This window comes from Oncorhynchus nerka, linkage group LG6 (genome assembly GCF_034236695.1).
Source record: "Oncorhynchus nerka isolate Pitt River linkage group LG6, Oner_Uvic_2.0, whole genome shotgun sequence".
Lineage (NCBI taxonomy): Eukaryota > Metazoa > Chordata > Actinopteri > Salmoniformes > Salmonidae > Oncorhynchus > Oncorhynchus nerka.
The window spans coordinates 61564581-61680239 of NC_088401.1; the positions used below are offsets into that span (position 1 = coordinate 61564581).

Here is a 115659-nt window from a genome sequence, read left to right on the forward strand (position 1 = left end):
TTCAACTGTGAGAGACTAAATCTAAAACAAAAATCCAGAAAATCTCATTGTCTGATTTTTAAGTAATTAATTTGCATTTTATTGCATGACATAAGTATTTTATCACCTACCAACCAGTAAGAATTCCGGCTCTCACAGACCTGTTAGTTTTTCTTTAAGAAGCCCTCCTGTTCTCCACTCATTACCTGTATCAACTGCACCTGTTTGAACTCGTTACCTGTACAAAAGACACCTGTCCACACACTCAATTAAACAGACTCCAACCTCTCCACAATGGCCCAGACCAGAGAGCTGTGTTAGGACATCAGGGATAAAAGTGTAGACTTGGTGAGAAGGCAACAACTGTTGCCGCAATTATTAGAAAATTGAAGAAGTTCAAGATGATGGTCAATCACCCTCGGTCTGGGGCTCCAGGCAAGATCTCACCTCGTGAGGCATCAATGATCATGAGGAAGGTGAGGGATCAGCCCATAACTACATGGCAGGTCCTGGTCAATGACCTGAAGAGAGCTGGGACCACAGTCTCAAAGAAAACCATTAGTAACACACTACACCGTCATGGATTAAAATCCTGCAGCCCCCCTGCTCAAGCCAGCGCATGTCCAGGCCCGTCTGAAGTTTGCCAATGACCATCTGGATGATCCAGAGGAGGAATGGGAGGAGGTCATGTGGTCTGATGAGACAAAAATAGAGCTTTTTGGTCTCCACTCGCCGTGTATGGAGGAAGAAGAAGCATGAGTACAACCCCAAGAACACCATCCCAACCGTGAAGCATGGAGGTGGAAACATCATTCTTTGGGGATGCTTTTCTGAAAAGAGGACAGGATGACTGCACCGTATTGAGGGGAGGATGGATGGGGCCATGTATCGTGAGATCTTGGCCAACAACCTCCTTCCCTCAGTAAGAGCATTGAAGATGGGTCGTGGCTGGGTCTTCCAGCATGACAATGACCCGAAACACACAGCCAGGGCAACTAAGGAGTGGCTCCGTAAGAAGCATGTTCCTTCCGAAACCTGAAGGATCTGGAGAAGGTCTGTATGGAGGAGTGGGCCAAAATTCCTGCTGCAGTGTGTGCAAACCTAGTCAAGAACTACAGGAAACGTATGATCTCTGTAATTGCAAACAAAGGTTTCTGTACCAAATATTAAGTTCTGCTTTTTTATGTATCAAATACTTATGTCATGCAATAAAATGCAAATACATTTTCTTACAAATCATACCATCCATGATTTCTGGATTTTTGTTTTAGATTCCGTCTCTCACAGTTGAAGTGTACCTATGATAAAAAATTACAGACTTCTACATGCTTTGTAAGTAGGAAAACCTGCAAAATCGGCAGTGTATCAAATACTTGTTCTTCCCACTGTATCCTGTTACTATGAAATATAAAAATTATTATTGTTGTATAAAATAGCTGAAAGTGCTCCATTGGGCCCTTAAAGGGAAAGGCTGAGGGGATAGTCATGATTTACACACGCACACACACACACACACACACACACACACACACACAGCCAGGGGCCCAGTGTGAACTCCACTAATATACCTGCACAAACATCTACCCAGGGACATTTACCTTTCGCCCTGGTAGTCTCCATCTCATTGACATGTGGCCATCAATTTGCGCTGTATTTTAGCTCCTACTCTGTCCCCCTCCTCTCTTCTCTTTGAATTGCCTCCCCCTTGGGAGCACCGGTGTTTGCTCCTGATGGAAGTCCATGACCAGGATATTAATTTATAAGGGAGATAAAATAATTTGTTGAGTCCTATGGTAGCATACAGTTATGTTGTTCACACGCAGTGCAGTGTGTCCTTGTTGCCACACAGACACTCATTAGATCAAATAAAACATTCCAGAATGGAAGGCAACAACCTAACATCTCATGACAAAAATAAAATGTTGATATTTCTTTGGTAGATTTTTGGGGGGGATATTTCTTCGGTAAAATCTTTTGTTACAAATATTTTTCTAAACAATGATTTACTTTCAATTGTTTTGAATTAAATTGTGTGCAAACCTGCCATCAAGTCAAAACGTGGCTACTTCTCAAATATAAAATATATCTTTATTTGTTTTATTATTTTTTGGTTACTACATGATTCAATATGTGTTGTTTCATAGTTTTGATGTCTTCACTATTATTCTACAATGTAGAAAATAGTAGAAATAAAGGAAACCCCTGGAATGAGTAGGTGTCCAAACTTTTGACTGGTACTTTATGTGTAAGTATTCTTAGCATTCTTGTCTGTACCCAGGCAATTCTAGTGTACAGTATGTGTGTTGTTGTGATCTACAACATAGAGTTGTTCTTGACATAAAATGAAGTCTACAGGAGGAAATCACTCCACATTAGCACGTCAGTGACTACAGGGCCAGGTAGAAATACATCTACGATTCTCACTAGTGTCATCGTCTGTTCTCTTCCCACCCATTCTTCCTGTAACCTCAATGTCAGAAAGAAAATTAAGGATTAGTGGTGCTCTGAATCAACTAAATTACTTTAAATTAGTTCCTTGGCTACCCACTAGCCCAATGCGTGGCATGTTTAAGTTGACATTTCAAATGTAGAAGTAATTTGCATTCTATTTGACTCCGGATGATATTGCCGATATTAAGCATTCTGCCGGCATAGTTTTGAATCCCTCAGTTCAAAGATATGAAGCTAAGCATCCCAGATTAATCTGGCTAAGTAAGACTCCTGTCAATCTAGGACAAAAGACAAGGTGGGGTTTTAGTTCCAATCACATTCTTAGGTGTCCACTTGTGACACTGAGCAAATCTTCAACTGGTGCTGCATTTCTCTTATTAAATAAAGATCTCTCACCGAACACATGTACCTATAATATCTCTTCAATCTGGTGAAATTCTGAAACAAAAAAAAAGAACAAATATTATGTTGAGGTTAATACATGGAGCCGCACACGGTGAGGTAAGAATCTGGCGTGGTCCTGTTGCTAAGATACTCGGGTAATGCCAGGGAAACAAGCCCATGTTGCTAATCTGGTGGGAGCCATGCATGTCTCCACATATTTTGGCACAGGGACGACTGACTCTACTCGCTGCATCGTCGCTCCTCTCCTTGAGTATACAGTATTACCACTTTATCTCCCAAAGCCACAATAATCTGAAGAAATAAGAAATGTATCACACTGTAATGGTAGTTGGCTGCCTTGTGCAATTTCAGAGAGGATTAGGTTTCATGGGGTGGATTTAGTCTAGTCCTAGTGATTTTGACTAAAAACATAATTGTCAATTTTTTTCATTTGAATAATGATTTATTTTTGTTATTGTCAAAATGACAACAACTCTGGGCCATTTTAGTCAACTAAATGTCCTTTCACTTTAGTTACATCACATTTGTATTGCCTCATTAACCTATAGTAAACATATATCACTGACTTCCATGTGCACAAACATACATAGCCTTGTCCTACCAACATATTTTTCTGCATAACATTCTATTCTATTCCCAAGAGCAGAAAAATGCCAAATATATATAAGAATATATAAGAATTATCTGGCCATGCAAATTCCTAATTTATTCTACATACAGTACCAGTCAGAAGTTTGGACACACCTACTCATTCATTTGACTATTTTCTACATCGTAAAATAATAGCGAAGACATCAAAACAATGAAATTAAACATATGTAATCATGTAGTAACCAAAAAAGTGTTAAACAAATCAAAATATTTTTTATATTTGAGATTCTTCAAAGTAACCACCCTTTGCATTGATGACAGCTTTGCACAATCTTAGCATTCTCTTAACCAGCTTCATGAGGTAGTAACCTGGAATGCATTTCAATTAACACATGTGCCTTGTTAAATGTTCATTTGTGGAACATCTTTCCTTCTTAATATGTTTGAGCCAATCATCTGTGATGTGACAAGGTAAGGGTGGTATACTGAATACTATTTGGTAAAAGACCAAGTCCATATTGTGGCAATAACAGCTCAAATAAGCATCAAGAAATGACAGTCCATCATTACTTTAAGACATGTAGGTCAGTCAATCTGGAAAATGTCAAGATCTTTGAATGTTTCATCAAGTGCAGTCGCAAAAACCATCAACTGCTATGATGAAACTGTCTCTCATGAGGACCGCCACAAGAAAGGAAGACCCAGAGTTACCTCAACTGCAGAGGATATGTTCATTAGAGTTACCAGCCTCAGAAATTTAAGCCCAAATAAATGCTTCACAGAGTTCAAATAACAGACACATCTCAACATCAACTGTTCAGAGGAGACTGCGTGAATCAGGCCTTCATGGTCAAATTGCTGCAAAGAAACCACTACTAAAGGACACCAATAATAAGAAGAGACTTGCTTGGGCCAAGAAACACGAGCAATGGACATTAGACCGGTGGAACTCTGTCCTTTGGTCTGATTAGTCCACATTTGAGATTTTTGGTTCCAACCGCCGTGTCCTTGTGAGATGCAGAGTTTGTGAACAGACTATCTCTGCATGTGTGGTTCCCACCGTGAAGCATGGAGGAAGAGGGATAATGGTGTGAGGGTGCGTCGCTGGCGACACTGTCTGTGATTTATTTAGAATTCAAGGGACACTTAACCAGCGTGGCTACCACAGCATTCTATAGCGATACGCCATCACATCTGGTTTGCGGTTAGTAAGACTATCATTTGTGTTTCAACAGGACAATGACCCAAAATACACCTCCAGGCTATGTAAGGACTATTTGACCAAGAAGGATAGTGATGTTGGCTGCATCAGATGACCTGGCCTGCACAATCACCCAACCTCAACCCAATTGAGATGGTTTGGGATGAGTTGGACCGCAGAGTGAAGGAAAAGCAACCAACAAGTGCTCAGCATATGTGGGAACTCCTTCAAGACTGTTGGAAAAGTATTCCAGGTGAAGGAGGTTGAGAGAATGCCAAGCATGTGCAAAGCTATCATCAAAGCAAAAGGTGGCTACTTTGAAGAATCTCAAATATAAAATACATTTTGATTTGTTAAACTAATTTTTGGTTACTACATGATTCAATCAATATGTGTTATTTCATAGTGTTGAGGTCTTCACTCTTATTCTACAATGTAGAAAATTGTAAAAAATAAAGAAAAATGCTTGAATGAGTAGGTGTCCAAACTTTTAACTGGTACTGTAGATATTGCACATTACATACAGAACAAACAGACATAGAAAGGCATCGAGAGAGAGAGAGAGAGAGAGAGAGAGAGAGAGAGAGAGAGAGAGAGAGAGAGAGAGAGAGAGAGAGAAGTAGCTCAATCACCAGATGGTGCCGGTAAGTATTGGCAAAGTAGTATGGATTGCGTCTCCGTCACTCGATCACGTCATTGCCATTGTTATCAACTTTCTACAGACGCTGCAGCAACATTGATGTCCAAAAGTAAAATGGGGGCTAATGACTTTGAACGGGACCTAATGGCGTTTCAACCATTTAGTCGAGTCACTAAACCTAGAGTCTGAATCGAGTCCCAAGTCCCCTGTGCTCGAGTCTGATTCCAAGTCTGAGTCACCAATGGTCGAGTCATGAGTCAAGTTACGAGTCCCGATGACATAGCATATTCCTATCTGAACGTTCCAAAATGTTGCGTCCTGCTGTGAACGTGCCACAGGTTGCTAGCTACAGCTAGCTAATGAGGTAACATGACTGAATAAGGTGATAACTTAAACAAATGGTTAACGTTCCTGTCCGCAAGTAGCATAGTTTTATAATGGCCCACTTTATGAATGTAAAATACGGCCCACCAATGCATGATAGAAAGTCAAAAACGTAGTGCCGGTATTGTGGATCATGTCTTACGAACAGTAAGGGCTAGAATCAAGTCGTTTTCTCTGAAGAAAAGAGGGAGACTTGGCTACATTGGCTACAGAACCTGGCTATGTAATGCAGTGGGGAAAATGCAAGGGTTGAGCGAGACTAGAAATTCAAGACAGCCTACTTTTCTAACCTCAAAGGAGAGAAAAACATAGCTAGATTATTATTGAATTATTGAATTCATTGCAGCTTGTGTTTCTTAATCGGGCAAAGGTTAGCTAACTAGAAGGTTAGTGGTGATTGGTTAGCTGACTAGAAGCCTAGTGGTGATTGGTTAGCTATGGGGAAGCAAGAGAGTCACCTGCACAATGTGTATAATCGGAGGCGGAGCCGGATTGGAGTCTGCCTGCCCACACTCATTGCTTGCTCCCCCACAGCTCACCAGCTGATGTAGGCTGTGTGTGCCGGGTGTGACGTGTCCTTCCCACTGCTGAACAGAACTGTGCTGTGCATCTGTACAGCCAATATTAATCACTGAAAATCTCTCAAAAAACTTTTTTCCATTCCACTTAGTAGTCCGATTTTAGTCACAGAGACAATTTCTTCACGTCTAGTTTTAGTCAACTGAAATGAAAAAAAATCATTTTCGCTTAGTAATAGTTTTGTCGGGGTGTACTTAGTCAATAATAGTCTCATAAGTTTTTACATAATATGTATTTAACTCGTATTTTTAGTCACTATTTTTGTTGACTAAATCAATACTGCAATGTGCTCCTAAATATAACTACATCTGAGTCATAAATTAGCATTTGAATGTAGTAATAACCTTACACTGACAGGCAGCAATATTGCCAAGTGCCGTTTGAACTTCTCACTCAGATGACACTTATTCAGTGAGGACTATCTTCCTCATTAAATTAGGTAATTTGAGGAAAGTACACGGGTTCAATCTTATTTCTCTTGACTAGTCTGAAAACTCAACAAGCTCATGGTTGAATTGAGGAAGCTACTGGAAGATGTTTGAATAAGGTCTTCCGAACGTATATTGTTGTGTGATTCCATCTCAGTCAAGAATAGATTTGGGATGAAGTTTGGAGTGAAGGACAGAGATAGATGGACTCGATGAAAAACAACAATAAACCTGCATGACTTTGGGAGAGAATGTCGCCAAAGACAAGGACGCCAAAGATGGCGTCATACACCACTCAAATCAAGAGGAGTCTGTTGAAGTGTTCAAAGTGGAATAGCTCAGTATTAACTGGATCCAGACCAATCTATGTCTGGTCTGTTGGTGAGAAGTCCAATTCTCACCTGTGGAAAGCTATCGTAGTGAGCCCCTGTCATCTTAAAATCATCTTAATGATGGCATAGGGATTGTAAGGTCAAGCTCTATTACTACACAAGGTGTTCGTATTCAGTCAACACCAGCGCTGCTATTCATTCACAGTTAGTCTCTCCATAACACATAATCAAAATGGACTGATTGATGTTAACCAATTCAATGTTTCTCATGATGCTGCACCACCTCTCCCGTCCCCAGACTCCCACCTCCACTGCAGGATTTTATGGTCGCTCTCTTCTTACCTTTCTCTTCATTTTCTCAAGGTCAGAAGCGCGATGGGTCGTTGGCCAGACATGAGAGTAACTTAATGATGTTGGAATGACATTTAGCCACGGAGAGGCTGTATTTAGCTGCATCTGATCTGACTTGGTCCAAAGAGAACCACCATAGTCACTCAGAATTGCTGCAGAATGAATTGCAGGGTACAACTGTTAATGAAAGAGAAAATACATGCACTTCCCACTTAAGAGTATCATGTAGTAGCCTTATTTCTATTACAGCATGTTGGATGACTGTCATTCATATTCCATTCACCCAGTTCAATGTAACATCGATAGGTTTAGGCTACCACATGATATTCAAATTTTCCCTATGCCCATCGTGAGTTTGCTCCAACTTGAAATGAAAGTTTACAACGTAGGAGCACACAGATTTCAGATGACTGACAGTGACATATGGACAGACAGCAACACATTCAATATCGCCTTGCACACTCTTGCCTGGATCTAGCTTATCTAGGGTGTAATCATTAGTCCAACAGTTGCAAATGAGAGTTTCTATTGGACAAAATCAGGTATTTATATCCCTGTTTCATTTGCTTCCGTTTGAGAAATGTTTTTCAACAGAATCGGCGGAATGAATACACCCTGATCACACAAACACAGTTTACTTTCATAGCAGCCATGTTGTATTCCTTCTCACCTCTATGTACTCTCCTCCTCTCACCTTTTCCCTTCGTTTGTGAACTTCAATGAACAACACATCAGCTGTATGTGACCAGGCGAGAAAAAAATCCAAGCCAAACCTTGTCATAACCGCTACACACAGCCTACATTGTTGTAGCCATATTAGCTAAAGTAATGTCCTAGTCAACATAGTGAATAGAACTAATGCGATAGTAAACCCGCTACAATCATGCAGTAATGTTACAGGGTATAGTCAGTAAGCAGTTACACCGACGGGCCACAGTGGCAATAAATTAATAAAACCAAAAGCTTACCTTCACATGGAAAAGAGTTCCAGTGCTGTGTTGGATAGTCATAGCCAGTTAGTTAACGTAGCAGCCCTCTGTTTGAGCCAGGTGTTTGAATAACTAAACTAACCAGCTGCATTTGCCTCCTAAGTAAGTGAAACTGAAAGTGAAAGAAAATGACAATCTCTCTCTCTCTCTCTCTCTCTCTCTCTCTCTTTCTGCAAGAGCTCTGATAGGTTGGAGGACGTCCTCCAGACGTTGTCATAATTACTGTGTAAGTCAATGGAAAGGGGTGAGAAACAAGAGCCTCCTAAGTTTTGTATTGAAGTCATTGTACCAAGAGGAGGACGGAAGCCAGCTGTCCTCCGGTTACACCATGGTGCTACCCTATAGAGTGCTGTTGAGGCTACTGTAGACCTTCATTTTAGTAAATTATTTGGTGATGTGAATCTATTTAGTATAGTTTCATCTAAAAATAATAATCTTTCAATGTTTTAATTTTTTTTTTTTTATGAAATTCACTGAGGAGAATGGTCCTCCCCTCCCTTCTCTGAGGAGCCTCCACTGCAGTATATGCCGTTAAAAAATGATATGTAATCATACGATATAGCACATTTCAAGCCTAGCCTTGTGTATCTGTAAACATTTTCTCCTTCCTGGGTGTGTGTTTGGGTTCTAACCAACACCTTCCATCCCAAGGCCGATACACATCACTATAAACGCTACACAACACAGTGGGAGAAGAATCAATAGTGTGTTTTGGGGCCACCCAGGAATGACAGACACATTTCAATCGTCCTAGCAGAATCGTTGGTAGAAGAAGAGGTCTGATAGAAATGTTTTCCAAAACCTCTTACTGCTCTCAATCTCCACGGAGGCTCCAGTGAGCAGGAGGAGAAAATGCTTGTTTACCCGGCGAACAGACTGAGGCCCTGATTGCCATCCCAACGGTAATGGACAAGGATGAGGCAGATCAATAGCCATCTGCACCAATTTCTCAAGTAATAACATTCAATAGGAAAATCCATTTACTTTTACTTATCGTGACTTTATTTCATTTGATCATATAGGCGGCCCATCCCAGCTAGTAGCGGTTAGACTATGTGGACAGTTATGGTTGAAGACCAATAGTTACTGTGTTACCATTGGCCTTAAGCCTGCTTGTTAATGCTGGGAAAATTGGAGGTGTTCGGAGCAAATAGGTGGAAGGGGTAAGAAATGGTGTTGGGGAGAGTGAGGTGTTTGTGTACAGTTGTATATTGGAATTGTTTGCAAGTTGCTGGGTCTATCCCTCTGCTGCCTAGTATTTCAACCTCACCGTTTCAAATTGACCTTGAAGGTTGGTCATTGATATCACCACAGCTCTTTTGGTTCTTGTTTTGTGTGTGTGTGTGTGTGTCTGTTCCCGGTGGCTCAAAACAGGAAGTTTAATAACAGTTTGTGTGTTTGGCTGAACTTGCCTTTGGACTCGGTTCAAAAATCCTCTTGCTCAGTATCCCAGGTGGACCACTCTGGTACCATGAAATGTCTTCATTTTCTCTCAGTACGGTTTATTTTGCAGTTGTGGACTGCACTTATGGAACATTTTCCTGTTTACTCACTTAAATTACGAATCTTGCTTCAATTCTTCCCATCTCCCTTTTATTGTATTCTGTCTCAGATTTGTCTTTCATCCCTGTCTCTCTTTAGCTCACCCTTTTCCCTGTTATTTCCTGATGTAAAGAAACAGTATATTGGCCTGTTGCTGTCCATGCTAGTGCCTGTTCCGTGTCTACCAAATTAAACACTGCTTCTGGCTGCCCTCTGGATAACCCTGCTACTAACTCCACTGAATCCGTGGCAAAGCTCCTGGGAATAATATCTCTATTTTGGCTCCTATATTGTTTTCCTTTTCGGATGATGTTATTACATACTGTAATATCCCTGACAAAGAGCATTCACTGTCAGAGAGATGCGTTGTATTATACATTTCAGACATTAAATTGTGTATTAGAGTCTCTTAACGTTTTCATTTCGTTTTTGAGATTTACCTCACTGTATCATTATCTGTGAACTGTATTTTTTTTTTTACCACGATTTTCTGTTTTGATGCCACTATCCCAAAAATCCCAGCAACTACTAAAAAGACATGTAAGCACGTATGCAAGCACAAACACACACGTACAGAAAAAAAAATTGTTACAAAATGTAGTGGACAGGTTGTAAAAGTAACATTCAAATTGACGCCCCAACTTATTATACTGTAAATCCTGCCTCAGCGCACCATTGACTTACCTTCTAAACCTTTCATTTAGAACAGTGGTCCTTTGCACTTCAGTGGAATTAGTTGACTTCTTCTCTGCATTTCGCTCTGCCTTGGTTGTCTCTTGGAGGTATGATATGCCACCAATATAGCAGCGTACCCTAAGCCTGCATTAGAACACAGTTTTCCTAAATATAAAATATGTATTACACATTAAGGTGTTATCAGATATAAAATAGACACACACCATGGTAGGCATAAAGTCATATGGATTTTAGGTGGACCTCAGTTTCAAGTTTCACAAACCAATCAAACATGTTCGGTGGTCAATCACTGTACCACGAAAGGTGACCATTTTGACAACGATGTGTCATATGGACATCAAATTAGCATTGTCAACATGTCTACTCAGTGAAATTACAGATCTTTAATGTAAACTAGCTTGCCATCTCAGGTCAACCATATGATAATACTATTGAATATATGATACTATGATATCATTCACCCAAGCCAGAATGACATCCACACCCTGTACATTGGCAGCACCTGCATGGAATGATGCCAATCACATTTCTAGCTCACCCAGGGCACAAGAGGAATCCCATCTGTAGTTTTAGGGGATGGAGGGGGCACACATTGCCCACAATATTAAATCCAAATTGGGTGGGCACCGAGCACTGCTGGACAACTGAATGAGTACGATGATACAATTGGATTAGATGGCCACACACCACATCTACAGTACACTGATATTGACCTTATGAAATGGCCCATATTAAAACTACTGGTCCATTCCTGTAACATTTCTCGATTTCCTTACATCCTTTCACTGAATGCGTGCCTGTGTGTGCATAAAGAAGTTGGCCGATTAATCGGAATGGCCGATTAATTGGGGCCAATTTCAAGTTTTCATAACAATCGGGTATTTTTGGACACCAATTATTTAATCGATGCGGTGCGTATCGTTGCTCCAATGTGTACCTAATCAATGCCTTTCTTAAAATCAATACACAGAAGTATATATTTTTAAACCTGCATATTTAGCTAAAAGAAATCCAGGTTAGCAGGCAATATTAACCAGGTGAAATTGTGTCACTTCTCTTGCGTTCATTGCACGCAGAGTCAATGTATATGCAACAGTTTGGGCTGCCTAATTTGCCAGAATTTTACATAATTATGACATAACATTGAAGGTTGTGCAATATAACAGGAATATTTAGACTTATGGATGCCACCCGTTAGATAAAACACGTAATGGTTACGTATTTCATTGAAAGAATAAACGTCTTGTTATCGAGATGATAGTTTCCGGATTCTACCATATTAATGACCTAAGGCTCATATTTCTGTGTGTTATCATGTTATAACCGTCTATGATTTGATAGAACAGTCTGACTGAGCGATGGTAGGCAGCAGCAGGCTCGTAAGCATTCATTCAAACAGCACTTTTGTGCGTTTGCCAGCAACTGTTTATGATTTCAAGCCTATCAACTCCCGAGATTAGGCTCGTGTAACCAATGCGAAATGGCTAGCTAGTTAGCGGGGTGCACGCTAATAGCATTTCAAACGTCACTCGCTCTGAGACTTGGAGTGGTTGTTCCCCTTGCCCTGCAAGGGCCGCGGCTTTTGTGGAGCGATGGGTAATGCTGCTTCGAGGGTGGCTGTTGTCGTTGTGTTCCTGTTTCGAGCCCAGGTAGGGGCGAGGAGAGGGACGGAAGCTATACTGTTACACTGGCAACACTAAAGTGCCTATAAGAACATCCAATAGTCAAAGGTTAATGAAATACAAATGGTATAGAGAGAAATAGTCCTATAATTCCTATAATAACTACAACCTAAAACTTATTACCTGGGAATATTGAAGACTCATGGTAAAAGGAACCACCAGCTTTCATATGTTCTCATGTTCTGAGCAAGGAACTGAAACGTTAGCTTTCTTACATGGCACATTTTGCACTTTTACTCTCTTCACCAACACTTTGTTTTTGCATTATTTAAACCAAATTGAACGTTTCATTATTTATTTGAGGCTAAATTGATTTTATTGATGTATTATATTAAGTTAAAATAAGTGTTCATTCAGTATTGTTGTAATTGTCATTATTACAAAAAAAAAAAAAAAAACGTCAGATTAATCGGCCTTTTTTGGTCCTCCAATAATCGGTATCGGTATCGGCAATCGGCATTGAAAAATCATAATCGGTCGACCTCTAGTGTGAGTACGTGCATTCATGTGTGTGTCTCTTCCTCATATAAAGCTGGCCCTACGATGCCTATGTGAGTTCACCCTTAACTCTCTCATAACTTCCCTCCAGTGCAGCCCCAGACAGCTGCAGCCCTGCAACCCTCCACCAGAACCCATGGGATAGAGCTCCTCCATAAATCCTCCATTGCATCAGTAAGATGTACGTTTTCTCTCCTCCCTCTCTCCATCTCTCTGATTCTCTCACACATCTTTTCAACCATCCTCTGTTTATCTCCTGGTGGCCCCTGGGGGGTTCCCTGTGCATCTGTATACTACAGTAAGTGGGTATAGATGGGGAAGGGTGGGCTGGGGTGGACCAGGGAGTGATGTAGACGCCAAGGTGACCTCTACAGGGAGGGGGGGGGGGGTCTTCTCCAGTGTAATGGACTTATGCCATTCTAAACTGTGTATTGCAGAGAAAATGTTTTCTCACATGCCATGGTTCAGAGAACAGGTTTACTAGTACTATAATGGTACTAGTAATGGGGAGATGCATGGCACCCAGTGCTACTTGAGACAACACATTTCAGGAGGAATTTCAATTCATGAAAATACAACATAGTGCATCCTAACTACATGAGATTGGGTGTAGGAAAATTGTGTTAGGGAGAAATGGAAAACACAATCATTTCCAATTATTTCTGGATACATTGCAATTTTTATATAAAAAACTATTGACTGAGTCTGAAAGAGAAGTAGCCATATATTTCATATTTCTTTACTATTGACCCCACAATCCTTTCCATATTTTTTTGTATCAGGGGAATTCACCACTTGTTTTGCTCCATACGTTGTGTGTCTCACAGAAAGTATTCATACCCCCTCACATTTAGTTGTTTTACAGCCTGAATGCCAAATTGATAAAACATAAAAAAACATTCACCCATCTGCACACAATACCCCATAACGACAAAGTGAAAACCTGTTTTTAGAAACGTTTGCACATTTTGGGGAAATTAAATACAGACATATCTCATTTACATGATCACACCCCTGAGTCATTACATGTTCGAATCACCTTTGGTGGCGATTACAGCTGTGATTCTTTCTGGGTAAAGTCTCTAAGCACTTTACACATCTGTATTATACAATATTTGACAATTATTCTTTAAGAAATTCTTCTAGCTCTGTCAAGTTGATTGTTGATCGTTGCTAGTCAGTCATTTTCAAGTCTTGCCATAGTGTTGCATGCCAATTTAAGTCAAAATTGTAACTAGATCACTCAGGAACATTTCACTGTCATCTTGGTAAGCAACTCCAGTGTAGATTTGGCCTTGTGTTTTAAGTTATGATCCTGCTGAAAGGTGAATTAATTTCCCAATCTTCTATTGGTAAGCAGACTGAACCAGGTTTTCCTCTAGGATTTTGCCTGTGCTCATACTGTAGCTAGCTGTATTTAATTTATTTTTATCCTAAAAAACTCCATAGTGCTAGTCGATAACATGAATCAGCTACCACCATGCTTGAAAATAGGTATTCAGTAATGTGATGCATTGGATTTGCCCCAAACATAACACTTTGTATTGAGGTCAAAAAGCTCCTTTCTTTGCCACACAAGATGCATGCTTTGGAATATTTTTATTCTGTACAGGCTTCCTTCTTTTCACGCTATCATTTAGGTTAGTATTGTGGAGTAACTACAATGTTGTTGATCCATTCTCAGTTTTCTCTTATCACAACCATTACACTCTGTAACTGTTTTAAAATCACCATTGGCCTCACAGTGAAATCCCTGAGCAGTTTCCTTCCTATCTGGCAACTGAGTTAGGAAGGAGTTGGCCATTTGTATCTTTGTAGTGACTGGGTGTATTGATACACCATCCAAAGCCTAATTCATAACTTTATGATGCTCAAAGGGATATGCTTTGAGCATAGGGACTATACAGATAATTGTAGGTGTGGGACACAGAGGTATGGTAGTCATTCAAAAATCATGTTAACCACGATTACTGCACACAGAGCCACTTATAATATGACTTGTTAAGCACATTTTTACTCCTGAACTTATTTAGGCTTGCCATAATAAAGGGTTTGAATACTTATTGACTCAAGACATTTCAGCTTAATTTTATTGATTCATTTCTAAAATGTTCTACAAACAAAATTCCACTTTGAAATTATGGGGTATTTTGTGTAGATCATTTTAATCTATCTGTAAGACAACAAAATGTGGAAAAAGTAAAGGGGTGTGAATACTTTCTGAAAGCACGGTATATCTAAGTATGGGATCAGAGTCAGAAAACGTAGATATTTACTGGAAGAATTTAGTGTGTTCTGTAACCTCATGTCAAACTTTTATTTGTAAAAATGGAAAGGAAATTATTGTTTTAATCCTTATTAATAAATGCTGTGATGCAAAAAATAATATTGAGGAAAGAAAAGTGCGGGGAAATGAAATAGTTTTTTTAATATACTTTTAATGTCTGTGTTGAAAATATTGTTAAATAATTTTCAATATAAAAGCTAAAATAATTGAAAGATGCAAACTAAATATATTTTAGAAATAAAATGTGTCTTAACGTGTGTGTGTGTGTGTGTGTGTGTGTGTGTGTGTGTGTGTGTGTGTGTGTGTGTGTGTGTGTGTGTGTGTCTAATTTTCCAATAATTGGCGCACAAACATCAAACCTTCGTGTCAGGCTCTGAATGTCTCTCATTACAGTGTAGGGGGGGGGCAGATAAAAAATGGAGGGAGGAACAATTAGCATGTCTGAAATGTGGGGCTAGTGAGCTGGCCATTGCAGAGCGAATGCTATGTCAACGCAGAGAGCCCAATCTGAAGAGGCTCACACAATCTGCTTCACACTTTAATTACCTCGCAATGAACCAACTTCAAAAAAAACATCTTGAACTTTCATATATATTGATCTTAATTATTTCAGCCCTGGAGAACAAACTCTGAAGTGGAAACAGAAGAGTAGTTCTATTTTTTTTCTACTGACTGGGATTTTGCTCAATTGGTAGGAAGGTGTTCTGAAAAAGAGGAGTGGAAAAATAGCCTGAGGCGCCTAGCAGAGGATTTGACCTGTTCCGGAGAGAAAGGAAAGAAAGTGTTTTTTTCCCACACTAGCCTGGCCCTGGTTTAAGGTCAGGAAATATATCGGTACCCCTGTATGTGTGTGTGTGTTTGCCCTCCCCTGGATGGTATATAGGTGCCTGAGGTGCCAAACTATTTGTAGATTGTGCTGACCTGCCTCAGCCGCTCTCAGCTTATCCAAAATAAAATAAATAATAATACAAGTTTCATCTTTTATAGACTTTCTCGGGTTCCTCCGCGTCATCTTCATCTACTTTCAGCATTATGGCATCACAGCCAGTTACACGATGGTATGTAGACTCCTTGATGATGTATTAAGTTAGGTAAATAATGCTTAGGTCATAGGTGAAAGTTCACCAGTATGAAAAATTCAATGGCCCCTCAAGTTTTGCATGGAAGCCTCCATATAGGCCTTACATCTGCTAGTGTAGATTATATTTTACAATTGTTTTATTAAACAAAGTATTCTATATAAACTAAAATAAAAATGCAGCATAGCATGTTTCTGCTTTTATGTCTTAAACAATATGTTCTGTTTACATTTGCAGTGTAGTGTCAACATGAACACCAGTCATTTTCAACACAGCACCATCTGAAACCCTTACCATTTTTCTACCTCTTGTGAAATGTCATACGTCAGGCGTCACTTCAATTAAATACACTGAGTTGTCTAGCAACCTTGTCCACAATAAATGTGTCTTGCTAGGACACAGCCATACACAGGCGTGAGAACCAGAACAACATCCCAGGCTTTACCACCGAGTAAAACGACCATATTTCCACACGATGGGAATCGCTGACAGCCTTTTCATTTCTCTGTGCCGTATTTTCATAGTGCAGTTCTGCCCGATGGTGGTTATGATAATTTGATCTGTGAAGACAGAGATTTGAACTGCTGACAGGAAGATGCAAATCCCTCAGTAAGTCCTATGCTATATAGCCCCCAGCTGCATGTGCAGTTTAATATCTACGGGAATGATTCAAATGAAAAGGTGAAACCACCATTGTAGTAATAATAAGGAGGAACGTGCAATAGGGGTTGGTGAGAGAGGGTAATATTTAGTCATGTTAGCCTGACATTTAATGTAAACAGATGTTCCTGAATGCTAACTTGAAGAAAATGGCTAAATTCATTTACATCTTCTTTTTTTTCCACCTCAGAGTGTCCTGCAGAACATGGAAATAAGTGAGCCGGGGATGATATTCTCGCAGATTGGTAATTCAGTATCAGTTTGCTGGCCTGGGTTTGAATTTATAAGGTCAGTCAGTCAAGATACAATATCCATAACATACAGCACATGTCTCTTAATAATGCATTATAAAGAAGCTGAAAATGATTTTGAGTTGACATTACAAAACGTTCAGATTCAGAGTATTATTCTGCCACTATTCATTATATTTAAACAATTTTCCATATGATACATTCATGCCTGCTTTTGGATTATCTTCTTAAATTAAATGGCTCTAAAATCTGAGCTCCATTTGCCAAACCTTAGCTGGTACTAGGTACTGGCCCAAAACATAGGTCTACCACAGTGGCCAGGACATTCCATGAGTTCCTGTGGAAACTTTGCTGACCAATCAAATCCAAAGGGAATGACATCACAAGGGACAAAGCATCCAAAAATGGCTGTCATTGGCCCACATAGACACCATCTAACTTGACCACTGTGTTGATGTTTTTAAGAAATGTGCTGTATTTTTTCGCATCCTTTCTAAATGTATTTAGCTGCCATTGGTATTTAGGCCTACAGGTGTAACTGTCTCTCTGTGACCACCTATGCATGACAGTGGGAAGAAGAATAACCAATCAGCTCATTCTGAATTAAGAGTACATGTAAGTATCCCTGAATTACACTTGATTCAATTGTGGTGTGTTGTAATGTGAGTTTTACAGGTTTTTCTGGCTGTAAAAAAATGTCACTGAATGTTCTGGTTCTGGTGTATTAATACACTTTTATAAGAGGGCATGGCCTTATAAATGCTAACAGTGATCTGGATAGTGATCTGGGAAGTGCCAGGGAGGTGGCTGCCATCTAGTCATTACTGGTCATATGAGAAAGGTCAGGACTCAGGATGCCGCCATCTCTAGCAGAGAAATTAACTTTTACCATGAAATGAACCCTCCTTGGGAATATCTGGCATGAGCTTTGACAGTAAAAATGACTGAAGCAGTACTAGGGTAAAGGCACTACTAGATCAAGTGTTTATTTAGTTCTAACTTGTGGTCAAGAGATATCCATTTAAATTCCATGGAAGTCCATACTCATTGCTTGTAATGTCATCAACCATATAACCAACCATGACGGATTGAGGTTTATTTTTTGAGGGTCTGTAAGCTAATCATGTAACCTACTCAAAGGTGATCTAACATTGCAAAATTCATACCACTGATCATTTCTTTGTTCAACATCCAACACTGTACATGTTGAAAGTCTACCAAAACTCTAATTCTTTGAAGGCCTCTGTTTTTGAAAGACACCTCTGCTGAGTCAATAACACTGGTTGGTTAACAGAGCTCAAAGAAACAAAATAGATCAATAGTGTCTGAAGAACTCAGGTAAACTATCTAATGGAAACCAAATTGGTTGTCTAGTTTATTGTACAGAACGGGGAGAGGAGGCATAGAGAATGAAGGGCATTGGCCAAGGGCAGGGGTCAGAGTATTTTCAATCATAGGGAATGGTGTCTGATTTAAAATTAGAGTCTATCAGCCATGAACTAGAGACAGACAGACAGACAGGCCAATACTGGCCAGCTAGGGAAATACTCAGGTATGGCTTTCATTCTAAAAAGCTCACAAGTTACCTAGTTGTTATCAGTTAAGGTGAACTAAAATATCCATATTGTGCTGCCTCTCCATTGAAGCTGTGAAAGAGACAGGGGTGTACAGTCCTACATTTGTCATGATCGCTGTCGTCATGGAAATGACCGGACCAAGGTGCAGCATGGTGAGCGTACATTTATTTTATTTGATAAATGTCACCAACAAAACACAGACGGTGATGCTTACTTAGGCTATACTGCCACTAACAAAGACAACTACCCACAAATACAAAAGGACAAAAGGCTGCCTAAGTATGATTCCCAATCAGAGACAACGATAGACAGCTGTCCCTGATTGAGAACCATACCGGCCAAAACATAGAAACAAAGAACATAGAGTTTCCCACCCGAGTCACACCCTGACCAACCAAACATAGTGAATAAAAAGATCTCTACGGTCAGGGCATGACAACATTAACATACCTGGACACTCTTGGAGACAAAATCGTTCAACTTACTGGCTTAATGCTACAGTTCACTCGCACCATATACATTAGAATCATGCCGAAATATCCTGCAGTCTCTGCTAGCTAAATCCTTTAATAGAAAGGGAGGTTGGCTGAGATCCATTGAATGATCTCATTTCAACTGGCTTGCAATTCTGCTGTCGAGCGACAGAGACACTAATTTGTGGACTGTACTATCCACGTTATCTGAAAGATCGGAGATATGGAAAGTATTATGTTGGCTTCACTGTGGACCAAGTACCATCACAGGTACGAAAAATGTAATGAGGCAAGTATGTCCCTCTGTAACCCAAAGAAATGACCGTGTGGAAAGGTAGAGCTAAAATAAGCCCGTAGTGGAGTAGGGCAACTCTTGCATGGAGTGATTAAAACGGTTCTGTCACGTTCTGACCTTTATTCCTTTGTTTTGTCTTTATTTAGTATGGTCAGGGCGTGAGTTGGGGTGGGCAGTCTGTTAGTATTTCTATATTTTCTATTTCTGTGTTTGGCCTGATATGGTTCTCAATCAGAGGCAGCTGTCTATCGTTGTCCCTGATTGAGAACCATATTTAGGTAGCCTGTTTTCCTTTGTGTTTTGTGGGTGTTTATTTTCAGTCTTTGTGTGTCTGCACCAGATAGAACTGTTTCGGTTGTTGTTTTGTATTTTTGAAGTGTTCAGTTGTTTATTAAAAAGATGAACACTAACCACGCTGCGCTTTGGTCCTCTCCTTCTTCCACCCAAGACAACCGTTACAGGTTATTTATTCAATGAACACAAAACATGTACTTGCAGGCCTCATTTTTATATTTTATTTTATCTTTATTTAACTAGGCAAGTCAGTTAAGAACAAATTCTTATTTTCAATGACGGCCTAGGAACAGTGGGTTAACTGCCAGTGGGTTAACATTTAAATGTCCAATTATTTCTGAAACCCCCCAAAAGAGTATTGAAAGCATAGTGCCATGGATAGGGGAGCATCAATGGGTCTTGTGGGTATGGCAACCCAGGCACATGCACAGACAGGAGTCAACCTCTGCCCAGCACCTGCCCCTTTGCCCTCTCACCTGCCCCGTTGCCATCCTTCTTGCGCCATTGTCATCCCAACTGCCCCGTTGCCCTCCCAACTTCCCTGTTGTCATCCTTCCTCCCCCATTGCCATCCCAACTGCACTGTTGCTCGCCCACCTGCCCCGTTGCTCTCCTACCTGCCCCGTTGCCATCCCAGTCACCAAGTGGTGGGACCGGTCGAATGTGTGTAGCTAGCTACCTAGTTTAAATATGAACAGTACTGCCACAGCAGCACAACATTTGATTAACACTTGATAACACTTGATTTACATCATCATCAAAATTCGGTCTGGTTGGCTGATAAGAGCAGCAGAGAGAGGCAGAAAGACAGAGGAGCGGCTGCATCAACGACCCTCACTCCGACCAAACTCCATCCCTTCTTCAGTCAGTAGTAGCGACACAGGTAGTCTAGACTCTATCTAACGACCATATACTAAAATATCTACACAAGCCACTAGCCAGCCAGCCAGCCAGTCATTTACCTTTAGTTTGAAGATTATATTATGAAGATTATTTAAGAGCATTGAGGATGAATCCAAAATAAATCAAGCTAGCTAGCAGATTTTCAACAATCATCAACATGAATGATCAGCTGATAGCCCACCCTCTTTTCCAGATGTCAATCACGTCTTTAGGAGGCACTGTAACTCATTTGCTTACAATTTGTGATAATGAGTGTGTTGTTGCAGAAATAAATAGTCCACAAAATATATATTGTTTCGCTACAGAGGCAGTTGGCATGTTTTGAAGATTGAGATTGAATAATGAAAGTGGCAATTCTTTAGCTGGGGGTGGGGTTGCAGGGGGTTGGGTGAGGGGTCAGTTTGAGCACCTGCCGTCTGAAAGTTCTGTGCACGGCCCTGCAGTTGCAATACCCCAGCTCAACTCCAACAGTTTCAAATAGGCTACTAAAATCATTCCAATCCTGATTAAAAGGCAAATCAGGATTAACAAGCTGGCTTTTAGGAACATGCGTACGGCTCAGAGCCGACAGTCAGGCTATTTGCCCAGCTTTCTGAGAGCACTGACTGAGATATGGCTGAGAGTGTATCCATGCAACTGCAGAGAACAGCGCAACGTTTCTCTCAAAAAGTGCAGAGGCAAAGATGGCTGTAGTCGATGGCATGGCTAGGTACACTATATATACAAAAGTGTGTGGACACCACTTCAAATGAATGGATTTGGCTTTTTCAGCCACACCCGTTGCTGACAGCTGTATGAAATCAAGCACACAGCCATGCAATCTCCACAGACGAACATTGGCAGTAGAATGGCCTTACTGAAGAGCTCAGGGACTTTCAACGTGGCACCGTTATGGAATGCCACCTTTCCAACAAGTCAGTTCTTCACGTTTCTGCCCTGCTAGAGTTGCCCCAGTCAACTGTAAGTGGTGTTATTGTAAAGTGGAAACATCTAAGAGCAACAACGGCTCAGCCATGAAGTGGTAGGCCCCACAAGCTCACAGATTGGGACTGCCGAGTGCTGAAGTGCGTAGAGTGTAAAACTCTTCTGTTCTCGGTTTCAACACTCACTACCGAGTTCCAAACTGCTTCTGGAAGCAATGTCAGCACTGTTCGTCGGGAACTTCACAAAATGGGTTTCCATGGCCGAGCAGCCACACACAAGCCTAAGATCACCATGCGCAATGCCAAGCGTCGGCTGGAGTGGTGTAAGTGGAAACACATTCTGGAGTGATGAATTTCGGTTTGGCAGATGCCAGGAAAACGCTACCTGCCCCAAAGCATAGTGCCATATGTAAAGTTTGATGGTGGTGGAATAATGGTCTGGGGCTGTTTTTCATGGTTTAGGCTAGGCCACTTAGTTCCAGTGAAGGGAAATCTTAACGCTACAGCATACAATGACATTCTAGATAATTCTGTGATACCAACTTAGTGGCAACAGTTTGGGGAAGGCACTTTCCTGTTTCAGCATGACAATGACCCAATGCACAAAGCGAGGTCCATACAGAAATGGTTTGCCATATTAATGCCCATGATTTTGGAAAGAGATGTTCAACGAGCAGGTGTCCACATACTTTTGGTCATGTGGTTTAACTGCTGTTTGACTTGACATGAAACTAAACTAGAGTTTTAATCCCATTGCTGAGCTAGTGGGTAGCAGCTATTTGCTGTATGACGTGTTTGTAGACTGTTAAATCCCCTAACGACTGATGTGAATGAAGCTACAGCAGCCAATGTGATAATGGCTGGAGTCAATTTGGCTTGATTTGCTGTTCTCCAAATAGCATTTGAATGTTTTTTTAATTGTGTAGAAATGCGGTAAACCCCCCCACCCACCACTTTGCCATTCACAAAGTTTAGCTGAAATTACACCCTAGAGATGGTTTCAATAGCGAAATCTCTGCCTTTGCAGCATGCTGGGCGAGCTAAATCAAGTGCAACAAAAATAATCTCCGGACTATACTCTATTAGTCTAGTAGTCTTTTGTGAAGCATTATCCAACACAATAATGCTTGTGCAGCCGTCAATCATCCTTTCCTCCACCACTACATCAGTCAGTCATTGGCTGTTATTGTCTGTTGGCCACAGTCACACACGGGTGTACCCACAACTCTTTTGTCATCATTTCATCAGCAACCAGAGGCTGTGTTGCTGCTTACCCACTAAACATTAGCAGAGTCAATAAAAAAATTCCACCGTGGCCCCCTTCCACAGTGCAAACACGGAGAAATACAGTATGTAAACACTACCATGCTACACCGCTGTTGCCAGAACCCAGGAAGAAAAACTAGAGCTCTCTTCGACCGACCGTACAGTATCAATAACTGAGACATCCAATGGAGAACCCACACTGTTCATTAGGTGTGTAGCCTCTGGCAGATATGAAGGTCGGCTGTCCTTTTCCGCTCTCCTCTCTGCCGAGCGTCACCGGTAACTGCTAAATGTCAATGTGAAATATCAACTAATCTCAACTGAGTTCCCCGCGTACGGTTGGCCCGCTCATGGAGTCAGCGGTGCAGGAGTCTTATGATGACCACTACTGTCTTAACACGTGCCTATCTAGGAGGAGCGCGCATCAACCAAGTACACATCTGGAGGATGTCTTCAGGTGTCTACTGTTGTCTTCGAGTGCCTTCAGGTGTCTTCGGAAAAAATAAGTATTGAGAAATATAGTCAAAGCAAGCTATCTATGCTTTTGTGACGTCTGTTGAGGGTCTTTAATACCTAAATTGTGCCCAATGTGAAAATGCAATTACTCTTTTTTTTACATTTAGGCTACTCCCATATTACAGTTTACTTCTGGATTCACAATTTGGATATATTTACGTATATATGTCCAACCGTAAGGGTTACATATGATCGAGAATCTGCCCTAGTCGGACTTTAAGTTCATATAGGCTATATATGTTGAACATATATAGCCTATATGAACTTAAAGTCAGACTAGGGCAGATTCTCGATCATATGTAACCCTTACGGTCCCTCCCACCAGTCCTATTCACCCTGCTGGGTGTTAAAGAAATGTGACACAGGTTAATCAATGCAGCACCCACAGGTAATGGGTGTTGACTAACAACTCCCAGGCAGTTTTGAACTAGTGTTATGCTTGCAATTACAAGCTTCTGCAATTACATCCTTTGGGGAGCTATTGTATGTTTCAAAGTAAAGCTGCCTTGCAAAAGACCCCATGTGTTGCAAGGGGCAAGGAATTCACTTAGAAAAACAACAGCTTTTCCTGACATAATTCTTCTTTATTTGGGGCAATTCTCATACTCTGTGACCTGTTGTTTATGAAATGACTTTCTCCTGTCTGGCTAAGTTAAGATTTCCCTACAGCAAAATATGGCTTTTTATATGTATTTTTGTGTACAGTATGGGTGGCAGGTAGCCTTGCGGTTAAGAGTGATGGGACAAAATCTGAAAGGTCGCTGGTTCGAGTCCCCAAGCCTACTAGGTGAGAAGTCTTTCAATATTTCTTTGAGCAAGGCACTTAGCCCTAATTGATCCTGTACGTCACTCTGGATAAATTGACTAAAATGTAAAACTAGTGAATGTTCCCAACTGTTTCATGGGTTTATTGAAAGAGCAATACCAATAATTGATAGTTATAATATAACTTTAGTAACACAGCTGTATTAGTGAGTGATATTGCAGTGATATTCGATCCCCAGAGGAGGCAGTAAGAAACTCAGAAGTAAGGCTATAAAGAGCCTAATGACTGCTGAGGGGAGTTATCTGGTTACCGGTCTGCTGCCCCCACACTGTGACTGGGAGAATAATCTAGTGGGCGCACTGCACTCTGGGGCCTCCTTGACCGCAAAAATACCTTCTGCTTCACTAAAGACAAAACTCAGTGGACAATCCAGGATCGTTGCAGTTGGGAAATAGAAAAAGACTTAGATAGTAGATCAAGCTGTTAGTAGATGTTAGCGGAGAGATGAGTCTTGTTTCAACATTTCTACCAAACAGGTCACAATTTCTGTGTGAATTTTCCGTGATGATAGACGTCCTTTGTAAGACTGAACATTTCAGAGGTTGTGCAAACTGACAGATGAAACTATCCTCCGGTATTGCACTTGTATAAGTCAGTTGCTGTCATCATTCATGGAGAGCTGCTTTTCTTCGGTCAGCTGTATACTTGATAGTAGGGAGGCCCAGGGAGAGATATGAGACGCTTCTCAACTAGCTTCAGATGCAGGTCATGCAATGTTTTTCCAAATGATAAAAAAGTCACGGTGAAACTCCCAGTGACGCTGTAAGGTTTCAATATGCAATTTTAAAGAGGGATAGATGTACATGCTTTCGTGACTAACAAGGTCACAAATGGAAGCCAGAGAAAAATAAGTTGATTTAATTCTTACAGTACTTTGTCTCTGTAAGGTAATGGTTTTACAGTATCTAATCTATTTCATCGCAGTGAACAAATCCAGTTTATATATCTTAGATTGCTGTTAAGTTAAGAGGTACATTATGTGTGAAAAGTAAGTATTAAGAAAGCCGTAAATGCAAGCACATCAGACATTTTTAAATTGGAACTGCACCCTCTCACAAACAACTTATCCTCTTTGTGAATTTCTCAGGTGGCTGAATTATCACAGCAGTTGCAAATCCATTTTCTGGAAGGTGAGGCAAAATAGACAATATTTATTTCCTCCACCAAAACATAAATTAAAGTATTTCAGGGGCATATTCACCAAAGGAAAGCTTTGATTTGTCCTGGCCGTCACTTATACTGATCACTGCAGACAAGATCTAAGAAATAAGGCAAATATTTAACCTCGACTTGAACTTTCACTGAATATCCAACCCCGAATGGAATTATCTTCAAGAGGTCTAAAATTGAATGAAAAAAGTCCTGCGATGATACAGAAAAAGTAAACATTATTTCAGTTTATCAGTTCAGAATCTTGATTTGAATTTGATCTTATCCCAAATGTAATTTGGAGGCACTTAATCGAATTTGAAACACAGGAAACACCCTATATAGGCAATGATGATCAGTGAACCACAAGTATGATATTCTATGAAATTCAACAACACTATTGTGGAAATAACATTCCTCTTTCTTTAATCTTTTTCTGAGGACTGATGTTTGCGTTGACTTTGTTGCATAGGCTAGATCCAGACAGAACACTGTCTACTCTACTGCACAACACAAACACAAACCCAGACGTGACAGCTGTCAATCAAACGGTTCCCCCCAGCTGGCTCCTCCTGTCAGCCGTCACTCTCGCCACACTCTCCCAAGGTTCCGCTGGGCTCGGGCATCTCTCCCCTTGTTTTCGCACAAACAGATCCTATTCCTCCGCAAACAGGCCGATGCCGTCCCTTTTGATAACAATGTAATAATTCAAAACAATTGATTCAGCTCTTTGATGAGCACACTTTTATGGGTCATGAAGACTACCCTCCAACCGACATCTGTTTGATTTGAACTACTTGAACTTTATCCTCCGCTGGGTGATTTACCGAGCCAGATCGGTCCAGCCTGTTAAAGTCTTACTAAAATAAGGGTAACAGGGGCAGGATGACATGAATGCAGTGCCAAACCTTTCCAATTCAACATTTTACTAAAGCTATGGGAATAGTGTTCTGATATCTTAGGAAAGTAGGTTAGAGGTGTTGGCATCGTCATAAAAATGAATGATGTTACAATGTCTAGTCCTGATTTATTAGATGAGGACTAGATGTTTAGATGTTTGAATGTAACTTAAACATTTTACACACATGTCCTGTTGATATGCATGAGTTCTGCAAAAGTTTGAGTAAAGCAATTTTTCTCAATTTAGGATTTGACCCATTAATTAATGGAAACAGTGAAGTAATATATATAGTAATATGTGCATTATGTGCCTCATTATCCTTTGTTCAACTTAACATATCTTCAATCACAGAACATCGTAACAGTATGCTCTGTATATCTCCACCCTACTAGGGGAATGATTCAACCAGTGTCTAGTTTCCCTCACAGACAATTTGCTTGGACAGAGACATAAGGCGTTTTTACTTGGACAGAAATTAAAGTCTAATATTTCTTAGTTTCTCCCTTCCTTTTCCTTGGCTTGCTTTATTTCTCCAAATTATTAGGGCGCTGGGGACTGCGTCTGTTTCTGCTGCTGCCCTGCTCGTAGTTGGAGCTGTTTGCTAAAGCCATGGTAAGGCCCCTGAGATTCACCATCTCCTAGATGCCTATAACTCATCCCTAGCCCTGTCTCTGAAGGGAGCTTTTCCCTCAATCCCAGGCCTGAAATATCCTTTCAAAGGCCGCAGACTGGAGACAGTATGTAGGTGTTTTAGATAAGGTAGGAATTGCATTAAGGGATTTTCCGTTTGAAAGTTGGGTTTGGAGTTTTTTCCTTTCTTCCTCAGAGGCTTGAGAAGGACACTGGAAAAGGATGAGAAAAGAAGTGGAGGTACAACAACGTTAAGAACGGTGGCTTAGGTTTGTGGTCAGTTCACAGCTCATAAAGGAAAGAAAAGAGTATGTAGTGGATGTGAGTCATGCAGAAGGGCAATATGCAGTTGGAATAGAGCAGAGTTGTGTTCAGGAAGAATACTACTGAGTTATTGGACCACAGAGATATGAACAAAATATTCCAAGAACATTGATCTCTTCATATCCATAATTACAAGGAACTCGATTGAGACTGAATGTGGGAGAAAAAGTTGCCTAGAGAATTATGGATTTCAGAGCATGGAGTCCTTGATGCCAAATGTGAAAGCGTTCAATTAAAATCTCCAACCCTCAACCTCAGAACGAGCGATTTGTTTATTAGAGCTGAGAACTGGCCAACAGAGACTCTTTAAAAAAAAAGACAGTGGCGTGTGAAAGCGAAAGTCATTTTAAACAGTGAGCCTGTTAAGGCCTCAGTATGCCGGTATGGGCGTAGCATTTCCAGACCCTTTTCTACTCCATGCTCTCTGTTTTATAAGAGCTTACTGTCCGCCGTGGCGTTTACTTTAAAACGTTATAATTAAGCGGTCCCCGTTTTTTTTGCGAGGCTGATCGTGTTTACTTTTGCCAGCTTAACAAGCATAGGACCCGCTCGACACACAGTCACACTGACTCCCCGCTCCACATCGTATTAGCAGTTCAGTTTGTGGGCTCAGGTTACAGTGAGATTAGCCCTCTGGCATTCCCTTCGGTGCCGCACCGTAGCGCACTTTCACCCAAAGGGCTCGGCCACTCATTTTCCCTATGAAATCCCCCCTTTGAAATAACCCCTTATTTTCCTTAGTAACCCCTCCTGCTAGAAACAGGAGCAGTGAACTCATACATGACATAATATATAAGAACATTTGTATTTTATGTGAGTTAATGCTCAAATAAAACATACTTTTGGGTGATAAACGACATTTTTCTTCACAACACTGTACCGGCATTCACATTGGCTGACTTGCTATACTGTAAAAAACGTAGGCTAACCATGAAGTTTTATTTGACAAATTATGAGTGAAAGAATACTCATTTCTTATGGCATCCCCTCCAATGAATCTTTGAACATGTTTGTCTGGGGAATGTTTGGATGACTAACTTGAAAGATGAAGGATATTTCAAATGCAATAAGAACAATATTAGCATTTGCACCAACAAAACGCTGGAGAACACAGCACCACTTATAACCATTAGAATAGTTACATGCTGTCTAAATTGGAACAACATTTACATTTTAGTAGATGCTCTAATCCAGAGCGATTTAAGGTACTGATCCCCCATGGGAATCGAACCCACAACCCTGGCATTGCAAATGCCATGCTCTACCATCTGAACCACATGGGAACCTAAATCAAAATTATAATGAGTAATGAAAAAAAGTAATACAAGAGAAGGTAACAGTATTGCATAGTATTGCGAGCTAATACTCTTTTAAAATGTGAGATGAAAACAGTGTGTACCGAAGTGCTAACTGGTACCTGCCTATGATTTAAAGTCTCCTTAGTGGCGCAGCGGTCTAAGGCACTGCATCTCAGTGCTAGAGGCGTCACTACAGACCCTGGTTTGATCCTGGGCTATATCACAACCAGCCGGCATCATTGTAAATAAGAATGTGTTCTAAAACTAACTTGCCTAGTTAAATAAAGGTTAAATAAATAAAAATAAGCAAATGATAATTGAAAAAGCCTATTCTGGCCTATATGCAACATTGAGTCAGACCATACGTGGTTGTTGATAAAGCACCATGTCATTTATTTTAAACTTTTATTAAAGAGTATCAAGGAATGTTCTTTGTATGAGGTCAGCTTAGCAATTACAGAGTGAATCAATGACACACTAAAAACAAATGGTTCTATGTAGTGCCAAATAAGGGTTATTTGGCTTGTAACCATAGCAGATCACTTTTTGGTGCTATATAAAACTTTTTTGTGAAGGTTCTATAAAGAACCATTGAAAAATATGTTCTTTATAGCACCAAAACGGGTTTCTGCTATGGTTGTAACCCTTTGCAGATAATTTTGAAGAACCATACAGGTTTGTTTTATTCTGTTAAGCCATTTTATAGTGTAAACATTCCAATAGGTGTTATTGTTGTGTTAATTGACAAGTTGAATCAGGTGTGCTAGCTCTGGAACAGCTGGGGGTCCCTGAGGAGAGAGTTGACTTATTCAACCATTCTCAATTGACACAAGGCCATATGCTATGGTCACTGGCCCTAGACATATATAACATGTACAGTAATGTCAACAGATTAGATCAACTGGAATGATACTCTCACTCACAGTTGCACAAAAAAAGCAGTGAACAAACCACGCCCCAAAATATTGTAACAACCCAAATTCCTTATACCAGACGACACAATTTTTTTTTTATTGACGGATATCCAGGGGCACACTCCAGTACTCAGACATCATTTACAAACAAAGCATTTGTGTTTAGTGAGTCTGCCAGATCAGAGGCAATAGGGATGACCAGGGATGTTCTCTCGATGAGTGTGTGAATTGGACCATTTTCCTGTCAACATGTAATGAGTACTTTTGCGTGTTAGTTAAAATGTATGGAGTAAAAAGTACATTATTTTCTTTAGGAATGTAGTGGAAAAAAATTAAAAGTTGTCAAAAATATAAATAGTAAAGTACAGATACCCCAAAAATGACTTAAGTAGTACTTTAAAGTATTTTTACTTAAGTACTTTACACCACTGATTACAGGCAAGGCTGTCTTCAAGGGAGGGTTCCCTACCAGTCACTGACTAGCACCCACAGAAGAGCAGAACCCAGCATTCTGAAATGGAATACAGGAAAAAGGAGCAAGACAGGGGGAAAGTTGTTCTAAACAGTCTGGCAAGAAGTTAACTGGGAGGAAGGAGATTCTTCAAGTCAAATCAGATGACAATTGGATAGCTAACAGAAGCATAACTTGTGATTGGACAAGAGCCTTGTCAGATATTCTGTCATGTGAGTATCAGGACCGTTAGGATGAGTCGGAAGATATAGCCAGCAGCAGTAATAAAAATAAAGTTCAAGTCGACACCCCGTCTGTCTACAGAACATCTTCTCTCAACTCCAAGTTTGCTAACTAGAACAACTCATCCAACTTTTCCAAGGTAAAAGAGGATTTCCTATTTCTCTGCATGTACCTGGTGTATACATTTGTACTATAGAGCAGTAGGGAGTTTTGTACAGCCTAGGCAGAGATTAAGGCAAATTCTGATAAGGACTCAGAGTTGACTGCGCATTAAGGAGGATTAATGTTTAGCTGTGTGTGGCAGGGGCCTTCTCAGCATCGGTGTTGAGGCAGTGTTGCAGACCCCGCATTAATCCTAAATTAGTATAAAAGATCAGCTGTGGCAACCGAGGCAAGCCTTCTTAGGACTTAAGCTGGTAATCAAAACTCACTTTGGGACAATGAGGCACTGGGAAGGCCCTGATTTGAAGGAGGGAGAGGGGGAATTGAGGAGGAAGAATTGGGCTGGGGTGGTGGTGGTAGGGGATGGGGGTGTAACGAAGGCCTCTTGAAATAATGGAGGGGTAGGTGCCATCCACAGTGGTTTTGAACCCTCCTCTAGTGGTGTTGATGTTGGTTCGGGTTACCACAGTGCTGAACAGTGGTTGGAGTTGTCCATTAAACACTGTTGTTAGGTTAGAGCCTTGGTTCTCAGCATTTGCATCTAAGAGTGTAGTCTAACATCTGCTTTACTGCAATTATACTTTTTATGATTAACCCTTCACTGTGCATTTAATTGTTTTAAACTTGGATGATATAAAACAATAGGTGACAATATGACCTGCATGCACACAAGATGCACACAATATCCAGGATGTCTATTTAGATTTGATTTGGAATTGATTTGGATCTCTTTTAGTCCCCATTTGGACTAATCTTCCAATAGTCCAGGATAGAGGATAGTAGATATAGAGGATGTATATATTCAGGATGTCTATTTCCAGGATGTCTAAATACAGGATATATATATACAGTTGAAGTCGGAAGTTTACATACACTTAGGTTGGAGGCATTAAAACTAGTTTTTCAACAACTCCACAAATTTCTTGTTACCAAACTATAGTTTTGGCAAGTCGGTTAGGACATCTACTTTGTGCACGACACAAGTCATTTTTCCAAGAATTGTTTACAGACATATTATTTCACTTATAATTCACTGTACCACAATTCCAGTGAGTCAGAAGTTTACATACACTAGGTTGACTGTGCCTTAAACAGCTTGGAAAATTCCAGAAAATGATGTCATGGCTTTAGAAGCTTCTGATAGGCTAACTGACATCATTTGAGTCAATTGGAGGTGTACCCGTGGATGTATTTCAAGGCCTACTTTCAAACTCAGTGCCTCTTTGCTTGACATTATGGGAAAATCAAAATAAATTAACCAAGACCTCAGAAAAAAAGATTGTAGACCTCCACAAGTCTGGTTCTGTCTATATACAGGATGTCTATATACAGTACAGTAGAACTTTGTGCACCCATTAAAACTTAAAGGAGAGGCTTTTCCCAAATCACTCCCCGCATGGTGATTGGGATATTTACGGGAGATTGCTCTGCACTGCAGGACCATCTTTAAATGCTGGCTTTAACACCAACATACAACTGTGTCAAGTTGAAAAGAAGTTGTATAACATCAGCAGTAAACATCCGCTGTAAACATCAGCTGCATAACATCAGCAGTAAACATCAGCAGTAAACATCAGCTGTATAACATCAGCAGCAAACATCAGCAGTAAACATCAGCTGTATAACATCAGCAGCAAACATCAGCAGCAAACATCAGCTGTATAACATCAGCAGCAAACATCAGCAGTAAACATCAGCTGTATAACATCAGCAGCAAACATCAGCAGTAAACATCAGCTGTATAACATCAGCAGTAAACATCAGCTGTATAACATCAGCAGGAAACATCAGCAGTAAACATCAGCTGCATAACATCAGCAGTAAACATCAGCAGTAAACATCAGCTGTATAACATCAGCAGCAAACATCAGCAGTAAACATCAGCTGTATAACATCAGCAGCAAACATCAGTATAACATCAGCAAACATCAGCAGTATAACATCAGCAGCAAACATCAGCAGTAAACATCAGCTGTATAACATCAGCAGCAAACATCAGCAGTAAACATCAGCTGTATAACATCAGCAGTAAACATCAGCTGTATAACATCAGCAGGAAACATCAGCAGTAAACATCAGCTGTATAACATCAGCAGCAAACATCAGCAGTAAACATCAGCTGTATAACATCAGCTGTATAACATCAGCAGTAAACATCAGCAGTATAACATCAGCAGTATAACATCAGCAGTAAACATCAGCTGTTTAACATTAGCAGTATAACATCAGCTGTATAACATCAGCTGTATAACATCAGCAGTAAACATCATCAGTAAACATCCGCAGTAAACATCAGCTGTTTAACATTAGCAGTAAACATCAGCAGTAAACATCAGCTGTACAACATCAGCTGTATAACATCAGCAGTAAACATCAGCTGTATAACATCAGCAGCAAACATCAGCAGCAAACATCAGCTGTATAACATCAGCAGCAAACATCAGCAGTAAACATCAGCTGTATAACATCAGCAGCAAACATCAGCAGTAAACATCAGCTGTATAACATCAGCAGTAAACATCAGCTGTATAACATCAGCAGTAAACATCAGCTGTATAACATCAGCAGCAAACATCAGCAGTAAACATCCGCAGTAAACATCAGCTGTATAACATCCGCAGTAAACATCAGCTGTATAACATCAGCAGTATAACATCAGCCCTATAACATCAGCAGTAAACATCAGCTGTTTAACATTAGCAGTAAACATTTGCTGTATAACATCAGCTGTATAATATCAGCAGTATAACATCAGCTGTATAACATCAGCAGTATAACATCAGCTGTCTAACATCAGCTGTATAACATCAGCAGTATAACATCAGCAGTATAACATCAGCTGTATAACATCAACAGTATAACATCAGCTGTATAACATCAGCAATAAGCAGTGCCCTGCCAAACTGGTTCTGGACAGTGATACCAAAGTTCAGACACCACTCTATTCTTTTGGGACATAAAACTGAGGAAATGTATAACTTAAAACACAAGCTGTATATGATGAACACTTGCAAATTTCTCAATGTGTAAATTATTGTATATACTGCCCCCACATGCGATGTGATGTAAGAAATTAAAACTACTGTTAATAAATGGCTACATTTATTAACAACGTACAGTAGATATGTTACATCTTATAAGCTGTACACTAATAAGGAAAAATATTAAATCGAAGTCATTGAAGATTTATGCTGTGCGCAATACAAAAGTGGAGACATATACACGTGAAAATAGTTCCGAACTATATGAACAAGTTCTTCAATTATTTATTTCTAGAGATTTTTTAGTGCTGTAGAAAACTACAGTGGCCTTGAAAAAGAAATCATCTCCTCAATCAGCTCCTTTTGGCTTGAGCCAAGTGGCAGCAGCCTTTTAACTGAGCACTAACTTTCCAAAGAGCTTTTCCATGTCCACAGCATTCACAAAGTATGCGAACAACAGACCAAATACAAATGAAAGGGGACAACACGCAGAAAAAACAACAACACAGCCAGCCAACCATTTAGGGCATTTGTACCGCACTGTGGCAAAACCCAATCTCTTCAAGTGCCAGCAGGGTACCAGCCTAACCAAGCAGAGGCACCCCTCACCACTCCCCCCCCCCCCCCTGCTCAACCACCCACTGCTCCAGCTAAGATTAGACAAATTAAACATCATTATTCACGTCACTCCCACAGCTGGCCTTTTAAGTGGTTTTATGTTAACTATCATAATGGTTTGCTTTGAAAGCCCCAGTCTTCTCCCTAATTTATAATATGAAAAAGTACTTTTGGCCCAGTCTCGGTGGGATTTTTTCATCTCTGGCACTGCAGTGGAAAAATAGTGGGGTTTGGGGCCTGTTTGGTTAAAAGTCAGACAGACAGAACTGAAGCCAGCTCAATTGAAATTCTGCCAATCTACCATGTAGTATTTTATCAATTATGAAACATTGTTGAGTGTAGAGAGAAGTCTTTTGATGCTGTCTTATTTGGGCAGGATAGTACAGTATGTGTGGAAGGTCGTCTAACTCTCACATCTCTCCATACGTTTCTAATGTAGGCTCCTGTGGGGGGGAAAAAGCCTGGTCGTTTTATCCGTTTTTTTCCCAGCGACCTGAAAATGGATGTGGTATTGGCAGGAGGCCAGTGGACTTAGCAAGACCGGTGATGGATAACATAGTTTCAAACCCATCATCACCCAGAAACATGTGCAATGTGTCTGCAGTGTGATGACCCCCACCCAGGCTGAGTTTGGTCTAGACACGGACACAGGAAGTGACAGTTTGTCAACTTCCTGTTCTCTGCCCCATATCTGAAATACATAATGATATGACTGCTAACAGGCTCTGACGCATGCTCGGAGTGCTACTGTGGAATACTTAAAGCTAATTATCAAAATAGACATCCAAATATCTCCCAGGCTGCTTCACAGCTTTGGTGGTAACATTCTTATCCAGTTATATAAGAGTTAATAACCTTACCTGTCAGATCATTCAGTAGTGATTAAAACTAGAAATGTTTGTTTCTGAATCGTTTTACTATTTAAAACAATGAAACAATTTTCAATGTAGGATGGTGATAGTCCATGGCTAGAATGTCATCTTGATTAGGTTAGGGGAGAACTAACCTGACAAAATCCTGATATCCTAACTGACAGTATCACTTTATGGGCCATGAAAATTCAAAACGTGCCAACTATAAAAGCAAATTCCACTTCACTGCATCTGCTCAGAACATTATTTTCTTTGATGAGTCGCGAGTATCAACATCAAGTCTAGCAGCAGGGAGCGTGTAACTTTCCAAGAAGAAGAAAAAAGACTTTCACAGCAGGTTAGGATTCTGTGTCTCTACATATAGAGCTACTCAAGCCTTGGTGAAACATGATATGTAACTCTGTGAGCTCCGGGTTTTAGATCCTGTATTAAAAACCCTTGACAATCTTTTTTCTCTCCTTCGACTTCACTCAGCATTCCACGTTAGCACTCAGCGTCATATTTCAAACTCTTGGAAATTAGGAGGAGCTCGCCGACACTTTCCGAGGAGTTAAAATGACACATATATGTTTTATTGATTATAAACACATGGGATGGCAATGATACTATGCCGGGTTAGTTATCACTGGAAAATGAAAGACAAAAGACTGTGGAGTCAAATCAGTGTCTGTGTGTGTTTTGAGGCTCTGTGGGGCGCTGCTTCTCATCCCACAACACAGCACTGATTTATGCGTGACACATCTTAGTAAGTGGAGTCAGCACATAAGAAAAGCGTAGCTGGAACCACACTCTCTTTCACATTCATATGTTTCACATTTCTACTCCCTCTCTCTCTCTCTCTCTCAGAGAAGATGACATTTCATTTCTTACTGCAAGTCATCTCATAAAGGACTAATTCAATTTAGACCAAAGCCTGTCCATAATACTTACTCCATTTCTTTTTCTTCATTTGGACTTCATCTCGTGCATAAGTGAGAGAAAATGTGGTACATATTCAAATGTTTTCTCTTGGCAACAGTCAACGTATTTTGACACAGCAGTTGTTAAAGGATGCGTCAGTAAGACAGAATATGTTGAATTTATCCTTAGCTCCCCTAATTGCATTCATTGGTATCATAATCCATCCAGAAGACATTGACTTTTCAGCATCAAAGTGAGCCTTGGCAGGTTTAGCGGTGCACATCTTTCTTTGGTTAGACCAGACAGCTCACTGAATGAACCTTATGATTTATGCTGGTGGTGGTGATGGGGGGGTTGTTGAGTAAGACTATGGGTAGCGTCAGCGGGCCTTACCACTGGGTTGCATTGCCTTTTAGCCTACTCATTCCACCTATGCCTTTTTTTTCTCAACTGTGCCCTCACTGTAATTTGGTGGTGGGGGGTTTGGACTGCCATGTGTAAGATAAACGGATCAAGGGGGTATAATTGCAGTATTTGAAAATTGTATTAATAATAAATGAACGAGAGCATTCATTAATGGTTAGAAATCCATTACCCAGTCATATGACCAGGTCAGACTCATGTGTCTGGGGTCACGCTACAGCTGAGGGTATTCAATTGCTTATTGAAAATGCCTTTTCTGATAGGTATCCCTGTTATAGTTTGATTTGATGGCAAAAATCTGTGTTTAGGACATAGTTGTGGATATGAAAAGCATCTATATCGCATCCTAGTGTCAATTGTTCATCTGCACAGGTGTGAAGTTTGTTTATGGTAAAACACCATAACAGTAAATCACTAAATTAAAGTATTTTATAGAGAAAATGGATTGATATGCTTTGTCATAGTTTTTCATGGTGCTGTAGGCCTAATTTTTAAAACAGTTCAAATTATAATGTCCAAGACTAATTAAGTAGATGACCACTCACCAAAAACATGTGCTTTAATTGAAGAATAACAAGTAGCACTCTGCTTTGGAAGGCCCATCAGCCCATTGTCCTCATCCACCAGAATAGCAGGAGTTTTCTATATTTAAGTGTTGGGGTCAAGAATGATCCCCTGTGGGATTACAGTGGCACCCATCATACCAGTCGACAGTATCAAACATCCAGCCTTCTCTGTTGCCATCAGAGACACTTGCCCACACTGACACTACACCCTGCACCCGCCACCACTGACAGCTAGCGAAAGGTAACCCACCTCCGCTTGTTTCCGATAACTAATCTGATCTAATCTGGGGTCTTTCAGGGTGTTAGAGGTTCTGTAAAGTAACATGGGACCAACATTCTAATAATGTGAGGACAAAGGCTGGGGTTGGAAGACTAGGTCTACTGTACACCAAACAGAGTCGATGTTACAATAGACGTAGATCCTCATACCTTATCGCTAACTCTGCCATCTGGTGCCATATTTTCATTGCGTGAAAATAGTGGCATAGTGTAAGTAGTGGACAGGGTTTTACACCATCAACAACAAAAAGTTGTAAGGAAAACTCAAATGAATCAAGTCATGTAAATTCAATGGAAAGTTCCCAATATGTGACTCACTTATTGTAAATGTGTAGGCCTTGTCTGCTAGTCCTGTGACATAACTGCTGGTAGCACCATGTACCGAGCTGTGAAGAACACCCATAAGATGGCTAGTAGGATTGTAGCAAGGTTAAGGACGGAGGTTTGACTGCACCAGCAGTTTAAGGGGCTCGGGGGGAGTTGCTCTTTAACAGTCCGGCACTCAATGTTCCTGCGCTGCATTTTCATCCATTAACACATCCACCGTGTAGGTTTTCTATTTGGGAAGTGTAATGGGAGGCAGATGAGTGTCTGACATGGATCCCCTTGCAGTAAAGAGGCCCCAGTAGGAGGAGAAATTTGTCCAAGTAAAATCACCCCGACAGGGGGGAAACTCTTAGGTCAGAAACCCCAAAGTTGAGGCAAGCAGAGCCCGATGGGTTTCTGATGAAAACAGTGTGATCTATCATCGCCACAGTGCCCCTATACGTTAAGGGACGAGACACCCTGTTAGCTTCCTCTTGATCAAGGTTAAACGGAGCCAAGTGGGTTGCGGGTGGCATCATTGATTAAATAGAGGGAGGAATGATTTGAAATGTTTTTTTGTGTGTGTATGTACATAGGCCTATATACAGCAACTGATCACAATGTCGAGGAGAGATATTTTTATGTCTAAGAGTGGTTTACTTGTTGCTAATGCTACATCTGAGATAGCATCTATATCCTGACGAAAATCATTTTTCATAGATCATTACTACGTTTCTGTCCACTATATCACTGTATACTTTGGCCATGAGCACAGTCTATTGTACGTTTGGTATTCATTCTGTGATGAAATCAATTCTCTCAAATAAACCCCTTTTAGCGTATAGCTTCCCAATCTGACGTCCTACTGACCCTAGAAGTAGCCTATGAAGCTAGCTAGTTCCCAGTACTCAGGGACCTAGACAGTCTGGGATATATTACCACGGGAGCTACAGAGTCGCTCTGAGAAGAATGCCGGCGGTTTAAAACAAATGTTATTGTTTGTCACAGGAAACCGATGTGATTACTGTTTTCTCTCACACACTCACGTTGAGCACCGCGCCGTATTTGTGCATGTGGTTTGCATTCTCAACCAGCACCTTATAGTCTTCATCTTTATTAAGTCACACCTAGGATAGGTTCAACAAAGCACCACACTGTTTAAACAAAGTATTTGACAATCTCTAGAAGGAAATCTGTCTGTTCACTTCAAACAATAGATTGGGTTTCCTTAACATGGCAGCGGTTCAAAAGGGAGATCAACAGGAGGAAAGACACTATACGGGACAGGAGGAAAGACAGGAGGAAAAGACAGGAGGAGGGCAAGAGGACAAGAGGGGAGGGAAAGACGGGAGGAATAGACAGGAGAAAAAGACAGGAGGAAAACGTTGAGTGGTGCCGTCGACGTCTGTGTTGTCGCGACTTGTCAGCAAAAGTGAGGACTCTCGTACTGAGGGGTGAAAAGGGGGAGTTATTGTGTCTCTTTATGATGCGGTTGTAATGGGGAGTTAGCTGTGCTCGCTATTGTAAAGGTGAGCTGTTGAGAGTGCACTACTCTCTCTGTGTGTGTGTGTGTGTGTGTGTGTGTGTGTGTGTGTGTGTGTGTGTGTGTGTGTGTGTGTGTGTGTGTGTGTGTGTGTGTGTGTGTGTGTGTGTGTGTGTGTGTGTGATTTCCTACATTATAAGGACCCCAAAGTCCTAACATTTCACTTTTTCAGGTCCAGATTTTATTAAAATTCTATTTTAAGCTTAAGGGTTAGATATAGGGTTTTGGGGTTAAGGTTAGGGATAGGGATAGGTTTAGAGTTAGGGTTTATGTTAGGTTTAGGGTTAGGGTTATGTTTTGGGTTAAGTTTACGGTTAGGTTTGGGGTTTTGGGGATTAACATTAGGGTTAGGTTAGGTTAAAGTGGAACTGACAGCAATTTGGCAACATGAAATCTTATTAAAATCATCTGTTCATATACACCCCCAGGAGAATATGACACTTTAAAAAAAAGTATATATATGGTCAGTTTCACGTTTTCATAAATTCTTAGAACGTTTCGGAATTACATATACTAAGGCATTTGTAAAAATTCTATATATATATATATATATATATATATATAGAGTGGGAAAGCGGCCGTGCGTTTGGACAATTAATAGACACTTAATTAAATAAAACCTAATAAAAACATCTGTCTCGTCCAAAACCGAAGTCTATGCAGACCGATGTGCCATAGCCAATCAGAGTTACAGTAGGCCTTCATGCAAACAAGCCATTTGGCCTGCCAACATTCACTTTGAACTTGACTGTGTGTTTACAGGAAGTTTCAACATTCGCCAAAAGTGACAAAATATTCCTGAACGGATTTCTGCAAATATGTAAATACTACAGGAGTCCTTTAACATTTGGGAACTTTACAGTCCTATCGATCAAACAACCATGAAAGGGTAGGCTCTCTCTCCCTCAGTGATGCACAACAACAAGATCAAAAACTAACGCTAGCCAGAGCAAGAGATGAGCTAATATTTAACGAAGGAACATTACATAAAACCTCTCAAACCTTTTCAGCCAGTTGCCCATCAAAATTGCACTGATAAATAATGGGGAATTGAAGCCTACTTGTCCTTCTGCAGCTTGCCTGCCAATGCATTAATTCTTGTCCCAACCAAGCACCCAAGTTAACTGCTAAAGTTGGCTAGCTAGCTACTTCCAGACACTAATGAGAGAACACCTCACTCTGACCATTTTACTCCCCGTAGCAGAGTTGGTTAGGCTGTTTACTTGTTATCTAGAGTGGTCGTGAATAACTATTACCTTTTTTGACTATGTTTACTGACACTGTCATATCGAGTGAGTGTTGCAAATGTATCAGTTATTCTGCCCCCAGGCACACTCAGATGAGAGCGCTCTGAAATCCGAGTAGACATCCTAACTGGATAACAGTCATTCAAGTTCTTGCTAGCTAACCAAATAGCACCTGCATCTCTAGCTGTGTATAGCCACCGAAAAACGATGTGAGAGGGAAAAGTCAGTCACTCACCCAGTCCTGCAATGACATGACATCCTCCCAGCAGCTACCTATCTAGCTAACAGTAGGCTCCTTGTTTTTTGCTTTAATGTACGTCATGGAATGTTGAGTCAAACAGAACCTATTTTTAAGACCTCTTATAAAGCTGGTGTTGTAGCATCAATGGGGAATTTGATATTTTTGATTGATATTATTATTGTCTGTTTGTTTCATATCCGCAAAGTTGTTAAAACGCTGTCAGTTCCACTTTAAGGGTTAGTATTAGGGTTAGCTGTTAGGAAAACCAGGGTTTTTAATGGTCAAACATTTTTACATTCCAAAAAGTCCTGCCATTTCAGGAAAACAAAGTGTGTGTTTGTGTGTGTTTGTGTGTGTGTGTCAGTGTGTTAAATTGTGCCAATTATTTACCAAACAATATGAGGCCTACTAAATTAATTGCAATCTCTCTCTCTTTCGCTCTCTTTCTCTCCACCCGGCATGAGAAACTGAGGTCCCGGTCACCCGGCATATCAAAGATGAGAAACTGAGGTCCCAGCCACCCAGCATGAGAAACTGAGGTCCCAGTCACCCGGCATGACAAAGCTGAGAAACTGAGGTACCAGTCACCCGGCATGTCAAAGCTGAGAAACTGAGGTCCCAGCCACCCGGCATGTCAAAGATGAGAAACTGAGGTCCCAGCCACCCGGCATGAGAAACTGAGGTCCCAGTCACCCGGCATGACAAAGCTGAGAAACTGAGGTCCCAGTCACCCGGCATGTCAAAGCTGAGAAACTGAGGTCCCAGTCACCCGGGCATGACAAAGCTGAGAAACTGAGGTCCCAGTCACCCGGCATGTCAAAGCTGAGAAACTGAGGTCCCAGTCACCCGGCATGTCAAAGCTGAGAAACTGAGGTCCCAGTCACCCGGCATGTCAAAGCTGAGAAACTGAGGTCCCAGTCACCCGGCATGTCAAAGCTGAGAAACTGAGGTCCCAGTCACCCGGCATGTCAAAGCTGAGAAACTGAGGTCCCAGTCACCCGGGCATGACAAAGCTGAGAAACCGAGGTTCCAGTCACTCGGCATGAGAAACTGAGGTCCCAGTCACTCGGCATGACAAAGCTGAGAAACTGAGGTCCCAGTCACCCGGCATGTCAAAGCTTAGAAGTCAGACTGTTTGTTTTGCCTCGTATGTCAACACGGTCTCTGTTCTCCTAGAGAGGCTTTTATCTTCAGCAGCTTTCCAACATGCACTGTGTGTGTGTGTGTGTATGTATGTGTGTGTGTGTGTGTGTGTTTGTGTCTTTGTACCACCCACCGAACACCGAACACCTCAGTCTCAAGACACCACAGCCAATCAACCTCCTCAATCTAACTCAATATGCAAATGTTGTGAAAGGAGCCAATTAGAGAATTGATCTGGTTTGAAAGTTTTAATTCCAAAAATAGGTTTTCAGAGTCCTCCCTCCCAGTAATGGTTCTCATGTGAAGCTGTGGCTTTTTCCAGAGGGAACTTGAACGTGCTTGGTGGTAAACATTTGTTTATGTTTTCCTCAGGCTGGCACATCATTTCAAAGGGAAGCATGTCACAAAACAGACCCTCGTATCTCCTTCACATTGAAAACACATTGAGGCGCTCGCTGTTATAATGTCAAACCAACCGACAGGCATGCTTGTTGATGCTGTCAAGTATTTATTTTTTCTGTGCCAGGCGTAAAAAGATTGAAATTAGTATGAGAAAAAGTTAGGATAATTGAACCATTTAATCAGCAAGCCAATGGTTGGTTTAGTCAAACTTGGATTCACACTCTGAAGCCCCCCGACATGCAGGGCTGTGTTGGTCGAGTGCTTTTGCGGAATGGTGTGCGCGTGTGTGTGCATGCGTGTGCGTGTGTGCGTGCGTGTGCGCGTGCGTGCGTGTGTGTGTGATGTGGAAGCCTTAATCCGTTGGAATGATCTCTACTATATAGAGATGTAAAGTGAGTGTGTGTGGTGTGTGTATTCACTTGGCTGCCTGTATGGTGTTTAGAGAAGGCCATAAAGCACATGACTGGGCACTATTCTGTAACTTTATTTTCCACTGTGTTAAGCCACAGCACATGGTTAACAAGGCCTCCTGTTTTAATTGCTCCCACCGCACAGCTCAGACACACTACTTGAGCGATGACAACCAATGTCATTGGCAGGACCACCAAGTTAAAGCTAGTATATGCCTGCGCCGGGGAATAGAACATCATTTTTCATTTTAATACTCAGTTCAATATTCGAAGTGCTCCGCACTGCCATATTTTGATTGAATTTAGAAAAATTAATAAATCTTCTGACATTTCATTTATGTTTCATCACATTGATACAATCAGGAGAAATATGTCCTCTCCCCCCTTTTGAAGGCGATGCTGTCGAGTTTAACAGCTTTTAAATTAAATTAGGATTCTTATGAAGTCCCATTTCCACTAGATGACATTTACCAGAGTCCTAAAAAGTCTGGTTGACAAGGTTTTCATTAAATACTAGGCAAGCCGTTTGCTGCTTGAAAGGGAGAAAAATTCTACTAAAATCATTGGTCTTTTTTATTGCTTTCCCTGCATGGCCTTTACCCAACAAACAAGAGACTGCAAATCCACATGTAAGTAGCCATCACCTCAAACCTTAAGTCCTTGCAATATGTTAAAATAACAATTCCTTATGTTTGAGTGTCATTAACTAAAGGACACACACACCTTTATAACAACTAAATCAAACATGACACTGAATGATATTTGGTCAGCGTCGATTACATTTGATCCGGTAAGGGTGCTCGAGTATAGCTGAGATCCGTTATTCCGTTAGTACGCACTAAACCTTTTATTTTATTGCCTTTAATGTCGAACATTCAGGTGTGTGTGAATGCATAATCGAAGTGTTGTGTGTATGTAAATGCTATGGGTCAGAGATTAGAACACACCTATTACAATGCCAGTGGAGGGTGGACATGCAGTAGGACAGCAGTACCATAGTGTCATCTCAGACAGCCCTGACAGCACAGTGCTGTGAGGAATGGTCCTGGTCAGCCTAAGGAAGACGGAGATGGAAGCAGAGATGGCCTTATCTGGGCTTTAATTTCTCTCCCGAGGTGAGCTGTGAGAAGATCAGTGACACTAAACCCCAGGAATTACCCTAGATATTGCCCCCCTGTGCTCTGCAAATGAAATCCGGCCGCCGGGTAGGAAGAACATCATGGTTAACGCTCCAAAAATCTGTTTTTGTGCTAGACCACAGCTGGCGTGATAGGGAGGGAGACGGACGGAGGGGGGAGGAAGAAAGAGAGAGGAGGAGGAAGGGAGTAGGGGAGGTGGGGACCGGAAAAGTCAGGGAGAATAGGAGAGAGTGAGAGCCTGTTGACGGACAGATGGTTCAGCCTCTCGCAGGTCCAGACTCGAGAAGAGTTCTTGCAGGAAGTCCCTGGGTTTTGTGCGTGCCCTTCCTCTAGCGGAGTGAGTTTATATTGAATAAAGGTGGTGGTGAAACCAGAACCATGGCCCACCTGTCTAGGGGGGTCTGAGTGTGTGTGTGTGTGTGTGTGTGTGTGTGTGTGTGAAACTCTCTACATGTCTGTATATGTGTGTGTGCACAAGTGTGTGTGTGTGTGTGTGTGTGTGTGTGTGTGTGTGTGTGTGTGTGTGTGTGTGTGTGTGTGTGTGTGTGTGTACAGTATGTCCGTGTATGTGTGTATGGTGGGGCGGGAGGGGAGCACTGTGATCATAACCTTCAGAGTCCTGAGCCCCACCAGCTGTCTGTCCCATATGCTGCCCCGTGAATGTCTAAACAGAGTCTACAGCCAAGGAGCTGGGACCTCTCTTACAGAGTCTACAGCCAAGGAGCTGGGACCTCTCTTACAGAGTCTACAGCCAAGGACCTGGGACCTCTCTTACAGAGTCTACAGCCAAGGAGCTGGGACCTCTCTTACAGAGTCTACAGCCAAGGAGCTGGGACCTCTCTTACAGAGTCTACAGCCAAGGAGCTGGGACCTCTCTTACAGAGTCTACAGCCAAGGAGCTGGGACATCTCTTATAGAGTCTACTGCCAAGGAGCTGGGACCTCTCTTACAGAGTCTACAGCCAAGGAGCTGGGACCTCTCTTACAGAGTCTACAGCCAAGGAGCTGGGACCTCTCTTATAGAGTCTACAGCCAAGGACCTGGGAGCTCTCTTACAGTCTACACTCACACACACAGTTTCACTTGCTGACAATACACTCTCTCACACACACACACACACACACACACACACACTATCCCTACAACCATGCAGACACCCACTCACACACACAAAGACCCCCTGGGGACCATTATTAATAGGTCCTGATCAACACGCTGTACTCTTTAGAAGCCCATTGCCTCTATTCTCCAGAAATAGAAGGCGCACATCCAGTTCGAAGACGGAGAGGACTTAAAGCTTCTAAATAAAAGGATGGATGTTCACCCATTGCCAAATCTACTTGTACTCTGTTCCAAGAAGGAAAATGTGCTAATCTCCAGTCAAGTCCAGAATAGCAGGTAGTTAGCAAGGAGATCTAAAGATAGATGGGACGGGATCAGATTCCACTTGAGATGGAACTTTGATCTAACTATATGCTGGCTTCTTGAGCAGCGAGAATAATGACAATTTTTGTATGGTTATTTGGTTAACATATAGGGCGGTATATGATAAACCTGTAACATTTGGCAGTAGTTCAATGGGACGTAAAATGTGGTGCTATGGAAATGTTTTGAAATGTAATGGAAAAACTGTGGTGGCCAGTTTGTTAAAGGATTCCTCAAGGAGCCTCAACTGGAATGAATAGAATTCGACATATCAAAAAATGAAAATAAATCTTGACGCTGTGGTTTCTTAGCATTCCATACACCAGAATCAAGTAGGATGAAAAGGGGGACTCATTTGAAATATAAACACCCCAAAAATACATGTATTTATTTTGTCATTTGTATTGCCACTAAATGGGCATAATGTTGTCTTGTAATTACACCAGACCTAAAGTCTGGGGTGGGGGCGGCAGGTAGCCTAGTGTTTAGAGTGTTGTAATGGAAAGGTTGCAAGATCGAATCCTCGAGCTGACAAGGTAAAAATCTGTGGTTCTGCCCCTGAACAAGGCAGTTAACCCACTGTTCCTAGGCCATCATTGAGAATAAGAATTTGTTCTTAACCGACTTGCCTAGTTAAATAAAGGTCAAATAAAAAAATAAGAAGTCAAGTAGTAAGAGGCCTAAGGTAGGTTTGGAGATGCTTAGTTCCCTGGTCATTTGGACTTTCCCCAACTTGGGAGTAGAAACGCACAAGTGTTATTTTCCAAGTGGTTTGGATGGGGCTTTACCTGGCTTTGGCTGTTCATTTAAGCGTTCAGTACCTTCTGCCTTTTGGCTGCCTGCACGTGTCTTGAGGCCATGGCGTAACGTACCAACCCTTTAGCTGACAAATACTGCAGCTACCACTTACTAGGCTTCTCCATTTTATTCTCCCCTTGCTTCAGCAATCCTACGGTTTGCATTAATAAGGGAACTTGAGTACGATTCAACACAGTTGTCGGAACTCAAGCATACCTCAGTTAAATGATACAGTACTGTCTACCGCAACGGTTTTAAAGGAGAGATTTTGTTCATTCTGAGAATACTGGTCTATATCGTTTTACTGCATGTGAGTAATGATGACATGATAATTTTTGGTCTTTCATCAACTTCTCTGTCTGTGATGTCTGGTTTCTGTCACTTTCACCGTCATGAATCATTACTTTGACCAGATTCCTACTTGCTGAAACCAATTTTACATCCAAGCCTTGCAAAAGCAATTTCAAAATCAGCTCTAATTTAGGCCCAGTAGACTTTGAAGATTGACTCAGGGCTTTATGTAGAAAATGCCTTGTTATGACAGAGCCTTCTCACATATTTGTCCAATTATCAATTATTATTAGGCTACTGAGTTTGTCTATGCTTTTTAGGTCGAACAGTGGTTGTTGAGTCAAGAACCGAGAACTGACGAGAGCTTGCTCTTTTCCAAACAAGGTGGCGTGGCTGGTGTTTGGCTGACCACACTGGATCACAGATTTTTTTTAAAAGTAGATATCTATTTTTCTGTTTTTCTGTTATGCCTCACACTTTATTCAAACCAATAGCTTTTCTCTGTTCCCTAATAAATGCCCAACCACGTCACGTCACAATGACCAGAACCACAAACTTAACAGTTCAGGTATACAGTTCCCCCAAGTTCGCCTCCATTAGCCTCCTCTTTACAGCTGGCATTTCTGACATCTCATGTTGCGTTCCCCAAATGTTACAGACGGAGAGGGCAGACATCGTAAAGAAAAGAAAAAGCACTCGCCCACCTGTCGTTCCGGCGTGGGGCTAGGACGGCCATTTGAGACCCACCTGTGATGCTTTGGTCTGGTAGGGTTAGAGTGGAGGCAGTGGTAATATGGAAACCCTATCAAGCACACTATGGACAGAGAACCCCACCACCCCCATTATCTGCCTAAACAGGTGAGGTTCCCCACTGTAGCCTGCATAGATATTGGGTTTCCCCCTTTGATACCCTGTTACAGAGTTAATTAATTTCCCAGACCGCCACACACCCCTTTCGACTGACAAACAAAACGGGGAATGTCGATATGAGAACACCTCTTGAGAATGTGTGTCGATTTTACAAGCGGCCGTCAACATGTGTGATTTAACCCTTTGGCCCTTTGTTGGGAAACAATGATAAAAAGTGGAAGTGGCAATGTGACCATGTCAACAACAATACATTGTGATAGTACTCATGGACACAGCTTAATTAAGTACCTGTGTACCATAAACAACACAAACATTTGTCTGCACATCACATTTCTAAAATAAAATTTGGACAATCTTCAACATTGATTGAGAGAGAGAGAGAGAGAGAGAGAGCGCTTGAAAATACTGCCTTGTATCCAGATCACGTCGAGGGATTCTCTGTCACTCAAAGGGGAAACAACAGCCGAGGAAATTGGGAAATGCTGACAAATTGTATTGTGTAGCCACATTAATAAGTCTCAGGAGCTTAAACAACCATGTACAAGTTGTTATCCACCACTTCCAAAGCCAACAAACTGAACATCCCCCTGCTGTGCTAGTCTCAGTTGTGCTCTGTTTCTTGACATTGATTGGTTATTGTTGAGCTGAAGAGACACCCGAAACCATGACCCCTGACCCCTGCGATTCCAGTTGTTTGGTGATTCTTCATTTCTGGTCGTTGACACAATGGCACGAGGCGAACTTGGACTGCACTTGACTCCCGGCGTCCTCCCCTCTATATTCTAGCCGTCCTATATCCAGTGACGTGTCTGACATAGCTCCCCACTAACAGAACAATGCAAAGGATTACGACAGGGAGCTAAATTTCAAGACCATAAGCATCCCTATGAAAATACTTGGGTCAGTTCAAACAACCAGGAACTTTCATGATGTAAGCCATCTCACCCCACACATGCTGCACACATGCTTACTTTCCTCCATTATGTAGGTAATGCCCCTTCTGCAAATTAGCTAGGTCCTAAAAAAAGAAAAACCTGTTTTCAGAAATAAATGTCTTTGTTGTGATGTGTATGGAATGGTGCTGAAATCAGAGACGTACATACATTTGTAGCAAAAATAACTCTGCCACATATTCAAATGAAGGCCTCCTTTATTTATTGTGACGCACATATGGATTGATCCATTAGAAAAGCTATAAGTTAGTTCTGTCAGGGCATGTTTTAATGCCCTGGGAACGTCTCTGTCATAGTGCCATGACAAGATTTGTTGGAGAAATGAAACCTTGCCCAATCAACAAGCAAATAAGAGCCACTTGTGCAACATTGCTTCAGGGATATCAATGGCACACATTTTTTGTGATCTATACGGACAATTCAAAAAGGTCCCCATGAGGCAAATGGTCACTATTGGCATTTTAGTTTTTTCCTTGTGTCTCAAGAGGGGTGCTGGCATCTGTTGTGACCTTTGACTCTTTTGTCATTGGGATGTGTAAGGGATAAACACAGACACTCTGCATATTATCTTTGAAATAATGGACGACATGGGTGTCCACAGAGTTCAAATGGTGGTCCGCGGGGTTCAATAGTTGCAAGATAATGTACAGAGCAGGGGTGTTTATCCCACGGTTGCTAAAGAAAAAATGTTCAAAGATATTTTCATTTTGATAAATGAATCCATAGTTTTTAAAACGGTAAAAAGTAATTTACTGCTGGAACTACAACAGAGGTGTCCTATATTGTTTCCAACTGTCCCGTATATATGAATGTAATGTCCACCCTAAAATACCCTTCTAGGCAATCAGAAATGAGTATTCAACAATGCTGTATTATGTGTCATATGATCTGGTGTAAGAGAGAGAAGCTCTATTATACTTTATAGTATTCCCCTCTGTCCCGATAGTTTTGTCCGATGCGCTTGGTGATTTAACAAGTGAAAAGACTTCCTGGAATGGCAGGGGTATTTTTGACTGTGACAATATTTATAGAACCTGGGCACGCTTTATTTCAGTGAGATTGTCTACGCAATAGCATCCATAAATTCATCCAGTGTTGAAAGGATGCAAACATACCATGAGGGCATTGAATAGCGTAAGTGAGAAGTTCCAAAAGCTTAACAATCCAAACTCATCTAGCAATACATTATTCTTGCTGTCTTTTAATTTCACCTCTTTTCATTGGGTATTGATCTTTGCTGTCTCTGCGCATCACTGTGGAAATTATCATTTCATTATCATTATCAAACCTCATCTAGCCCCGGTGCTAATTTACTATTGCAGAGGAGGAAAACACCAAGGCAATATGAGAACGGAAAGGGGGAAATCCTCCCCGAAATGTGTTTTCGTGTTTGCTCACCAAACAAAGGACAGGAATTAATGACATGTTGCTCGATTTAAAATCATATTGATTGTTTTTTGCATTTTTTTCTCTCGGAAACCAAATGCTCCCACACAGAGTTTTGCCTTGGAAAGATCATTTTTAGCAAGTTTAAAGATGCCACTCTAGCACCCATTAAATTTTGCTGGAGAATATTACCTCAAAGTCCATATTCATTCCACGTATATAAATGAAACACTATGTGGGTGTTGAGTGGCGCAGTCGGGGTGGGTTTGAAGAATTGCCCTGCTTTATGAGATATCAGTTTCAGTTGCTCAAAGAGAAACATCTGGTTGTTGGGCCGCTCTCCAAAGAACACAAACCCAGCTGACAACAAAATACCCCAGGAGGAGTGCAGACCTCCTTTCAAAACAGCATGCCACACTCTTTGTTGCAGTAGCTTCCAATTCAGACTCAATATGCACTTTGTTTTTATTTTTCTACTTAGTTGTGTTCTGCCACAGATGGTGCGGTTAATGAATAATGAAATAGTCATCTACATAATGGAATTTCAGGAAGTGCATCACCCATATGTTTTGAGTTTTGCTTTGTGGATGCATTGGTTGGGTTATGCTGGAGTATTTCTCCAAGTTTGTCAAACTTAGGTCCAGTGAACCGTCGACTTTGTTGTGTCTGTTGTCCATTTTGTCAAATCTTTACTATACTGGATCAAAATATAAATGGAACACGCAACCATTTCAAAGGTTTTACTGAGTGACAGTTCATATAAGGAAATCCGTCAATTGAAATACATTTATTAGGCCCTAATCTATGGATTTCACATGACTGGGAATACAGAAATGCATCTGTTGGTCACAGATATCTTTAAAAAAAAAAAGGTTGTTGCGTGGATCAGAAAACAAGTCAGTATCTGGTGTGACCACCATTTGCCTCATAAAGCGCGACACATCTTGATCAGGCTGTTGATTGTGGCCTGTGGAACGTTGTTCCACTCCTCTCCAATGACTGTGAAAAGTTGCTGGACTTTGGCGGGAACTGGAACACGCTGTCGTACACATCAATCCAGAGCATCCCAAAAATGCTCAATGGGTGACATGTCTGGTGAGTATGGAGACCAGGGAAGAACTGGGAAATGTTCAGCTTTCAGGAATTGTGTACAGATCCTTGCGACATGGGGCTGTTTATCATACTGAAACATGAGGTGATGGAGGTGGATGAATGGCATGACAATGGGCCTCAGGATCTCACCACGGTATCTCTGTGCATTCAAATTGTCATCGACACAATGCAATTGTGTTTGTTGTCCGTAGTTTATGTGTGCCAATACCATAATCCCACCACCACCACGGGGTGCTCTGTTCACAATGTTGACATCAGCAAACCGCTCGCCCACACAACGCCATACAAGTTGCCTGTGGATGTGAGGCAGAATATTCTTATAGTGAGCATTTTGTTTTTGTTTTGTCTAGTTTGTGACGTCCTGTAGTAAAACAACAACAAAAAGAAATGGTCACAACATCAACAAAAACGGGTCTATTGTAACATGGTAAATCAAGTCTATTGTAACATGCTAAATCATGGTACTTTCAAATGCAGTTTCCTTACAAGACAATAAATGCTGAATGAATGCACATGTCATAATGTGTTGTTGCCATAGTGTTACCCCACTGGACATTGTACAATGTTTCACTTTGTAGTAATCCACCCACCCCTGGTGAAAAATAGCCTTCTATATTTAGTTTCTACCTCTCTGGGCCGCTCTCTCCCTGGGCTAGGAGGTAGCTGAAGAGACAGCCCTCTCCATCAGTCACCAACGTTGGCCCGCGGCCCATCTTTCTCGTCACCAAAAGGTTTAAATGAAAATGATCTTCTCCCTAATTCTTATAAAACCCAAGCAGGTCAAAAGGTTCTGAAATTATTTTACACAATCTTCCGTCCACTGTCAACAAGGTAGTGACTTCATGGCCAGAGGGCGTCGTATTGGGTGGTGTCTGGCAGCACTGCCGCAGGGGCTTTCATAGACCCTTTGCTCTTAGAAAGACCAACAGCATGCTGGGATATTGGCGAGGTTACGATGCGATCCAGCTACACGGATCCAACTCGTGTTTATCAGAGAAGCAAATCAAATCAAATCAAATTTTATTTGTCACATACACATGGTTAGCAGATGTTAATGCGAGTGTAGCGAAATGCTTGTGCTTCTAGTTCCGGCAATGCAGTGATAATCAACAAGTAATCTAACTAACAATTCTAAAACTACTGTCTTATACACAGTGTAAGGGGATAAAGAATATGTACATAAGGATATATGAGTGAGTGATGGTACAGAGCAGCATACAGTAGATGGTATCGAGTACAGTATATACATATGAGATGAGTATGTAGACAAAGTAAACAAAGTGGCATAGTTAAAGTGGCTAGTGATACATGTATTACATAAGGATGCAGTCGATGATGTAGAGTACAGTATATACGTATGCATATGAGATGAATAATGTAGGGTAAGTAACATTATATAAGGTAGCATTGTTTAAAGTGGCTAGTGATATATTTACATCATTTCCCATCAATTCCCATTATTAAAGTGGCTGGAGTTGGGTCAGTGTCAATGACAGTGTGTTGGCAGCAGCCACTCAATGGTGGCTGTTTAACAGTCTGATAGCCTTGAGATAGAAGCTGTTTTTCAGTCTCTCAGTCCCAGCTTTGATGCACCTGTACTGACCTCGCCTTCTGGATGATAGCGGGGTGAACAGGCAGTGGTTCGGGTGGTTGATGTCCTTGATGATCTTTATGGCCTTCCTGTAACATCGGGTGGTGTAGGTGTCCTGGAGGGCAGGTAGTTTGCCCCCGGTGATGCGTTGTGCAGACCTCACTACCCTCTGGAGAGCCTTACGGTTGAGGGCGGAGCAGTTGCCGTACCAGGCGGTGATACAGCCCGCCAGGATGCTCTCGATTGTGCATCTGTAGAAGTTTGTGAGTGCTTTTGGTGACAAGCCGAATTTCTTCAGCCTCCTGAGGTTGAAGAGGCGCTGCTGCGCCTTCTTCACGACGCTGTCAGTGTGAGTGGACCAATTCAGTTTGTCTGTGATGTGTATGCCGAGGAACTAGGGTGTCAGGTCTAGGGTGGGTCTAGGGTGTCAGGTAGGGTGGAGGTGATATGGTCCTTGACTAGTCTCTCAAAGCACTTCATGATGACGGAAGTGAGTGCTACGGGGCGGTAGTCGTTTAGCTCAGTTACCTTAGCTTTCTTGGGAACAGGAACAATGGTGGCCCTCTTGAAGCATGTGGGAACAGCAGACTGGTATAGGGATTGATTGAATATGTCCGTAAACACACCGGCCAGCTGGTCTGCGCATGCTCTGAGGGCGCGGCTGGGGATGCCGTCTGGGCCTGCAGCCTTGCGAGGGTTAACACGTTTAAATGTCTTACTCACCTCGGCTGCAGTGAAGGAGAGACCGCATGTTTTCGTTGCAGGCCGTGTCAGTGGCACTGTATTGTCTCAAAGCGGGCAAAAAAGTTATTTAGTCTGCCTGGGAGCAAGACATCCTGGTCCGTGACTGGGCTGGGTTTCTTCTTGTAGTCCGTGATTGACTGTAGACCCTGCCTCAAGCAAGGAATTCCACCTATGTCAGTCCCCATACATACCATGACACAGAGTTCTCAACCAGTGATAGAGCAGGATATGGGGCCCATAAAAAGTGTGTAAGCCTAGGGAAAGGAAAACATTTAGGGAAAAACTGGGAATTTCCTGCTTCTGTGTGACCACAACATTTTATTGTGAAACACGTCAGTCTATTATCATTCTTTTCCTTTTTTCTCTCTGTTACTAGTTATTTTCGTCTGCATTCGGTGACCACAGCATCAGCCTTTTCCTTACAAATGACATCTGAAGGCAATCCCTTCCCCTTCTGCACCCTTACAGAATCACTGGAGCCTTCACCAAAGCCATGCCCTTCTCTTTTACTGCAGAAGAAATGTAAAAGTACCCCCTCAATTGAAGTTTATTGACTTTTATCATTAAAGTTATTCAGCCTTTATATGTATAATGAAACCTTTCAGAGAGTAGAGTAAAGAGAGCGAGAGAGCTGAGGGATAACTTCATGGAGTGGAAAGCTCTGTTCGTAGATCGGATGTTTCTTATATGTGGTTTCGGTGACCACAAAAGACAGCTAATGAATTGGACTATTCTGTGCTGCAGTGGAGAGAAAATGCAAATGTTGCCCTTTTCCTTGCATGTCTAGACTTTTCTGGGTTGATTTGTATTCCAGCAAAACTGGGTTGGTGACTTTCTCAATGAAACTTCGTAAAATAACAATGATCTTTTATAGTTTCGGGTCTTGCTCCCGCAGCAAACTGACTGGGTCCCATGGGCCACATCACTGTGAAAGTCTCTGTGTAAATTTCTGCTCATGTGATGTCATATGATGTGGTACTTATGACACCCTTCTACCTGTGTAATGTGCAGTGGGTAAAGTACTTAAGTAAAAATACTTTAAAGTACTACTTAAGTAGTTTTGTGGGGTATTTGTACATTACTATTTATATATTTTGCCAACTTTTAATTTGACTTCACTACATTCCTATAGAAAAGAATGTACTTTTTTACTCCATACATTTTCCCTGACACCCAAAAGTACTCGTTACATTTTGACATTCACACACTTATCAAGAGAACATCCCTGGTCATCCCTACTGCCACTGATCTGGCAGACTCACTAAACACACATGCTTCGTTTGTAAATTATTTCTGAACAAGAAAATGGTACCGTCTGGTTTGCTTAATATAAAGAATTTGAAATGGTTTGTACGTTTACTTTTCATACTTCAGTATATTTAAAACCAAATACTTTTAGACTTTTACTCAAGTATTATTTTACTGGGTGACTTTCACTTTTACTTGAGTCATTTCTATTAAGGTATCTTTACTTTTACTCAAGTATGGCAAATGTGTACATTTTCCACCACTAGTAATGTGTTTCTGTTCAAGCCTCAACTTGATCTTTTTGTGATTTTGGTTGAATGAACTATATGGTTGACAATGTATTTGCTGGGACAGTGATGCTTGAAGTACACAATAATGAATTACATCTCATTGACTAAAGAGAGGCATCAATTAGAAACAAACATGCTGTTATTGTCTTTTGTACCTGTGTGTCTGCGCATGTGTATTTTCCTTCTTTCTGATTCTTGGCTATACTCATGCAGTATAGCTTTTTATTTTTTTTAACCTTTATTTAACTAGGCAAGTCAGTTAAAAACAAATTCTTATTTACAATGACGGCTTACCCCGACCAAACCCAGACGACGGTGGGCCAATTGTGCGCCGCCCTATGGGACTCCCAATCACGGCCGGATGTGATTCAGCCTGGATTCAAACCAGGGACTGTAGTGTTGCCTCTTACACTGAGATGCAGTGCCTAAGGCCGCTGCCCAATTGTAAATGAATGTTACTGAATGAGCTCTTGCTGACAGTTTTTTCTTCAGTGTCAAACGGTTGCTCTTTTTGCTGTTAGCCACTATCTTACAGGCGGCAAAAGCTACAGGATCATTTTTGTTCTGTCTGAAATGTTTACATGTCAGTGTTCTACCAGTTTACTTTGGCAGCTTTCGGCTGCGGGAAAAGAATGCACAAAGCATTTCACGTCTGCATTGAAGGTTATACATTGAACCTTTTTTTCTTACACAAGCATGAAATGTAACTTAGAAATATAGTTGTATATAAACTCAACAAATAAAAAAAGAAACGTCCCTTTTTCAGGACCCTCTCTTTCAAAGATAATTAGTAGAAATCCAAATAACTTCACAGATCTTCATTGTAAAGGGTTTAAACACTGTTTCCCATGCTTGTTCAATGAACCATAAACAATTAATGAACATGCACCTGTGGAACGGTCGTTAAGACACTAACAGCTTATAGAGGGTAGGCAGTTAAAAAGGTCACGGTTATGAAAACTTAGGCCTTTCTACTAACTCTGAAAAACACCAAAAGAAAGATGCCCAGGGTCCCTGCTCATCTGCGTGAACGTGCCTTAGGCATGCTGCAAGGAGGCATGAGGACTGCAGATGTGGCCAGTGCAATAAATTGCAATGTCAGTACTGTGAGAAGCCTAAGACAGCGCTACAGGGAGACAGGACAGACAGCTGATCTTCCTCTCAGTGGCAGACCACGTGTAACAAGACCTACACAGGATCGGTACATCCAAACATCACAACTGCGGGACAGATACAGAATGGCAACAACAACTGCCCTAGTTACACCAGGAACGCACAATCCCTCCATCAGTGCTCAGACTGTCCGCAATTGGCTGAGAAAGGCTGGACTGAGGGCTTATAGGCCTGTTGTAAGGCAAAGACACCAGACATCACCGGCAACAACGTCGCCTATCGGCACAAACCTACCATTGCTGGACCAGACAGGACTGGCAAAAAGTGCTCTTCACTGACGAGTCGCGGTTTTGTCTCACCGGGGGTGATGGTCGGATTCGCGTTTATCGTGAAAGGAATGAGCGTTACACCGAGGCCTGTACTCTGGAGCAGGATCGATTTGGAGGTCGAGGGTCCGTATATTATATTAATTAAAATTGTATTGTTCTACTCTTCAGTATCAAAATGGGTTTAGGCTGAAGGAATAGTCATTTCTGAAGAGGTTGCAAAAAATATAAACAGTACGTATGAGTGATGCTGTACTTTTCTGCAACAGTATGCTGTGTATACGATTGCAGTCCTAGTGGAATTATGCATTTTGTCACAACTACCAAGGAACAATTACTGCTGATAAACAAACCAAAATGAACATAGCTTGAATACATTTGTTCTGAGGGTGTAGTAGGTATATCTCCCATGGTTGCCGTTTTGTAACACTTAAATGTCTTATCAGCATTATATCATGCTTCCATAACACTACTGGCAGAGGCCTGCCTATAGCATTAAGATAGTATTACTATTCCTCATACCCTGGTTAAGTTCTCAGTCTGTCACATTGGCCAAGGGAGTAGTGGAATGAAGTCATCACTGGAGTAAAAAGCTACCGTGTCACTGATAGCAATGTTAGAGGAGGGAAGTAAAAGTTGGCAGAGTCTGTGAGTGTCTCTTGAGAACTGGAGAATTGGAGGAGTTGAGGAGGAGAAGAGGGACTTGAAAGCAGAGGCTGAAGAAAAACACAGAGGGAAGGAGGCGACAAAATAGCAGAGGAGAGTAGAGAGGCAGTTTGGAGGAGGTACGACAGGAGCAGGGGATACGGGAGGTGAGACAGGAACAGGGGATAGGGTAGGTGATACAGGAGCAGGGGATAGGGTAGGTGATACAGGAACAGGGGATAGGGTAAGTGATACAGGAGCAGGGGATAGGGTAAGTGATACAGGAACAGGGGATAGGGTAGGTGATACAGGAACAGGGGATAGGGTAAGTGATACAGGAACAGGGGATAGGGTAGGTGATACAGGAGCAGGGGATAGGGTAAGTGATACAGGAACAGGGGATAGGGTAGGTGATACAGGAACAGGGGATAGGGTAAGTGATACAGGAACAGGGGATAGGGTAGGTGATACAGGAACAGGGGATAGGGTAAGTGATACAGGAGCAGGGGATAGGGTAGGTGATACAGGAACAGGGGATAGGGTAAGTGATACAGGAGCAGGGGATAGGGTAAGTGATACAGGAGCAGGGGATAGGGTAGGTGATACAGGAACAGGGGATAGGGTAGGTGATACAGGAGCAGGGGATAGGGTAGGTGATACAGGAACAGGGGGGGATAGGGTAAGTGATACAGGAGCAGGGGATAGGGTAAGTGATACAGGAACAGAACAGGGGATAGGGTAGGTGATACAGGAACAGGGGATAGGGGGTAAGTGATACAGGAACAGGGGATAGGGTAGGTGATACAGGAACAGGGGATAGGGTAAGTGATACAGGAGCAGGGGCTAGGGTAGGTGATACAGGAACAGGGGATAGGGTAAGTGATACAGGAGCAGGGGATAGGGTAGGTGATACAGGAACAGGGGATAGGGTAGGTGATACAGGAACAGGGGATAGGGTAAGTGATACAGGAGCAGGGGATAGGGTAAGTGATACAGGAACAGGGGATAGGGTAGGTGATACAGGAACAGGGGATAGGGTAAGTGATACAGGAGCAGGGGATAGGGTAGGTGATACAGGAACAGGGGGATAGGGTAAGTGATACAGGAGCAGGGGATAGGGTACAGGAACAGGGGTAGGATACAGGAACAGGGGATAGGGTAGGTGATGCAGGAACAGGGGATAGGGTAAGTGATACAGGAACAGGGGATAGGGTAAGTGATACAGGAACAGGGGATAGGGTAGGTGATACAGGAACAGGATACAGGAACAGGGGATAGGGTAAGTGATACAGGAACAGGGGATAGGGGATAGGGTAAGTGATACAGGAACAGGGGATAGGGTAGGTGATACAGTGATACAGGAACAGGGGATAGGGTAAGTGATACAGGAACAGGGGATAGGGTAGGTGATACAGGAACAGGGGATAGGGTAAGTGATACAGGAACAGGGGATAGGGGGTGATACAGGAGCAGGGGATACAGGAACAGGGGATAGGGTAGGTGATACAGGAACAGGGGATAGGGTAAGTGATAGGTGATACAGGAACAGGGGATAGGGTAAGTGATACAGGAGCAGGGGATAGGGTAGGTGATACAGGAACAGGGGATAGGGTAAGTGATACAGGAGCAGGGGATAGGGTAAGTGATACAGGAGCAGGGGATAGGGTAGGTGATACAGGAACAGGGGATAGGGTAGGTGATACAGGAGCAGGGGATAGGGTAGGTGATACAGGAGCAGGGGATAGGGTAAGTGATACAGGAGCAGGGGATAGGGTAAGTGATACAGGAACAGGGGATAGGGTAGGTGATACAGGAACAGGGGATAGGGTAAGTGATACAGGAACAGGGGATAGGGTAGGTGATACAGGAACAGGGGATAGGGTAGGTGATACAGGAACAGGGGATAGGGTAGGTGATACAGGAGCAGGGGATAGGGTAGGTGATACAGGAACATGGGATAGGGTAGGTGAGGCAGGAGCAGGGGATAGGGTAGGTGAGGCAGGAGCAGGGGATAGGGTAGGTGAGACAGGAGCAGGGGATAAGAGAGAAGAACCAAAGAGAAAGAAAGGAGAGGAGGGAGGAAGGGAGAGAGGAGAGAATAACGGGAGAGAAGACAGACAGACAGTTCCTTGTTCCTCTGGCTCCAGGCCCAGCTGGTGTCTGTAGCTCTATACTGTTGCTGGTGTCAGATCTTTATTCCACCCTGGAGACAGCTGGAGGTGTCAACACCACGCCAGCTTTAGTTACCTCCCCAGAAAAACTAGCCCTGTGTTTGTGCACACAGCCATCCCCCTGTCACAACACACATCCCATGTTGACACGGAGCCTCCTGTGACTGTTCAAGGAAAGACTAGACCTCTTTTTTTGTGACTAGCAACAAATAGAAATTGACACATCAACCAGGATACAATTGGAAGTGATCGGATTATATTTTTCCTGGTGATTGTGATACACTACATGGCCAAATGTATGTGGACACCCCTTCAAATGAGTGGATTCGCCTATTTCAGCCACACCCATTTGCTGACAGGTGTATTAAATTGAGCACACAGCCATGTAATCGCCATAGATAAACATTGGCAGTAGATTGGCCCGTACTGAAGAGCCCAGTGACTTTCAATGTGGCACTGTCATAGGATGCCACCTTTCCAACAAGTCATTTTGTCAAATTTCTGCCCTGTTAGAGCTTCCCCGATCAACTGCAAGTGCTGTTATTGTGAAGGGAAATCCAGTGAAGGGAAATCTTAACGCTACAACATACAATGACATTCTAGACAATTCTGTGCTGTCCAACTTTGGGGAAGGCTCTTTCCTGCTTCAGCATGACAATGCCCCTGTGCACAAAGCGAGGTCCATAGAGACATGGTTTGCCGAGATCAGTGTGGAAGAACTTGACTGGCTTGCACAGAGCCCTGACCTCAACACCATCAAACACCTTTGGGATGAATTGGAACACCGACTGTGAAATAGGACTAATCGCCCAACATCAGTGCCCGACCTCACTAATGCTCTTGTGGCTGAATGGAAACAAGTCCCCTCAGCAATGTTCCTAGTGAAAAGCCTTTTCCATAAGAGTGGAGGCTGTTATAGCAGCAAAGTGGGGACCAACTCCATGAATGCCCATGATTTTGGAATGAGATGTTCGACAAGCAGGTGTCCACAAACTTTTGGTCATGTAGCATATGTTTTGTTTGACTGCCTTAATAGAACATAGGGTGCTGCAAGTCACAAGGAGCAACCTACAACAAAGGAAAAGCGTCTCTGGAGAATTGTAATCAAGCATGACAAGACCAAAAACTAAAGTTAAAGAAGAACTTTCATGCCCCATTTACAATGAAACAATCACTCACTTCTGGGGTTTCAAATTCACAAGGATCTCAGACCGACATTCGGGGGGTTAATATACTTCTTAATGGATTCCAGGAGAGAAGATGGTCTGGCCATTAAATGTGCCTCTCTGAAACTCATTCCGTGTACCTTTTACAACTTGACAACTATAAGAGGAGGGACAAGAGTACACATTAAAAAAAGATTAGAGGAATCCATTTCCATTTGATTCGTTTATTAATTTCCCCCTGAACGCTTTATAAAGAGATAGCTAGCACTCGTGCCCTGCCAGCAAGTGATAGCAGAGTGGGAGAACTAAAGGAAATGGGTAGGAACTTAAACACATTCCTTGATAACGAGGTTAGTAATGGTACAGGGGCGAGTGGGAGTGGTACAACGGCAGACCCCAGCACTCATCCAACAGACATCATCATCCCCCGAACTAGAAGGGTACGGATGACACTCAAAATAAACTCAACATTGGAGCTACTCATGTAGGGAGACTACTGCAATCTTAGAGACTACACAGGCCATAACAAAGGCACTGAAAAGTTGGTTCAGTCATTCAATGAATATGTGGGCGTATTATAGGCCGTTTCATTGTTTATGTTCATACATGTTACAGATAAATCGTTCATATACTGTCAGCCTTTGCTTGAGCCTTCCTGGAGTGCCAGGACAATGGGCGTTGACTATCAGGGCTATTCCATTGATTCCACTGTGCCAGGCAAGCCCAATCAAGCCTTAGCTTCGTATTAAAAAGATTGAAAATGTAATTTGACGCCAGGTCTGGTCTACACATTCCTAGCACAAGCAAACCATTTTGAAACTCTGGAGCTTCATTCACCTGGGAGTATATGTGCCACAGCTTGGAATTTTACCATGCAAATGTGTTTATGCTAAATCGGATGATGCCTAATAAATCATAAGCATAATGTTATTGAATTAGTAGGGACTTAGTAGGAGCAGATACCATATTCAATCCTGTCTTTTCCAGTTCACTGGTCTCGATAGTGATATATCAAAGTCCCAGGTGATATACTCACATCTCCTCCATCTCCTTCGGCTTTCATCACCTGGTGGCGAGGCATCTGCATAGGGACACAATAAATAATCCATTGGTGTGGATTTTCTGATGTTATTTCCATTTGTGCGTCATTGCAATTGTTAGGAAAGAGGCTTAACCATTCATTCCAAACCGTGCCCCCTTTCAACAGTCGCTGTTTGTTGCTCAGATTAACGCTTGGGTCTCCATGGTTATATGGCGTGAGATGATATGTGCTGCCTATACTTTACAGGATGCATATTCATCCCAAGTGCACATTCAGATTTAGCTCTCGTAGGCTCAACTAGAATTAGAGCGACACTCCTTAGAATATGACCTGGTAATCCTTGAAACATCCAAAATACACAAAAATGGGGGAACTTAATAAGGTGATTTTGCAAAGCACATCATAATTGTGCCTTGTGCTAACCAATACGGAAGACGTGTCTCCACTCCATCATGTCCCTACTTGGGCGGAATTGTTTATCCAAACCGAGCAGGAAGATGGCACTTCACTCATTAAGTGATGCGATCACACTGTCATGTAACTGGGTGAGGATTCCTAATGGCATTGGAATACGCCATGCAAAGTAGGGAGCCTTGTGATTCAGGGATATGCTTCCATTACTCCAATCACAGATCTAAACAGGTACAGCCCAGTCTGTCGCCATCCATTTCAGGGGTAGGCAGCTTCATATTTTTGATTTAAACGACCTAGAAGACCAGCTGTGTTGAATTTAGGCAATCCCTGGTCAATTAGCTCAGGAATAAAATCCTGCAGTACCTGTGGCACTCCAAGAACAAGGTTGCCTACCCCTGATCTATTTTAATGGTGGTTCATAACTTTGTAGAACACTTTGAGGAAACTTGGGTGTGAGCAATGGAGGAAGGGACAATGGGAGGGAGGACAACGAAGGTTTTGATGTTTGGCTGAGGTGAACAGGTGCAAGCCTCAGCCATCTCCACTTCTGTACACTGTTCTGCCCCACTGTGAGTTGCATGGCTGCAGCCTCTGGAGCTCTGGAGCCGTGACGGAGTGGGTCAGCAGGAAGCTGTTGGCCCTGGGCTGCAGAGCTGAAAGGCGACCCAGAGTGCTCCACTCCATTCACACCATGTCGAGAGTCGAGGGGGAAAAAAATGCCCAATTGTGACCTTCTGAAGCGGTGGGCGGTGGGTTCCACCTTCGGTGCCAACTCCTGCCTGCTTGCTGCTGCACTGCAGTGTTCCTGCAATGTTTCTACGTTCCCCCACATCAACACAGGGGGAACTGTACTTATGACCCCCATTCAGTTTGTCTTGTTGAACGATGTGCCTGCTCAGATTTCCAGATGTCATTTTCTTTAGATCCTTGGGTTGAAAAACTTGGGGGATCTGTGTGTTGTGTGTGTGTGTGTGTGTTGTGTGCTGCTGTAATTGGATGAAAACTTAATTGGGTGTCAGGAGATACGGCTGCCATTTTCTATTTGGTTAACTGGGAAATTGTTCAGAGAGCATCTTAATCTAGCTTGTTCCTCCCTTTGTCTTTAATGTTAGAAATAGTCCTCCTTGTTGTTGGTTTTGTTTAAATTTAGTAAGTGATGGTAACTGAGTGTAACTATAAACTGTCTCGGCTCTCAATTGTCACGGTACCGTCATGGAGTCATATAGAAGTTGATGGATTTCCTTCCCCTAAAGACTCTTGAAGTTGAGTGAACTGGCGGTATTTGAACTTGAGGCCCGGTGTTGTACCCATAAGCACCATAAAGGAGGTTAAGACTGTGGTGCTCTGCAGGGCCTTGAACTCACTAGAGGATAGTCACTTCTTTCTGCTAGGATCATGGTCCTGCCCCTATAGCACCCTTCTGTAAGCACACTATGGAACTCACCTCACACATGGAGTTTGAATGGCTACAGACAAGGCCATTTATGGTGCCACAATAACTGTTAATAGAGATGATTCACTCTATTCCATGACCAGTACTCATTTTTCACTGTATCAGGGTCATCTGCAACAATGCCCCCCTCCCCCCCCCCAAAGGTGTGATAATGTATCTTAGGCACACATTGGCCGTGTCCTAGATCTATCTTGCCTACTACTTACTAAAACAAAATACTGTTTACTAATTATACTATTTAGAGCGTACTGTTTAGGAAAAATGTCTGCAGTAAGGAACAAATATCAACATACTTGGCTCCCCCATACTGAGAAGGAGTCATCTAATGGGCCATTGCTGTGATTACCAGTTGTTGTCAAACACACGAGGGTCTGAAAGGACAATTCTCATTCTGCATAGCATGCAGTGAATTCTACTAGATTATACTAACCAAAACAAGTATAACATCCTGGCATTTAAAGCATACACAATTTTCTAAATTTCACAGGGCCTCTGACCAGTGGTGTAAAGTACATAAGTAAAAATACTTTAAAGTACTACTTAAGTGTCACACCCTGGCCATAGAGAGGCTGTTATTCTCTATTTTGGTTAGACCAGGGTGTGACTAGGGTGGGCATTCTAGTTTCTTTATTTCTATGTTTTCTGTTTCTATGTTTTGGCCAGGTATGGTTCTCAATCAGGGACAGCTGTCTATCATTGTCTCTGATTGGTAATCATACTTAGGCAGCCTGTTCTACCACCTTAGTTGTGGGTAGTTGTCTTTGCTAGTGGCCTGTATAGCCCTAGTAAGCTTCATGGTTGGGTTGGGTTGGGTTGGGTTGGGTTGGGTTGGGTTGGGTTGGGTTGGGTTGGGTTGGGTTGGGTTGGGTTGGGTTGGGTTGGGTTGGGTTGGGTTGGGTTGGGTTGGGTTGGGTTGGGTTGGCGACATTTATGACATTAAAGGAACATGTACGCTCACGCCGCTGCACCTTGGTCCGGTCATTTCCCTGACGATGTTTGTGACATTAAGTTGTTTTTGGGGGAATCTGTACTTTACTTTGCTAATTACATTTTTGCCTACTTTTACTTCACTACATTCCTACAGAAAATTATGAAATTTTTTAATCCATACATTTTCCCTGACACCCAAAAGTACTCGTTACATTTTGACAGGAAAATGGTCCAATTCATACACTTATCAAGAGAACATCACTGGCATCCCCTGCCTCTGATCTGGCGGATTCACTAAACACAAATGCTTCATTTGTAAATTGGAGCGTTGGACTGTGCCCCTGGCTATTCGTCAACAAAAAATTTAAAAAGACAATTGCGCCGTCTGGATTACTTAATATAACTAATATTAAATGGTTCATACTTTTGATACTTAAGTATATATTTAGCAATTCCATTTACTTTTATACTTTTGCTCAAGTAGTATTTACTGGGTGACTTTCACTTTTACTTGATTCATTTTCTATTAAGGTATCTTTACTTTTACTCAAGTATGACAATTGAGTACTTTTTCCACCACTGCCTCTGACCTGGACCACCCACTCCACCACTGCCTCTGACCTGGACCACCCACTCCACCACTGCCTCTGACCTGGACCACCCACTCCACCACTGCCTCTGACCTGGACCACCCACTCCACCACTGCCTCTGACCTGGACCACCCACTCCACCACTGCCTCTGACCTGGACCACCCACCACTGCCTCTGACCTGGACCTGGACCACCCACTCCACCACTGCCCACCTGGACCACCCACTCCACCACTGCCTCTGACCTGGACCACCCACTCCACCACTGCCTCTGACCTGGACCACCCACTCCACCACCACTGCCTCTGTCTCTGACCTGGACCACCCACTCCACCACCCTCTGACCTGGACCACCCACTCCACCACTCCACCACTGCCTCGGACCTGGACCACCCACTCCACCACTGACCTGGACCACCCCTCCACCACTGCCTCTGACCTGGACCTGGACCACCCTGACCTCCACTCCCACTGCCTCTGACCTGGACCACCCACTCCACCACTGCCTCTGACCTGGACCACCCACTCCACCACTGCCTCTGACCTGGACCACCCACTCCACCACTGCCTCTGACCTGGACCACCCACTCCACCACTGCCTCTGACCTGGACCACCCACTCCACCACTGCCTCTGACCTGGACCACCCACTCCACCACTGTCTCTGACCTGGACCACCCACTCCACCACTGTCTCTGACCTGGACCACCCACTCCACCACTGTCTTGAAAGACTCTCCCCTGGCCACAGGTACCGGTGCCTTTGCTGTCAGGAGTTTGGTTTGGTATCGTAAATGTTATGACTATATGACTGTATTTATAATGTTATGACTATTATGACTAAATGTTATGTACGAGCATGTGGAAATCTAATCTAATACTATACACTTTATACATACCCAAATGCCTATTTAGAATGCAAGTACAGGTATTTGGACACGACCACCGAAATGCACACCTGCAAGCTTAATAATCACGCTTGGACATCATGCAGACTTTTGTTAGATTTAGTCAACTTTATTAGCAGCGTCGTCAAATTAACCCCTAGCTTATACCTTGCTCCAGTGCTAAGCCTAACGTCATTGAAATTCATCACAGTCAAGCATCACATAGCCCCCTTTATTCAACAAATGTGGTCACACCACAGCGTGCACTAATGCAAGTGATTCTAGGGGCACATTATCATAGATTGGCATTTATTGTCATTAATCTTGCACTGGAGGCAGCTCTGCAGAGTGGCTCACCCATACTGACCACAGCCACAAAGTCATAAAATCTGATTTTAAACCTAACCTTAACCTTACCTGTAACCACACTGCTAACCCTAATGCCTCACCGCAACTTTAAATTTAGACCAAAAATAATGTTTTTGTTTTCATAAATTTTTACGATTATTGCCAATTTTGACTTTTCAGCTGGCAGATCTCTCCGAAAAAGTCACCCTGACACATTATCAACAAATGGCAGTTGCATCTACACTGTGCATATATTAGCATCCAACATCACTCATGTTCCCATGACAGTAAAAATTGTGAAACAATGTGAAGGTGTTGCAAAGTGCACCTTTGGTAAGGAATAACCACATGTATGTGCATTTTATTGTTGTATAGCCCAACATGGTAACACTTTATATTAAGGCACCCCAGGTTCAAAAGGGTCTCTAGGCTGTTAATTATTAGTTTATAAACAGGTATAACTCATAAACATAACTATAGGATTAATAATGAACCTAATATGAGCTACTTATACAAAACATGTATAAACCCCTTGTGAAGGGTACGTTACTGTAAACCATTACACTTCAGTAGAAGCTTTCTCCATGTAACTTCATCCTCACATGGATGAGAAAAGCACCTCACTCTTGATGGTAGAAGAGGATAGTGAGCATCACTAGGTAATTTCAAGTCCTTCATTAGTCATGATTCATGTATACTTTAGGTTCATTTAAGGCAGTCCCTTGAGTCAGTTTGTCTATGCATTGTCTGGCTTTCAGATAGATTTTCCTAAAAGAAACCACTTGAGCCCTATTTATCAGAAATATAACCTTTCCGCATTCTGGCCCACAACATCAGTGTAGAGACTTTCATATATTCCTCACCCTGAACTTCAGATAACACCTTGTCAAGGTGCTTTCAAAAAGGTTTGTCTGCAGTTGAGACTTGTCAAAATGGCAATGTGGCGTAATAATATGTTGTATTTATTTGATTGAACCTTTATTTAACTAGGCAAGTCAACAAATTCTTATTTACAATGATTCACAACATGACAACAACATGGTAGCAATATGAAAGTGCAGCAGGACAACATGGTAGCAGCACAAAAAATGGTACAAACATTATTGGGGACAGACAACAGCACAAAGGGCAAAAAGGTAGAGACAACAATACAGCACGCAAAGCAGCCACAACTGTCAGTAAGAGTGTCCATGATTGAGTCTTTGAATGAAGATAAAACTGTCCATGAAGATAAAACTGTCCAGTTTGAGTTTGAGTTTGTTGCAGCTCGTTCCAGTCACTAGCTGCAGCGAACTGAAAAGACGAGCGATGTGTGTGCTTTGGGGATGTTTGACAGATCGTGACTGGCAGAAAGGGTGTTGTATGTGGATGATGAGGGCTGCAGTAGATATCTCAGATAGGAGGGAGTGAGGCCTAAGAGGGTTTTTATAAATAAGCATCATCCAGTTGGTCTTGCGACGGGTGTACAGAGATGACCAGTTTACAGAGGAGTATAGAGTGCAGTGATGTGTCCTATAAGGAGCATTGGTGGCAAATCTGATGGCCGAATGGTAAAGAACATCTAGGAGCTCAAGAGAACCCTCACCCGCCGATCTATAAATTACATCTCCGTAATCTAGCATGGGTAGGATGGTCACCTAAATCAGGGTAAGTTTGGCAGCTGGGGTGAAAGAGGAATGATAATTACGATAATCAAATGTATTTTGTGTCATGTTTCCTATTGATTGCACTTAGATGGGTGAGAATGCATAAAGGAGTTACTCAACGGGCCAAAAGTTGTCAAGCCAGAAACATCTGCCCTCTCAGACATGCAAAATAAAATAAAAAAGTAATATGCATAGGGAGAAGAGATGATCTCATTTAAATGATCTATCACAGCAGCTAATATCCATTATAGAAAAAAGCTTCAGCCACCACTTTTTGCTCTACGGCTTTTTTCTCAACTCAGTAAACACCTCTTCAGTTATTAACAATTCCCTCCCTCCCTAAATTCTTTCCTTCCTTCCTTTGGATTATATTCCTAGGTGTCTGATTCCAAGGTATAAGATTTGATATTACAAATGATAATAATTATCATTATATTTTTATTGATGAGTCATTTGGCAACTGTATGTGTACCCATTTGAAGGTTGAAGGAACTTCAGAGTGTCCCGTGGAATCACACAACCCTGATGTCTTTAGACATAACTCTGTTGTTGTGTCCCTTATGAAACATACTGTACAGTACATTGTGGCGGGGGAGTGAAACAACCTGGAACAAGATTTACCACTTCTAATGACATCTATCAACAATCTGGGACTTTGTGTCAAGGCCCAATGTCTTTCCTGTTAGCTAAACATCGTTTGTGACAGCCCTGCAATTAATTGTAACGCTAGATGGGTGGAATGTGCGCAGAGTTCAAATGGCCTTGGCTGACATCGAATAGGACACATAGACTTGTAGACACGGAGAGCAGCAAGACATCAAGCGGCAGCTTAGCTCAAGTCAATGGGCTAGCTTTCCCTCCAACCAGGGGGGCCAGATGTAACTTAGTACTCAGCCTTCTCTGTATTAGCATCATATAGAGACCGTGGCCACAGAAATGTCCCCATTCGTTACAAAGTTATTGCTTTGGTGTGGCTTATTTTCGAGGAAACTGTGGGACACCATTTCATGATTTATTGACGTGTTGAAGCATTACCAGGAAGGAAGCCAAAGGGTGAGAAACATGGAGAGACGAGACGATGTAAATGCAGTCCCCTCCACATGACACTAAACCTTGTCACTGTGTAACGTAACAATCTATTAGTAACACACTCTATCTTATAATAATTAGTCTATACAAAGTTGTATTGGTGTTTGTTGTGGGAATCCCGTAGCATAACTTGTCGGTGTGTTTTTGCGTACGTAACCGACCTTGAATGGAGATGATGAAGGTGACAGGTAGCGAAGAATCAAGTGGCCAATGTTCTAGCTGTGTTAACCCCTATGGTATTTCAATAGCAAGTACATATATAGACAGGAAAACATCTATGGTGGCCATCTTTACAGACACCACCATTTACTTCAGGCTTTACAGTCCTAACAGGTAGACAAAATGGTGTTCACAGAGACACCAAGGCTGGAACAAGCTAGTGGGGGGGGTGAAACTCTAGTGTTGTCCCGTAGCTTCCAGGGCATGCTGGGTTCACCAACCCTGCGGCAAACCGAGGTGTCAGTCTAACGGTGTCCTCTGAAATACTTTATTTTAAGCAGTATTTACGAGATAGACATCTGCCATAAAGTAAATGACGATAACGCCTAAGCTTACCCTATTACACATTTATTTGTCACAATGTGGCACCTCACATATCAAAGCTGTCCAGTTGGTATTTACTATGCCATTTCATAGTCCCATGCCTAAATGTAATAGCACATCCAAACTGTAACAATGCATTGCACAACATTGAATGCAAATACATGCAAGGCACAGCAATGGGTGTGCATAACATTAGATGTTAACCCAGGGCACAGCAATGGGTGTGCATAACATTAGATGTTAACCCAAGGCACAGCAATGGGTGTGCATAACATTAGATGTTAACCCAGGGCACAGCAATGGGTGTGCATAACTTTGGATGTTAACCCAGGGCACAGCAATGGGTGTGCATAACTTTGGATGTTAACCCAAGGAATAGCAATGGGTGTGCATAACATTAGATGTTAACCCAGGGCACAGCAATGGGTGTGCATAACATTAGATGTTAACCCAGGGCACAGCAATGGGTGTGCATAACATTAGATGTTAACCCAGGGCACAGCAATGGGTGTGCATAACATTAGATGTTAACCCAGGGCACAGCAATGGGTGTGCATAACATTAGATGTTAACCCAGGGCACAGCAATGGGTGTGCATAACATTAGATGTTAACCCAGGACACAGCAATGGGTGTGCATAACATTAGATGTTAACCCAGGGCACAGCAATGGGTGTGCATAACATTAGATGTTAACCCAGGGCACAGCAATGGGTGTGCATAACATTAGATGTTAACCCAGGGCACAGCAATGGGTGTGCATAACATTAGATGTTAACCCAGGGCACAGCAATGGGTGTGCATAACATTAGATGTTAACCCAGGGCACAGCAATGGGTGTGCATAACATTAGATGTTAACCGAGGGCACAGCAATGGGTGTGCATAACATTAGATGTTAACCCAGGGCACAGCAATGGGTGTGCATAACATTAGATGTTAACCGAGGGCACAGCAATGGGTGTGCATAACATTAGATGTTAACCCAGGGCACAGCAATGGGTGTGCATAACATTGGATGTTAACCCAGGGCACAGAAATGGGCAGTGGGTTGTTTCCACTTCCTGATCTGGTTTGATAACTTGGAGAAGGATTGTTTGCAGGAATGCCTAGTGTGAAGTTTTGTATAACCAACTTGGCACTCACTGTGTTTAATTTTCACTTATATAAAAATGTTATTAAGGACAGTAGATGGTAAATTGTAATGGATCGCTGTTAAATACCACTTAAAATGTATTGGAAGCTTATGAGCTGTTTCCTAATAGGAGCATTGTTGCAAGGTCACAATTTCAATATTCTTTGTTAAATATAGATTTGATTTATCTCAGCATAGGAATTCATTCAAAGCCAAACTTCCATATCTTCTGTCATTTTCATTTTTGAACATGAGCAAACACTGGATCAGCTGGCTTGTTTTGAAAGGCGAGGTGGTGTTATTTTTATTGCGAGTCATCAGTGAGGGGCAAGTTGTGCAATCAAGCTCCATTTAGAATGACATGAGCAAACAGGATTACTGATATGTGGTTAGACAGGAACATGTTCAAAACGAGATGCATTCCAGTGGCAAGTTTGTGTCTTTTGTGAGAAGTCTGTTGATGTGCCAAGGAAAACTGACCTCTCTGGCATTTATAGAAGCTTGAAAGCTGCCAGGACTAGGCCCAACCTACCTTTCATTTCTCAACGTGTTCTCCACAGCCAATTAGCAAGACCTCCTGCGCAAGTTATATTTAAAGGTAATGTTTCAATGAAAAACATTTGCATGGAAATGATAAACAATAATAGTTCATACATGTGTCGTGACATTTTACACTTGACACTTTTGAATTCCGCTGGTTTACCCTCCAAATCCGCTACGGTAATACGTTGCTGCTCTTGTAATTGTAGACATTGACAATCCTCAAGCTGTTTATAAACATCAAAGGCGTACTGGAGCCCCTGTCAAGCGTACAGTATTCACTTTGTTAAAGCTTGCCCTGTCAGATTTATGCCATTGGGTGCTTAACCCTTGTCCCTTTTAAAAAGTAGTCCATACCTATTTGATAGAGGGAAAGAACGTTAATCTACTCCTCATTCTACTCTATATATGACAGGAATCTGAGGTGTCTAATGGATACTGTGTGGGATTCCCATGGTATATTGTCATACAGTTCATCTTAGTTACTAAGAGAAAGAAAGAAAAAGAAAAAAAGAAAGAAGGAAAGAAAGAAATAACATATAGGTATGGAATAGACATCAATAGACAGTAGTTAATTAGTTAATATACAATCAATAATGTGATACAATATTTGAACAATCAATTATGTGATACAGTAGTTGATCAATATTATGATACAAATCCAATCACATTCAAGGGATTGAATCTTGAACAAAAAGAAGAGCAATCTTGAAAGAAGGAATAAAAGAAAGAAAGAAGACAGAGAAGAAGAAGACTGGAGCGAAGAAGAAGCACATCAGATACTATAACAGCAGTGTCTCTAACTCTTCAGATGGCCATTCCTCCGGGAAAAGGTTTAGGAAAACATCAAAGCCTCTGTTCTTCTTTTTCTCTCTTTATCTCCTCTCTTTGACTAGAATTATTCCATTAGGGCCGAATGTGACAGTTACTAAAGATGGTGGTTGTGGAGAGTCTCCTCAGGATTACCGACCTCTCCCCTTTGATACCCACGGTCATCCAAATGAGACAGCAGCCGCAACACAAAGCAACACCCTCAATAAGCAACCAGTGCAGATGGACCACCAGCCAGCCAGTTCACCAGCACCACAAGGCTATAGTTGGAGAACAAATGACTTTACCTCAAACCAACCGCATCCAAACAACCCAGCTATGACAACATGTCTCAATAAACCATATGAAGTGATTGCAGATCCTGAAGTCTGAGGTGATTCCCCATTACATACTCATCATGCTCATCCTAAGGGCAATAGGCAGCTATACGGCACATGTATATCCCATTATGTTGATATAAAGCAATGCCGGCGGTGGAGAGATTGTGAACACGTTGAATGCTAATCCCCCTTATCCTGCTGTTAGGGCAGGGTGTGCCTCAGTCCTCTGTAATAGTCAGCAATGAGAAGCTTGAGTAAACACAATCAATGGAAGACACCGGGATATGCACCGCCGAGACTTCCGAAGTCTCTCGCTCTTTATTTTCCCCTTTCCAGTTCCCGGCAAATTAAATCCCAAACAATGTTATTGATCGGAGATTGGATATTACAAGTGGACAACGATCATTGGGAATGTTATCAGTGAATCAACAATTCAGGAAATTGTTGGGGGAAAAACTGTGACTCCCTCTACCGCTCTCTCCTCTCTGCTAGTGTCTTGCCACTCCTGCTCCCTTGCTTGAGGATTACAACCTATTCATCCATTATTAATGAAGTTAAACTACTAGTGGCATGCTGAATGTGCTGCATGGGAGATTTGTAGCTAATCCAACGCAAAACAGCCTCAGTCACATAATGAAGGGGGAAAAAGCACAAATGTCAACAGTTTCACACAGGGACTGGATTAGGCGCCTCCTTGCTAGCTAACACACAACACACACACCTTTCCCCGACGGATCCTCACCCATGGATTAGTGTTTCTTTAAATGGCTTGAGGAGAGGTTGACATGGCTACATACTGTAGATATGTGTTGTTCATCCCATGTTAATATTAACTGTTTTACCATTGTATTTATATCGCATTGACTGTCATTGGAATACAATACTGAGGAAAATGGGAGGACATAGTTTATCTACATTTATAAACTGGGTGGTTCGAGCCCTGAATGCTGATTGGCTGACATCCGTGGGATATCAGACCGTATACCACAGGTATGACAAAATATTTATTTTTACTGCTCTAATTATGTTGGTAACCAGTTTATAATAGCAATAAGGCACCTCAGGGGTTTATGGTATATCGCCAATATACCATGGCTAAGGGCTGTACCCAGGCACTCTGCGTTGCGTTGTACATAAGTAGAAGCCCTTAGCCGTGGTATATTGGCCATATACCACACCTCCTTAGGCCTTGTTGCTTAACTATACACTGAACAGTCCTTAGCCATGGTATATTGGCCATATACCACATCTCCTCGGGCCTTATAGCTTAAATAAACTCTGAGAGTAAGAGTGAAGAACATCGGCAAGAAGATGCTTGGTCAACACAAGGGATAGCATGTTTCAGTGTGAGGCAATGGGGGGTCTGGTAATTGCAGGGTTGGTGGTTCTACTGTAGTAGTCTGTGTACAAAGCAATTCAGGGAAGTAGTACCATGCAGCAGAGACCAATTTTGCCTCAATTGGAACAAACTGACAATGATAAATAAGATGTGTTTCAGGTCTAGATAGCAGGACCAGCGTTCTATCGCCAATAGTGACAACAGCTTCATGTTTATGATACAGTACTACACAGTCTGATTTCAGGGCCCGGATGTATAACACATCTTAAGTTTTTCTCTTAAGGGTTTACCTTAAGGAATAATTTTAATTTGACCTTACCTAAGGGAATTTCAAAGCATGTATGAAAGAAACAGTATCTCGTTACCATGGAGACAGCCTGATTCATTGACTAAACATTTATTTTGTGAGATCCCAAAAGATAACTTTTACAATCAAGACAGGAGAAACAAATTGCTTCATAAAATAATAAAACAAGTTTCCTCAGGTTCCCTTTTCTCAACTGGTTTCTAGTGCTTTCTAGCATGTCAAGCTAGCTTACAGAATAGCTAGCTAGCTAACTAGCCAGCTAGCTCTGTAGCCATGGATTGTGCACCTTCCATTGTTTAGCTACCTAGCTAGCTAGCTGGTGGATGTTTTCCTTTTGAAACCAGGGAAGAGGAAAGCAACATTCACCTCCACAAATGCTGTTTACAATGATATCTATACTAAATGAAGCACTTAAGGGACATCATGGTCAAACCTGAACTTTTTCACTTAATTTAAGGAGGAAATTCAGGAAACTTCAAGGGAAAAGATAAGGGGAATATTACTTAAAGGGTGTTCCGCAACCAGGCCCTGGGCCATATGTAAAATGTATGCATGCATGACTGTAAGTTGCTTTGGATAAAAGTGTCTGCTGAATGGCATATGCAGTGCATTCGGAAAGTATTCAGACCCATTGCCTTTTAAAAAAAATTTGGCAAGGCAATTAGAAATGCCAGACAGGCTAATTTTTCTGACTTGATCGCTATTAATCAGAATAATTCAAGACTGCTCTTCTCAACCAATGATTGCCAGATAAGTCTTCTCCCCCTCAAACCTACAGTTGAAGTCGGTAATTTACATACACCTTAGCCAAATACATTTAAACTCAGTTTCTCACAATTCCTAACATTTAATCCTAGTAAAAATTCCCTGTCTTAGGTCAGTTAGGTTCACCACTTTATTTTAAGAATGTGAAATGTCAGAATAGTAGTTGAGAGAGGGATTTATTTCAGCTTTTATTTATTTCATCACATTCCCAGTGGGTCAGAAGTTTACATACACTAAATTAGTATTTGTAGCATTGCCTTTAAATTGTTTAACTTGGGTCAAATGTTTTGGGTAGCCTTCCACAAGCTTCCCACAATATATTGGGTGAATTTTGGCCCATTCCTCCTGACAGAGCTGGTGTAACTGAGTCAGGTTTGTAGGCCTCCTTTCTCACACACGCTTTTTCAGTACTGGCCACAAATGTTCTATAGGATTGAGGTCAGGGCTTTGTGATGGCCACTCCAATGCCTTGACTTTGTTGTCCTTAAGCCATTTTGCCACAACTTTGGAAGTATGCTTGGGGTCATTGTCCATTTGATAGACCCATTTGCGACCAAGCTTTAACTTATGTCTTGAGATGTTGCTTCAATATATCCACATAATTTTCCTGCCTCATGATGCCATCTATTTTGTGAAGTGCACCAGTCCCTCCTGCAGCAAAGCACCCCCACAACATGATGCTGCCACCCGCGTGCTTCATGGTTGGGATGGTGTTCTTCGGCTTGCAAGCCTCCCCCATTTTCCCCCAAACATAACGATGGTCATTATGGCCAAACAGTTCTATTTTTGTTTCATCAGATCAGAGGACATTTCTCCAAAAAGTACGATATTTGTCCCCATGTGCAGTTGTAAACCGCAGTCTGGCATTTTTATGGCGGTTTTGGAGCAGTGGCTTCTTCCTTGCTGTGCGGCCTTTCAGGTTATGTCAATAGAGGACTCGTTTTACTGTGGATATAGATACGTTTGTACCTGTGTCCTCCAGCATCTTCACAAGGTCCTTTGCTGTTGTTCTGGGATTGATTTGCACTTTTCGCACCAAAGTACGTTGATCTCTAGGAGACAGAACGCATCTCCTTCCTGAGCGGTATGGCGGCTGCATGGTCCCATGGTGTTTATAGTTGTGTATTATTGTTTGTACAGATGAACGTGGTACCTTCTGTCACGCGGGACTAGGTGGGTGAGGAAGGAACAGGCACAGATAGTTCCACTGGGAAAAGGTGCACTTTAATGTGGCACAAAAAATAACAAGCCCAAAACACAGGGCGCGGACAATAATGTGGACCACCCAAAACACAGGGCGCGGACAATAATGTGGACCTCAGGGTGCCAGGTCCAGAAACATCTCTAGATTTATTTTTTACCTTTATTTAACTAGGCAAGCCAGTTAAGAATTCTTATTTTCAATGATGGCCTAGGAACAGTGGGTTAACTGCCTGTTCAGGGACAGAACGACAGATTTGTACCTTGTCAGCTCAGGGGTTTGAACTTGCAACCTTCCGGTTGTAGTCCAACGCTCTAACCCCTAGGCTACCCTGCCGCACTGTGTGTACATAACGCACACACGTAACATAAATACAATCCTGCACAAAACAAGGGCGGGTACACATACTTTAAATAAGGAAGCCCATTAAGCACATAAAACAGGACCCAGGTGAAACAAATAAGACAAAACAAACAGACAACGAAAAAGGGATCGGTGGCGGCTAGTAGGCCGGTGACGACGACCGCCGAGCGCCGCCCGAACAGGCAGGGGAGCCAACTTCGGCGGATGTCGTGACACCTTCAGGCATTTGGAAATTGCTCCCAAGGATGAACCAGACTTGTGGAGGTCTTCAATTTTTTTCTGAGGTCTTGGCTGATTTCTTTTGATTTTTCCATGATGTCAAGCAAAGAGGCACTGAGTTTGAAGGTAGGCCTTTAAATACATCCCCAGGTACATCTCCAATTGATTATGTCAATTAGCCTATCAGAAGCTTCTAAAGCCATGACATAATTTTCTGGAATTTTTCAAGCTGCATAAAGGCACAGTCAACCAAGTCTATGTGAACTCCTGACCCACTGGAATTGTAATACAGTGAATTATAAGTGAAATAATCTGTCTGTAAACAATTGTTGGAAAAAGTACTTGCACAAAGTAGATGTCCTAACCGACTTGCCAAAACAATAGTTTGTTAATAAGAAATTTGTGGAGTGGTTGAAAAATGAGTTTTAATATCTCTAACCTAAGTGTATGTAAACTTCCGACTTCAACTGTATGTGAAGTTTCCTCGATATATAAATGTGATAAGTTTGTGGCGTATTTCAGAGATAATACAACCAACATTAGGCTGGGTATCAGTCAAGCAAGACTTAATGAGAAGTTTGATGATTTGTACCACCTTCTTCAAAACAGTTTTTAAATGCATATCTAAAGAAGCGCAAGCAGTTGTTAATCATGCCCTGTCCACAGGCACTTTCCACACTTCATTAAAAACTGCAATGGTGAAACCCCTTCTGAAGAAAGGTAAGATAGATTCTTCAGCTCTTAGCAATTTGTGGCCAATTTCCAACCTTCCATTCTTAAGCAAAATTCTTGAGAAATTGTTTTTCAAATAGCTAAATGATTTTTTAAGTGGCAACTGTATTTTTGAAAAATTCCAGTCTGGTTTTCGTGCCCACCACAGCACAGCCTTAGTTAAAGTGGTCAATTATCTTAGAGCCAACATAGATGCCAAACAGCTCTCTGTCCTTTAAGATTTAAGTGCTGCATTCAACACTTTTGACCATTATGCCCTTCTGGGTAAACTGGAGGGGTGGGTTGGCCTCTCCGGCCTCTCCGGTCCAGTTCTAAATTGGTTTAGGACCTATTTAACCGGTCAAGAGTTTTTTGGCAACCATGGAGAAACATCACTCAGAGAAAATACATATCACATGTGGCGTTCCACAAGGTTTGGTTTAGGATCCCGTACAGTTTATATATGTTACCCTTTGGCAACGTTTTCAGAAAGAACAACTTTACATTTCTGTTTCACCAGAGGATTTTAGCTCCACGGATAAATCATTGGACTGTATTAGTGATTTAAATACTTGTATTGCTCATAACTTCCTCCAGCTAAATCAAGACATTATTAAAACGTATTATTAAAAAATATTGTTTGAGCCAAAGCACAGACATTATTAAAACTTATTATTAAAATGTATTGTTTGAGCCAAAGCACAGAAAGAGAATCTGGCTGCACATTTTAATTCACGGACAATAAAAATACATGAGCAGGTAAATAAAACCTAGGTGTTATTTTAGATTCTGAACTAAATTTCTAATCGTGTGACCAAAATAGCTTTTTACAACCTGAGGAACAATGCCAAGGTCAGTTTCTCTCTCAGGCTGATACAGAGAGACTCATCCATGCTTTTATTACAAGCAGGCTTGACTACTGTAATGCTCTCCTGTCTGGTCCACCCAAGAAAGCCATTGGTCAACTGCAAAACATACAGGTCCTCTGGCACTGGAATTTTAACTATCCTAAAGTCTAGGGCCAAGTGGCAATGATGCAGCCTTTAGTTATTATGCCTCCAGCCTCTGGAATAGCCTGCCAGAGAGGGGGGGGCGGTGAAACTGTGGACACAGCTAAAAAAAAAGATCTTAGCACACTTCGTTTTAGCTTTGCTTCTCCTTCAGATGCTTTTTAGTCATTACATTTTTGTCATTTTTTGTTTATTATCTTACGTTTGTGTAGTAAATATTTCAGCTTTAATTTTCATCGTTTTTTTTTTTGTCCTGTGAAGCACATTGTGTTGCATTTCATGTCTGATAAATAAATAAGGCTTGATTTGATTTGATTTGGAATATAAATATACACTGAGTGAACAAAACACTAGGATTACCTGCTCTTTCCATGACATGGACTGACCAGGTGAATTCAGGTGAAAGCTATGAACCCTTATTGATGTAACCTGTTAAATGTACTTAAATCAGTGTAGATGAAGGGGAGGAGACGGGTTAAAGAAGGATCTTTAAGCTTTGAGACAATTGAGACATGGATTGTGTATGTATACCATTCAGAGGGTGAATGGGCAAGACAAAATATTAAGTGCCTTTGAACAGGGTATGGTAGTAGGTCCCAGGTGCACCAGTTTGAGTGTGTCAAGAACTGCAATGTTGCTGGGTTTTTCACGCTCAACAGTTTCCCGTGTGTGTCAAGAATGGTCCACTACCCAAAGGACATCAAACCAACTTGACACAACTGAGGGAAGCATTGGAGTCAACATGGGCCAGCATCCCTGTGGAATGCTTGTGACACCTTGTAGAGTCCATACCCCCAACAAATTGAGGATGTTCTGAGGGCAAAAGGGGGTGCAACTCAATATTAGGAAGGTGTTCCTAATGTTTTGTACACTCAGTGTATACTGTATGTACTGAAGATGATGGTGTATATAGACATTATGGACAGTATATGGACAGAAAAGGTGTAGAAGTTATATAGGATGAGCCTTAACTAGAATACATATGAAGTGAGTAAAACATGATGTAAACATTGTTAAATTGTCCTGTTTTCAATGACTACAGTGCCTTCTGAAAGTACTCACCCCCCTTGACTTTTTCCACATTTTGTTCTGTTAAAGCATGAATTTAATATGGATTAAATTGAGATTTGTTATCAATGGCCTTCACACAATATCCCATAATGTCAAATTGGATTTAAAAAAAAATGAATTCATAAAAAATGAACAAGTATTCAATAAGTATTCAAACCCCTTTGTTATGGCAAGCCTAAATAAGTTAAGGAGTAAAAATTTGCAGAACAAGTCACATAATAAGTTGTAAGGACTCACTATGTGTGCAATAATAGTATTTAAGATGATTTTTGAATGACTACCTCCTCTCTGTACCCCACACATACACTATGTAAGGTCCCTCGACACCTATTGGTAGATGGGTAAAATAAACAAATACAGACATTGAATATCACTTTGAGCATGGTGTAGTTATTAATTACACTTTAGATGGTGTATCAATATGCCCAATCACTGCAACGATACAGGTGTCCTTCCTAACTTAGTTGCCGAAGAGGTAGAAAACAACTAAAGGATTTCACAATGAGGCCAATGGTGACTTTGAAGCAGTTACAGAGTTTAATGGCTGTGATGGGAGAAAACTGAGGCTTGGTCAACAACCTTGTAATTACTCCACAATACTAACCTAATTGACAGAGTGAAAAGAAGGAAGCCTGTACAGAATAAGAAATATTCCAAAACTTGAATCCTGTTTGCGATAAGGCACTTAAGTAAAACAGCAAATAATGCAGCAAAGAAATGCACGTTATGTCTTGAATGCAAAGCTTAATGTTTAGAATCACTGAGTACCACCCTTCATATTTTCAAGCATGGTGGTGGACGCATCATGTTATGGGTATGCTTGTCATCGGCAAGGACTAGGGAGTGTTTTAGGATAAAAAGAAACGTAATAGAGCTAAGCACAGGCTAAAACCTAGAGGACAACCTGGTATAGATTGCTTTCCAACAGACACTGGGAGACAAATCCATCTTTTAACAGGACAATAACCTAGAACACAAGGCCAAATATACACTGGAGTTGCTTACCAAGATGACATTGAATATTCCTGAGTGGCCTAGTTACAGTTAAATCTGCTTGAATATCTATGGCAAGACTTGAAAATGTCTATCTAGCAATTATCAACATCCAATTTGACAAAGCTTGAAGAATGTTTTAATTAATGTGCAAATACTGTACAATCTAGGTGTGCAAAGCTCTTAGAGAGTTACCCAAAAGAATGACAGCTGTCATCGCTGCCAAAGGTGATTTTCACTCTCAAAATTACATTTTTTTTATAGAACATCAATCTGATTGGGTGTGCCTGTCAGGGCATGACTCCCCAGTGGGTGTGCCTCAGTCCACCCAGGCCCATCCATGTCTACACCCCTGATGCAAACAGTGCATGATGACAATTGCGGATCAGAAATAGCTCACTAACCAACACTTTGGACTAAACTTTTTCAATACCTGGTTTGCATACCCATTGTTGCCTTAGTTAGCATTTACTGGTAGATATCATAAGTCAAAATGTCTTTCCTACCCAGCCGGCTACCGATGACATTCTTCTGTGAGCTGCTCCATGCCAAAACCAGTCGAGAGCTGCACACTCTTGCTGCCTGCAGATGATATTCCGCTGTAACTAGGCTATGTGTGTGGCGTGCATGTGAATATATTTCACATGCTTTGCAATTGTGTAGGCTGCTTTGTGCATGATATCTTTATTGTACTACATAATGAATAAGTCGTATACCTCCACTACACTACTTTGATATGCATCAGTAGGGATTAAGAAGTGAGTATAGGCAATGCCCACTGAAAAATACGTGTGTAGACGGTTTATACCTTTATATAGCCTCCACTACACCACTGGCCATTTGTGTTTTACATAAAGTGCTCTCTCCTACACAATGGTATTACGGTTGCTGTCCTTTCAGAATCATGAACCTGTCACACACTGAAGGCCTATAGGTTCGCCGCTGTACTAACCTGTCACACATTGAAGGCCTATAGATTCACCACTGTGCAAACATATCTGTAGTAGATATAAAGGCTGTTAAGAAACTGTATTAAGGTTTCAATAAATATTTGGCCTGGCGAAGGGGTTTTATGCGCTGACTGAATGGAAGCTAATTCGTGTTTTTTACTCAGCTGGTCTCGGCTGGTCTTGGGAAGAAATTAGGAGTCCTCGCTGTCCGAGACTGAGTACAAATGTATCTGACACGGAGACAAGACCAAGACACTCAACATGGGGTCCGTGACCGGTCTAGAGTACTACAACACTGCCCGGAGATAGAAGCTGTTTTTCAGTCTCTCTGTCCCAACTTTGATTTACCTGTACTGTCGCCTTCTAGATGGTAGCGGGTTGAACAAGCCGTGGCTCAGGTGGCTGAGGTCCTTGATATATTTTAACATCATTGTTTTTTAACACAAATAAACATTAGATTAATAAAATATTTAGTCAGTCATCTTCCTCAAATTAAGGGGATGATGACACAATCTTTGTAAGAGGCAGGGAAACTGATAAAATTTTTCCTCAACTCGTGGCTCAGTCATTTCATTCAGGGTAAGTGGAGTTAGCAGTGAGTTAGCCTCTGAGTAGGTTAGTTCTGAAGGATTCGTTGACATAGACATTTACCTGGCTAAAAAGTGAGCCACTTTCACATGACCAAAGATACCTCGCTACAGTGCATTCAGGAAGTATTCAGACCACTTCCCTTTTTCCACAATTTGTTACGTTAGACTTATTCGAAAATGTATTAAATTAAACATTTTGGTCATCAATCTACACACAATACCCCATAATGACAAAGTGACAACATATTTTTTTTTAAATGTATGCAAATGTATTAAAAATAAAAATCAGAAATACCTTGTTTACATAAGTATTCAGACCCTTTGTTATAAGACTCGAAATTGAGCTCAGATGCATCGTGTTTCCATTGATCATCTTTAAGATGTTTCTACAACTTGATTGGAGTCCACCTGTGGTAAATTCAATTGATTGGACATGATTTGGAAAGACACACACCTATTTATATAAGGTCCCACATTTGACAGTGCATGTCAGAGCAAAAACCAAGCCATGAGCTGGGCTCCCAAGTGGCACAGTGGTCTATGTCATTGCATCTCATGCTTGAGGTGTCACTACAGACACCCTGGTTCGAATCCAGGAGTCCCAGAGGGCGGTGCAAAATTGGCCCATGGTTGTCTGGGTTTGGCTGGTGTAGTCCATCATCGTAAATAAGAATTTGTTCTTAACTGACTTGCCTAGTTAAATACATTTTAAAACATTCTGAGATTGAAGGAATTGTCTGAAGAGCTCAGAGACAGGATTGTGTCGAGGCACAGATCTGGGGAAGGGTACCAAGGAATGTCTGCAGCATTGAAGGCCCCCAAAAACACAGTGGCCTCTATCATTCTTAAATGGAAGAAGTTTGGAACCACCAAGACTCTTCCTAGAGCTGGCCGCCGGGCCAAACAGAGCAATCGGGGGAGAAGGGCCTTGATCAGGGAGGTGACCAAGAACCTGATGGTCACTCTGACAGAGCTCCAGATTCCCTCTGTAGAGAACCTTCCAGAAGGACAACTATCACTGCAGCACTCCATCAATCAGGCCTTTATCGTAAAACATCAACCAGCTAGCTAGGTGTATAGATAGCTAGCTACTTAGCTAAACAATGGAAGGTGCACAATCCATGGCTACACAGCTAACCTTAGCTTGCTCTTTAAGATATCTTGACGTGCTAGAAAGTAATAGAAACAAGTTGAGAAGAAGTCACTAAACAAAGCGCGTTTTATTATTTTCTGAATTTATTTGTTTCTCCTGTCTTGAATGCAGAAGTTCTATTTTGCGATCCCCCAAAATGCTGTCTGTATGATAAGATGTTCAGTCAATCTACATGATAACCAGAGACTCTTTCTGCCATACATAGATGTGGTGAAGGAGTCAATGGAATGCAGACATGTAGAAGTTATTAGTTTTCAAGTTTAGAAGATGTGACTGCTAAATGCCTACTCCCGTTCGTATAAACTTGTTAGCATAGCTAGCATACAGAAATCGGTGGCGGTAATCAAATTCGTGTTTACCTGTAATGCAGTTGATTGGTAAGAATGACATGAACATGTGTTGGGGTTGACATCCATACAAGCATTATACTCAGATGTTTACCTTAACATAGTGTGAAATACGCATAAACAATAGCCTACATGTAGGCTAATGCTGCTGGGGGGCAATGACAAGACTCGGGATCTTTCCCCCATGGCCCTTTCCTCCACGTGTTTCCATGGCAACCCCATTGTTTTGGTTGAGATCGATTGACCTCTTTACCACATCTACAGTATGCATTCAAACTACCCTAAAACCCCTTAAATTATGCACTTACCTAAGGAAAATGTTTGAGGGGCTCTATGCAGCACCCTTAAATTTCCTTAGGTAAGGGGAAATTATTTATTCGGGGAAATCTTTAAAGGAAACACTTAAGATGTTTTATGCAAACGGGCCCAGGTCCTTAGCACAATCGCTCTCCCTCTTCCTCATGCTCTTTATCCCTCATTCTTTCTATCTTTATCTACCACCTTTATCTCTCCATCTCTTCCCCTCTCCTCTTCTACTATCAACATCTATCTCTATATCTCTCACTCTTTCCCTTACAGTCATACTCTCTCTCTGCCTCAGTAGACCAATTATGGCTAAGCTGATTCCGATTGCGACCTGCGATACACCTGAGGTACATGGTCAGGGGAGTTAGCGTGTAGCCGATCTGTTTTACATGTTATTGACAAGATGGAAGTATCATGGTCTTTTTATTACACCAATTTCATTCTTGGCCAATTTCCCCTTCGGCAGGTTAGTGGCAGTTCGCAATAGATTTTTTTGTTGTGTGGAATTGATCAGCGAACTGCTTGAGCAATTTATTGGTCCCCTTGCATCTGTGATTAAGATCCGCATGCATCCGCGTGCCCTTATCTATGTGTCCGTCAATATTTTGCAAGACTGATTGTGGGATCTTGGCACTCGTATTAAAAAAAGGTTGCATTGTGTTCTATATGAGCGTGGGTTGACTTCCCTGGGGGATTCTTTGTTGTTCTCTGGAACATTTTAAATCACCTCTGACCATAGCAATGTCATGTCTTAAGTCAATAAGAATACAGACATGCCTGTTAAATCTGACCAGAAATGACAACAGAATATTTGTTCACGTGTCAACGTGGGCCCAAGTTTAATTCAAACTAATCCTTTCTCATTGGAAGCCGTTGTAATGTATGAGATTCATATTAGAGCAGTCAAAGGCCAAAACCACCATGACATCAGCGGTGCATTTTCTTTGGGAACTCAAGGCTAGGATAATTACAAAGAAGATAGTATAGGCAAACATCTGAGTACTTTTTAAATATACACTGCATTCGTTGGTAGGCAAGGGGGAGTGCAAGCAACCATGTAAGTCATTATATGTGCCAGCTCTTTTAAATTCAAACCACAGACTCATGTTTAGCTGGACTGTACTAATAGCCTAGCCTACTGTCATGCTGCATCTTTCCCACTGGGTGTTGAGACACAGCTTGGATATAATAAGGATCAGGCGGAAAGCCATTCAACAAGCTCAAGAGCTATCCAGGAGTCACCCTTTTAATTTAGTTAATTTACAGGCAGCTTCTTCTGATTAATTTGACTTGGAATAATGCTGGGCCAGTTGAAATACATGTTTTTTCCATTGAAGACGTTTGTAGTAGTGAATTTCTAATCTTTCTCTCTCCCTGTGTCTCTCTCTCCCTACCTCTATCTCTTTCTCTCTCTTACTCTCTCTTCCTATTTCTCTCTCTCTTCTCCCTCCCTTTCCTCCTCGCTCAAATGTAGCGATGGTAAATTAAGCTGATTTCCAAGCCATTACTTTCTAACATATTAGCAGTACATAAACTGATTTGTTTCAAGACAAGATTTGTGGCCTTGGAAACATCATTTGACTCCAAATTTTATTACATGGCCACAGAGTGCCAGCCAGACATTACGTTCGGCGACAATCACATGTGGGTTTGAGGGCTGATGCAGAAAACGAGGCAGACCAGTGTCTCAGGCAGACGTACACTCCTGAGAAATCGACTTCACGTCCACATTACAAAAGCCTGCCACTGAAAGAGAGATTTTATGCTGAAAGACAGATTGATAGTGGACGATATGATGTCATCATGCATAGTCCAGTGTTTTGGGGTGGGAGATGGTATGAAAAATGTACAAGTGTGTCCATTCCTGGAATGGAATGTATTGATAATAGTGATGTAGAGATTTGATTGGTGGAGGTGAGAAACATTTGCACAACGTTCTGCTTTGAGGTATTTTTAGTCTAATTTAACTATACTTTAATTGATTCCTCAAGGTCTACGCTGGATTCGACTTTAATGACTAGAAACTGGGATACGAAAAATAATTGGATGTGCCAAACTATTTATCCTACATGTCTGATGAAATAAAGTGTTCTCGAAATAGACTTATAACACACTGTGTCAGGGGCTTAATATTAATGACACTATGGAGCTGAATAGAGGGAGATGTGTGATACAATGCCAAATAGTTCAATATCTCAACTCTTCTGATTTTGGTGCATGAGTATCAGTGGAGGCTGCGGAGGGGAGGACGGATCATAATAGTGGCTGGAATGGAGTCAATGGAGTGGTATCAAACACATGGAAACCATGTCGTTGATGGGGTTGATACCACTCCATTGACTCCATTACAGACTTTATTATGAGTCGTCCTGCCCTCAGCAGCCTCCACTGATGTAGTACAGGTGAGTGATAAACGAACCAGTGATAAATGGTCTATAACAAATGTGTGCTATACACAGTGATCACTCACCCCCTATACCCCCCCCCACCGCACATACCAATCTGGTTATTGGGCTCACAGCAACAAGGCCTAGAGAGAGAGAGAGAGAGAGAGAGAGAGAGAGAGAGAGGACTGTCCTGCTCTGGCACAACACAGTCAATGAAGCATTTACTAATGTAACATACATCAAACCATAAATAATTTAGGAAGAAAAAGGTAGATGTAGGCTATATAAAAATCCAACCAAGAAAACACTCACATGCATGTGACACAGGTTTTTACAAATTCCATTTGCAATGCAATGTTTATTATACCATATTCACAATGAATAGACTATGGAGTTGATTGATTAGTTCAGCAACTGATAGTCAATCCCATATTATTTGCCCTCTCTTTGGTTATATGGTGGCTGCATTAGGCTACACTTTCATATCGTGGAATAACAAATACATCCATAAACATGAAAGGGATAGGGTCATGTCTAAAAGTTGGAGTATGCACAAGTAAAAAGTTGAAAAGTCTAACTGTACTGCTGTCGACAGCTGAATGTGTGCCAAGTAGATGATGTGCTCGTTAAGAATCAGGAGAGCGCACTTGGTCAGGTCACCTCCTTTCCCACATCACAGCCCCATCAGAAATTCTTTCAAGTGTCCTTCTGCGTCGCCAAAGATGACAACAGCAAATCGATAAGTGCTTGAAATGAAAAGAACCCGTCGGTTTGCCCCCGAGGCAAAAGATTTCATAGCACCAGCAGCAAGCAGACTTGACTGAACTTCATGCATTCTTTTGCACCTTTCTTCGTGAAAAAGAGAAGGCAGGCTCTCGTTTTTATTCTCCAGATGAAGGTAAGCGCGGTTATAGAACAACGTGACTCTCAAGACGCAGACTTTTCCCCCTTCTGATATGACAGGCGGGGTTGGGCGTGATGTACCAAAGGGATGCATGCCAGGTTGATATATTTGATAACAGAGTTGGGGGATTTAGGAATTCTGCGGCCCACACGGAGATCAAATATAATGGGTGTATATAGGTCATCTTCAGAACATTTTGTGACCTGATATTAAAATAAGGCGTCGCAGAACAGAAAATATAGTGCTATATCTGCATTACAGGCTACCTTGCGCGTGTATTAATTCATAATAGCCTACGAATGTGCTTGTTATTTAACTAGGCTATAGACATGTGTTATGCCTATGACCGGGCGCAGAGAAAATCAGGGATGCAACTCTCATAAATAAGGGTAATTGATTTCCTGTGTCCATAGATCTAATCCGATTGCCTTACACGCAAATGATAGCACCAGTATAAATCATATCTTTACAATAGTTCATTAGACATGCACGTCGAATGCATAATTTACCCACAAGACTATAAGGCCTACATGTTAGGAAGGTGTTTTAAATAGTATGCGTAATGGTATTCTGCGCGCATCATTCAATTAAAGGGGCAATGTGGGGAAAAACATAAGATATACAAGTCCTCTGTCGTGTGCATGTTTTGCTTCAGTGCCCTTTTGCCGCGAAATTCCCATGTGGTTGTGTGCATTAATTCCTTGTTTAATGAGAGTATGACTAAAAATGTGAAAGAAGGATTAGGCACGTGAAATGTACATCCGGTCTGCTTGGCTCATTTAAGATGTGAAAGGAATATCAGTTATATTTTAAGGATCTATAAAGTGCATTTGCATCCCAGCCAGCTGTTCGCTTCTGCAGAAAATATTCGATAAGTCTAACATGTAGGCCTACTAACTAGATTTATATAAATGTTTATCTCTGTTACACCAAAAATCTCACAAAAAAATATTTCACTTTAAACTGCCAAAACATTATATAAATGTTTTCAATTAACATTTAAGACATGGTCATTTACACTGACACTGTAAATCTGTATCAAATGGCAGATATTTGTTTTATCATGATATGAACATTCACAATTCTCATATTTGCACCTGCCAACTAAATTCTAGTCTACTTTTATGATTTATTGTTGTGATGCTGGTTAGTAAATGTAATCAATTCATGAATATATAGCTTTAGCGACTGGTTTCTGGTCAATTTCAACATATATAAGACTCTCTTCCAGCAAATGTATTGTAGCCTATGTGGGCTGCAAAGAAATTATTGACTTGGAAATAACAGTGATGAAAATGAACATAGGCTTCAAATGTCCTAATCTTACTGAGAGATATAAATAGTATAGGCTATTTTATACCGGAATTATAGAGTCAAAAATATGTAGTCATTGCCAATTTGCTTATGCAAACATACACTGTGAATTAATTCCATGTTTGATATATTATCTTAATTAATGAAGGCCTAAAAACAAGAAAATACAAAGGGTAACCTATTTGTTTTAATTAGGTTTTATGCAATACTGTTACATTTCGTTTATTTTATTTTTCATTGTGGTTGTGAATTGAGTGTTTCTAAGTTTATACTGTCTTTAACTACACATGCACGCTGGCGCAGATAAAGACACCCACTGAGGAACACACACTCATACAGACACACACCCACGCGCTCTGTCTCAAAACTCAAGAGTGAGAGAAAAAAATGCGCCACTCTTTCAGTGACTGTCTGGGAAAAAAAGTTGTTAAGGCTGAGGACGATCCAAGAAGAGAATTATCTACTGAAGTGACAGCGCCTGCTTCACCATTTTTAATCGCACTGTTAGCTAGATGGTTATAAAATCGTAATGTGGCTTCAGTTTTTATCCAATAAACGGGGAAGAAAATAAATCTAAGTAGCTCTGAGACTTTTTCCTTCGGGAGGCAGACAGCAACTTTCATATTTTGGACCTGGAACTTCGCTGTCTCCGGTTCTTATCTGAAAGGTGAGAAGCGGACCCATCGGTGTGGAATTTACCTCTTAACCAGACAAGAATAAAACAGGAAAGGACTTCAAGCGCCGGCGTCTTCGACCACTGGTAAGTGCTGAGGCTACACTTTGCGGAGATGTGAGTTAATGCAAGTGAAATAATTCGTTCCACCTCGGGTTAGCCTTTTCGTCGTAATCTGGGAAAGTCTGATGTGAATTTCATCAGCACCGCAGTAACATGAAGGGACATGATAAGTGAGTTCGTGGCAGGTTTCACCTTACAAGTCCGCCAGATGATAATGATGTATCGTTAGCACTGAATTGAACATGGAATGGACTGGACTTCATGGTCTTGCGCCTCTAATTAGCCTAATGCAAAAACACGTTTTTTATTTTTTTTAATTTTCTTAATGCAGACAGGCTGGACTGGGGTTGTTCGTGTTTTGAAGGAAATTGTGCAAACCAAAGAAATAAAGAAGCATACATCGAACCTTCAAATATCGCTTCTGATTCAACAATTGGTTGTGGGCTAATGGACTGATTGCGCATCAGTTGCGTTGCGTATATTGCTGTGATTGCATTCTTAATCTCAAACTGGCCATGTATCCGATTGAAATAAATATAATATAGGCTATTTATATTATATGTCGATTATAGTAACACCCTCAAAATATTTTACACCAGTAAAAGGCACATTAATGATGATATAGACCAATACTGATCATTTAGGCGTATGACTAGGCTAATCAACGAATATAGACCGAATGTTTTGATTTAGGACAAACATAATTAGACATGCATGGTGTCACAATACACACATTTAAATTGACCTAATTATTATTATTATTATTATCAATATTTTTTACAAGTGGTAATAATACAGTAGGCCTAGTAGCAGTAGCAGTAGTAGTAGCAGTAGAAATAGTATTAGTACCAGTAGTAGCAGTAGTAGTAATAGTAGTAGTAGTAGTGTAGTAGTAGAACTAGTAGTAGTAGGCCTTGTAGTAGGCCTAGTATTAGTAGTAGTAGTAGTAGTAGTTGTTGTTGTTGTTGTTGTTGTTGTTGTTGTAGTAGCAGTAGTAGTAATAGTAGTAGTAGTAGTAGTAGTAGTAGAACTGGTAGTAGTTGTTGTTGTTGTACTAGTAGCAATAGTAGTAGTAGTAGTAGTAGTAGTAGCAGCAGTAGTAGTAGTAGGAGGAGTAGGAGTAGTAGTAGTAATAGTAGGATCAGTGGTAATAGTAGCAGCAGTAGTAGTAGTAGCAGTAGTAATCATAGGAGTAGTTGCAGCAAAAGTAGTAGCAGAAGTAGCAGTAGTAATAGTAGTAGTATTAGTAGTAGTAGTAGTAGTAGTAGTAGTAGTAGTAGTAGTAGTAGTAGGCCTAGTAGTACTAGTAGACCTAGTAGTAGTAGTAGTAGTAGTAGGCCTAGTAGTAATAGTAGACCTAGTAGTAGTAGTAGTATTAGGCCTAGTATTAGTATAGTAGTAGTAGTAGTAGTAGTAGTAGTAGTAGACCTAGTAGTAGACCTAGTAGTAGTAGTAGTAGGCCTAGTAGTAGTAGTAGTACAATGGTTATAATGAGAGACTTGCAAAGTAATGTATAGTATGTATTAACTATGCTTGCAAGTTAAATTGGAGTTAAAGTAAACTTCTACAAACATGTACATTTACCTCCTAATCGTGCAATATTAATTGAATTATTACTTCTTCTTTTAAGTAACATGAATCCAATTAATATGATCAATTGAACTTCTAACATTTCTCACACAGGCCTATGTGCATACAAGGCTACTGCTCCTTTTTGTGGCCATGTAATTTTATTCGCCCAAAACTTAAACAGGAACTTTCAAATTCAAGTGAATATTTTCGACATTTCTATGTGGCTTCTTTGAAACGGCTATTCCCCGTCAATGTCATTTCCAAACCAGTTGTAAAGAGAAGGGGTTAAGGGGAGCCTGCTGAAATATGAATGAAATCGTATTTCTGCGGCTGATTAGATAACACGAGGGATTTGCAATAACCTTGCACCTTGCAACCTGACACCCCATCTTTCATTTTACGGCGGAATACACGAGAACCTGCTCCACTCAAACCAGGGTTAGCAGGTACACGCCATGGGAAAACTAACCTCCAATTTATCACCCTTTTGAATAAAATCACAGATGTATGCTATAAAGCAGGTGAGGCGAGTAGGAGATCCGTGCCGCGCAGGCGGGTCCAGAGAGAAAAATAATGAAGGGGGAAAACGGTTAACAGCATGATTGCATGCAAATTTCCCATCTTAAATTATCATAAGCAAACAGTCGGAAGTCTGGTCTAATGAAATCCCATCTGTGTTACTTCATATCGAGTTAGTATGGAGCTGCGATAATGAATTTTGTAATATCCCACCGACAGACATCTCAATCAGCCATTAATCCCGTGATTTTACTGCGGATTCACTCAACTTCCAGCGCCCCAAACTGCTGCATGCTGCCTGGCACAATTTACGCCAACCCCGTCACAGAGTACAGTTGCACTGCTTTTCTGTGGGACTGCATGGGCCTCACATTTGAAGAGCAGTTTAAGTAATGGGGCCTATTCAAACGTTGGATATGTGAGGAAACTTGAGGAAAATTGTGTATAGCGTCATATATTAACCATTATGAAAACATATAGGTGAGAATTGTGTTTGGTCCTGTACTACAATGTATTGACTGTAAATTAATAATAATTGTGTGATTTCTTTGGAGCACACAAGGTAGTGTGTAATCGATGCAACATTTTCAGCATTCTCATAATACATCCAGTCCCTCTCTTTTCCAGAAGCCGTTATTCTAATTGCAACAATGGACTCCCACTGCCGCAAACTTGCATCAACTTGTGCACAAATAGGTGAGTATCTATGTGTAACTCTTGACGCACCATCACCACACTTCAACGTGACATTCTTTTCGCACACTGCAGTAAACAGATGCTGAGTCAGATGCTGAGTTTATAGCAGCATAATTTCGCGTTTTGTTTCCGTTGCATAGCAGGAAATACGATGCATTTCTCTTCTTTAATTGTTACTTTTTGTCACAAAGGCCTACTTCTTCGTTCCCAAAATGTCAGAAACCTGTCTAGGCCTAAATGCGCTTTAGTCTAGTTAATATGGAAAGGTGGTCTTATACTGTCTTAGAGTGGCACCTGGTGGCTGGGTATGGATGTGCAGTAGCGGGCGACTGGAAAAGGCCTAAGCATAAATTCTATCTTCATACACCCAGGTTTTGTTAAACATGCCAGAGGTTACAAATGACTCGCAACACTATATATGGACTACTTTTCTTTGTTGTCATGTTGTCTGTTTTCTTCATTTGACGTATTAAGTAGTCTAATAGCCGATCCGTGGCCTATGAATGACAGGCTATCTAATTGTATTTATTAAATTAGCCTATAAGGAACTCTTATTTTTATGAGACTCCCATTGAAACTTACAGTAGCTGTAAATTGATATTGCACTCGCGTGGATATCCATGCTGAATTAATGTATCTTACACCAAGTTGTGGCCCATATCAGTTAGCCTATGCCAGAATATGATGACGCATTTTAAATGCATACACAGAAATATGCACATAAACAAAAACTGCTATTGTACGTATGAGTATAAAATGCATTAACGAAAAATACCGTTTATTTCGTCTGGGCCATGTCAATAATGTTGGAGTGGATTTAATTGATTTTGTTTTCAGGGAATGACATAAAACGAATATTGTTTAAGTGCTAAACGAATGACCAGTTTGTCAACTCTTAATTTAGCTCATTTTCTTTTCGTTCATGCTATATTGGATCTAATCAAGTGACAAAGCACGCATCATCCCGTGAGCCTACTTTGCTCCATAGCAGCAACTTGAGCAAGGACGGCGTTATGATCACTCATTGATTAACAGTAATAAGATAAATAGAAAACATAATTATTTGAGGTAATGCAATGATGAGCCAACGAGGCTTGCAAATGTAGGCACCGGAGTGAAGAGACACTCGAGCGACCTGATTATTGGGATCCCCTTTCAACTGTTTTACACCAGCCTTAATATATGCAGGTCTTGATAGATTGACTCCAGGGAAAACTAAATGTATAATGAAAGCTTATTCGTGAGGAGGAATATACTAATGGGGGAATCTGATGTCCCCTTAATCTTATGTAAAAAGCCTTGTCGTCTCCCTTATATTGACTGAATTACTAATTAATGGCCCTCTATGGCGTTTCGCGCGCGGTAATCCGCGGAAGAGAGATAAAGCATTCTGAAGGTAAAACAGAAGAGGAAACCGATAATCCACTGCAAGTCTAGTATTACTTTCAGAAAATAATTGAGCAATCACTTGCTTGCATAGCCTACACAAAACCTTTGGACTGTTATGCCATTTACATGTTTTTCTTTTGAAATGATTAGTATTATTATTTTTGCCTATTAAAAGACATAAATCAGTCAACATAAATCAATTCTCAGAATCCTCGCCAACACGCAGACTGCAGGTGAATGCTTTAGGCCTATGTCACGTTCAAATAAAATGAGTCACCATTTAGATCATGAAGCATTAGACCCCACATTAATCGCATATCAGGGAGATTTAAACAAATAAAATCCACCTGATATGCCTGACAGGGGTGCATGGATCGGCATTCCAGAGAATCCTCAAATAAACTGAAGAAATAAATGATGAACGGAAGACATGCAGGCTAAATTCACATCTTCATTCAAGGATTGCATATATTATCGGCCAGCTACATATGTACCTACAGTGGGGTGGCTAAACACACAACACGAAATTATTTTTTATAAGGAGGGAGGATGGAGGAATAATCATACTCTTGGTTTCAACAGCTCTCGCTACCTTCCTCCATGATCCGCGGGCAGCTCTCCCACAAGAGTGCAAATAACGTGTATATCAAGGGCTTTCACGGGATTAGCTCAATAACGTATTAGTAGCCCATATCCTGATATCTACGAGAATGGGGTGAAAAGACGCGTGATGGCTAAATATTCAGCAGTTTACATGCCGGCCTATAGCCTTATCAAGAAATCATGCAACAATTTTTTATTTTTTTAATCAACTCAAATTATTCATAATTTGTGTGATATTATAATTATAATTATTTATATTATTATTAATTAATAATATAAATGCATTCATAAATAATAGTATATTATCCATTAATATATTATCTGACTTGTGGGGACTGCCAACGTTTTCTTCCAAATTATTGTGTATAGTGTTGCATGAATGAAGATTTTAATGTTGTTTGCATTTACAATGTTAACACAAAGGCCTAAGGGGAAGTATAGTGGTCACATGTAACTGCTGTCAAAAGCCTGATTAGAGAATATCCTCCAAGCATAGGCCATTTATCTGCTAGGATACTGGACATATGTTTACTTTATTTTTACGCGTCATGATCTTGAGGGAATTAGCGAAAATGCAATGGGAAATCAGCTCTAAGTCATTAAAAGTCCTTATACCAAATTCTTAGGCAAATGAGAGTCTTATCAGATTAAAAACCACTACAAGTCGACTCCCTGAGAACCGCTGAGAGGTCCAAACGTACAGGATATCGGCTAAGGACCGAGATAAACTGCGTCATTTTGACGAGCTAGAATGAAATGGTTACTTATTGCCTAAACCAAGGCCATTTAACTTTTACCCAATTGGTGACAAATTAGGATATATGTGTGACTAGATTGTGTCACTTTACTTCTTATGTGGTTGATTTATCTGGTCATCATTTATCTGGTAATCCAGATGGGCAACAACTTGAAAGTGACAACATCAGTTCTGTGAACTGGGCCCTGCATGGGGTCAGCGCATCACCATATCCCCATCTTAGACATACTGTAGCGTTGCTCTTGTGCGCCTTGCTTAGAGGTAGCTGACTGTTAATGGAAAGGTCAGTTCATCAGGTCATCTTTATTGCTTCGTTTCTTCAATGGGAAGAAGAAGAAGATTAGCAAGAACGCAATGAATAGGCCAAATTTGACCAAATAAATGCATCATGCTGTTCGTTTGATTTGATTTTTAGATATGATTGCCTTAGTTGGGTTAGTGTTCAAAATGGGCATTCGGTTCGTCTTGGGTAAGCTACACTACACGGTGCCTCCTGTCTCTCTTTACATGCTTTTTAAAAAAGAAAAAAAAGCACCGTACTCTACCCGGCATAAACAGATTGGCAGAGGTCTCTTATTTCTCCGCGCACCGGTTGGCTGGGCAAACCGTCATGTCCACGTTGACGGCCTGTATAACAAATGGGAGGGCTCTCGGTGACGTCAAAGGTGTAGGAGAGAGTCACAGTGGGACAGCCAGAGCGCAGCGAACAGCTGAAATGAAGAGTGAGCGGCGTAGTGTGCCTAGCCTCTGGATCTAATATCACCTACCTGCCCTTGTCACTCTGGTACTCCGCACAGCTAACAGTATCAGCCCGAGATTCATATTTGCTCTTCCTTCAATCAAAACGCCGTTGCATTTTCATCCAACGCGAATAATGCTGGGTTTCTTCTAAAGACATTTTAAGCAGTTTAAACAACTTTTTTTTAAACATTAATTTGCCAGAGGAGACGTGTTGCTGTGAATCTTAACACCACTGATTCCCCCTTTTCTCTATCCGTCGGACGTCTCTCTTTTTTTGCTTGCACTGAGGGAACGTAATCCACCTCTGACAGCGAGTTTTGCGCGCTATCCTATTCATATGAACTCTATGAAGGATCCATTGAATTTGGACCATCATCACCACCACCACCTAACCGGGACTAAACTCTCCTCCACGCACCACACAGCACTAGCAATGGCCTCTAGTCTGCAGCCGTTGCAGCGGTCTGTGGACTCCAAACACCGGTTAGAGGTGCACACAGTATCAGACACCTCCAGTCCGGAGTCCGTAGGTAAGAATCATCCCGTGGTGCAGACTACTGTCAGCACATGGCTTTTTGAGGATGGATGGCCGCTTTTCTGATGATAGGAAACAAGATGTCTCTCTACAGCCTCTCTCAACAAAAGCAGTTTGAGACCGAGGACGTTATTAGTTTATGTATATCAGACAGAGGATCACTCTCTTTTTGACTATGCAGATATTGTGATTGCGCCAGTAATTGATTTATTTGTGTCCATAAGTGTCAGGGAACGTGACGCTGTCGTTACTTTCATAACCACCTTTGACTCTGGTGAATTTATATATATTTTTCTCGAAATGTTTCATGTCTTCACGCATATTTTTGTAAGTGTAATAATTGTAATAAAACGGTTACATTTTTAAAAATGTAAACCTATATTCGATGAATTACAAAATCTAGAAACGTTTTTAAATACCATTTGTGTAGTATTACCATTGTGCATACTGACATTGTTTTGGAGTCACGTTGTAGGCTTTTTAACTCATTTTCATGTAGCCTACATGCTTTAAATAAGGAATCGTTACATTATTAGTAGTTTAATTATGAGAGTAACATTTGATCCAAAGGTTTTAAAATGGGTTCCAATTTTATGAGGATACCTCTTATAATACCACCCAGGATAGGCTACTTCACGCCTGTGACCGACCCGACAATTACTCATTTAGTATTTTGTTCACTGTTTCAACAGAGAAAGACTCGAAGGGCCAGAGCAAAACTGACGACTCTTCAGATGATCCTTCTAAAAAGAAGCGACAGCGGCGACAGAGGACTCACTTCACAAGCCAGCAGCTACAGGAACTGGAGGCCACGTTCCAGAGGAATCGCTATCCGGACATGTCTACAAGAGAGGAGATAGCCGTGTGGACCAACCTCACAGAGGCCCGCGTCAGGGTAAGGCCCTTGAGAACGAACACCATTCATGTGTATAATTTCAGGTTATTTGTGCCACTCATATATGGAGTCGAGGCAAGGATGTCAATTATTACGCAGGGAATTTGGGCACGCATAATTACTCACCTCCAGAACATGTTGTCTTAGGGAAATAAAATAGCATGACTGGTTATTCTTTGCAATGATATGAGTCAGTTATAATGTCACAACATAGTAAAATACCATACATTAGATGGCTACGCCTATAATGCATTGTTATTTAGAAAATGTCTAATGATAGGCCGTCTACCTACTTTACTGGTATATTTTTCCCTGTACAACAGTACGATTTTACTGTCAATATCTCTGCAGTGGATAAAATGGAAATGTATTAAATATAGCAATTTCACACATTTACTATATTTAGGCTATAATATCACAGTTTTGTTAGATATCTGACATTGCTGATAACTAGATAATTAGGCTGTTATTAGTTGTTTTAGAAAAACAAAGCATCATTACAGGCTAATTAACTTGTTAGTTGTTAGAACTATTGACATTAATGGCTGACAGATACCAATCTTGTTACTATGTTCGTTTGAATGAGGTGCAAAGCTTGTATTTTGCGTTTGTCATTCTCGTGTTGTATAACTAAAGCTACTAACGTGTTTGTCTCCGCCTATGGAGGAATACACATCTTCAGACACCACATTAAGATGGTCCAACGACAGTTAGGAACGATGGATGTGTATTGGGATTCTATTGGAATCAACCCAGATTGCTCTGCACGAGAGAAAGTGGCTCAATTGGGCCTGGTAGAGTTGCAATCCAACATACTATTGTTATCACAAATAGCGTTGCGCTTTTACAATCGTTTTTTGGGGGGATTATGTAAATTATTTAAACGTTTGAGAATAACTATATTTTTGGCATAGCCTGTGTTAACAATACTAATAATTTTGTTGTATATTTATATTATTTTGCAAAGCCTGTGTTAACAACAATAACAATTGAGTTGTATATTTATATTATTTTGCAAATTGGTAAGGTCGACATTTGTCATTTGTGAGAAATTAATTTAATTGATTTACAGTTGTATGTCTGATTTTGACTTAAGACACACCAGAAGGCCACACATGAATACCACATCTGGTTCCTTGCAGACCAATTAGGATACCCATCAATTACATTTTTGTGAATTGCACAGGATAGCCAACAAGTCCTAATATTCTTATGTTGGCCTGTTGGCTATAAAATAAAGCACATGGGGCCGCCTTCATATTGCATTAATAGCCTATTATTAAATTCTGAACTCATATTTGTCTTTGTCATAGGTGTGGTTCAAGAACCGGCGAGCAAAATGGAGGAAAAGGGAAAGAAACCAGCAAGCCGAGCTATGCAAGAACGGCTTCGGTCCTCAGTTCAATGGACTTATGCAGCCCTATGAAGACATGTACCCCAGCTACACATACAACAACTGGGCCGCCAAAGGGCTAACTTCGGCCTCCTTGTCCACCAAAAGCTTCCCTTTTTTCAATTCCATGAACGTCAATCCTTTGTCATCGCAGACGATGTTCTCCCCGCCCAACTCCATCTCTTCAATGAGCATGACTTCCAGTATGGTGCCGTCCTCGGTTACTGGCGTGCCCGGTTCGAGCCTCAACAGCCTCAATAATTTAAACAACCTTAGCAACCCCTCTCTGAATTCGGGAGTTCCCACGCCAACCTGCCCGTACGCCCCGCCGACCCCTCCTTATGTGTACAGGGACACTTGTAACTCCAGTCTGGCAAGCCTGAGACTGAAAGCCAAGCAGCACTCGAGTTTTGGATACACCAGTGTTCAGAATCCAGGCTCAAATCTGAGCGCGTGCCAGTACGCCGTGGATAGACCAGTGTAATACCTGAGAATTTCACGAGCCCCAGTCAGAGGAACGAGAGACTACTTCTTTTTTGTTTTCAGAAGGGCACTAGAATACTAAACCACCGAAACCCGCGATGGAGTTTCAAACTTAAACGGAAGTAATTAGGCTTTTTTTAAATTTTATCCTAATTAGTATTTTGTTCTACACCGGCGAGTGGAGAATGTATGATACTTTACTTTCCACGCTTGTTTATTTTGAGGTTTCTAATTTTGGACGTTAATTGACTGAAAGGTTGTATATATATCGAAATATCATCTCCAGTTTATTGAGGCGAATGCTGTTGCTCTCCAGTTTTCTCAAGGTTAAATTTAACAAAGCATGTGAAAACCCTAAAGGAATAATGTTTTGCTTGCAAACAAGGGAATGTACATACTAAACGCACCAGTTGTGTGTTTCTAACATATTATAAATTTATTATTAAATGTCTGTGTGAATATCGATTTAGAGTAGCAATCGTGCGTATAAAAAGACGCATCAAATGTTCCTGCGAAATTAAATTGGTTTTGCTCTGTGTATACTATTTAGTACGGAATTTTGTTTCGTTTTTTTTCAACAAAAAAATAAATAAACTATTGTGTTTTATTTAATGGAAGTAAATATATTGTTCAAAACGTTTTGTTGAGGATTTTTGTGCTGATCAAAGTGTTAGTGTGAGTTTTGTCGAGTCTATAGTGCAGGGAATGACAGTGTGTCTATCGGGGTTCGATTATGCGAGCTACCAGGCCTACTAATCTAAAGCGAAAACAATGGCCCTCTCCAATACACATATGAATCGAGACGCAGGGAGATGCACGGGTGGAGAGGGCGAGATGCCCCGCCAGATTAACTGCTGAATACATGTCTGCTTTTTAGCCAAGGGCCCGGAGTGATCACTGGTGCTTGAAATAACACTGGAATCAACAAACTGGAATTGGACCACACAACAAAGGCCCGAGCTCATTACCTTCTGACATAATAATCACGAGTGCTATATATATATAGCCAAACAATGAGCAGCACTGGAAGTTTAAGATGCGCCTCTTGATGCAGTGGAAAGTGATTATAGACTTACATAACATTCTATATCACAAAATAATCAATAATACCAATACAATGTTAGCATCTTGTTTTTATTTTGATTTGTGCAATGTTCTACAAATCTCTCATAAACACAACGATTAACTATTGCAAAACTATTCTCTAGCCTATTGAGATATAGGCTATATGACAGGCCTATGGCGTCGTGTTCTGGGCGTAGATGTTCATATTGTAAATATTTTCACTTTTGCTATATTTGTTGTGCAGATCTACAACAATCTGTCTTTTCAATAAGATAACAACACCAATCATAATATCAATAACAATTGGCTAACTATGACTCCGATAATAACAATGTTATACTTGGCTGAATAGTACATTAAACATTTTTAAATGTGGCCTACTATTTTTTCCAGAGAGCCCATGCACCTTCTTTTACGCATTGTGTTGACATGTTCGTTCCGGCATTGTAGTTTTGTCTATACAGTCCTGTTTACAATATGCTGTGGTCCGTTATCAAATGCACCAGTGCGTTTATAGAAAATCAAAACAACTACAAGGCACCGAGAAAATATAATTCACAAGTTTGAACAAACAAAGAAAGGTATGTAGCTCGGGGACGGGGGAGGCTGAGACTTGTGGTCTAATGTCAGCGCAGAGCTTGAGATCATTGTAGAGCGCTGATGAAAAATGGAAGAGTTACCACTGTTGGCCACACAGAATTATTTCATATTTGCAGGTGACCCCTTGTTCATTTGATAATGTGTTATTCATTATGCCCATACAATGTTTGAAACAATAATTGACCTAATTTAGTTGTGCTGTAGCGAAAGTCAATCACTATTTTATTAGCACATATTAATGCGCGTTGAGGCTCATCAAATATAACATAACATGAAAGAAATACTGGTCTGATTTTTTTTCTTCCCTTATAGCAGCATCCACCAGCTGGAGCACCTAGGCTACACCAAACAAACCTTTTCCATAAAAAGAGCCCCCCTAAAAATGTTTCTTAAAGACCTGGAGGCAGTACATTTTGAATTTCAGATCCGCTCGAGTTTGATGGAGTCGGTAACATGGAGCAATATTAGGCTGACAAGGATAAGTCTTGCAGCCTGGCGAATATGCAGTCTGCGTCTCAATACACATCCCAATCAACATTTGGGCACAGAGGGCCCGAAGAGACAATTCTTCAGGGAGACATCTCACTCGCCCAGAAACCGCCCAAGACTCCAGACCTCTCCTTCTGTTAAGCATGGACTACCCGGTAAGAAATATATTTCAATGTTTTCAATAAATTACAAAAATATAACAGGGTTGACAGGCTTATTTTTTGGTAACCATTCAAAAGTAAACTCAACTCCTTGTTTCATGAAGTCAATGTTATTTCAAGAGCTTATCCTCCACTAAGCTGGGCCTTCTTCGCTAATAGCATAATCATTTTTTATTAATTTAACCTTTATTTAACCAGGTATGCTAGCTCATTTACAAATACGACCTGGCCAAGATAAAGCAAGAACAACAACACAGAGTTACACATGGAATAAACAAGCGTACAGTCATACCTCAGTGTATTAGGCTACCACAAACAACACCAATAAGACTAATAACTACTTCGACTTTAGAGAATAAGCAACGCTTTGTTACCTTTTTGAAGATGTTACCCTTTTGCAGTTTTTTTCTCTCGCTTGGTTGTTTTATTTCGACTGTGATTGTAGCTTACTCTTCACAGAAATAGAAATATCCCGAAACATAATGTGAATGCTGATTCAATTCGTTGTCTAATTTTGTCACCTCATGTTGGGGTTCTTATGATAAGGAAAAGTTACAGAAAATGCAGAGACCCTATCACCTCTATCCCACCCCGGGAATTCAAATTAAGCAAGTGAGAGCACACATCCGTGCCTGACTCGTTACTTCTAATCTAAATAATTAACAAGCTCTCAATATTCATGTCATGGTGTGCCAAACATGTGAGACATTTTGCCAATATGGTGTCTTTTTGTTGTCCAATTACACACACCAATTACATGCAACTCCGATCTTCTGAAAGCTATTTTCCAACGACTTTGTTATGCACGTCAACTTGTTTAGGTCTTTCTGTTCTGTGCAAAATGTGCTCGACATGCCCTTGCAATTTTTCATTTCAGATACACACGGGTGCACAAGTTGATAAAAATGCATGAGCAATTTCCTATTCAAATCATTTTGTAGTCAAATATCAACCAAATCAGGCATAGGTTTGGTCATCTTAGTGGGTTATTATACATAATACATTAACAATCTTAAGCAAATGGAAAATTAATGTTTTCAAAATAGAAATGCATTTTTTCATGTGGGCGCCAAGCGGTTATGGCGGGCGATTATTCAATAGAATCATGGAGTTTCTTCTCGTTTGAACTGGGAACGGGGTGAATTAGGTCTTTTAAACTATCGAAACAACTATTTATATTTTCATCCTTTGTTTTACCAATGTGTCAAGTTGAATTATGGTATTTCAAAAGCTACCAATTTATTAACACTTTCAACACTGTTGCATTGTAGGCTGGCTTGTCAATGGCGGAATTGACGACATTATTTGAGAAGAATATGCCTACTTTTTTGTCAGATTCAACATTCTCATGCGTTAAATTGGCTAGCCATAAACAAATAACTATTGAGCAGGCCTACATTAGAGGCGTTGCCTAAACGCAAATCCCATTCAGCCTGGGAAATGTACACCTCTTCCTTTTGATGATTTGATTGCATTATGCTGTACAAGGCAAATTGGTATTGTCATAATCAGTGAAATATCAAAGAGAATGGCAAGCCCTCTTGCATTGGCTGGATAGTAGGAATACACATTGAATAATCTCAGACAAACTCGTTCATGCTTATCAATTCCAATTATTCGCCTCACACACACAAGCACAATAATCCACACACATACACATTGGCCATACCACTCTGGGTCAGTGGGGGGCTTCTGACCAATCATAGCATAGGGGTCGCTGCTAGAGGTCAGATGAGCTGACCTCACACATTCTCCCCCCCACACACGGAGGCCCTCCATAACAAGATGAAATACAATTATTCCCTCTCAGACAAAGGTGTCTTCCATAGCTAAGTGTACACACCATCTTGTCTTTGTTTGTATGAAGAAAGACATAAAAATCCCTATACATGTTACATGGTAGTTGCATAGACAGTGTAATTACAGTGTGGGAACACATTTTTGCATAAAACATCTGTTAAACCTGTTTGTGGTAAATAATTGTACATTGCATAAGTAAGAACCTTACAATAAAGGGGTTCTAAAGTCACTTGTTGTGTGTGGGTGTGTATATATGTTTGCATGTGTGCACACCTATGTGTGTGTGTGCACCTGTGTATGCCTGTGTGTGTATATGCTTCTGCTTGTGCTGTGAAGCCTGGGAGCATCCAAGTGTGTGTGACTCGGACAGCTCTAGCTCCTCTCGTCCTGTTTCCGTGGGCTGCTAGCTGGCCGGTCGGCTGGAGCGTGTGAAAGCAGATAACCAGGGCAAATTTCATGACTCACACACTTCCTGCTCTGTGAAGTTATATTAAAGGATGCAGAAAAAAACTGATGTTTTGTCTCCAAATCGATTGCTACACATTGAGCATGTTGGCTTCACCCTTGAGTGTGTTCAAAGGATCGGTACCATGGCCCTAATGTGCCTTGAATAGAAAAATAATATGATCCGAGGATGGATTCAGTAGATAAATAAACAGTCTTGTGTTTTCTAACAGTCTTGCCTTCAACCATGTGGTGTTAAATTGACTATTCAGTTTTCTAGTAGTCTTCTAGAAATGTATTGGAATGGGAGGTAATAGCCTATTAGGAATGTGCACTGTCTCGTTTGGGTGACATGGGACCATGTATCAAGCGTCTCAGAGCAGGAGTGCCTTATGACCACAATGAATACAATTACATGGACAGGGGAGAACTGATCCTAGACCAGCCAGGTCACCTGTGATTACAAGTCAGTAATCAATGTCCATCCATGTTTGAGGATGTCGGGAGATGATGTGGAAACAGGCCACTAGGGGTAACAGTGAGCACTCTTACCCTCAAGTAGGTTTCAGTTTTGCGAGTGTGTTGTAGGCGGGAATGGTGGATGGGCAGATGAAGCCTATCCCCTACCTTAACCATTCTAAGTTTTTTTTATTTCACCTTTATTTAACCAGGTAGGCTAGTTGAGAACAAGTTCTCATTTGCAACTGCGACCTGGCCAAGATAAAGCATAGCAGTGTGAACAGACAACACAGAGTTACACATGGAGTAAACAATTAACAAGTCAATAACACAGTAGAAAAAAAATGGGCAGTCTATATACAATGTGTGCAAAAGGCATGAGGAGGTAGGCGAATAATACAATTTTGCAGATTAACACTGGGGTGATAAATGATCAGATGGTCATGTACAGGTAGAGATATTGGTGTGCAAAAGAGCAGAAAAGTAAATAAATAAATAAAATAAAAACAGTATAAAAACAGTATGGGAATGAGGTAGGTGAAAATGGGTGGGCTATTTACCAATAGACTATGTACAGCTGCAGCGATCGGTTAGCTGCTCGGATAGCTGATGTTTGAAGTTGGTGAGGAGATAAAAGTCTCCAACTTCAGCGATTTTTGCAGTTCGTTCCAGTCACAGGCAGCAGAGTACTGGAACGAAAGGCGGCCAAATGAGGTGTTGGCTTTAGGGATGATCAGTGAGATACACCTGCTGGAGCGTGTGCTACGGATGGGTGTTGCCATCGTGACCAGTGAACTGAGATAAGGCGGAGCTTTACCTAGCATGGACTTGTAGATGACCTGGAGCCAGTGGGTCTGGCGACGAATATGTAGCGAGGCCAGCCGACTAGAGCATACAAGTCGCAGTGGTGGGTGGTATAAGGTGCTTTGGTGACAAAACGGATGGCACTATGATAGACTGCATCCAGTTTGCTGAGTAGAGTGTTGGAAGCCATTTTGTAGATGACATCGCCGAAATCGAGGATCGGTAGGATAGTCAGTTTTACTAGGGTAAGCTTGGCGGCGTGAGTGAAGGAGGCTTTGTTGCGGAATAGAAAGCCGACTCTTGATTTGATTTTCGATTGGAGATGTTTGATGTGAGTCTGGAAGGAGAGTTTGCCGTCTAGCCAGACACCTAGGTACTTATAGATGTCCACATATTCAAGGTCGGAACCATCCAGGGTGGTGATGCTAGTCGGGCATGCGGGTGCAGGCAGCGATCGGTTGAAAAGCATGCATTTGGTTTTACTCGCGTTTAAGAGCAGTTGGAGGCCACGGAAGGAGTGCTGTATGGCATTGAAGCTCGTTTGGAGGTTAGATAGCACAGTGTCCAATGACGGGCCGAAAGTATATAGAATGGTGTCGTCTGCGTAGAGGTGGATCAGGGAATCGCCCGCAGCAAGAGCAACATCATTGATATATACAGAGAAAAGAGTCGGCCCGAGAATTGAACCCTGTGGCACCCCCATAGAGACTGCCAGAGGACCGGACAGCATGCCCTCCGATTTGACACACTGAACTCTGTCTGCAAAGTAATTGGTGAACCAGGCAAGGCAGTCATCCGAGAAACCAAAGGCTATTGAGTCTGCCGATAAGAATATGGTGATTGACAGAGTCGAAAGCCTTGGCGAGGTCGATGAAGACGGCTGCACAGTACTGTCTTTTATCGATGGCGGTTATGATATCGTTTAGTACCTTGAGCGTGGCTGAGGTGCACCCGTGACCGGCTCGGAAACCAGATTGCACAGCGGAGAAGGTACGGTGGGATTCGAGATGGTCAGTGACCTGTTTGTTGACTTGGCTTTCGAAGACCTTAGATAGGCAGGGCAGGATGGATATAGGTCTATAGCAGTTTGGGTCCAGGGTGAATGCCTAACCTTATACATTTGGAGTTAACCCCAACCTTGTGTTTTTCTTCTGTCAGTGTGATGTTCTGTAGTTGCTGTATGACCTGTGATCCATTTCACTGGGGGGAAAACAGTGTCAGAAAGCCTTATCTAACATGTCATAGGAATGTTTTAACATGGTAAGACCAAACCAATAGGAATCATACCATATTTAAGCAACTCAGATGAGTAGAAAAGGGATAACATTCGTTTATTGGTGGTGGATGGGACAAGTTATGCCTTTACAGCACAGGAGGTTGGTGGCACCTTAATTGGGGAGAACTGGCTCGTGATAATTAACTGCCATTCCATTTGCTCCGTTCCGGCCATTATTATGAGCCGTCTTTCCCTAAGCAGCCTTCTGTGCTTCACAGCGTGAGGGGTTTTTAAACGCAAAATACACTAATTCATTATCATTCCTGAATATGCCATACGTCTGTTGTGTCTCTGTTGGCCCTATATAGAGACATTATAAGCACATTCATAGTGCCTTTTGAGGTATGCCTAAAAAAAAACGATCTCAAACACAGAGCCATATTATCCACTAATCACCCCACCTACTGCAACTACCAATATCTTCCTCTTCATGTCCCTTCATGTTAACCTGAGTCTCCCCCTCATGTGAGTCATCATGTTCAGACACCTTTAGTTTACACTGTAAGTCTGCCGTCTGGCCAAACGGCGTCAATCGCTTCTCAATGTTTTCCTTTCTGCCGCTCCTCCTATAACATTCTAAATGGCTATTACCTCTACCCCCTACTGTCAGCCACCCAGAGTCTCTGACAACTATTCTGATACAGAACATACTTTCATGCTGGTTAAAGTTTGACCTTATGTAGGAGGATACATTTCCTAAAAGGCAGATTCTTTTGCAAAAAATACATAAAATAAATATATACAATGGCAAGAAAAAGTATGTGAACCCTTTGGAAATACCTGGATTTCTGCATAACATTTGATCTGATATTCTTGGGATGTCTGGTGTGAACTGCCCTCTTGAGGTCATGCCACAGCATCTCATTCGGGTTGAGGTCAGGACTCTTGACTGGGCCACTCCAGAAGGCATATTTTCTTCTGTTGAAGCCATTCTGTTGTTAGTTTACTTCTGTGTTTTGGGTCGTTGTCCTGTTGCATCACCAAACTTCTGATGAGCTTCAATTGGCAGACAAATAGCCTAAAATTCTCCTACAAAATGTAATGATAAACTTGGGAATTCATTTTTCCGTTGATGATAGAAAGCTGTCCAGGCCCTGAAGGAGCAAAGCAGCCCCAAACCATGATGCTCCCTCCACCATACTTTATAGTTGGGATGAGGTTTTGATGTTGGCGTGATGTGCCTTTTTTCTCCACACATAGTGTTGTATGTTCCTTCCAAACAACTCAACTGTAGTTTCATCTGTCCACAGCGCCAGTAGGGACCTGACTCCAATTAGCTTTTGGAGAAGTCTTTAGCCTAGGGGTTTCCAGCCTACACTGGGAATGTTTAAATTATGTATTCAATATAGACAAGAAAATACAATCATTTGTGTGTTATTAGTTTAAGCACACTATTGTTGTGACTTAGATGGAGATCAGATCCAATTCGATGACCAATTTATGCAGAAATCCAGGTAATTCCTGCCGGGCGCAGTGCATGCTAACCGGGTCGCCAGGTGCATGGTGTTTCCTCCGACACATTGGTGCGGCTGGCTTCCGCGTTGGATGCGTGCTATGTTAAGAAGCAGTGCGGCTTGGTTGGGTTGTGTTTCGGAGGACGCATGGCTTACGACCTTAGTCTCTCCCGAGCCTGTACAGGAGTTGTAGCGACGAGACAAGATAGTAACTACTAACAATTGGATACCACTAAATTGGGGCGCAAAGGGGGTAAAAAAAGAAAACCCTTTTGCAATTATGTTAGCAAAGCGGAAAACTGTTGTTCTGATTAAAGCAGCAAGAAAACTGGCCCTCTTTAGACTAGTTGAGTATCTGGAGCATCAGCATTTGTGGGTTTGATTACAGGCTCAAAATGACCAGAAACAAAGAACATTCTTCTGAAACGAGAGGGGTTTACCAAAACAGCTGATATAACCTAGAGGATGTAGGGAGAAGGGGGTGAGGGATGAAGTGAAGGAGAGCGACTGTTATTGTGTGTGTGTACTCACCTGGTGTCCACACTAAGTGGCTCCGGAGTACTTTATGCTGAAAAACAGACACATGAGGACAAACACCTATCGTGGTGTACCTGAAACATTTAAATATAGAGGGCTATGTGTTTCACCACTTGGTTATTGCAAGGCTAACCCCCAGGGAAATCATGACTTGGCAGCAACAGATAAACACAGCCATTTCACTGGACTATGTGGTGTAAATCTGAAAATTAGCAATTGACATCTTAAGGGTTAAAGTGTATATATATATAATATATATAATTACTTGTTTTAAGCAACTTTAAAACAAAAAAAAAATAAGAACATTATATATATATATATATATAATGTTTTTTTTTTTTTTTTTACAGTTGCTTAAAACAAGTAATTATTGGCAATGCTTGAGTTTGCCTAAAATGTTATTCCTGTCAATTAATTGGTGAGAGAAATGACAAGACAACCCAAATACGGCCCTCATTTCAGCTGAGACACTCAGACACAATCACTTCACTGTCTTGAGGCCCCCAGAAGCCAACCTAGGTACTGCTTTAAAAACAAAATGCAATTTTACCTAGATTGATAGTCTAGTATTGAAATAATGGAGGTAAAATTACTTGTTTTGATCTCTCTTACCCATAACATGCATCAATATATTTAGTCTTGTATCAAGCCTTTTATAGGTTAAAATAAGGTAAATTGTCTGCCAGTGCAGTAAGATAATTTATCTGGGTAAGACAGTGCATTCTAGTCAGCGCATTCTAATGGTACGAAATATGACATTTTTTGCAGTCTTGAGGTTAGCAGGTATTGAGTGTCTATATGGCCCAATTCCAAACCAAAAACTTGTTTCCTTGCAGATCTGAAAATAACTAAATCATTTTCATCATCAGAAACTAGACCATGTCAACAAAACTACCTACCCAGATCTTTACGATCAGTAGATCAGGTAATCAACAAGGAGCGAGGGTGGAGACCAATGGATAGCACTGGTACCCAGAAGCGACTTATTGGCTCAAGCTATATGTCACAGATGGTAGAATCTCAGGAAGTTGATCTAGGAAACACACTGAGGAATATTGATCTGTGGTAACATTATCTATGCCTGATCTCCACAGGATGTCCACTTCCACTGGGGGCTGCAGTGAGACAAAGCTACTGGGATCTTCTATAGGACCAACGGTCTTCTGACAGACACCTGCTACAGTACCAGGGAGAACCATGGCACCACGGTCCTCTACCTCTATTCATCTAGATTCTACACTACAGTGTGGTTCATGCTCATACTGCAGTGGAACATGATGCCCAGTAATACTGAATGACTAATCTAATCATATTGAAAATAGTTTGTTTCAGTTCAAGTTTCATTCTACTGTAGCAGTGTTCATTATATGCAGTTGCTCAAATGTATATGGTTTGTCTTGACAAGATGCAAGCATTGATTATTACATTGTTATTCACAAAGATGATTATTGTCTCAATAAATAAAATGTCCATAAAACATGTTGGCATTAAAAAGGTTTAAACAGTTCCTATAAGTGACAGGGTGTTTATATTGCTTTTCACCACTCTGTAATTCAGATAATATCCAACACCACCAAATAACTGTTCAGATGAAGTAAATATTGAAGCGACTTTAAAATACTTTATAAAGTATTTAAGATATGCTTAATTTATTTTGGAGATTGCACTTTTGGGACTATATATTCCATTAGTTCCATTGTAAACATAATCAAGTGCATCTCAAGTATTTGATATATGACTTGACCCAGGTCTGGAGCACTGTCTGTGACAACCAACCCATGTCTCAGTTACCTTACTTTATTACAGAGATTTAACAACAGTAGGAAGACGAGACAAGACATGCCTCATTTGGTGAGTATTAAAAAGAGTTCAACTTCTGACAAACATTAAAGGGATAGTTGATCTTCTCACAAACATTAAAGGCATAGTTAATCTTCTCACAAACAAAACACAGTTCAACCTTCTTCACATTATCACATAGGCCTGGACTACTTTGCAGGTTAGAGCATGTACATTGGCTTGAGGCGGCTGAAAGGTAATTTTTGTGGTGCAACAAGGTATATTGAATTGACACCCTATAGTAATACTGAACAATGAATACCAGTCTCTCCTAAACTGGCCAGTTTGACATGACTCCCTTCAATTGTTTGCTGTGAAATTGCACACCGGTGAAAGGGCCACGCACGGGTATATGTGCCGGGCAGGTTGAGATAACAAGCGTATAAATGTACATCGCATTACTTTTTATGTCCATACAACCAAACAACCATTAGCAGTTACCTGGCCATCTCCAACCTCCCTCCTTTTGCCAATTATAATAGTTAATAAGGAAGGCACGTCCGAACCCGCTCTCACTCTAATACACTCTGGTGAAAAGCTGCATGCTCCCATAATGGGAGTCCCATTCCAACATCGCTGCTCATTACCGGGCGCAGTGGGAAATCCACTGTGTGCGACGCGGTAATCCCGACTGGAAGGCGCCGCGATCATTAATGGAATAGACAGAACGCTAAGGCAAGACACACAAGGGATTGGATGGATGGAAGATGGATGTGACTCCCAACACATAACCACAGATCAAATATGTTGGTGTTCTCTGCGGGAGAATATGACGTGGTGCCTCTGAAACTGCCTAACAAATATGTTTTCTCTTGACGTCTAGGCAGGCTGCCCCTGAGGTCTACTATTTTCTTTAACATTAACATGTTCCTTCCTGAATCAAGTGTGTTGCTGACCTTTTGCTGGACTCCTATGGTGGAGTAAAAGGCCTCAGCGGTTGCATCTTCAGCTAACTCTGGTCTGACCGGTTTTCTCCTGCCTTCATCTTTTCCGCGTTCATCCTTCTCCATGACTTCACCAACCTTACTTTTTCTGGACCTGTGAATACATTTTGGGACAAATATGTCCATTCTTTATAGGACTGTATGCTTAAAAACGGGTAAAATAAAAAAAGAGTAGCTCCACACAACCCCAGTCCTCGAGGAGCATGCTGAGTGTGTTGATGCACACATCTAGCCAGAAGAGGGCAGCAAATTTAGTCAAACCAATTAAAATGGTGTAAACCGTCATTTGAGAAGTTTGTATGGTCATGACAAGTTCAATGAGCTTTGGTGTTTGAGTCATTGGAAAACATTTTAGTTAACTGTGCTTGAAATGAATTAAACCACTATTATCCTCATCAATACTTTGCATTATACACTCCTTGTAAACATTGTAACATGACAACTTCTATGTGTTCATGTTCAAACTACTTTATATACAATTAGTGACAATAGTGTGCTGCCTATGGTCACAGAAAAAGTTGCTTCACTTGGTTGGACCTGCATTTTGGCAATTTATCTGGTATCCTTCAGGTTACTGAAGCAGAAAGGTCAGGCAAAATAGATTTTATCCTCACTAAACCGATTGTATAGCCACTTTCCCACAGCACAACCCTGTGACAGCAACTGATATAGTTTGGTTGAAGCGCTCACGCTAGAACTGATCACTGTTTACCTTGTTCAATCACACATCAGATCATCCATTCTCATTGAAAAGGTCCCCCTTATTTCTAAAATGTAACTTGGAGTAGAGTTATTGTGAGGTACAGAGCTGGTTGTATATAGAGTATATAAGGGGGGAGGCCATGTCATGAATCCTGATTGTCGAGGTGAGTGAATGGTTCTGTTCTGCTCCTTGAAGTTCACTGCTAATATACCACCAGCAGACGGCACTCTACTGGAACAAACCAATGACTGTACGGAACATGCAGACAAACTGTATACCTCTCATTCATTGCCTTGAAGACACAGACTTGTCTACTCCTAAACAATAGTGTGATTGTACTTGTATAATGTTGCCATCATGGAGTTGAACAAACCCTACTGTTGTGGGCCCTCAATGTGTTGTCTGGATCAAATAAGTTTACTAAATTTAATTCAATAGGCTAGGCACACAGAAAATGAACACTGCTCACCACTCAAAGCATTCTGAAACTCTTGTTACATATGCCTCTTGGAGGAAGGAACGCAACACCCCGCTACATCAACTCCCCGTGGAGTGAAAAGATATGTGACCGTAGGGGCGGGGAAGGACAACAGAAATATACAGTTTACAGGGAATTTATTTATTCCTTAACATGGTAAAGTGGGGAAAAGGGGCTGGACAGATCCAAAACAAAGTAAAAATTAGTCCCCTCTCCTACCTTACCTGCCTTCCCACTACTTACCTAACCTTTAGCACCACCTGGCGCACTAACCAAAATACAGGGGGTGGTCCATCCCAGGTTTTACCTAGTGTGCATAGACAGAATAACTACTACGAGTTATGTATGCCCGCAGGCCTCTTGCCTAAACACGCCAAGGGTGCGTTCCCCTTCCCCCCCTGGGAACCAATGAAACAAAATAATTACTAACACTTTAAGTGAACAATTTCAATAACACTAAGTCCTATTGGCATACACATACCTCTGAAGGAGCGGCTACAAACTAACATCAACAAACCTTTCACTGACCAACAACCAACACAGGACATAAAAAGACACTCTTCTCTGGGGCAGGAACACTAGCTTTTATCAAGCTGGAGAAGAAGTTGGTAATTGCAGAGACAGCTGTATCCCCTGATGAGTGGGAGGGGTCAGAGCTCCAATCTGTGATGGGGCTGACCAATCAGCTGCTTAGAATCCAGGAAGACATTTCCTGAAATGCACACATACAAACCCACAACACAGAAACTGGGTAACATAACAGCTTTCTATGGAGATCCGGATGGAATTCACACTGGGTTGGGAACTGCTTAGCTTTGCAGGGCTTCCACAATTGCGGGGTCTAATCAAAAAGTACACATAGAACACCCATTTGGAGTTAATGTAAAGCTTATGCCGTGAAGTTCAACTGTCCTGCAGGATTTCCAAAAGCAACCCCACTGAGCTAGCTAAGAGCTATCCCATCAATCCATCCAGGCCTAGTTAATGTGAACCGCATATTTAATGTGAACAGCATAGTTACTTTGAACCACATAGCTCACGTGAACCTCATAGTTAATGGCACCACAGAAGGTTTTGTAAAATGTGTATTTTTCATGAAAGGGTGCAAGATGGAGGTGGATATTCAATTGGAGTTGTACTCAGCATCCCCTCGGAGTTGGATCCCTGGATTCCTGTGTCAAGGTTTATGGTGTGATTAATTTCCTTAGAAATGCATTGTTGGTTTTGGTACCTTCTGTAACTGCATGTGGAAAGGGTTTATGACAACTTTAAAGGATTCAACAGCCAACGGTTGCTTAGAGGAGCAATTATTTTACTAGGCAAGTCAGTTAAGAACAAATTCTTATTTTCAATGACGGCCTAGGAACAGTGGGTTAACTGCCTGTTCAGGGGCAGAACGACAGATTTGTACCTTGTCAGCTCGTGGGTTTGAACTTGCAACCGTCCGGTTACTAGTCCAACGCTCTAACCGCTAGGCTACCCTGCCACCCCATGCATAAAGGGCAAAAATGCAACACAAACGTGCTATTGTAGTGTCAAAGATTTGTTTATAATTCACAGGCCGTGGCTCCCTATAAGAGCCTTTTCTGAAAGAGAATCATAATTGAAAGCGCTTTCAAGTCCTGGACTAGGCTTAAAGTCCCAATGCAACCGTTTTCATATTACTATAAAATAGTTTCTGTGTGACAATAATGTCGTAATAGATTTCCTTTAAAATGGGCAAAAATAACTTGTTAGCAAAACATTTTTTCTTAATTAAGCAAGAATTTTGCTCAGACTGTCTGAGAGGGGAGGGGAAAACTTAAAACTAACTGCTATTGGCAGAGAGGTTTGGAACTCTTTGTTATTGGTCTATTAACCCAGGTACTCCATGGTGATGTCACCAGGCAAGCCAAACTCCCGCTCATGCAAACCTGCTGATTAGAAGGTCCTGTGTAGATTGTATTTTCACCAGAAACTACACTACATGGCCAAGTGTATATGGACACCCCTTCAAATGAGTGCATTCGGCTATTTAAACCACACCCGTTGCTGACAGGTTATAAAATCGAGCACACAGACATGCAATCTTCATAGACAAACATTGGCAGTAGAATGGCCCGTATTGATGATCTCAGTGACTTTCAACTTGGCACCGTCGTCGGATGCCACCTTTCCAACAAGTCAGTTCGTCAAATGTCTGCCCTGCTAGAGCTGCCCCGGTCAACTGTAATTGAAGTGGAAACGTCTATGAGCAACAACGACTCAGCCACAAAGTGGTAGGTCACACAAACTCACTGATTGGGACCGCCGAGTGCTGAAGCGGGTTGTGCTTAAAAATCGTCAGTCCCCGGTTGCAGTACTCACGAGTTCCAAACTGCCTCTGGAAGCAACGTCAGCTTAAGAACTGTTCGTTGGGAGCTTCATGAAATGGGTTTCCATGGCCGAGCAGCCGCACACAAACATAAGATCACCATGTGCAATGCCAAGTGTCGGCTTGAGTGGTGTAAAACTCGCCGCCATTTGACTCTGGAGCAGTGGAAACGCGTTCTAAGGGAGTGATTAATCATGCTTCACCATCTGGCAGTAAGAAGGACAAATCTGGGTTTGGCGGATGCCAGGAAAAAAATGCTACCTGCCCCAATGAATGGTCTGAATAATGGTCTGGGGCTGTTTTTCATGGTTCGGGCTCAGCCCCTTAGCTACAGTGAAGGGAAATCTTAACGCTACAGCGTCCAATGACATTCTAGACGATTCTGTGCTTCCAACTTTGTGGCAGCAGTTTGGAGACGGCCTTTTCCTGTTTCAGCATGGCAATGCCCCTGTGCACAAAGCGAGGTCCATACATAAATGGTTTGTTGAGATCGGTGTGGAAGAACTTGACTGGCAGGCACAGAGTCCTGATCTCAAACCTAGTCGAACACCTTTGGGATGAATTGGAACGTCAACTGCGAGCCATATTAATGCCCATGATTTTGGAATGAGATGTTCAACATACTTTTGGCCATGTAGTGTATTTAAGTGATAATGCCTGAAAAGCCGGTGTTTGGAGGATATATTGGCACGGGTGTTGTTTGGCCCGAGACTTACATTTTTCTGTACCAATATTCTGTACATCCGGGAGACGATTCTACAAGTAGATAACACCTATCACATCTATTCTCTCTGACTCTCTCCACATATGAGTGCTGTGTAATCTTGAATCTCTGACTTTCAATTTATACCTCAGTTTGAGTATGACATCATCGGTTCTGCACGGTCTCTATACAATTCCACCTCAAGGATCCACAAAGAGGTGCCCAGTACAAACAAATGCAAGGGCATAACAAACACACAGTATGTAGATTCCCCTATGGTCCACTTAGGGTGGCAGGTAGCCTAGCGGTTAAGAGTGTTGGGCCAGTAACTGAAATGTTGCTGGTTTGAATCCCCGAGCTGACTAAATCTGCTGATGTGCTATTCACTCTGTATAAGAGTGTCTGCTAAATGGTTCATGTCATGAGCAGAGGGGGAAAGCAATACATGAAGTTTTATTTAACTTCACATTATTCATTTTCTCCTTCCCTCTCTTTTGCTGAGAAGGCAAGGGGCCTTTCTGTTTCTCTCTACCCTCTCTCTCTCTCTCCACATCCGCTCATCTCTCTCTGTTTCTAGCACTCTCTTGCCCTTTCTTGATATCAGAAAATAACTGAATACATTCATGTGAGCTGATGTTAGCTGATGTCTCCCTGTACATCCTCTCTCGCTCTGTCTCTCACACCCAGATTAATTTCCTATCCCCCAGAGTACCTTTGAGGGTTCTCCTATCCCAGCTGTGCAGAATAAGGCCAAGATGCCTGGCATGACTGACCAGAGAAGCTGGATACTCCCTCGAGGCAAAGGCCACAAAAACAAGTGGACACACACACACACCAAACCAAACCAGTTCATCCTCCCCTGGACAATGAACACAACTTAATTCCTTTTTGATCCTCCTGTTGAGTTGTACCTGAACCTTGGTCTGCAGGTAGCCTAGTGGTTAGAGCATTGGGCTAGTAACCAAAAGGTTGCTAGATCAAATCACTGAGCTGACATCTGTTGTTCTGCCCCTGAACAAGGCAGTTAACCCACTGTTCCTAGACTGTCATTGTAAATAAGAATTTGTTCTTAACTGACTTGCCTAGTAAAATAATTGCAAGCCCATAATAAGTCAATAGGGCTAGCTACTACTAATAGCTAGCCCACATTTTATTTTACGTTTACCTTGCATAACATTACTTTAAGGTCATTTTTTTGTCTGTTTAACTAGCTGGCTAGGTAGATCATTATGATTCACATATCTAGCTGATAATTATGAACTAAAACATTTGCTTTGTGTGAATCTTGTTGTCATTGTCTCGGCTGGGAGAAGGTTAATTGAATGGGGAGGTAAAGCGTGAGGTAATACAGTAGGAAGAGTGCGAGTGCATCTCAAATGTAATGTTTTATGCGTTCTTCACACTCACGACCTTAGAAGAACATACTCAAGAGAAAGTAATCGGAGAATGCACTCAGAGCATGAGCGTGTGGAGCATGATAGTATGCATATTGAGAAACACCTGATGACTCAATATGTGCAGACAGAAATATTACCACATTATCACACACTGAGGATGACAGTATTTCTACATCAGGTGATATAACCTACCCCTTTCAAATCTAGGGCAAGGTTGTGGGAGTCCACTCCATATTGGATAACAGAATGTGTGTGTGTGGCGATCTGCCACCTGCTGGCTTGGGAAACACCGCTCTTTGATTGCAATAGTTGAGATAAGTTCAGATAAGAACAGCCTACTGTAAACGTATTCAGGTGCAAACTGATGGAGCAATTCACAATGATACTCCAGCAAGCAACCTTCCACACCCTACCACCCAGCTAATAAGCCCTAACTCTAAGTTTGCGAATTTGGGGGACATCCAGGAGCAGAATAGAACCAGCAGCTTATAATGCCTCATGAATTAGTGTTAAAATGCCCTGTATGAGATGATCCACATAATGACTTGGGAATCCACACAGGAGTTCCGTATTTAGGTTTTGGCTCTTAAGGCAGAGTTACGTGTGTAAGGTGGAATGACACTATATCACTTAATGAGCATTAGTGGTGTAAAGTGCTTAAGTAAAAATACTTTAAAATACTACTTCAGTAGTTTTTATGGGTGTCTATACTTTACTTTACTATTTATATTTTTGACAACTTTTACTTTTACTTCACTTCATTCCTAAAGA

At 41.5% G+C, this 115659-nt stretch overlaps 1 protein-coding gene across 3 annotated transcripts; it reads left to right on the forward strand.

The window, feature by feature from the left end:
- Positions 1–41159: 41159 nt before the first annotated feature.
- LOC115130802 (pituitary homeobox 2-like) lies at positions 41160–99294 on the forward strand. 3 transcript variants are annotated; one of them, XM_065019759.1, is made up of 4 exons: positions 41160–41238; positions 90518–90586; positions 95304–95506; positions 96820–99294. In XM_065019759.1, exons 2-4 carry the CDS (start codon positions 90541–90543, stop codon positions 97381–97383), a joined length of 813 nt encoding a protein of 270 aa, XP_064875831.1. In that variant the 5' UTR covers positions 41160–41238; positions 90518–90540; the 3' UTR covers positions 97384–99294. The 3 variants fall into 3 exon arrangements, with proteins under 3 accessions (XP_064875831.1, XP_029518115.1, XP_029518114.1); XM_029662255.2 differs by lacking the exon at positions 41160–41238 and adding an exon at positions 87386–87823; XM_029662254.2 differs by lacking the exons at positions 41160–41238; positions 90518–90586 and adding an exon at positions 93681–94606 and having other exon boundaries at positions 96820–99291.
- Positions 99295–115659: the final 16365 nt, after the last annotated feature.

Bases quoted from the DNA above. Each gene is read 5' to 3' on its own strand.
- LOC115130802 (XM_029662254.2), top strand. From the start codon at position 94,414: ATGAACTCTATGAAGGATCCATTGAATTTGGACCATCATCACCACCAC. The intron at 94,607-95,303 runs GTAAGAATCATC...CTGTTTCAACAG, and splicing joins CTCCAGTCCGGAGTCCGTAG to AGAAAGACTCGAAGGGCCAG. The intron at 95,507-96,819 runs GTAAGGCCCTTG...TCTTTGTCATAG, and splicing joins TCACAGAGGCCCGCGTCAGG to GTGTGGTTCAAGAACCGGCG.